This window comes from Ascidiella aspersa, chromosome 5 (genome assembly GCF_963924565.1).
Source record: "Ascidiella aspersa chromosome 5, kaAscAspe10.2, whole genome shotgun sequence".
NCBI lineage: Eukaryota > Metazoa > Chordata > Ascidiacea > Phlebobranchia > Ascidiidae > Ascidiella > Ascidiella aspersa.
Genome location: NC_139451.1, coordinates 28557057 through 28689823, shown reverse-complemented (window position 1 = coordinate 28689823; position 132767 = coordinate 28557057). Strand labels below are relative to the sequence as shown.

At 36.3% G+C, this 132767-nt stretch overlaps 3 protein-coding genes, 1 long non-coding RNA gene and 2 other non-coding genes across 6 annotated transcripts; 1 reads left to right on the top strand and 5 right to left on the bottom strand.

Moving 5' to 3' along the window:
* Positions 1 to 829: 829 nt before the first annotated feature.
* Positions 830 to 7179, bottom strand: LOC146145780 (GTP cyclohydrolase 1-like). The gene is made up of 6 exons (XM_083389438.1): positions 7042 to 7179; positions 4949 to 5092; positions 4188 to 4297; positions 2910 to 2965; positions 1918 to 2034; positions 830 to 1050 (listed from the first exon to the last, which is right to left on the bottom strand). The coding sequence occupies exons 1-6, from the start codon at positions 7154 to 7156 to the stop codon at positions 924 to 926; spliced, it is 669 nt and encodes a 222-aa protein (XP_083245564.1). The 5' UTR covers positions 7157 to 7179; the 3' UTR covers positions 830 to 923.
* A 7606-nt stretch (positions 7180 to 14785) lies between these two features.
* LOC146145777 (programmed cell death 6-interacting protein-like) lies at positions 14786 to 33943 on the bottom strand. Its single transcript, XM_083389457.1, has 20 exons — positions 32679 to 33943; positions 32247 to 32350; positions 31981 to 32108; positions 31695 to 31822; positions 31173 to 31338; positions 29467 to 29615; positions 29044 to 29118; positions 27813 to 27914; positions 27396 to 27531; positions 26837 to 26960; positions 26125 to 26302; positions 25601 to 25712; positions 24022 to 24191; positions 23297 to 23413; positions 22664 to 22795; positions 20159 to 20281; positions 19672 to 19778; positions 17760 to 17951; positions 16436 to 16576; positions 14786 to 15850 (listed from the first exon to the last, which is right to left on the bottom strand). Exons 1-20 carry the CDS (start codon positions 32787 to 32789, stop codon positions 15571 to 15573), a joined length of 2775 nt encoding a protein of 924 aa, XP_083245583.1. The 5' UTR covers positions 32790 to 33943; the 3' UTR covers positions 14786 to 15570.
* Trnah-aug (transfer RNA histidin (anticodon AUG)) lies at positions 19261 to 19335 on the bottom strand. The gene has a single exon. It is a non-coding gene; the product is annotated as a tRNA-His (tRNA).
* On the bottom strand, positions 19402 to 19476 carry Trnah-aug (transfer RNA histidin (anticodon AUG)). The gene has a single exon. It is a non-coding gene; the product is annotated as a tRNA-His (tRNA).
* Positions 33944 to 36337: 2394 nt separating the features above from the next.
* On the bottom strand, positions 36338 to 45086 carry LOC146145776 (uncharacterized). The gene is made up of 10 exons (XM_083390353.1): positions 44999 to 45086; positions 44447 to 44554; positions 43163 to 43330; positions 42428 to 42556; positions 41694 to 41825; positions 41389 to 41514; positions 40535 to 40663; positions 39420 to 39539; positions 37767 to 37889; positions 36338 to 36509 (listed from the first exon to the last, which is right to left on the bottom strand). Exons 1-10 carry the CDS (start codon positions 45066 to 45068, stop codon positions 36412 to 36414), a joined length of 1203 nt encoding a protein of 400 aa, XP_083246479.1. The 5' UTR covers positions 45069 to 45086; the 3' UTR covers positions 36338 to 36411.
* Positions 45087 to 56061: 10975 nt separating this feature from the next.
* On the top strand, positions 56062 to 58630 carry LOC146145775 (uncharacterized). Its single transcript, XR_014498764.1, has 3 exons — positions 56062 to 56201; positions 58380 to 58481; positions 58558 to 58630. It is a non-coding gene; the product is annotated as an uncharacterized LOC146145775 (long non-coding RNA).
* Positions 58631 to 132767: the final 74137 nt, after the last annotated feature.

Genomic DNA, 132767 nt, shown 5'->3' with positions numbered 1-132767 from the left:
GCACTGAGGGAAAGTTGTACATCAAGCTGATTTTGAGTTTGTTTATCCCTGTTGCAACACGGCATAAAAAAGCTTTTCGAATACGAACAAAAAAATGACAAAATGTCGCAGAGCCGAGAAATGACCAGCATTAGTGCTGAATATATATGTAAAGGAAAGTACTCCAACACGATGATTCAATATTGCACTAATTGTACTGAGCATAGAACAACACATAATGGAACCATGTAAACAAAGTATCGTTAAATAAACCATCTATCGATCTTGAGGTGTTTCTCGGTGTAAATGTGAGTCACAGGAGCAACAGTACAAGGCACAGTAGAAAATAATAGGGATGTCCGATAAAATCGGATCGATGTCGATATCCGATGTCAGGCGGTATTTTCGTTACTCGTCCGATACTGGGGTGGTATCAAGACGAATCGATACGATTTTTTACAGAAAAAGGCAAGATTTGCGATCCAACTTAGACATTCTATATACTTTAAAAGGTACATTTATCTAAAAATAGTATAGTTTAATATCTGGAGGTAAGTAACTTCTTTACGCTATAATAAATTTGGGCCCTATATTCTGAAAAAAATACCTTGGATCGTTTTTGATATTTTGATTTGCTCGGTTTACCATAGTAATGACGTCATTTGGTGTCAGATCGCTATACTCTTTGTCCAAAATATCGGGTATCGGAATGACATGCCAAGTATCGGACATCCCTATAGAAAAGAAGATGCCAAAACAAAAACACAAGTAATTTGACACCACGTGCAATCTATCAATTGGCCCATCTGCGATATTATCGTACGCCGCAAAATTTAACGCAAACAAAACAATGTTGCTACAGTATTCATCCACGCCAGGATTGTCAAGCATTACGAAAACACATGCGAAAGCAAAAAAAGCACATCAGCGACTAGCAGTTTAAATTATTTCGAAGAAAGAACTAAAAATTCGTCCCTGGTTTTCGGGTCATCACGGAACACGCCCAGCATACAGCTCGTGACAGTCTTGGCGCTGGGTTTTTGAACTCCCCTCATCACCATACACATGTGCCTACGCAAAAAACACACACACATACCGTTAGAAATTACAAAAATAAAAAAATAAAATGTTTTTTTTAATTTTTTCATTTTTTTGTTGAGACTAAACCATGAAATGAATTCAATTTACAAACTGTAGTTCAAATCGTTGTCACATCTGGTTGTGAATATGTATGCGCGATGTTTACAATTCAAAATAGGTTGCCGATGTTTAGAATTCAAAATAGGTTACAATTCAAAATAGGTTACAATTCAAAATAGGTTACAATTCAAAATAGGTTGAATATGTTTAGCTAACACACATTTAGGTTTAAGAGTATCTTTGGGGAGTATACGGAGATAAAAAACACGAACAATTTATTGGAATAAACCAGGATTCACGGAAATTTTGTTGGAAAGGTTCGAATAAATGTAAACCTAATATAATATTTTGTGTCAAACTGTATTAATTTGATTATTTTTAAATGAAGGGAATGTAAATAACTACACTTGAGCCTTAATAAATTGTAGTACAGTTTAAGATTTCATTAAATTTTAGTTTTGAGTTGCTTTTAACGACATTTCAGCTGCACTTAAACTTTAATAAGCAAATATAACGAAAGAAGTGCGCCGTATAAAAAAACGGGCATCGCTGTATTTTTTTATAAGACGCGCGGTAAACGCAAAATCGTGTATTTCCCCATTCTTTGGCGTCTATGGGAGATTTTCTTACATAGCCTACCAAAAGTGTTAGGGCTTTGTAGACGTTTGAGAGTGAGTTAGTTACAGCGTTTCCAAAAGGTCTTTTTTACTTTATAGGCAGAATAGCATAGTATATACCTTCGGATTGAGTTATGATAGATATAAAAAAAACATTGGGAAATTGGTAACATGAACTCACGACGCCTCGATGACGACCGCAACACCGTTGGGCTCAAGCACCTCTGTGAGAGCCATCGCGATTTGCTTGGTGAGCCGTTCCTGTACTTGCAATCTTCTGCTGAACATTTCCACTATCCTGGTAAATCAACAAAAACAATTTGCTGCACAGTAATAGGTAGTGCCAGATTAACCATTAGGCTACTAAGGCTTTAGCATTAGGCCCTGGAAAAATTCGGCAATCAATTTTTTTAAGGTTGAATTTTTGTAAGGCTGCTGATAGTGATACAGATCCAGTACCAATACAGTACAGTTTTTGCTTAATAACGAATGCCTATATTTTTATTACTTTTTTTAGCTTGGTTTGCAAAATTAGGCCCTTCTCTAGTAAACAGCGTTAGGCCTACAGTACCTTTAATCCAGCCCTGCCTTTAGATATACTAAAAATGAATGGGACCAGATTTTAAATCAGTGATTCTTAACTTATTATATGTCGTTAGTCCCGAACTTAATGAATTTTAATTTGCTCTTTTTAATTTTATTTTTTTTACCTTTAAAACAAGGTGCTTAACCTTTTTTGTATGTTTTAACCTTTTAACAAAGATAAATATCAGATTTACCCCCAATCTATAAAATGGTGCTCATTTATTAAAGACGAAAGTAACATTTACAGTTACACGGTTACAGTCAATGCGACGGCTGCCCTAGCTTTTTGGCAACGACAAATGAAGTAACTAAGAGATAAGGATGTTGCCAATAAACTAGGGGTAAATTTAACCCTGGTTAAGAAAGGCTGGTCTAAAGTTATGATCTGCAGTTAATTAGTGCAACCAACCAGACGAATAAGTGTTAAAAAATTTAAACAAACGTGATGAAGCTTGATGGTGCTAGCATTCAAATATATGAATATTTTATTATTGTTATAACGCCCCTCTATAATTGTTAAACAAGTTATTTGGGGGGTAATTTCCTACATATTGAGAAGAACTGAGTTAGATTGTACACAAATTTTACCTTGCCAATTTACTGAGACCGATCACGCGTTTGTTGGGGATGTAGCCAACGCAGACCTGGAATCATAAAAGACGTAACTTAAAGTTTGCAAAAAAATTACATGTTTGCTTTGATATCAGCGGGCAAACTACCAAAATACGCATAAAATCTTTAGAAAATTCGATATTCTATAGAAGCCGCAAAATAATTCAAGAACCCAAGTGAAAAGTAGCGAATCAAGAGAAGAAAATATAATTGTAATAGGTTTAAAGTGAGTCAGTGTGAGGTAACGTAAAATTTTAAAATGACTGTTTGTCCAATAAAGAAAAAAATGCAGAATAATTTTGCTTTAATTTCAAGTTTCTTTTAACTATTGAGAGACTTGAATCTTAGTAGGTGTGGGAATAATACGTTGTGGGCTCCATATAATATCCCGTTCTACAATGTATTTCATAGACCATATCCATATCTACGAATTGCATTTTAGGCCTCCAACCTACTTTTTAGCTGCTTTAAGAAAATGTGATTTTTTTGGTTTTATTTACAACTAACATGAACATTGAAAATGTGTGGCCTTTTTCACGCTTGGTTCATGGACCACAAGCATAGCTATTAAAAAGACTGCAAGAACCAAAAAATAGCAGCGCTCAGTGCAATCCACATATTGAACTTTCACACAATTCTTATTTTTGCGCAACCTAATACATAGCACCCAAAGCCGACTTTGGCAGTTTTGTTTTGTCGATAATTTACAGTCGTGTAAATTGACTTCCGCTTTCTGCTTCCGTCAGCCATCGAATTATAATAAGAATTGTTGGCTCAAAATTATAAACTAGCTAGCTACAATAGTTGCCATTTTTTTTATAACGGTAAGCATCTAGTTTAGGGTTTCTTAAACTGGGTTCCATGGAACCTTGGGGGTACGTGAACTAGTTTTAGGGGGTCCATGAAGGCCCAATTGAACTGTTAGCGTATATTCAAGCCATCCGTTTTTCAAAGAAAAGAGTAGGCTTTAGTTAAAAATAAAACGTTTTGCACTGAATATAATACTTCATTTCATTTCACATTTTTTTGACCGCAAACAGCAAATTTCTGAAGTCTGTTTGTATTGTGACGTAAATTTATGACGTCATTACTAAAATTCCTTGCCTACACTAGGCCATGCGAAGCAAAAAAAAAATAGGGGTCCGCGATAAAAAAACTTCAAGAAACCCTGATCTAGATCTAAAATTACAATACAGTACATAACATTTAAAAAGATCTAGGTTTTTCATAGAGAAATAAACGTGCAACACAAACCTTCCCGTTGAAGGGCACTAGATGGTGCTCGCACAACGAAAACATGTCGATGTCTTTAACGATCACTATTTCGTCATGATCCTCGTCAAAAATGGCTTCATTGACCAAATCTGCAGCAAAACGTTGAGATTTTGTTTTAGTTATTCGGAAAACTCTTTTGCGTTATAATTTTGCATTGGGTTGCCGCTAATATGGTAATTTGCAGAAACAGGCAAAATTCTAAGTTTTAAAAAACTGTGAAAGACGCCGTCAAACAAAATACTAAAATATGATTTTTCTGGTGGCTCTTTTATTGCAAAAGAAGGTGAATATCGCAAATGTCTGTTTCGTAAATCCTGACATATCCGTCAACGGTTTTTCGTTACAATCCCATATGAAGGCATCTTGAATAGGTAGCCGAAACGTCGGTAAACAAATAAATACCACACGAACTTATTTTTCAGTGCAGTGCAGAAACCACGGTTAAAAGTGGAATAACTATCGGGGTAATTACTGGACAAAGACCAATTTGACTGATGACTTTTCGGGGCATAATTAAGTAAGGCCTGTGCGGGGTAAGAAAAGTAAGACCTGTGTAATTAAGTGAGACACTACCATTATTACCAAGCCATCTGACTAGATTGAGTAGATTGTTGCTAAATAATAATGACTAAATTGGATTGACCAATGTTACTCTACAAGGTTTATGAAAGATTTAGACGAATATCATACTTGCAAGCTTCCTGTATATCTCTAAATAAAGTTTCTATGATATGTATTACCGTATAGATTCTCTTGATAACCCTTGGTGAAAAAACTCAGGGCCTCGGCTGCTCTTTGAGGTGTTCTTTGCAGACCTTGGCGGTCTGGATTTTCGCCAATCGACTTCAGAATTGTCCTGTAGGCTTCGCAAATCGCGATTTCTTCTGCAAAACAAGTTGTAACTTATTATGTGCGTCAGAGGGGAATAAATGACTCGATTATTCTTGGTAAATCATATAAGCGTTGTGTCGCGGCACCTTGGGGTGCTATTTCTAATGCCCAAAATTGTAATCTACATCATACCAACATTAGTATCAAAGTTATTTTCACTATATCTTGATTTTCTTTTAAGCAAATGCTTGATACAAACTTTCATTAAAAGCTATTTCATTGTTAATGGTTTTAAATAACGGCCACATTGCGCCGTTATTAACAGCCTTTTCTAAACGAGGAATTTGTGAACGTGACAAAACAGCCAATGTAACGAAAAAGTTAAAGCTGAAGTGTACTTTGCGATGGAGTTTTATTGCTAACTTCGCAGCGTGCAGTTTGCCTAAGCCCCCATTCAAACAGAGTGGTGTTAAAACTGTCGTAAACTGATCAACAACCATATGGCACGATAAAATGCGCCGCAGCCTCAATCGCAACACAGAACCCTTTGTGAATGTTGTTTATTACTTATGGCAGCAATTCGTAAACCAATATCTAAGAGGATTTCTTTAACCGGATTGGCTGCAACATGGCGATAGATAAGGGGAGTGACTATTAAAGGTCAAATAGCCTCACGAGTTCAAAACATTGAAAGCGAACTTAAATATTAACTTTGAAGTTTAGTTAGCAAGAATATCGGCGTAAATTTAAATACAATAATAACAATTTGTGTCAATGGTAATCATACCCCATATTTCGAAAACACCAAAGATATTGAATATAAACAAAATGTTTCTCCTAAATATTTTCACAACAAGCGCTTAAAAATTTTGATCAGTATTGTCATTTTGAAATTTTGAAATGCCTTAACTATCAAGTCATTTGTAAAATACGTTACGTCCAAATCACGTCTTTCAAAAATTACCCAGTCAAGTCCAGGTAAGTTCATCATTAGAGAAGGTCAAAGTCGAATCACTAATATAAACATAAAACGTTAAACCACATGTTCCACGAATAGAGTAATTTTTTCGGAAATAAATACAACGTCTTGCCTAAAAAGAAATAACTCGAAATGCGAAAAAAAGGGGACATTCGGGCATTTGTGAGCGTCCTCGGAGAACCATTCACTTTTCTCAAAAAAAAAGAGGACAAATGGTAGGCCTACTATAATACGTGGTTGGTTCAACCACAATGCTTTAAATCGCGAGTGTTTGTTTAAGGCATTAGCTGTTTGCGCATGAAACTGTCAATATTACTACTAGGGCTTGTATCGCGGTATTGTCCCTGAATTGCATCATACCAGTGGACAATAAAAGAAAGCGGTTTGGCCTTGTTTTGTGTTTAATTTAAGCTATTCCGGCCGTGATACATTTGTATCGAGGTAGTTTTTGTGACTGTGGAAGTGATTTATGAGCTTATTTATAGGTTGATTTTTTAACGAAATATATTTATTAACTGATATAAAAAATGGGTAAAACTTGATTCATATTTAATTAAAAAAATATTTCAACATTGCAGCATTATTGCTTGTTTAACGCCTACAGCTCATAAGATATACAGGCTAAAGGTGGTGGACTAATTAGATAATATCATGATAATGATGAATAATGGCATTCACATTTCACGTTGTATCGAGCTTTTTGTTCTTTTTAATAAAGTCATAAAGAATAAAACATTCTTTCCTATATATGAACCAGGGGAAAGTGAAAATCTTACGAGATACAATATAGTGTCACAGTGTAGATTTATAGAACAGAAAAAATAGCGTAAAAATTGATGCAGACCGCCAGTAAAAAAACAAGGTTCAAAGTGAAATCTCACGCCTGAAAAGAGACAGACGCTAAAGATTCGTACAAGGGTGGTCCTGTAAGAAAGATACCCAGTGACTGTTCTGCTTGATCAGCCTTAACGTCCATCAGCGTAACCTGAACCACAGCAACAATAATGCAAAGGTCTTAAATACCTGTTTGTTTATCCTTGTTTGACTTCTCTTCCTTTGCAATCTGGACTTTTGACAGTTTTTCGACGATGCTTAAATCACTGCTGATCTCATTGGTCTGGTCAATTTGCTCAGTCATTGTAAAATAAACCTATATTTGTCTGCGGATGTAAGAACGGCTTAAGTTTAAATCTACACTCACAACGAAATTAAAAGGTTCGCTAATCACATTAAAATTGCCGAAAGCTTGAAACCAATCCAATATTGCGCCACTAAAAGAAAATCCTACCAGCCAGCCTACAAATGAATAACAAACATTTTTTGCGACGCATTTGACAACGCAAAGTGCTGGCGTTAGAACATTGGAAATGCAGTATTATTCCCACGCGTAAAAACAGCCAAGAGCATTGTGCGTTCATAACATTATCGCAGGACCACAGTTAGTTATTTTTCTGTTGTTAAAACTGGTGTCAGAATTAAAAATCTAGCTAAACAATTAGAAAGGTGTGTTAAAACTGTTTAAAGGACAGCTATAAGAAAGCCTGTAACAATTTCAATACCACAAAACTCAAAGATTGCCTTGTTGTTTCCAAAAAGACACAAACACGGCCACGATTGCATCAGCTAAGAGTGTCCTGCGAACGAAAGTATGACTGTACAGCAGCATCAGAAGGACCCGGGGTTAAATAGTATGACGTAGGAACTCAGTATTTAATTAGTCATGGGCGCGACAAAAGCTGTCAGCGCTGTACAGTTTTTTCCGCGCATTGAAACGTGCTGCGTCAATCAGGAAATAAACATTTCAAGCTAACGTTACAAAAAAAGAAACGCATAGGTTAAACCAGTGGTTCTCAAATCTTAACCGGGGTGCCGCGGCACTCTATAAGGTACCATTTTTAATGCACAAGGGTAACGAGAGATATTTCAAATTTTTTGGGACAAAAAATTGTGATCTATTGGTAAGCTTCTTGATACAATTTGTTGTGTACGATAAAAGTGCCAAAAAATAACAAGGCTTTTTCAACCATGTTGCACAGTTAATGTTCTGTTTCAATCTCGTTTATTGTAACGTCACACTTAACCACTCAGCTGAAATATGAGCAAAGGTGCCGCAAGTTGAAAAAGGTTGCGAAACACTGGGTTAAACGTTGTTGTCTAAACGTCTGACGTGATATGTAAACTATGCCCGACCCGCACACTGTAATTTGGTCAACAAATACGTTTGTCGACAAACCGAATAACGTACTGGCCTAAGTTAACCTTCTGAAAAACACCCAGCACAGTTCTAACGCCGCTATGCTCTACAAAAAGGCCATATGGTCAGTTACGCACGTCGTTCTGCAAAAAAAAAGCGCAATTGCTCAGCGTTGAACAAATGGCTTTGCAGCGATACTGTCGCGCTTAAACCGACATATTTCATTTAAACATTTGTTTTTAAATATCTTGTTCAAAGCGCTGTACTTAGTAAACAGTATAGGCATACAGCCAGTTATTGGGTACGAGGCACCCTTAGTCCCTTAGTATTATGCGAAAATTTGGCCGGTCGAATGAAGGTCTATCGAACAGAACCACTGGACACTTCTATTGAAATTGGCGGGCTGTCTTTCCGCTTTTTTTTTCTAACTATATCGCCAGCTTTACAACTGTCAAGCGTCTCTGTTGAGCGAATTAAAATGCAGGATAGCGTCGCTCAATTTTTCCGAATTCGGGATAAATTGCTGTTTGACTTATAAAAACCTTCCGAGCGTTGGTGCAATGTAAAAATACGCGTGAACGGCGTTTCGCTGTTCGTACTAGCGCAGGTTAGAAATTACTGAGTCGCTGCTATGGTGATCTTTTAACTGCTTCCTCAGTCAGGATAATAAGATCATCGTGCAATGCTGTCGGCTGACACTAGTTATGGTGTAAACGTCAAAGCATGCCTTTGTTGTCTTAATTGTGGCTTTTATTCGGACGGATCAATTGGTAAAATACCGGTTATTTAGCATGCAAAACAAAAAACGTTTTATCTGCTGGATAGCAATCTGGTCAAAAAAACGAAACGGTTCTGTTGTTAAATGTAAAATATTTCGCTATTCTATTTGCCCAAAAATAGCAGCCTCTGTCTACACTGCTTCAACTCGATTCCGGATATGTCCATCTCTCGAATTTTGGACAAACTAGCTTGGCACAACACGCAGAATTAACACGTTTCTAGGATGATCGTGTTTCCTTTGCTTACTGATGTATTATGGCGCTCTGCTTTATGCAGTCTGTTGTTATTACAGCGCGTGCACCACCGACAAGCATCGCGCAGTGCTGTAGCATTGTGACGTCGGTGGCGTTATTTCAGATGACGTTAACGTAGCGTAACCGTACACGCGAGTAAAGCAAACCCATAGGGTGCTGCAAACTAGCATTAAAATTGTCTTTAAATAGCGTGAAACAAGCAGAACTCTCACAGGGCACTTTGTTTCCTCGTAAAAGACAAATCTGCTGACGTTTACAGCCGTTTGGGCGTTGGTTGGACCCATATTTATTACTTCCAACTTCATTCAACGCTGCTAAAGTGCTAACATTGATTTTACTTAGTAGCTATATGCGCAAACTAAAAATAAAAACTTGTTCAAAACGTGCCGTGTCTACCCAGAGATGGTTATACGGCATATACGCACTTAAAACTCAAGAGCCGTGCGTTAGTTCCTCATCTTATAGCCAAGAATAACAGCTGCGGGGAATTTTATGAGCTTGTGATGTGCATATAGGCGTCTCATCATAAAACAGCGCTTGTGAAAAATAAATAAACTGGGGGTATAGCGGATGTTGTACTGTGATGTATTTTCCATTTGCAGTCAAGCTCACTCTGCTTTGAATGCTGATTTAGGAATTTTGTTTGGTAGAGGGGCAAGACAATTTTTAGAGATGACATCACAAAATTAAATAATAACGTGACGTCACAAAGTTACACCTAAACGTGACGTCATAAAAGTTTAACCTTACGACCACAACGCATTTCGTTTATTTGGTTAGAGTTTCAGATTGGACAGGTACTTTCACTACAAAAGATAAACAATGTAATCAGTTTGTGCAGAGCGCAAAATGCATTTATATCGTTTAAGTTGCCCAAAGTTTTTCATGTTGCGATGGAACGAATTTACTTATTTAAAATAGGCTAAAAAACAGCACCGTAAGGTCCTTTCGCTATCCTTGTGTTATTCTTTATGCTCTTTTTGTGTAACGAAACCGGCTTTCATGTTTCCGAATTGAAGAAATCTGAGAACGTTTGCAATTAGATTAATTATGTGTGTGTTTTTATTGTTGGTTTAGTCCTTCAAAAGTTTTTCTAATTAATGATAACGACATACATCACTAGCAATAGCACACAAACAAAAAAAAGGCTTTTATAAAGGCAGTGGGATTTTACTGTACATGTTTGACGTAATTGCCTACCTCAAACAAAGTCAAACAATCCTGTGCTAAAACAGCGGCGCCAAAAATTAAAAACCAGATCGGTTGATACTAGGCCGGTGGCCCCAATCGTCCCATACCCCCTATGCTCAGTCTTAGGGGTTGATAAGGCCATTAAGTTCTTATTTCAATCAGTGCTTTAGGTCTTATTCCGACGAATTTAGGTCTTATTCTGTATCAAATCATAGTTTCTGCTTGGCTGGAATTATGTTGACACTACAGTAGCCTAATATAGTTAACTCTGTCTTCAATATTGTTGATTTGCAAGCCTTTACGTGCCCCTTCTCCAAATTGGGATCATTGTTTTACCGAGTTAACAGTAAGCTGGTCGAAAAAACTAAAAAAATGCAAAACATGCACTTTAAAACGAGAACTTATAAATTAAATAGCCTTCAAGAAAGTTTTTATTTCTCTTTAGAATTATCAAACTCTTTTCTCAAAACGCATAGCAACAGGCCAATCAAGCATATTGTCCTATACCAGGGGTGTTCAAATGATTTCTGCCATGATCCACCACAGCCAAACCTGACAACATGATGATCCACCAAACACGAATAGTAAACATACTGGACACGCTTTAATTTTTATGGTTCGTTATTTATGTAAACGCGACAAGTTTAGTAGTTAATCTTGTTTAGTGTTTGTAAACGTTTGTAAGTGAGGGCGCACGTGGCGAGCGAAGCGAGCGCGATTTTTTTAGTATACCGGCATTTCTTTAAAATTTCTTGCAAGTTATTATTACATTACCGAAAATACAAAATGCTGAAAAATATATGTCAAATGTGTTTTCCATTTTTAATGCGTTTTCCATTAACGGTAACGAAGCGCTGATCTAGTTCAAAAGACCGCATCAAATCGTAAACAAGTCGGACACAGAACGATGATTCGCGTGAAGCGGGAAAATTTTTCGCACGCGGGGCGCATCCGGCCCGCGGGCCGTAGGTTGCCGACCCCTGTTTTAGACTTTAGGTCTTACAATAGCATCGAATTGGGGCTTTCTGTCGCTGACTGATATCCTCAAACGCTCACAAAATTTAGCATTTGGGAGTCTCGTTCTATGCTTGATTTTTTACAAAATTCATTAACACTGACAATTGGTATTCACATGAAAACACTGTAAAAACTTTATTTTTTTAAGACTATTAGAAGATCCGCACAAAACGCTGAAAAGATCCGGATCCGGATCGCGATCCGCCATTTGAACATGACCGTCCTATACCTTTTGGGAAGTCTAAAGAAATAAACAGAGCGACGCTGAACATAGGTGTAGGCTACAGTTAAACTCTCAATGCACTTAATATATAGACCCGAAGATATATAGCCAAAAAAACGCAACCTCTGCTAGTTTTTTACTGAGGTAATTCTCAGTTCTTAAAACTGCACCATCTTCTAAAGTCCTTACCGATAATAATTTGAACAAGCAAAACGGAGATATAGGCTACAGTAAAAACTCCTAATGAACTTAATATATATACCCGAAGATATATAGCAGAAAAACGCAACGTTATCTGTGCCTGTTTTTACTAAGGTATTTTTATTAAATCTGCCTTATCTTTTACTTCATACCGGTAAATTTAAACTGGGTGAATCACACTTTGCCGACGAACCGCAATTCAGCACAAAATGGTCTCTTTGACGTTTTCGGTCTACGTCATAGTAGCGTCGAAACAAAACAGAGTTGTGTCGAAACGGGAGTAATTTTGCCCGGTCGATATTCATTGGGGGCGAACCAACGTCAGAACAAACACATCAATATCGAATTTGCTGGTAATTTGCTCGCTTGACAGATGCCAGTGTCAGACGAGCCTAATCATCAACGCCAGCGCTCGTCAATGCGAGACCAATTTTACGTGACTATATAGGGTACTACAAAAAGCGCAAAGTCTTTTAAATAATTTGTGGGAAAATATCCTTGCCCGGCCGCATGAAGATGGTTGTGTTCGACGAGACAATGCGTTAAACAGCTAAAATTGAGTATTAACCTCGTTAGGCAAATTTACATGTATTTATAAAACAATGACTTTTTGAAAGAAATGAAAGGCAAGTTTTGTGATCTATGTGTTCGATGTGTTGCATATATGTGATCGTCATTTGTTTGGCCATTTAATTCATCTAAAAAACATTGTTTAATAATATGTGGACTGCCAGGCCTCTGCTGAAGCGTAAATTATGAGTTTTAACGAAACAGTATTAAAAAAGTAGGCCTATATACCGTATGAAATTTACATTGTACAGACCCTTACGCAACACAAAAAAATAACATTGTAAAATATTCAGAGTGTTAAAAAATCGATTTGTTGAAAAAACGAAAAATAGAAATAATTTCCTCTAAAAAACTTTAAACAGGCTCCGCTATGTATAACATTGCCAATATTCAGGTCTGTAGGTAGATACTAGCCTCACTAAAAGAGTCGAACCTTTTAGTTTGAAGGTAATCACCGCGAAGGGGATAAGGCAGTAGTTCAAGTATTGGCAACAAGTGGAGGCAATAACATTGTCTGTATATCTTAAATACCAAACAAAATGTCTATAAAAAGGCATGCTGAGATGCTTAAGGATAAGACACCATAAATCATACCCACGTAACCTAAGTTAAGCGAACAAAAAAGATTTGAGTTTCTTTTCATAGCTTTCTTAATTGACTATAAAGCAATCAATACTTCTGACACATAATTTTTTCTGATACAGATGACTTTAAACCTAGGGCCGCAGCAGGACTGCCTAGCGTAAAGCTTTATATTTCACCCACCCACGTAATCAGCTTAAATAGGAAGGATATATAGCAATCCACTTAAAGTGTGGTCGTATAGCAATCAACAATACCCACCATATGCTAATCTACGTTTATGATAAAGTTTTATGTTATTCGAAGGGTTGCCATTTCGTGCTTATTTTCTAATGGAGTGTCTTGTAGGAAACACGAATGAGCTTGTTTCATAAAAACGTTCTTATTTTTGGGTTGTGTGCGTTGTTTGTCTTAGTTTTGTTCAAAACAATGTTTTTCAACCACTTATCTTCATACTGAGTATAAATAATCCCATTATAAGCTGGGTTTTCAAATTTTGCCAGTTGTAAATTTTCAAACCTAAGGTTTTCGCCAGAAAATTTACGTAAAGGCTGCATGTGATTAGTATTACGGGCGTTAAACTATATCACACTTATTTGCTCGTAGTCGATGGTAACCCTATAGGCAGGGCTGCGGAGTCGGACTCGGGACTCGAGTAAGACCTTGTAAAACTACCCCAGTCCCGAGTCCGACATGCGCATGCGCAGTACCAAATTTAAAACTGATACGGCGCCAAATGAAAAATGGAAAGGTGGAATATTTTCCAACCATGTATTGTGAGTGAATGAATTATTTGACACACCTATAAGTGGATTGCTGAATATCCACGTTATTTTAGTTACGTAAACTGGTGAAATACAGGCTGTAGAGTCCGGGCCGGACTCAGGACTCGACAAAATCGCACATTTGACCGGAGTCGGACTCGGGTTTATTTTTTTGGCCGGAGTCGGATCGGTTTTGAACTTGCTATTGCACAAGTGCTTGACGGATTCCGGTCAAATTAACGACTCTGTCGAGTCCCAAGTCCGGCTTAGCAGCCCCGCATTAAACATTTCAGCAAATGCGTTAGCCAAGCACAAATTAGTCGAGATTTTTCGAATGTTTTAACTTTTTTTTACCTGTTTTATCATGTGCCTGGCCTGGCAGTGTAATATAAAACTGATTCTTTCTATACTTAAGTACAAGCGACCCAATGATAATTCTAGCAATCAAAGTACACTAATTTGTGTGTGAACGTTTATTGTCACGGTTTTAAACAGTAAATCTGTATAGGCGCTTAATCGCGGCAAATTCAGTGTCGGAAACATATCCACAATTTTGCGACGTTGAAAAACTTTAAATTGACGAAGGTACGGATTTTTTAAATTAGAAACGCGTATGGGTATCGTATCTTTACACAAAAGTATCTCATAATAAAAAAAAAACCTCGGGAAATTGACTATGTACAGGTGCTTTACATGTGTTCTACCAGGGCTACTGAGATAGGTGGGTTATGCTGTTGATAGCCAAAACGAGGGTTGAGTAACTACGCACCGTTATTTACAGTACGAACAAGGCTGAGATTTATAACGAAATTTACCAAACCAATTGTAAAAAACTAAACCCGTTGTGCTATTACACAATATTAGATCCAAAAAATACAGCAAACTATTAAATGACTGTAGACTCTGTGACAACAAAGCATTATTTAGTTTAACATACTTACCTGAAAATATTACAAGCAAAACTGTAATAAGCTAATCAAAGAAAACTTAGAACTGTGCAGTTTTTATTATACAAATTATGCAGTTGGAAAATTCTGGGCCGAGATATGTTTCCTTATACAAACAAAGTTTTCGAATATGGAAAGAGCGCGTTTTTAAACAGGCTTTATAACACACAATTAAGCAATGATTGCTTTACTATACACGCGATTATTTTTTGGACAAAAAATTGAACACGCATTGCTAAAACGCCAAAATTAACCTCTGCAATAACCGCAGTCCAGAAATATCTTAAGGCGGCCGACGAACATAAAGCTAAAACGTACGCAAAGAATAGAACGAAAAACGAATCGGTTACAGAGAAGAAATGGTTTCTACGTTACTACAGGGTAACGACTATACTCGTACAGTACACTTTATATTCGCTTGCTAAATATATGAACACGCAAAAAAGGGCGAATTAAGCTAGAGGGGGAAATCAAAGGGGGAAAGGTATTTACAAAGAAAAGTGCACACACTGAAACTGTTGTCGACAGGTTACGGTTTTCTGAGGGACAGTTATTACGCAAAAATCTGGTGAACCGCTTTATAAAACGACGTTTTTGAAGAAAAAACAGTCCCTTGCGAAGCTTGGAAACGCTGTATTAGGACGAAACAAAAAATACAGGAAACGTTGTTTACCGAAACGAAATTGTTTGCTGACAAATTGAGCTTGAATTGATTTAAACGTGGATTGTGCGAAAAAGACGAAATACGGTCGCTGTTGTCAATATTTTTATGCCGAAAAAGTCTGCTTTCTTAGCTCCACACATCCTGGGGCAATTATTCAAAACCCCATCACTGAGGGGGGTAATAATAGGGGGGTTGTGAGCCGTACTGGGCGTTGGGGTAGCCCTGGGGTGGCTGGGGCTGATATCCGGGGTAAGGTTGCTGTTGGGGGTATGCCGCGAACCCTTGGGGGGCATAGCCGGGCTGGGGTGGGTAAGCGGGGTAACCCCCCTGCTGCGGATAGGGGGCTTGGGGCGGGGCGCCGTAGGGCTGCTGCTGTTGCGGGGGGTAAGGGGAATAACCAGGGGGTGCTGTGCCAGGTGCTGAAGGTGCGCCACCTTGCGGGTATCTGTGAATAAATTCAATTGTTTAAGTCAAGAAGTTGGAAGAAAAAGTAAAATGTTAATTGATTAAAACTTGGGAATATAATGGTTGGAGGTTTGTTAGACATAAAATGTATATCAAAGCCCATAGCATTTTGTGAACGTTTCTAAAAAAATCTTAAGCTAATGGTTGGAGGTTCTAGTTGTACAGAAGTAGATGGCATTTTGTGAATAATATTAAAAAAATAATCTATTGGTTTTCGAAACGTATGAAATATGCAAATTACTGTTGTAGTTAGACAACAGATATACAATGAATATTAAAGTGGGTGGCATTTTGTGAACGTTTCCAAAAATCTTAAGATAATGGATCTAAAATGAATATCAAAGCCCACACATTACTAGAGCGATTATTTTTTGACTTGGTATATCAACGACATTTTAACTGTATTATATCTTCATTGGAGCACTATACGGTTTACATGAGCCGGCATATTTAACTACACAGGCCTGGCTAATCGCATATACAATAAACAATAAACAGATTCTCAGCCAGTAAGATGACCCTTCGCCCATTTCAAAAACACCCCCAAAATCAAGCGGTAACTTACGAGTAGGGTGGTTGTTGGTGAGCGTACCCCGGTTGCTGCTGCTGGGTTTGAGGGGGATGTCCCGGTGGGGCCTGAGTAGTAGTTGGGGCGGTTGGGGGCGGGGCGCTGGCAGCTGAGGCCGCAGCCGGGCCAGTGCCTCTTCTGACAAAAGAAAAGCATTGTTTGAAACAAAGGCATTGTTTGAAATTTAAAAAATGCAAATGCATTGTTTGGGAAATAAAATCATTGTTTGAGAGTGAAAGGGCATTGTTGAAGTTATTTTCATAAAATTGAAACGCGTTGTTCATAAAATGCAAAAGAATTTATCGAAAAGTTTAAACGGTTTGTTTAAAAAATGGTAAAGGCATTTGTTTGTTTGGTAGTAAATATAACACTTAAGTAATTCAAGTACATCGCCTGAGACATCAAAATGCATTGTTTGAGTGTTTTACCAAAATACCTATACCCGAAAAACAGGGTTTTTGTCGCTTTAAATAAAATCATTTGTTTTTTTACTGAGACGTACTCAAATAAACCAGATAAATCTAAAACTGGGGAAAAAATCTAACAAAGGTACGACAAAGAACATGATAATCACTTCGCAGCTTTTTTTCGAAAATCAACACGATTGACGTATGAGCAAGGATGGGCTAGAAAAAACAAAAACAAAAAACAAGTAGCCTGCAGTGAGGTTCGAACTCACGACATCCAGGTCACAGCGGGACCGTAGCTCTACCAACTGAGCCCCACTAGCCCAAAGGGGAACGAAACTAGCATGCCACTCCATATACACATAAAACAATGCTAGCACACTGATTGAAAAAAAAGCAACAAACTCTGAGCTTTAGTTTTTACTTCGAAGTATAACGGTTAGAGGTTGTAGAAAGACGTAATAAGAATATCAAAGCCCATACAGAAGTAGGTATCATTTTGAACGTTTTGGATAACTCTTTATTTATTTCCAACCCGTACTTCTGTATGGGCTTTTTTATTACGTCTTTCTACAACCTCTAACCGTTATGCTTCGAAGTAAAAACTAAAGCTGGAGTCTGTTGCTTTTTTCGATCAGTCATTACATTACAATCTTATTTATTACAAAACGAGTATTTTCGTAGAGTGTAATATCTTAGGAATATAATGGTTGGATATTGTAGTAAGACGTAATAAGAATACCAGAGCCCATACAGAAGTAGGTATAGCATTTAGAACGTTTCGAATAACTTTGAAATGTTCAAAATAAATAAAGAGTTATTCGAAACGTTCAAAACGATACCTACTTCTGTATTGGCTTTGTTACAATATTTTTAATTTTTTTTTGTACTTTTTTTTTTAAATTCAATCGAACCTTGGGGCCGGTTTCGGCTGCTGGGGCACTTCGGTTGGTGGGGCTTGAGCCGGGGCCGCTGCCGGGGGTGGGGGTCTAGCAGGGGCTGGCTTCTTCACTTGGGCATATATATCCTCTTGGGGGTTGTGGTAGGATGGGACGGGGGTGGGGGTAGTGGACGAGCTGGATGAGACAATGTTCTGCTGCAAATCCCTGCAAAAATATGAGGAGAATATGGGGTTTTATCAAATATGATCAAAAGTTGAGCATATATCATAGGGTTAATTGCCTATGAAAGAAGCAACAACTAATAAAAAGATGATAATATGGGCCGATATTTTGCTTCCAGCGATATAAAACCGATATATCGGTATCGCTAACTTATTGGCCGACATTTACCGCGACAATATGATATTGTTGTGCTTAAAAATAAACAAATCTCTCATTAATTGGCCAAATTATTTTTTTTATTGCAATATGCAAAATATGAGTTTAATAAATATAGCTAAATGAACTGGAAAGCAATTCGGATTTTCTTTTCAATTAAGTCACATTTGGACTATGTAAAATATTCAATATTAACGCATATGGAAAAGTAGGTGACTTGGATTTATTTGTTTAAATAATTCCTAACTCAATGTCGGCAAAATGTTGTCCACCAATGTTTAAAATCAATAAGAATAATTCAAAACGTACAAAAAAATGTACCACTTACTGGTGTTTGGGGTTATTATATAATCTACATCCTACTAAATTAAACTTTAACCTACAGCCTTCAGCCATAATGCTCCATAATTAATAACACTTGGAGTTATTATATAATCTACATCCTACTAAATTAAACTTTAACCTACAGCCTTTAGCCATAATGCTCCATAATTAATAACACTCTTCCGTATGTGCTTTGATATTCATTTTACGTGCAATCAATTATGTTTCATTTGGCTTAAAAAATTCAACCAAATTCCCGTTCGTTGTAGCACTACTAAAAAAAACTGTGGAAAATAAAGCGATAAATTAACTTGATTCCTTGTCAATGGTCATTAAATCACGTTTAATTTGCAAATCGAACAAAATGAAAAAGATGGATTAAAATGACCACTTGTGAGTTATAGCGAGTCAACCAATCCTGATGTATTTGCACAAAAAAAGGAAGGATACTTATCACGAACTATGAGTTAGACAAATATGTTGCCTTTTCCTATGAACAATGGCATCAGATTAAGTAAGCTAAATGCATATATACTGTGCAGCGCCCTGATGAAGTGGTATTGGCGATCGCGGTATAACAACAATAATATACCGGTTGCCTTTAGAAAGGCTATTACTGAAATTATATTATAGTAAGGACAGGTCAGGCTAGAAAACAACTAGCCTGTGGTGAGGCTCGAACACACGACCCTCCGGTCTCCGGCCTACCGGGACCGTTACTCTACTAACTGATGAGCTACACAAGCTCAGAAGGTAGCAAGTCGAGAAACAACTATAGGACTGTTGACTGCTACATCATGATCTTAAACATAGCCTGTGGTGAGGTTCGAACTCACAACTTCAGTTCATAGCGGCACTGTCGCTCTACCAACTGAGCTACACAGGCTCAGAGGGAAGTGAGTCGAGAAACAACTATAGGACTGGTTGACTGCTACATCATGATCTTAAACATAGCCTGTGGTGAGGTTCGAACTCACAACTTCAGTTCATAGCGGCACTGTCGCTCTACCAACTGAGCTACACAGGCTCAAAGGGGAGCGAGTCGAGAAACAACCTGTTCGTACAATGACATACAACTTCAATTGAAGTGGATCAACAGCCCGTATTCAATATCTGAATCGTTCATTTACACAATGTGTATGTTGTGTGACCAACCCTTTATAAAGCCGTACTGGGCAACGACACACATTATATAGTATAGTAACTGAAACGCTTTACTCACTTTAGCAATTCTTCTTTTTCAGTTTTTCTGGCAAAAACGAGGTCAGAACACTTTCCTTGCAGCTTTAGCAGAAGTTGTGTGAGGTCGCCGTAAAATCGGTTGCCCTCCTAGATAGGAAAAACAACAGTCACCGACGTTATTACAAGGGTTGGCACATAATTTTATAAAACAAATTTGACGACACTTGAAGACTTATTTTTTTTTAAATAGTTTTTTTTCGGCCAATTAGCCTAAAAATTTGTTTTACTTGGGAAATTTTTAAATAAATGCAAAGAATTTTTTGAAAAAACAGCGTTTTTTAGTTTTTTTTTGAAATGTAAATCAGTTAAAAGACAATTATAGATGCACATAATTGGCAACCCTGCGCTATGTGGTTAAAAATATTATGTTATTTGGATTTTCTGAATTAGTTTTCAACTTTACCAAACACTTTTAACATAACAAGATAATGTGCTTTCATAAAACCAGGCAGAAAAAACAGACTTACATTTAAGTTAGCACTCAGTTCGTTGTAGGTGTCAAAGGCAGCGGCCATTTTCTTCAAAACTTCCTCTCTGTTGTTAACCCCGCCTCCTTGCTGTTTCAGCGACGTAAATTGTTCACTTGCTCTCTGTGGATTGGCAAAACATTGTCACAAAAAAAAGGATATATTGCCTTATTTCAATGCTTTCTTAATTGTCCCAAATAGATACTTTTGATTTTGGAGCATATCGTTTTGAGGCTGTAAGAATATCAAATCCCATACAGCAGTAGGTAGCATTTTGAACATTTATTTTGAACTTATTCAACCTATAACCATTATGCTCCAAAATCCCATATTTCTTCGTTAACTAACGAAAAGCTTATATACGCAGCAACAGCGCAAAAATATCGGAAAAAGACAAATGTATTACTATATTACTATTTAATAAGAAATCTCTCGCAGGCAGTAAAATGTACAAGAATAACTCTTGCCTCTAAATCAGTTGATAATTTAGACTGTTTAGTAAAAACCCAAGAAAATATTTTATGCTCAATTTCTAGTTTTTACTAAACAATTTAAATATCAATATTTTATAGAAGTGGCTCACGACCTTTTATGGCTCGCGGCACCCCCCAGAAATAGTAAATAAATTGTGGCATCCCTACTACAATTCCTCCAACTAGAATTTTCATTTAAGTAGTTCACTATTTGTTTACAAAACTGGGAAAACACACATCAAACCTAAGCAATGTAGGAAATATATTTAATTTATATTACTCTAATCCAGGGGTGGGCAACCTTTTTAACACAAGGGCCAGTTAGGAAATTAAATGCTTACAGGAGGGCCGCACATCAAATAAACACTAATTCATATTTTCAGCTTTCACTAGAAAATCTAATGAGCTACTAGCTACTAGGCTGCCACAACGGCAGTTTTGTCAGTGCTGTCTACTTGTGGATTCGGAAATAACTTTTCCTACAATTCCAATGAAGCCTTTTTAATTAACAGCCTTAATTCAAAACCAGCTGTTAAACATTACATCTCAGTCAATATGCGTGGCAAAAATCTCTTACAGGTTGACCGTACCAGACAAGTGTAATTGTTGCAAAACATATCTTTATCGTAACAACGTGACCCAAGTAAAACGTTATGAATGCAGATTGTTTCGTAATAGATGCTTCCCATTCGAGTTCAACTGCATTAGGGTAGCGCACTTCAAACAGGAAACTGATAGAGCAAAAGTCCCAACATGGTGCACACTCATAGCCTTATTTAGGGAAAAATAGCTGGAAGAAGGTAAAGGGCGGCATGCGGCCCGCACGTTGCCCACCCCTGCTCTAATCACACACAAATATTTATCCCAAAATATCTCTCTGCACCTTGAGCAATAAAAATAGCACCCCAGGGTAATTTGGAAATATGATTGTATGCCATTTACAGCAACTATCTAGATTCTAGTACTATCCAGTTTTCAATACTTTTCAATTTTTTTTAAATGCAAATTACTAAATTGGTTTTATTGCGTTCAATTCTAAAATGAATTGATTGCAAAAAGGTATAGCTGAGAGTAGTGCTACTTTGTTTGAATTTAATCATACTTATTTACTTGATAAATGGATTTACTTACTTACCTAAAATCAATTTAAATTTGGTGTACTTTAGGTATTTTGAGGAACTTATCTTTTTTGACTGAGTTAATAATCCAGAATTTTTAAAACCATGGAAACAAAATATACACTAGAATCTAAAGTCGACAAATGCACATAAAACATTTTTAAAACTGGGGTAAATTTACAGTTGTTTGACAGAATAATACAAGATTTAACCTTGTAAAACAATTTATGTGACCTATCATTACATTGATCTGCATTATTTGTAACATCTATGCACATTGCACAATGTTCATTAAAATATATATTTTGAAACACAGTATTAGAAAGTCTGTAGAAATTTAAGCAAGTGATACTATCTTTTACCAATTAACTACTGTCACTTTTGTATGGGGCACATTGAAACGCACTTTTCACAGTACTGTGGCACTGTGTTTTCCACAGTAAGAATTGCTTTAACAGCATGTTAAAGACATGGTTCTGTTGGCACAATGACAATAAAGCAAACACACACACCTTTTTGGAGGTCTGTCAATGTGTAATGAAAAGGGAAGGTTAAGAATATTCAAAAGAGCAAATCAAAAATACATCATAAACATTTTTAGTGAAAGAAAGTGTTTTATGTACTTTTATTCTTAGTTTATTTAGCATGTGACAGTTTAACTTTGAAGACTATTAGTCTTTTGCCCCAAAAAAGTTATAAAACAGTCAAAACACTTGTTTTGTGAAAAAAACTGTAAATATTAAAATTCGTTTTTTAGGTGAAGAAAAATGTTTGAAACACACATAACTGCAAACATTTACACTAGTCTAAAAAAAACAAAAAAAAAATTCAAAAATGCTGGCAAAAAAAAAACTTAAACAAAACTTAAAAGTCCTGGACAACATTGGGTAGCATAACTTCACCCATTTACCAACCTGTAAGTTTGCCTGAATTGATTCTTGCTTGCCGATTGATTCCGTAACTTGAGTGATGAGAGGCTGATATATACGATCAAGTTCACCAGGTGAAATATTTTCTTCCAACAACGCCCCTTCTTCAGCCAACACCTAAAAAAATCAACTGTGTTTACTATAGTTGCTCGATGTGGCCTTGGTACAACAAACAATTAATGCCTTTTGGCAGGTTTTTACAAGAAAATACAATGGCTTGTAGGAACAATACATGCCCTGAAAATATTTTCAGCCCATATAATACATAGACTATTTTGGTAAAAATATAGTGAGAAATAATGTAAACAAGATATAAAGCATTATTTTATAAGAATCCTCTATTTTTGCACTTTTAGTATTTAAATCATCTTTACACCATTTAAGCTATTATAAAACAAGTTAGTTTGTAATTTGGACATAACAGAAAACCAAGTTTCTATAATAAGTCTTGGGGTTGCAAAGTCTAAACAAATTGCTCAAACAAAAAAAAAGACGAACTGTTTATATGTTGACAAGCCTTTGCACAACTATGCTTCATTAGGTAAAAGTGCAAACCCTTAGAATTAGACAAAATAGGCTTACTTAAAACCAAAGGTTATAAAAGAGTAGTTTTCTTACCGAGACAAATTTTGCCGTCATATCGTTGGAAACGGTTTTCAGTTCGTTTTCGATCACCTCACGTTCCGCTTTCATGGTGTCGACTTTCTCGCACAGCATCTTAAGTTCTTTCACAACCTAAAAAACACACATTATTTAACTCTTACTATCAGTGCCTTCTCTCTATGCTGAAAATGAATAAAGACTTATTCGAAACGTTCAAAATGTTACCTACTTCTGTATGGACTTTGATATTCTTATTACATTTAACATGGTGTTTTTTAAAAGATTGAAAATTTACGATGTCTACCAAAACATGGGTTTTCCACTTATTTATATGAGGAATTCTGATTTATAGCTTTTAAATATAAACAATAAAAATCAACCACATGTTATTTAACAACTTTACTACAAAGAAAAAAAGGTTGCAAACATCAGGGAAATAAAATTACCATGGCAAAAAATGGTCTAGTGCAGTGGCTGTCAACCTTTCATGAATGTAGGACCCCTCAAATAATTTGTGGACACATTTTGGCCCGCTTGCTCAAATATTTGAAAAATTCGCTTTGAAAAATCACATGAGTGCCCCAGAAGCCATAGAAATCACAAATTCGACTTTACCCAGGTGGCAATTAATTGAAATAGTATATATGCTTGTGGGCAGTCTAAGACTGCTCTGTGGCCTCAATTTTGGTATAGTACTTCTATCCTAACATTAGGTGTGAAACACATTAGATTTATGTTACCTCATGATTTTTAAGTGCTGCGACTGGGCTTCCCGACGGAACAGCTGTTTTAAGTTGATTTTCCGGAAGGCAGAGAAGATCCATTCCTTCCTTGTTCTCAGCGTATTTTGTTCTTATGATGCCGTCAGCTTTTTGGGCATTTTCAATGATGGTTTGATATTTGATTGATTCTGGATAATTCAAATATTTTGGTTGTGTTATAACTTAAAAATAGTATTTTTTCTGTTTGGTATGAGCTTGCTTTTTATATGGTATCTATAGTGGTAAACTTAAAGCAGTTTTAAAATGCTTCAGGTACGAAAACGCCTAACCTTTGCCAGTGCATCCCCTTTCACTACATAAAAATTCCCATTTTATTAAAACAAAATTTAAAAAGAAGCACAGTGACCCTAAAATCAGCTTAATCCATGCAAAATAGTATTTTCCACTCTTAGTTTTTTAAGCTAGATTTTGATTTTAGTAAGAGTGCCCGCTTCTTTAGCGGCCTATGTCAAAACCGCAACATTCACAATTAAACCATTTGGTAAGTCGTTGTATACCAACTGAGTTAACATCTAACGTCAAACCGAGACCTTGACGTTTTACAGTGGGTCACTGTAGGTGCCGTTGAATGGGGAAAACCACACACAAAACTTGTCAACAGTTTGTAATATATACAGGGGGAAAATGGAAAACCGCATAGCAAGGAACAAGAGTGTTTAAAAACCAATTTAAATACTTTTTCAATAAACCACGATGACTTGCTTTTCGGAACAAGTTCTCAAGTGGTTTGAAAAATGTCATCCAAGACAAATTAGGAGCATCAAATTTCTACCTTGTAAGCATATGTAAAACGGTTTGTCAGTTAGAGTTCTCCAGCTTGTCACGTTTATTAAGGGGACTTTCCAAAAACCTTTTCCAGAAGCCTACAATTCACTTTAATCAAATAATCTATTTGAATTTACCCAACCGTAAAGGTACCAAAGTCATATAAAAACATGAATTCAACAATCTTTTGTTGCTGCAAACAGGCATGTGAAACATATTCAAGTGCAAGTACACTAAAATAGGTGGCCCACTTTTTATAAATAATTAAACATTTTATGCAACTTTTAACAACATATATTACATAAAACATGTTTAAAACCTGGATGTTTAGTGTTTTAGTGGCAGCTCTAATATAGAGGTTTAATTTTTATCAGGCGACATAAATTATTGATTAGACTGACCGACCAAGCCACTGTTACCTGTATTACAGCTTTGAACAACAGTTAAATGAACTAGTGGTCCTAAAATTTTACTGACAACCTTTTGTTAGAATAAGGACAGGCAACCCAACCTTAATGGTTAGTTCAGTAGAACTGTTCTGTTACTAAAACCACAATTACATTGAACATTCGGACGATTAACACAGCAAGGATAAAAAACATTGACATTTCTCTAAGACTAAGTTAAAAATGTGTATTTTACTCACCAGGTACGAAAAAAAAAAACACAGCACATTCCCAGTGTTTTGAAACTAATTTACCTTTAAGTGGCATAAGAACGATAAAGGGAAACAAAACACTTTTTTACCAATTTTAAAACTGGTTCAACTAACCTTGTCTTAATGGAGCTGTAAGCTCAGCCGATGGCTTTCTTGTCCATTTTGCGCCAAATTTTTCCCTCAATTCGGCATCCGATGCTTGCTCTTCATTCAAGATCCTTACACACTGAAAATTTACAAAAAAAATTCTTCACAAAAAAATAACTTTTGAAAATAAGCTTGTTCTAGTTGCATCAAGCAACCAATTTTTCAGGATGGAAATTTTGTTAATATCATAATATAGAAATGTTGTCACAGAAAAAAAAGTTATAAAAAAGTCAAAACACTTGGTTTGTGAAAAAATGTAAATATTAAATTGTGTTTTAGGTATTTTGATAATTATCAGGCTGCCTTATATTCAACAACAATTATTTTTCGGCATACTTTATTGTTTATCTTCTTCCCAAATCAAATCTTCAATGTAGTTTGCTTCTAAGTCGCACAAAAAATAAAAGGACACTGGTTTGTTCAGCGGTTCATCTTTATTTTGGCTGTTGCACAAATATCCTACCAAATAATTGAAGAAAATTATGAATTACCTCGGATAGAATGTCTTGGTTTCTCGACAAAGAATCTGGAAGATCTTGTAAAAGTTGGTCAATAGGGCGAGTTCCACCCTTCGAGATGACTACTTTCGATTTTTCGAGGATCGAATTGGGAATTTGTTTGCCTGAAACGTCTTCCAATGCGGCGGGGAGATTAAGCGATGACATCACACTGGATTAAATTTGAAAACAAAAACTCAAACGCGAAAAAAACACATGAAAAAGGTTTTGCGAAATTTTTTTCAGTCGGTAACCCTTTAAAGTTTGTAAAAAGTTTCAGTGACCCTTTTAAAATTTAATAGGAACAAACAGAATAATTTCCCATGTCCGGTTTAATTTTGTTTAATTTCCATGGTAAATCAAAAATTCATATATAATAAAAACACAATTTATATATAATTCCTGTGTTTAATTAAGGTAAACCTACTCCTGCCAAACTCGAAAATTTTGGAAAACTTTTACGCTTTTCATTCCCATCTTACAGAAAATTTATCTCTATTAGGTGAGTTAAAAAAATAGATAATATTTTTTTCCTAATTTTTCCTAAAAAGTTTGCAAAACAATGATTGTTTTAAAGCCCTTTTTATTTCCAACATGTAATTGTTGTTCATTTTAATTGCACAAAAACAAGTTCTCAATTTGTTTTGGTTACTCCAAAAGCCAGAACAAAGCACTAAATGCTTCTCAAACAATCAAAGTCTTTCACCTATTGATGAGAGTGGTTTGTTCGCGTAGACGTTCTGTCTCTTTATCAACGAGCTCCTTTCTTCTTGCTTCGTAAGCTTCCAGAGCATTATGCACACTCAGTGGCACCAAAACACGGAACAAATCTAAAAAATTAAGTCCGGTAAGATATATCTTTCGGGCCATATGTTTTTGCCAGAAATTACAAAACTGTGAGAAAGTTAGTTGCAATTTAGAAAATGAAAACTATTAAGAAGCTTTGGAACACAATACAAAGGTTTTTTAGTAAGTTCAATAAAAATACAAAAGCCATTATATTTGTTAAATCAAACTCTCTCGCCACCCATTTATTTTATCCGATGTTTCTACTTATGCAGGTTGCCTTTATATTTTATGTCAATTTGTGTTGGTTTTGGGCATTCATGTTTGAAACTAAGTTTTTATATTTGTTTTACATAAGATAGGCTAATTACTTTTCTGATGAGAAAACAATATTTCAGATTAAAAAATATCTTTAAACATTTTTAATCTGTAAGTTTGAGTTTATTGTGCGGCAGTAAACAATGAACAAGTCGGCAAACCTTGGAATTTTGGTGAAAGGTTATCGGTAGCATTGAATCCCTTTGCTTTGGCAATCGCAGCTTTTCCAATTGCGACGAGATCAGAATTTTTCGGTATCACATCATTGTAAATAAAGTTGTTGTCCTTTTCCACAGACTGGAAACATTCAGAAATAAAAAAGTAAAAGACTTGTGTCCTATTGATTTGTTTGCTATTATTTAAAATGCTGGTGCCATTAATGCAAACCCACAACAAGTCCATTTTTAGACCTTTTCTTATTTGAACAATTGTTGAAGGTAACAATAGTTTTGGTAAGGCTTGCTAAACGTTTATGATGTACATAAAAAAAAAGTTAACATGGGTGTTTTCATCATTGGAAAGGTTAAGTTCAGATAATAATGTCTATACATGTATGGTTAGGGTAAAGCATAACAAACCTCTTTTTCTGAAGACACAATTGCATATAGTTGCTTGAGATTAATGTTTCCAAACAATTCGGAAGATGATTTTACCAGAGATTTCAATGTGGGGTCAAGCAGCTAAAAATATATACTTGTTATAAAACTGTGAATCCAAACCACTGAATTACTAATACAAATTGTGCCTACTACAATTCTAAGTCACCACAATAGCAGTGAATCATGTGCGTAATGTATGCATTATTAACTGTCAGAACTTAAACAATGTTGAAGAATGATTGTAAGTCTTCTCTACTGGAAACTTATACAGTATGTAGGTAAACCCCTGAATTACTTATACACATATATGCCTACTACAATTCTAAGTCACCACAATAGCAGTGAATGCTATGCATATGCATTATTAACTGTCAGAACTTAACAATGTTGAAAAAATGATTGTAAGTCTTCTCTACTGGAAAGTTAACAACATTTAGGGTAGGTGTTTTATGTTGAGGAAAACAAAGCTATATATTCATTCTAATTTGTTTGAACCCCCAAAACAACGGAAGTTTACTGGAGCACAATGGGCAGTAGGCATCATTGTGTAATTAACTCCATTGTTAGGGAAGTGAAATTACCTTCAAGACAATTGGTAATATAAACAGTGGCCAATGGCATAAAATAACCTTACACCATATTATGAAGCAAGTAAACCAAACGACAGTGCATTTCCTTTTATGCTATGGTGTTGGAGGCATTGACGTCAACCTGTACAATTAGCATGCGTTACACATTTCCCATTGAACAGCAGAAGCTACAGGAATGGCTAATGTGTTTTGACTGCAAAGCATTAAAGCAGTTCCAATGAAGATGCATCATTGGTAATCGAATATCTATTCATACATATTGTGCCAATGCTTGTACTGGGTTATATGAAGTTCATTATTAGGGCATCTAGATTTTTTGAGGTTGTTCCTTTATTGTAGGTTGTACATTAAAATAATTAATTTAATTAGTTTGGGCTTCAAATCACCATTACAAAAACTAGAAAACTAATCTTAACATCACAGGGTGTTAAATTTTATGGGGAAATCAAAAAGATAGAACACTAGAACATAACTAAACATACTAACAAGTCCAAATCAATTTTTGGAATTCAATTCAAACTATTTTATTATCCAAAGTAAACAACTTGTTCATAATGTGGTGCAATATAAGATGCAATGTGTCCTTTTCGCACAAAATGCAACAAAAATGAAGTGCTTACCCTGTATCTTGCGATTGATTCTCCGAATCTTTTGTCTTCAGTTGCAGCCCTAGCTTGATACATCTGTGCCCGGCACTAAAATAAGAAAAAAAACATTAACATTACTTTATTTTGTTATTTAATTTGAAAATAGATAGATGGAGTTATTGAGTATAGTTTGTTATAAAATATTGATTCATAAAACAGCCTTTTTTTCTATGTTGGCACTTTAACTGCAGTGAGCTTGCTTCTACTTTAAATATTAAGATATTTACTTTTTTAAGGTTTCATCAGGTTATTAAGTAAAGTGCAGCTATATATATAATATATATTCTACGTATGAGATTATATATACACGGACGCCTACTTTTGTTTTCCAAGGGTGCTAAACGATCATTTTTCAGAATCTTATTTATTTTATGTATATATTATATATAAATATACCCCAAATAGATCTTGCTTGGCTCTGCACAACTGGATGACTTGACTGAGGGAATAGTTGTTTTCCACTGTGTTGAAGTCATTTACTGTTTCTCCATACAAGTAGGCACATTGGTTGGCAATCTTGGCAATCATACCGGGTTTCTGGTTTACTAAACCACAAAAGCACAGTCACAATTACATATGGCTTTCAGTGTAGAGAGAACACTGGGGCAAACAGGGGTTTTATACACAGAAGGGTAGCACAGGAAATTGCTGGGGATTATTTGCTAAACAGGAAATTTTAAAAACAATGGGAAAGACATGATCTGCGATGAAAGGGGAAAAAACTTGCACCAGTCTAACAGTTATGTTTATGGCAGTTGTGATAGAAAAGGCAAAAGTTTCAAAAAACCCTAAGTTGGTTGCAAGTTGCTAAAGAAAGGACCCTGTATGATTCTTTTAATTGAGTAAAATAATGTTGGTACTTTATTTGCTGAAAACAAGACAAAAACAATAGAAACTAGAAAGCTCTGGAGAAAAATCGGTCTGAAACATAACATAGCAATAACAAGATATAAATGTCCCGAATAAAATTTAGGGCCCATGCAAATATATTATCTGCGGTGAACGGGGAAACAACTTGCACCAGTCAAACAGTTGGGATTATGACAGTTTATGTAAGTGAAAGTTTGGAAAAACTTGAATGGTTGCAGCAAAAAAGTCGGGAATTATTGGACAAGAGTTTTTTCAGTAAAATAGTGTTGGTACTTTCACCTGACACTGATATTCTTGGGAAAGGTCTGAACTAAAGGGAAAGGGGTAACTAATCCTATTCAATCCCTCAAACGAATAAAGCATTTTAGCTGGTCAGTGAACCATAAGAACCAACCATTCTGTATTCTAATGGGGCCTTCTCAAAATTTATATTTGAACTGACTATATAGAATTTACACCTAATTTTGAAAAGCAGCTACTATGTTAAACAAACAAACAAAAAAACAAAATAATAAGTTTCTATAATTTGGTACTAAGGTAATCAGAAATTATTTCGGATAAAAGAATCTGCCCTAATTTGAATGGTAAAAAACATTGCATTACATCTAAATAAACTGATTTTGGGTATTACTTGTACTTAGTTTAATCTTTGGCACTGATGTATGGAAAAGTATTGCCATTAGAAATAAGCAATTGTTTTTGTAATTGAAATATGCAATTTCCAACTATGTTTTTAGCAATCCCATGTGCACAACAACATAAACCAAAATGTGTTATAGAATGACCTTAAAGATGCCAGGCCAATAATGGCATCCTATGCTCAAAGCACATAAATAAAAATATGGAGAATATTTTATTCATTTGTATAATTGTGAACAGGCTTTTTCTTGGCATAAGATGTGCTAACAATAACACATGATTCAGTATCTCTTAATTGCATGACATTAATAGTATTATGTCCAGGTTTTTTTTAAGGTTTGGTTTGGGTGACCACTAAGTAGTTTTAAGAGACCGCAAGTGTTTCATTTAAATACCAAAAATTGCAAGTCCAAAATTTGGAAAACCGCTGGAGAAATTTAGGGGGCCGTTTCGATCCCTCAAAACACCTTAAAAAAACACTGATTATGTCTATAATAAATCTCAGAAACATATGTAACAACAATGATCAAAAAATCAAGGCCAAATTAGGCCATACATAAGTGGTTATATGAAAAACCCAGTAGTATCCTTACAAGATGGGTCACTGCTCGCTTTGTCGTAGAAGCACTCTTGTGCTTGTGCCACCATGATCGACTTGAATGCACTAAGCACTTCTGGAGTAATGTCAGTTGTAAGATTGCTGTCTCCAGCCACTGACAGAATGTTTTCTTTTATGTAGCCAAAAATTCCGGCGGATTCCTAAACACATAAAGACAGTATTCAAATTAATTCATGGGTGAGATTGAGATCGATAGCTATTCAACTAAACAATACGCCTACTTCACTGTTTTGCATTGAATGCTTAAAACTGGCTAAATCTACCATTGTCATTACAAATTATAAAAACAACGGTTGCTTTTATCCACACAAGTTGCTTTTATCCACACAAACACTATGTACATTGCTGTAACTGACATACCCTATAAATGATTCATTCTATTCAAGCCAATTCAATTTTAATGTTAGATGTATCACCCAAAAGAAAAACAGTAGAAATATAACCAGTTTAAAACAAATCTGCATATTTGGAAATATAGAAATAGAAAATGTGCTACCTGGAAGTATTTAGCAGCATTTTTTAGACCATCATCAGTTTGTAAATTTGCTTCATTGCCGATTTGAGACATTAGAGCAGCGATGTTATATAGAATGCACAGACGCTCAAAACTGCCATCAGCTATACCTAAAATGGGAAAATTTGTTTAGTGAATAATATTTATAATATTTAGTATCACAAGTAAATAATATGTAAAGAAAATTATTCATTCTAAACATTAAAACTCTGCAAAATACTGTCATATCGATGAACTTTTTATGCAGATAAAAATAATTATTACTTACTTAGCTTAGGGGTTCCACTGAGAAACTTCCCTTTTTGCAGAGAGTCTTTCCAAACAAAGGGAACATGGACACCTGCTCCTTCTTTAAAAGGTACTTTTTGGAATACAGCCACAAGTTGGTCATGGTAGCTGAAAAAAACATGTTAAATGTTTAAGTTTACCGTGTTTGGAAATTAGACAGAATTCAAAATGACAATCTTGTTTCATTAGTACTTGAACTTTAAGTTTACTGGAAATAATATTGCATTCAAAACCAATTTCCAATACCTGAAAAGGACATTAAGCGAATTAACTGATTTATCAAGTTGCTTGGTGGCATTTTTCCGCATAGTATTGAACTCTCTCACATTACTCCCGAGGTTCTCATCAGTCTATAAATGGACAAAAACATTCATTAATGGATAAAAATGGAAAAATTTATAACATGTCTAGGACATAAAGTAAGAATATCAAAGCCCATACAGAAGTAGGTATCATTTTGAACGTTTCGACCAGCTCTTTATTTATTTAACTTCTTGTAACCGACTTTTGTATAGGCTTTGATATTTTTACTACATTTTAATACCACAATGTCTAGGACAGTAACAGATTAAATGTTTAAACATTGCTGATATTGATATTGCAACTAAATCAAGCAAACTATTTATATGCATATTTGCTACTTTGTGAAAGTCTTATATACATCTAAAAGCCTTTTACCTTGTCGTAAGTGTTTTTGATGAATGTTTCCAATGGCTTAACAAGATCTACATCTTGTGTCTTTTTCAAAGGAACAGTAAAAAACCTGCCAACTTCGACTTCGAAAGACATATCGCTACAGCTTTGTCGATATTCTACTATATTAAACAAAACCTAAACCTAATCCTAAACATAGAACCAACATAGAGATCAAAACTATTAGACAAAGCATTTGTAAGTATGTCTGTTTTTTGCAAAGAAATATTCTACAAAATGCTTAGATTTAACAAGAAAATTCTGAATGTTAGATAATAATTTGCATTTCACTTCAGCCAAGACCTTGGTTGTGCAGTGTCACACTTTTAGGAGTGCAGTTGTGCAATTACTGTTTAATGCACACTAGAGGTTTACAAATCTCAACCCTTTTCCAAAATGTTGGTGTACAATTTACTAATTAGGTGGCATGTACAGAAGTTCCTTTAAAAAACTCAGTGTGGATCTGCAACAGAATGCAGACTGGGATGTCAGGATTTTTTATAATATTACAACTGAAATTTAAATTTTGTGTGGCGAATAAAATGTGTTATGCAGAGTTGATTTATAACAACTCATAAATGTCTCTGACTTAAAATAAAATAATCCAACTTAAGAGACCATGATTTGTCTCCGGCCAAAATATTGACATATAATCATGTAAAAGAGCGATCTGGTCAAATAGTTTATAGGCACTTCCTGAGGCTATTTACCCGACTAACAAAGTAAGATAAACAGATTGCAAAACAAATCATTAAAATTATGCAAGGCTTGTAAAATTAAATTTAATACTACCACTACCCTAAGCCCAACCCTAACCCAAATCAATAAATAATCACATATTGGTGCAAGAAAAAAAAGCAATTCTAAGGTCAAAAGCCACTTCCTTTAGTATATGAGCATTTGTATATCATACTCAAGTAGTCTAACACTGTCTTATTCAAGTCCCGAGTCGGACTTCAGAAAAAATAAACTGACTGTAATGAGTCCTGAGTCTGACTGAGAATTCACAGCACTGGTCACATTCGGAAGACAAAATTTGAAGCAAGACATTTAACTGCATGCCATGAATTAAATTATACATAGAAATATGTTTAACAATACAATTCGACTTACAATAGTGACACAGGCTAAACAACGAAATTAGTTACATAAAACAAAACGTAATTTTTCTCATATAATACTATGATGGCACAACAACATAAATTCGCTGTCCCTTCTGTAGCTCTTCATTCACTAACTAAGACATCAAAAAAAAATAAAAATGGCAGCTTAAAAATTAAGAATAATTGCAAGCTTAAATCTGTGGATAACATACACTAACTGTCATTACCATTATATTAGTGTAATTTAAATAACAAACACATTTGATTTCTTTCAATTCGTAAGATTGAATTAAAGTTTACATTGGAAACGACGACAACAGTCATCAGTCAAGAAAAAACCTATTTGTGTCATGGATGACATCACTTGGTCATGTGGTGTCATGCACGAGCTCACTTTATGACGTCACACTCTGTGATGATGACTCATGTAAACTTTAAACCGAATGACAAGAAAACTAGGTACGTAAGAATACCTTACAAACCAGACAGGTAACTACCATTTTTGAAGTATGTATTATGTTTTTTGAATGGATAACTTGTCAAACGATGGTCTTTCTCAATAAAGTATTTTTTCAAAAACTCGTTTTTGTTTCACTTTTACCACTAGTAATCCTCACAGAATAAAAACTAGCAAAGGTAGTCAAAGCGAAAAGGGAACATACAATGAGAGCTAAAAAGCAACAATACTTAAAGCAGAAAGATCTTTAAAACAATAGTGACCAACGACATAATAAAGCCAAATACGCAGAAATATCCAGTACAACTACAGCATAAGATCAAATTCGTCTAAAAAAGGCTTAAATCTGTCGGAATAAGGCCCAAATTCTTCGGAATTGTCCTAAATTCATCGGAATACGACCTAAATTCATCGGAATAAGTCTTACATCATCGGAATAAGGACCAAATTTATCGGAAGAAGGCCTAAATTGCCAAAATAACGACCGAACCTGTGGGTAGAGGGTATGGGACGATCGGGGGCCATCGGTCTGGCATCGGCCGTTTTGGTGACTACGTTTGGACGCCCTAGTCTGACCGGCGCCGTCAGGGCGCCGCAGTTGTTGCATCGGATTATTTGTCCTGTTTGATGGGTCTATTGTTGGGTAATGGGTGAGGTTGACATGGGTTAGTGTTGAAATGATGAAGGAGTTAGCGCCTACTTAGGGGTGGGGTTTGGGTGTTAGTTAAAGTATTGTTTAGGCCTGATTCTGACCTTTTAGGTCTTATTCAGATTAAGACGGCACTAATACCATAGGTATGGTAGGTACACTAATGCCATATGTGGTAGGTACACTAATACCATAGGTATTATTCCTATTTTGGCCTAATTCCGAATTGTGTTTTATTCTGACGTCGGTGCTGTTTATTTTTCGGTCTTATGGCTGGAGTCCTACGAAACAAAGCTTTTCTACTGATTTGTTTTGCTAACTATCCACTACAAAACTTGTGGTTCATTACCTTATATTTTAGTTAAAAATTTTCCTTGCAATACCCGTATTAGTTAAGCGCCAAACAGCGATGAACAACCTATTTTAGGGACATTCTAAGACAGGTGGGCAATTATTTTTAGCCACGGGCCGCATGAGAAACCTGAAATATTGTGGCGGGCCGGGTCAAATATAGGATCTAAAATGCATACAATATGACGTCATACTCTGACGGTGTAAGACAAATAATCAACCAATTTGTTATTACGTTTAGAGTTGTGCGAAAATGTGCAATTTAAGTCGGATTTAAAGAAGGTCACAAAACGAAAAATTTGCCACTATGTTTGTTTGAAAATGCAAACTTTAAATTAGATTTAGATGGCACGTGAACCATTGAGCACCGACTAAAAATGTATATAGCTTGATATATTAGCGTTTATTAAGTTGTGGGGCGCGTTGACCCAAAACTTAAGATAAAAATACGTAAAAATTTCGTACGAAAAACTTACCTATATGTTTTTTCTTCCTTTTTAAAACTTTAAGTTACCGATGTGTTACAAAGTTTAACAAACTTAGCCTAATATGTATATATATTTTAAATATTAGGCTAAGTTTGTTAAACTTTCGTTGGAGAGAGTGCCACTGAGCAGAGGACGCTATTTGTCTGTGAAGTTGCCAAAAATCGCGTGGAACATACGAGCAACACAGAAAAGAATTTCCGTTTTAGCACTTAGAACTTAGAACAGGCTAAAAATCGAATTTGGCGGGGTCTTGACAAGATCTGTCAACTTGCCCTGGTTTTCGCTTAGCCACTGTATTTTATTGAAAATAAGCCGCGGGCCGGATTAAACTGCTTGGCTGGCCGCGGGCCGTATGTTGCCCAGGTCTGTTCTAAGAGGTAGGCCTACTAAACTTTTACCTAATCTGCAAACTATATATTCCCTATGTCTCATCCTGGTTTCAATCGAGTTTTCAAACTTTGAGTTTTATTGTTTAGGAATACGCGTCACCGGAACAGTGATCGACAATCAGAATCCTACCATTGTTTTTAAGATACGCCCTCATAGGCCTACTAATAGTTGAAGGCAGCATTTCTTATTTATTATACAAACACGCTTTTACAATTGCATACAATTCCACCAAGTACTACTGTACACTGACTTTTTTACAACATGATTTTACACAGTTAGTTTACATAAAAGCAAAGCAAAACAGCGGCAAAACCGCCAAAAGCATGAAAGATTCTGCAAAGAATGACGCTTTCGATGTGAGAGGCTTGCAGGGGATTTCTGAAAAACAAATATAAAATATTAAATTACACTAATCTTTAAATTCGGTAACGTACAATGTAAAAAGTTACTTTTTTTTAAAGATTACAAACTTTTCGAGCTATGTTATTTGGTCGTTATTTTAATCATTCGTGTAGAGTAGGGGGGTCTCCAACCTGTGGTACGGGTACAACAGGTGATACGCGAAGGTTTTTTAGGTGGTACGCGAGTAGCTTCTGTTTATTTTTTACAAACAATTTCACAACTTTATTTTGTTTATCTTGATTTGTTTATAAGAAAAAAAATCCCAGAAGCCTAATTCATATTGTTACGTTTTTATTCCTGCTGTTTCAAGTAGTATTATCGGTATTGTCCGATACTAGGGTGGTAGGCCTATCGGTGCCGATCCGATTTCAAATTATTAGACAAAATCCAGCTTTAATTTGCAATCAAACACAGTGATTCTACCTTGAACCGTAAATGTCTTAAAATAGAAGGTTAACAACTAAGTTCTTAACGCCAATACTTAAAAATTAAAATTGGGGTCTAAAAACCGAGTTTTATTTTCTTTAAACGTTTCATTCTTATCTTTATTCATTTTTGAACATAATAATGACGTCATTTGGGATCGGATCAGATCGCGACGCTTTTTGCAAATATGGCTGATATCGGTATCTGAATAAAAGCCAAGTAGGCTTTTATCGGACAACTCTAATCTCTATCATGCGACGCTTTATTATTATAAGTCCATCCCACCAAGTTGTAAAACCTTTGCAAGTCCTAATCAAACTAAGCTGTTGTTTTTCCCACATTTTTGTCAGTAAATCCACATTGTACTTGCGAGTCGGTGTACCCCGTTTTTTTGACAAATTTTCGCCATAGATTTAATGCCGTCCTAGTATAGGCGTATAGGCTACATAATATGTGTAATTTACTCACCAGAGTTTGATCTGTTATATTAGTTCAATTCAATAACAATTGCAATTACAATTACAATTACAATTACATTAAAAACTGTAATTAATTACATCAACTATATAGTTTTCGGCATTGAAACTTAAATTTTCTCAATGTCAACGTATTGGGCCCAAAATTTTAGCAAATTACAATTACAATTTAGAACCACACATAATGAAAATACCCCCATTACATTATAATTACAACTACATTAAAACCTGTAATTAATTACATCAATTCCCAGTACAAAATACAATTCATCCAATTCTGTTCTCTACCGTGCAACGATTATTACAAGTCCAGCCCAAGTTGATTACAAACCTTCGCAAGACTGTCCGTCCCCTGCAAATGGGAAATCGCATCTGCAGTAGAAACTTCCGGGGAAGTTAACACAAGTTGCGTTGGTGTGGCAGTTGTCGGTGTGTGCTATGCACTCGTCAATATCTGCAAAGAACGGTACAAGTCTGTTAGTCTGTCAGGGCTGCGGAGTCGGAGTTGGAGTCGGACTCGGGGCTCGAGTAAGACTACATAAAACTACCCGAGTGCCGAGTCCGGCGTGTACATACTCTTCACCAAATTTGGAAACTGATAGTGCCTGCAACTTGTAATAGGTGGAATAGCATATGGTGGAATATTTTCCAACCATGTATTGTAAGTGAATGAATTATACGACACCCCTATAAGTGGATTGCTGAATATCCACGATATTTCAGTTACGTAAATGTGTGAAATACTGGATGTAGTGTTAGATGCGGACCCGGGACTCGACGAAATCGCACATTTAGTTGGACTCCGGACTCGGGACACGAATTCGGGTTAATTATTTCGGCCGGAGTCAGACTCGGGTTATTTTAAACCGAGTGCACAGCCCTTTGGTTTTGCGACTGGCGCAGATGTAGAATTTTGTCAGGATATATAAAAAAAAAAGTTTTTGTCTTATAAATAAAAAAAAGCTTATTAAAGTTTTTGTCAGAGATGAAGTCATATATAGTTACTTTATAATGTGACGGCACAGTTCGTCAAACATTTTAAAATAAAGTTATGGAGAAGTAACCTGTTCGAACACTGCGCAGTACGTTTGTTTTGTTAAAGTTTTATAAGGTGGCTTTTACTAAGATACATTAAAAAAGATATCGATTTTCGCAAGCGGAAGATTTGACAAAACTTTTGGTTTCGAGGATTCTATGAGACGTACGACGCTTTGTCCTAAAACTATTTTTACATGAAGTACTTTTAAAGTAATACTATGGAGTATAGAACATAATTAAGTAACATAATTTGCATTAACGTGGGTATGCGCCATGACTGTGTTCCGGGAGCTAATTGTTTTTTTTAGGGTTAGCATTGCTTGGGATATATCAGGCGGAATACGCTGTATACTATGATGTTTATGCATCAGAGCTGCTATAAGTGATTTTTGGTAAAAATATTTATATATATTGTTGTGGATCATTTTTTCCAAAAAGAGTCGATAAAATTAAAAGAAATAGCTAAACCGGCAATAGACACGCCCCATTTGAGAACCACTGCGTTAGACGTTCTTAACTACCCCAAACAAAGTTTTCAATGAAGGTGACTTTCGCAGAAGTTTTTTTTAATTGGTCAGCATGTGCGTGTGTGCAGAATGCAACACAAAGAACGGTGGAATTAGATTTTCCATAGATCTTTTCTATAGATTTTTAATCCAATAGAAAGATACTGGTGTTGAAGTTAAATGATTGTAATATGTAATATTCTACGAAGGAATACGTTAGACTTCGTAATTAACTTAAAAAAGTTTTTCAAAACGATTTTGACGGTGGTTTCTTGTTTATTCTGCAATTTTTTTCAGATTGTAACGCAATTAACGGTGACATTTGATTGTCCTTAGATTTTTTTATATATTTTTAATTTAATAGAAAGATACTGGGTTTAAGATAAAATTTTGGCCGTTTTAACATATATTGTGTTTTCAAGGGACTGACAGTTGTTGACCTGTACAGTTGGTTCCGCTCCCATGGTACCCGCTGTTGCAGTTGCACATGTAGCTTCCGTATGTATTGCTGCACTTCGAGTCGTCAGAACAAGCCTCAGCCTCTTTGCATTCATCTTTGTCTGCGTAAGAGAGTTATGTCCTTGTATATTACAAAAACTCAGTGTTGTAAACAAGTCATTTTGAAATGGATAAGCACCAGTTATATTATTTGCAAAAACACATTAAGTCCTACTCATCAGTTGCCTAAGTCAAGTCATTAGCATGTCATTTTAAAGTTAAGTCGTTGACTACGTCCGATAAATATGAGCAATACTAAAAATATCAAAAAAGTAACATACAACGAGCAATTGTTTTACGTGCGAAAATTAAGATAAATAAATAAATATGTTAAAAAATATTTCAAAAAATTAACTTTAACCCAAGTCATTTCATATAATGACTAAGTTAAAGTCAAGTCATTTGTCAGCTCGATCTAGGTCATTTTGGTCGAAGACTATAGAGTCAAGTTAAGTCATTGATCCAAGCCATTACAACAAAACATAAATGAGAACGAAAAACTCAGGTGTTTATTTCCAGTTTAGTTTAAAAAACAAGTTTATCCAAACCTGGCCTCTGCATCAAAGCTTTCTTCACTGCTAAATTCACACATGTTGGTTTTGGCAATAGAAAACATTTAGCTTCAAAATACAGCCCCCAAAATTGAGTTTTGTACAGTCTCTGAACGTTATGTTTTTCACAGTCTTAGTCTGCGCCACATTAATATGTCGTTTGTTAGCCTACATTCCTACACAGTGCGACAAAAATCTGTTACAAAACTGACTGTTTAAAAAAGTAAACATTTTGTGTGAAAAAAGAGGCACGAATCATCGTGTAACTCAGACACTGTGTGAAGGTACAAGTTCAAATAAGGTTTACCATGAGTTATATGATACAATCGAATTCACAGACAGATGCATAAGCCCAATACACTGCTCGTGGAATGAGAATTGCGGAAACTCATTTAATGCTTTCTGGAACAGTTGTGTTCTGCGAAATCCTATTCGAAAAGCCCTTTTAGAGATTAAATCCAAAACCACATCCAACACTGTGAAATGCAGGGCTTGGTCTTGCTTACCGACACAGCTTTTGTGCGAGTTTAGAACAAATCCTTGGTCGCAAGTGCATGTAAATGTTCCAGGCTGATTAATACACGTTGCTGTCGCGTTTCCACACTGATCCACTCCGTTTGAACATTCGTTGATATCTAAAATATTAACAATAATTAACGGATAGGGTGGATTCGTACAATTCCTTCCACTTTTTGGTGGATTAACATAGGGTGTAGACAGCATTATCCGCCCTGAAGGCTAGAACGTTATCCTTTGGGTGGTTTACGAAACTAGAACCCAGGGGCATAAAAATTGATCCACTAGCGAAGGTAGACATTTTCACCTTTTCAGTTTACAGTGTAGGGGCATCTGGAAAAATCCCTAAACATGGCATGTGCGTTCTTATCGATTAATATTTCAATAGAGTTTCTGAAATTCCTAGTTTTTTTGTATTCAAGACTGTGATTTTTGCAAATCAAGATTGGTATGTATTATACTTAAGACGCGCACCGCTTGGAACAAATATCAACAAGCAAAAAAAGTTTCCGCACACCTTGTTTGCTTATTTTGGTTCGTAGCGGTGCGCTTTTCAAACCTTGTTGCAATTTATCTTAAAATTTTAGTTTGATTACATGCTTTTCAAGTGACTGTTTGTATTTATTCGAAAGTCAAGCTTTTATTTTAAGTGTTGTAAGATAAAACTAAAGTTATTTTAGTACAGACTATAGACTAGCCTCTAAAGCACAAACACGCTACAGTATGGCTATAATAAAATTGTTAAAAATGTCTCAATTTTGCATTATTAGCTGCAGTTTAAAGCTATTACGATTCCCTGCGTTTAGCTATAGGGTACTATACAGTCTGTATATTTCAATCCCACCTTGACAGTGCGTTCCATTTCCTTGATATCCCTCGTTACACTTGCAGTTGTAGCTTCCAAGGGTGTTTGAGCAAGATGCATTTGCCGCGCAGTGATTCAATGTTGCGTTGCTACATTCATCAATGTCTAAAAATAGCGTTAAAGTGATTAGACGTCAGCCACCATTCTTCCTTGCTTTTTCAAAACAACTTGTTTTTGGTATATGTCACTCTATTTCAAAAGTATTACTTTATTATATGGGCGGGTTTTTTTCGACGAGCACATACATTTTGAAAAAAATTAAGAATATTGCAAAACTAGATGACCTTTGCAAGTAGTGTTGTCCTCAAAGTCGTATCCGGTGGCGCAAGTACAGACGTAATGGCCGAGTGTGTTTTTGCATGAAACACTGTGCGCACCACAGACGTTGTTTGCCGTATCAGCACATTCATTGATATCTGAGAAACAATACAAATCATAAGCTTCACGGATTTACAAGCGCCTAAAAACGGCCGAAAATGGTTAACGCGACTCTTTTCTCTAATCTTTATGTTAGGCTTTGTAAATCTAAAATAAAAAAAATGATTTTTAGGGAGGCTATATCTGATCTTCTCTATTAACGCTACAAGTGAATTAACAAAATCCCTTTCTTAAAAAACATTGATGATTGTGAAAGGACAATGTAGGATAAAAATACAAATAGAGATTTTATTCCTGTAAGAAGAATTAATATTACTTTTCTATATTCGAAACTATGAGTCCGAAGACCATTTATGATGAATAATTATTTTTGCAGTCTACATATACTGAATCATTTTGCAAATTTATCTACAAAGTAGATTATTCAAAGCGTCTATTTGAAGTAAATATAGGGACTATATGCAACTGTAAATCACTAGAAAAAAAACTTAAAGGTTTTAATGGATTTAAACTTTAAAGTCAACACAAAGAAAACGTTGAACAGGTGACATTTTGTCTATGTATGCCATTTTTTAAATTTTACCAAATTTTACCGAACAAATATAATGTATTAGACAGAATACGATTTTACGATTCAAACCTTGACACTTGTTTTCCGCCGACCGGTTGTAGCCAGTCTTGCAGGTGCACTGGTACGACCCTGGTGTATTCACACACCCAGTGCTATCAGCACCACAAATAGTTGGGTTTTCAGTACATTCATTGATATCTGAAAGGTAAATGAATCAGTCACACGTGAACTTTAAGATACTATACGTTTTTACTACATGAAGACCAATTGTTACAAGTAACCTTTTAACTCAGTGGTTTCCAACGTTTTTTTGGCTTGCGGCACCCTACAGAAATTATAAATAGTTCGCCGCACTATTTGCCTCCATTTTTTGCTGAATGGTTATAACTGTAACGTTACAATAAACGAGATTGAAACAGCACATTAACTGTACAACAAGGTTAAAAACCTTAATTTTTTGCACTTTTATCGTATACAAAAAAATGTATTAAGAAGCTAGAGCAAAAAAATGAATCCTAAAGAATTTGAAATATCTTTGGGTACCCTAGAGTGCCGCGCCACCCCGGTTATTGAGAACCACTGTTTTAGCATATTGTATCAAACGCCGATATCAAGGACTAAATAAGCTTCGTCATGCTAACAATACAAACCAATAAGATACAGTACTTTATCTAATAGCATTGTTGGTCCAAATGTGTGGATGTTATATATGTTCCTAATTAGGTGTAGTGTTTTAAGCATAATGCCTGGAGGTTATGTTTAGACTTCAAATGTATATTAAAAAGCAAAATTAGTCTAGCCAACCTTTGCAGATGGTGCGTTTGATCAAAATGTCTACCGTATCGATCATTGTTGCGTCATAGGCCTGGTTGTGTCCGGTCGGACACGAACAGTTGACAAGATATTGATCAAGTTTGTTGCAACTTCCTATTTCCGAGCAGGGGTTGTATTCGCTGTCGCAAAGCGCCAGGTCTGTTAGCAAAAACATTGTCTAGCTAGGAAGACTGATTTTTAACTGATATTATAGTCATACCGAAAACCTTAAGACTATAATTCGTACAGTGCAGGGGTTCCCAACCTTTTGACGATCTCGTACCACATGGGTGGCCAACCAATCAGATACCAAGAACCGCATTTGTTACTTGGTTAACCATTAAGAGCCACACCTTACACACGTGGAACGATATAAATAACCTATAACTTCAATTCTTACTCCATAAAGCGATCACGCGAAGCCCGAAAAAAGTGCCTTTATTTCGTTAAATAGATAAAATTTTAATTTAGAAGGAGACGCGACGCATTGATTGAAAAAATACACATTTCTCGATATAATGTCGTATATCAATAGTATTTGGGCATATTTTTTGCGTTTATCTTGTTTCAAAAGTGTTACTAACAAAACAATAGCAAACATTCTGAGTTGAAACCATAACTTAACCAAATGAAATCGAAGCCAAATCATAAGTGCAACCAGGATAATATATTTAACATACCCGGCTCTCTAAAACAACTGCAAAGCCATTCATTTGTCAAACTCAAAGCAGAGGCATTGGTAAGGTGGACATGATAGTATTATCTAGAGATCGACCGATATTCTTTTTTGGACCGATACCGCTACCCAATTTTGTCAACCGATGCCCGATACCGATTTTTTTATATACGCCTAATGCAAATGTAAAGGAGCTTACATTTTTTACCTAAAATTTTAAACGTTTTTGTTGATAAATAAAAAATTAAAATCGCGGGCCAGACATAAAATCTTTTATTGATGCTAATAGGAAAAAAGTAAACCAAACAATATCTAGCATTATTCAATGCGCATGCTGGCCTGCTAGCCTATTCGTAAGAACAAATATTTTTCACTAATTTTTCCGAGGCACCCCCCTTGGAGTCTTCGTGATGACGTTATCGATGTTTGCAAGAAGACACGTAGATGAAAAAGATAAACAAACCCGAAAACACAACATTACCGTTTACATCGCACTGGCAAAATGCAATTACGGGTACATACAAAGCGATGCCATAAACTAAAATCCAGCAGTATATAAGTATAAGCTCTTCTTAATAATATTGTTGAAAAGTTCTCACTTGGTACCAATCCATTGCCGACCTTGGTCGAAAGAGCAGTTGTGTAGTTGCTGAAAACCCATCGCTGACTCCCGCCCGTGACTCCAACCAACTCCCTGACGATAACGTCTGAACGCAGAAACGTACAAAGCAGATGTGGGTTTGTCAATTAAAAAACGATCATTGTTTTTTTTTATTTAAACGGCAAAAATCAGTATGGATTAAAGGCCTTGTCCCCCAGAAAAAAACAATCATAACCCACAAAATACAGCTCGCGGCCTACGGGTTTACTATTTTGTTTTGTCCTAACATTAAACCAAATTTATCTGCTCTACAATTGGCATTAGTTAAGCTAACAAATTATACCGATTAGTTTAGAATAATTACATTTAATCAAATAAATAGAAATTGAACATTAATATCAAGTTTATTTAGTCCAAATAACCATTGTCCGCTTTGGGTTGTGTTTAAGGAAATGCAGCGGTTACCAACTACTGTGGTGATTTGTGTTATTTAAGTAAAAGCGTTAATATCATTCTAAAAAGGACTTTTCATAATATTCGTTTTACTTACAAACGTCGTTTCCAGATGCACTCATACAGAATCCAGTCACTAAAATAAGGCTTAGCAGAACTTTATCCATTGTATATCGTTTTAAATTGCTACCACTGGCAATATAAGATAATAATGTTTACACATTTCAATTTATTCAGCAAAATTAGCCTACATTAATAGGCTGGGCCGATCCCTAACACAAATTGCTACTGAGTTGCAACATATATTATAGAGTTGTATCAGAGCCATTCGAAACCAATTTAAGGTGTAGGTAGTTCAGCAATAATTAACTTAACTGTTTTTAAACTAGATTTGCAGCAAGGGCACACTTCACATTTTATCCTTATGCAAATATAATGCGTGTCAGCTTGCATGTCCCTAATTTTTGCCCGAATATCGGGTATCAGTAATAAAAAAAAAAAAAACTGTATTGGACAACTTTAAACCGAGATGGTTTAACCTCACACCCTTACACTGATGACCAATTCCGTCTACTTATAATAATTTTTACCGCCCGCTGCTGGTTTCCTACGTCCTCATCGCCATAAGGCTATCCACTATAGAAAGTTTAATAGCAGCGGCTAAGGCAAACTGGCTGATATGAACCAAAAGAGACACTAAAGTATGGCGGAATTGTTTGAATGGTCCATGTTAAAGCTGTACAAACTAGGGCATCGGAAGGGCATGCAAGGAATATCAAGATTCCCTTCGAATTTCGTCGAAAGCTGGCGAGGTTTTAACAGCGAGCTTTCATGCTTCTATGAAGGGAAGTTGACGTTTGCGACAAATGCATCATCGAAAACCTTAAAGCCGCACCCTTTCCTGTAAACACAACTCAGAGCCTTGCTATAATGTCACAGGTCTGGGTATGAACGACCAGCGTGTTCGCTTTTATCTATACGTGCCTATATTTTATAAATAGAAAAAAAATCAACGGTAACACCTATCAAAGTTGAAAGCTGTCACTCAACACATTTTTTATGATCTCTAAAATACATTAAACAAATCTGTATAGTAGGGTGGTATATTTGCCAGTTGTGGCCTCGGTGTAGCCTCCACTCTGATGGGCACCCAAAACTTCTGAGCCTATAGGCTACTAAGCAGAAGTGTTAAGGGCTATTTAAAAGTTTCAAGCACTATTTAATATTGAGATTTAGAATTTGTTTATTATAACGCTATGTGATGGCAGCGCTGTTGGGCCTTTTGTTGTAAAATTTTCGGGTTTTATGGTAGCTTGAACACCGTTTTTTTCAAACTTTTGCCGTACTTGTGCCGCTGTAGCCTTTGAAATAGAGAAATGAAACTTACTAAAGCAGGTGGCCATGCCCCCAAACTGTATTTTTTGCCTATTGTAACTAAGTAAAACAAAAATGTTTGTGCTTAGCGCTAATCTGATTATGTTGCTAGATTGTCGTTATGACGTAACTTTGTAGCGTCATCTCTGAAAAAATTGTCATGCACCCTCAACCAAAATCCCAAGATCCATGCGCTTGTACTTGAGTCACCTCTCATAACTCGAATCACAGTGTTATTATTATATTATCGATAAGAATATTAAAGCCCGTACAGAAGTAGGCCTATAGGTATCATTTTGAACTTTTCGAATAACTCTTTATTCATTTTCAACATAGCATAAAGAGTTATTAAGAGTTACATAAAGAGCATATAGAGTTATAGCATAAAGGGTCATAAAAAGTTACATAGCATAAGACAATAAAGAGTTATTCGAAACGTTCAAAATGATACCTATTTCAGTATGGGCTTTGATATTCTTATTACGTCTTACTACAACCTCCAACCATTATGCTTCAAAATACTATCAATGTTTCAAAAAAATAAAGATAACATTGTTCAGCCAAATAAGAAAGGGATGAATTTACTGAAAATCATTATAATTTCAATGTTGTGATGTTCCAGCGATCACAGTGACAAACTTTATTATATTATTGACTAGGGATGTCCGATAATATCGGATCGAAGCCGATACCCAGTACCAAGTGGTAGTTTCGTTACTCGACCGATACTATAGGGTGGTATCGGTCCCGATCCGATACCTGAAAGAGATAGGAATCTCGGCAAGTATTTGCATACCAACGCAATTATTTCTATTTGAACATGATATAAAATTAGTACTAGGTTAATAACTAAACTTTTTAACGCTAAAAACAAGGAACTTGTGCCTAATTTAAGCGTTTCATCCATTTTACTTGTTTGAGCAATGTATTGATTTCATTTGGCATAAAATATCAATAAACGTCAAGTAGCGGACTTCCCTGATGTTGACCCTTGGGTACCGTGTGTCAATCTAGAAATGTTGGGTATTTTGTTCTGTAACTCGAATGTGTAGCTGGGCTGCACGAATGGTGATCGTAACGACCCTGGTTTTCTCAATCGATGTATTTTTTGCGGTTGAAAACATTTATGCCCATTCTATTCTCTTTTTTCGTATTTATGAGTGGTGATGATACGTGTATTGCAGATACAATAAATACAATATTTCATTCATGAACAGTTTTTGGGGCTCTTTCTATGTGGTACGTAGAAAGTAACGCAAAAATGGTCTACAAATACCGAAACGCACATTATTTGCATTAGGGGGCGCGTTAGCGTTTGGGTGTGGGTAGATCAAGTATTAATATTTTTATTTTTATTAATAATTCTTGACCCACCCAGACCTAAACGCTAACCAGCGCCCTAACCCAAATAATGTTCGTTGCGGTATGCGGTATTTGTAGACAATTTTTGCGTTACTTTCTCCGTACCAAATCGATGGAGGGCCTCGTTTTTAGCTATGTTGATGCTGCCCGCTAACGTACTCAAATTATCTTATGCGGCTCATTTCAAGACTTGAGTTTTATACCCTTAAGGTGGTAGGTGCGAAGTTCTTTAATCACGCCACTCACCAAAGACGCTTGCTCCTTCGGGTTACTTTATCATGGAAATTGGCTGTGAGGTAATATAAAAAGCCCGGTGACCACAGGCAACAAACACAGGCAAGCAATCACCTTAAACTCCAAAAAGGAAAAAGGAGGCGCGCCAGAACAGCAATCTTGGTCGAAATGTTCATTCTGGTTGAACTGTGCTGCAATGAGGTAAGCTTCAATGTTTTACGTTTGAAACTTAAAGGTTATAGTCAGTCCATAGTTATCTTTTTAGGGTTGTGTTTATACCAGTGTTGTAAACAATTTACTTTAAAATGACTTTTAAATCTCAGTCAAGTCATTTGTAAAATAACTTTCCAAGTCAATATTTTTGAATAAATAATAAGTCAAATCTCAATCCAAGTTATAAGTTGAGCAAGTTAATTAAAGCAAGTTAAGTTTAAGTCACGTCCTTGTCATAAAAATAAAACGTTAAACTAGTGAAATCCTGTAACATTGTTGTTGTTCGACGTTAACAGTAGTAGCAAACGGAGACATATACAACATTTGCTGAACAGGTAAGGTTTTCGACAGGTGGATGCTATATTTTTTATGATTGTTATGACCTTCTATGCAAAAAATTTAGTGATCAATTTCTTAGTGGCAATTTTTATTATGATTTTTGAATCTTTTTTTTTTTTTTTTTTTTAAAAGTTTATTTATTTGTAAACCCTTTTTTCAGCTGAGAAAGTTGGCAAACCACCCGGAAGCGAAAATCTTGTACAACGCGAACCCAAGCAGGACAAATAAAACCGCAAGAGTGACGGTAAGCTCCGTCATCACTTTTCTTTAGGAACGTTCTGGAAAGCAAGAAAGCTTAGTGCTATAAGTGTAAATCTCCTCGTATGTGAAAAACACGTTTTTATATAATGTTTCTTTAAAGTAACCGTATTGTCGCTTTTAAAGTAACCTTCACTTTGTAAACGAGCAAATTGTCTTTGGGAACGTTCTTTATAGCAAGCAACCTAGTGTAAATCTCCTTGTATAGAAAACAAGGAAAAATGTTTTTAAAACAGTGGTCGGCAACCCACGTTTCGCGGGCCGGATCTGGGCCCCAATGCAAATTATCCGGCCCGCGACATTTTACTAACTGAGGTCGTGGTCATGTTTATGACTATTTGACCTGTACAGAGATGCAAAAGATTCGCGTTTCCAGCGCATCATTTTTCTTTTCAAATATATTTTTGTTGTAACTTGTCTTTAGGAACAACTTGTTTTTAGGAACGTTCTGTAGGGAAAAAGTGGATAAACTAGTGCAAGGGTTTTTAAACTGGGGTCCATGGACCCCTGGGGGTACGTGAACTTGTTTTAGGGGGTGCATAAAAGCCTAAATAAACTAATAGTGTATACCTAAGCAATCAATTTTTCACGCAAAAAGTAGTTAAAAATAAAACGTTTTTGCACTGAATATATTGCGAATTTATTTTATTTTACTTTTTTGCTACCGAAAACAGCAAATTTCTCAAGTCTTTTTGTATTATGAAGTAAATTTATGACGTCATCTCTAAAAATTTCTTGCCTATACACTGGTCAATGCAAAGCAAAACATTTTTCTAGGGGTCCGCGGTAAAAAAGTTTAAGAACACCTGAACTATAGTGTAAATCTGCTAGTATATGAAAAAACATGTATACACATTGTTTAAGATGGCCCCTCGATAACCCCGACGGTTTTAACTTTTTTTAGTTTGCACTTTCTTATAAAACAAAATTAGAAACAAGATATGTCCCGAAAATAAATTTTCAGCCCATATAACTACCTGTTATTTATTTTCCAGGAGAAAAAATAATGCGCCATCTAAAACAGTTTCCTATTTCACTTAAAACAATGTTGTGAGTGTTGTTGGTCTTCTAAATTAAATTCCCTTATTTAAAATGCTACCACTTCTTAAAACAAATCCTTTATAATTTAGTTAAACTGCTAGGATTGACAGTTGACTGCGATGTTCGAGACGAGTTACTGTATTCTTATGTATAAATTTCAGAGGTGTTTAAAGTAAGTAATTAACACTAAAGTAATTCAAAAGGAATCCAGCGAGATTTAGTAGGGTTGGCAGCCGACATTTTGTTTTACCTGTAATATTTTTCGATCGTGGTTTCGGTATAATCTCCTTAATGGCTCTTCGTCATATAGGCGTATCCTCGACCATGGCCATTTGCCGTGATACCCGAATTTTGCAACTGTTTGAAAAGCAAAACATGGTAAATCTACTTCGTTTTGTCACAATGCACAATACACCATAGATACAATTGTCGAACGATTTAAGTCGATGACTTGGCATAAGTGAACTTAAGTAACTGTTTTCAAATGATTTGACTTAAGTCTTTTGACCGAAATGACTCGGCTTGACTTAAATAATTTGGACAAAGGACTTAACTTGGCCGCAATTTGTTATTGTTTTGTCAATAACTTTACTTCCAGTTGAATAGCTTCAATAATGACGTGACCTGGGCAACTAATGACTTGGACTTTTGCAAAAGACTTGAATTTGACTTAAAATGACTTGACTGGGACTTTAGCGTTTTAAAATGACTTGTTTACAACACTAAAGATACCAATGAGAGTTTTTAATAGCACCTTTTTATTTAAAAACACCTTTAGTGCCCGCAACTAATCGTTTTGAGTTCTAGGAATATAAAATAAAAAAAATAGCGTTACACTCATAACTTTGTGAAAAAGCAAACATTTTTGAAGCACATGTATATTTATATAGGTTAGCCATGAACCTGTACAGTTTCCAGCCCGAAAAACAAGCAGTCATCAGCGTAACGAATGGAATGTCGTTGCTGACAGAATCGGCTTGCTTGGTGAGGCTGGCGTGCCAGCAATCTTCGTCACGCATCGTTAGAATAATCTGCAATATTGCGTTTTTCTCTTTATTTATCGAACTGTTTTTGCCCAATACTCTTAAGTGTTTCTTTTTTACTTTTAAGGGGATCGTTAAACTTTTTAGCTCGAGCATTTTGGTTCACATTTGGTTCGTGTGGAACGTGGTAGGAAAAATTTTGTAGAGATGACGTCATAAATTGACGTTAAAAAACAAGCAGAACTGGGAAACCCGCTGCTTTTTCCAGATGTTAATCTGGAAATCTAAATACTAAGTATGAAAGGCGACAAAGCGTGTTTGGCAGTTAAACTCTCTTTTCTTCAAAAGAGATTTTAATTCTTAAAATTATGCGCTAAGATTTCATTTAGGCCTTCATGGACGGCCTCAAACCGTTCTAATTCAAGTGCTACCACAGCGTTGGGTGGCAGGTGACACATTAAGGCTTACATGATTCGCAATTACGACAAGGGATCCACAAACCGAACCCCGGCTCTAATCTAATAGTGTTTTTTGTTTGCTTAAACATTAAGTAACAATTTTGAAGAAAAGAGGGTTTTACTGCCAAACACGCTTCTTTTTTGACATTATTAAAGGCGAATTGTTAGTTATAGTGATAAGTTTTTTTAACTATATATATATATAATTCTTCAAAATGGTCGCATAAAAGGTATAAAATAACATTCACGGCATTTGTTTAGTCGCCATATTGCCTTTTTGTTTTATCCATTTAAGCTATTTATCTCAATTTTAGAGTTAAACGATTATAATGCTATGTGTTATTTGGTTATTTTGAGTTTAATATTAATCATATCAACTTTCATGGTTTATTGTTTTATTTTTAGATCAATGACTTGACTTAGAGTTGACTTGCTTCAAAAATGACTTGACTAGGACTGAAGTTATTTTAAAAATGACTTTTTACAACACTGCTTTGGTCTATAATGACAAATTTCCATGTTCTGTTAAACTGTAAGTACAAAAATCGGAAGTTTAGTAACATCGAGTTATTTATAGGGTTTTGTAAAATGTGTGCCGTGTATTTTTTTATTATTGTATTAGTTATAGGCTACGAAAATTTGAAAAACACTATTGTAACTGAATAATGGTTGGATGTTAAGTAAGACGTATAGTAGAAATATTAAGGCCCATACTTTTAAGTTTTCGAATATCTCTTTATTCTATGTTAAAAATGAATAACGAAACGTTCAAAATGATTCCTACTTCTGTATGGACTTTCATATTCTTACATATTCTTACTACACAATTGTAATTAGAAGACAAAAATTCCCAAACTATAAAGTCTAATGTGTATACCTTGGCATCAGGAAAAGCTTCCGGGTAAAGGAGCTTGGATTATCGGTCACTGCATCCACGTTCTCGAACATTGGACGAAAGTCTTCGATTTTTGCTCTGTGTCTCAGAAGTTTCATCCAGTCGTCACAGAGAAAGTAAAAGTTCTCCAGAAAGTCGTAAACTTCGTATCCAAGACGCCCCAGCGCCGCGTACATGGTTTTCGTGCCGGTTTTAGACATTCCGGCAACTATAACCTTCATGATGCTTTGGAATAGTGAACAAAGGGCCCACAACTTGGTTGAATTCGACATTTACCTTTGTCTTAATACGCCAAACTATACTTTAAAAAATAATGTCCACATTCACCAATTTGGGGATGTCCGATAATATCGGATTGGAGCCGATACCCGATGCCAAGTGGTAGTATCGGTACTCGTCCGATACTAGGGTGGTATCGATGCCGATCCTATCCAAATAACATAGGAAAATCAGCCCTGGATTTGCGATCCAACCAGTGATTTTTTTTTAAAACACAAATTTATCAAATAATATTTGGTTAACAACCATGAGATAACTAACTTATAATAGCACTAAATAAATGTTTCACATATTAACCTGGAAAACATGATAAGTTAAACAATTTACTTTTATCTGCTTTGCTTGTTCAGGCATCTTAAGTATGCCATTTGGTATTATACTTTGTGTGCAAAATATCGGATATCGGTTAAAATGTCAAGTATCGGACATCCCTAATCACAATTTGACAAAGCAAACCCATCAACTTGAGTCAAGGGTGACAATTTTGTTTCAAATAGAGGTTTTCAAAAGCTTGCTTTGCAACAACTATAATGCGTATTTAAACAAATTCCAATACAACCTTCTGATACTACTAATGAACCTGTGGGTGTCTGTGTAAACCTACATTGCACGATCATCAGGGCTTCCCTGTAACCATTCGTGTATTTTTCACTTTTGTCCTATTTTTATTGAACAATTACCTATACCTATTTTGCATTAAGACTATATGAACTATAGCGTTAAAACCTCTATAAAAACGTTTTAGCCTTTGTTCAAAATGACTTGTTGCTAGCACTATGCGCCTTCTGTGCGGCTAAATACCTGCGGAAAGTTGCTGGTTTTACAATATCATGCTCGTGGGTGTTGTCCTGTGCAAAAACTCGTACATAGTTTGGCATTCGTCTGGGGGTCTTTGTAGGTTACAGCTTATTTTGGTGATCACGGTTATGCAGTCTAAAGCCTATTTCGTGTCCTTGGTAGCTCTCTCTTAGAGTGATTCAACGACAGTCCTGACCAAAAATCACCAGAAAACCTATGGGATTGTGTCCAACATTTTTTCACAAATGCCACGGACTTCGCTAACTCTTTTTGATCTAAGTGATTGCTGTCTGGCCTACAGGAAAGCTATTTATCACAAAAACAAAAAAGCTAGGCTGTTCAAACCTCGAACTATTTTTTTAAATTATGGTCGAATTAAGCTTGTTTTTAGGTACGCTTTACACAAACGAGCATCTAAACAAACCAAAACCATAATTTCCTAAGTAATTTTTTGTGATATAATGAAAACCGTGACTATAACGGTTTTACCTGAAAAACGTGCATTCTTAGTGCGACTGTTATATTGGCGTATTTCGATGCAAAAAGCTTAATTCATAAGTATGCCTTTTGGTGAAGCCAAGTTTGCTATTTCGTATTAAAAGCCCTTGGCGAAATGCTGACTGATTAGCTGTTGAAAACGCAGTTAAGCTTTGCAAAATCGGACCTTCGAAAAATTCGTTAACCAGTGCTTTTAATTTTAATGAGAGTTGTAAATACAAACCTAAATTCTTTCTAAAATCGGTTTACTTAAGGCAATCGTGCAATTACCCTTTTTATTAAAAATTAACCGGACTGAATAATTCGTGTATAATTTAACTGTCGGCCTCCACCTGATGGTTGCAAATTCAATGCTGTATCTTGGGACTGTCCGGTAACTATATATTTTGGTGGTTTGAAGTAGTTTTGACTTCTCATTGTCCTACCCTCTGCCAAGCACCAAACAAAACGGGGTGTTAAGCTAAGCGCCTGACAGCAAATCCGGCTACCACAAAAGCTATGCACACAAGCAATTAATCCAGTACAAACGGATGTCTGGTTACATCGAATCGACAGCATACAAAACGTGCAACCTTGACGTACATGTGACTTTTCGGCACTGTTCCGCAGTGTTAAAATGACTTAAATAAAATAACGTTCATTAATTTTTATAACAAGGACTTGACTTAAAATTAACTTGCTCTAATTGTGACTTGACTTGGACTTCAGTTTATTTACAAATGACATGACTGTGACCTATAATAATTTTAAAATGACTTGTTTACAACATCGCTGTTTTGTTTAGGTTTGTTACACTCTGTCCATTAGCGGTGCATTTTGTAACTTGCAAAACTGCCTATGGTTTGAGTATTTGTCGGTTTCTCTTGCAATTTATATTGACTTTTGACACGCTTGATGCGGCCTAATGGTACTTTACTCGGTGTAAAATTATCATGGTCGGCTTTTAATTTCTCTTAATTGCCGATTTTTTTAACCTTAACGTAGGCTAATGCAAATTTTGGATTCTAGAATTAAGTGTACACGTATATTTGTCAATACAATCCTAAACATTATGTATGTGGTTATCTTTTTGTATTGCAATTCTTTACTCGGTGTAATATTATCATGGTCGGCTTTTAATTTCTCTTAATTGCCGATTTTTTTAAAGTTTTTTTTGATATGCCGGCATTCACTTTAAATTTATTGCAAGTTTTTATTACATTGCCAAAAATAAAACATAAAAAATGTTACAAAATATATGTCCAATATTTTTGAATATGTTTTCCGTTTGTCCGCGACGCACTTGGCAGCCTTCCACGGCGCAACGGTTAAGAAGCGCTGACTAGTTAAAAATACAGCATCATAACGTAAACAAACGGGATGTAGAAAAGTCATTCGCGCAAAGCGCGAAAATTTTTCGCACTTATGCAGTTAAAATCAAGGAGTCGAACCGGAACTGAACCGAATAATTTGAAAGTACCTGAACCTTAACCGAACCCGAACCTGTAAATAAAAGCGGTTCGCACCTGCATGACGTCACAACTTCTATTTTACAGAGTCAAGTTATGCCATATTCGAAATTTTATGAAAAAAACATTAATATTGAATGAAAAAATCGTTGATTTTTTATTTTTTTGGATATTTCAATAATGAGTTGTGTTTTTTTAATACGTCACGTAACTTAGACTAAATGACTTACAATTCAAACATTATTCTCTTCATTTATCCACTCACATTTTGAGATTTAACGCAAATTATATTGTATCTGAACCGGAACTTTATAACCCGGTTTTGAAATAGCGATGGTCGAACCGGAGCTGAACTGGAACTTTTAAATTCCACCGAACCGAAACCGGAACTGAACCGGAAAAGTCAAACGGTTCGACTCCCTGGTTAAAATAGTCAAAAAGTGTTTGAAATAAACTCGTGTCTAGTTTGTTAAAGAGGCTGCGGGCCGGTTGAATTACATTGGCGGGCCTAGGTTGCTGACCCTGCTTTAAGTGGTCCAAATTTTCATTTTGAGTGCGCGATCGACACGCTAATCTGATTTTAACAAAACTGGCTAAGACATATAAGAAATATAATTTAAAAAAGAAATACTAGAAACATAATTCAAATCCGGTGAAGAACGAAATACTTTTTGCATGATAAAATAGGAAAAAGGTACGTTTTAGTTCGAAGTTGTGGTAAAAAATTAAATATAAAGTTAAATATAATTTTGTGATATAAAATGGCGCCAAAATGAGTTAAATTTTGTAACTTAAACGCCTACATTGGTTTGTAAAAGAGCATTGCTTTTGATCACTTTGTTAGACTTTTAAAAGTGGACGTTCATCTTTAAAATGTTTATACGTTTGTATGTATATCTAATTTGTTTGTATTTGTGCGTTTATTTGTTAGGATTATTAAACTGCATCAATATATTTCCATTGTTTGGTTTGTTCCAGTTCATGAAACGTAGGGAAGTTTTATGAGGTTAAGATGAAACGATTTGATGGATTAAAATGGATACAAGTGCTTACTCTGTACAGTTACAACGAAGAGCTGAAGAGGATATGAAGTTAATGGACGTGGGACTCACCAAAGCAAGTAAGTAGAACATTAATGTTACTGTAAACCGCGCTGGTCTAGAATCCTACCACAACAAACATTATTTGGCTTAGTGTGCTGGTTGTCGTTCGTATTTTGGTAGGTTAAGCAACAATGTTATTAAATAATAATACTTGACCACCCTTACCCAAACACTAACCGACACCCTAACCCCAAACATTGCCTTAATACTTTTCACTGCCGAAGGATTTTGGACCAGCGCCCTGTAAACTGATGTGGAAGTAAAGTGTATACCAGGTTGGAAAGTAAGGCTTGCGCGGGGGATAAATCCCGCAAATTTGAGCAGAAATGGGCGCTGGTCTAGAATCCTACCACAACGTTGAAATGATTATTAAGCAATGCATAATATGTGGGTTAGGGTGTCGGTTAGTGTTTGGGTGTGGGTAGGTCAAGTAATATTGTTTAACACTATTACTGGACTCACCCAAACCCAAACAATGTTCGTTGTGGTAGGATTCTAGACGAGCGCCCAGAAATGTTATTACAGCCGCGCAATTGCAAAATCGTCTTCCCCGAGCAAAATCCAAAGTTTCCAATCTTGGGTGTATCTAAACAGGGGCACATTGACCGCCGTTCTATCTAACTCCAATAAATCAAAAAGAAACAAAAACTTGTCGCAGGATTTCAAAGTACTTATTGTCATATTGCTAGATGTTTCCCAGGTTGGTAAGTAAGGCCAATCCCCCGCTCAGCCTCGGACATAGCCGCACATTTCATGTAAAATTTGATCAGCCCTGAAAATGTGCAAAACTTTCGTCGCGCTAATGGTTTTCAGTATAGTACTCCATTTTCGGCTGTGCAAATTTTACAAATAACGTTATTACAGCCGCGCATTTTCAAGCTGCAAAATCGTCAACCCCGCCAAAAAAGTTTCCAATTTGATATGTTTCTTCTACCTTTGAAAAATTTAGCATAAAATTTGATAGCGATTTGTTTTCTAACATGTGAACATTATAATAAAAAAACTCTCTCATATGTTTAACATTCTTAACAAAGTTCTGTCATCTTAAGCCGTTCTGTAAACTGTAATATGTCAACTGCCCAGGTTGTGTCCAAAACTTATATTTTTGCCAAAAGTGAGCAAATGCAACACTGCACATAAAAGTCTTAAGCAATTCGGTCCTGATTTTAAAAGCATTATTAAGTATTATTGCTTCTTTTTTGACTAACATGATCTGCTATGCAGTCATATGATGTACTGCAAAGAATACAAAGTTATTATTGACATAACGAATTCTTGACAATTACGTGGTGCATAACTGCATAACTTCCCTGAATATTGGCCTAAAGTTGACCTTAAGTAACCCCATAGCGCATTTTGTGGACGGCCAGCACGTTTTGCAACGCTATGTTACTTTTGCAACTTAACGCATTTAGGGAAATTGCAAACTCCACACCAGAAACTATACGTTGATCGCTCGCCCAATAACGCTTGATTGACACTTAATTATTAGACGAACGTTATCGCGAGACGCGGTAATTGGTCGCCCGAAAAAACGCTGACACTGCACTACGAGGTTACATTTAAAGCAAGCACTGTAAATTGGTCGCCGCAGTGACAGGCCAACTTACCACACGCGTTTGTACAATTAGGCGCAACAATCGGCGGTAAAACATTAAATTGTATCGGTTCCAATTACCCGAAATAAACGGCAGAATTGGATTCGAATCCCATCTGGATTTGAATCCAAGGATTCGATATTCTACTTTGAGCATCCCTAGTTACCAAACCTATTAAAGTCGTTGCTTGAGTTGCTTTTCTTGCGCTTACAAGCGGAAAAACGAAATTAAATTTATTTTACCAATAAAAATGCGCCTAGTATGCGCGTGTGTTCTAAAAAAAACAAATAAGGGTGCTGACTTTAATACGACATCGTCTTGTAAGATTTCAGAAGCATTATTACAGAACATAAATGAGCTTAATTAAACGTTTGGAGCTAATATAAAGTAATTTTAAACATCATAATGACGTAATTAGGGCACGAAAATTTCGTCCGGATGCCCTGCAATTTTTATTTTTCAATCCCTATTCTTGGGTGGGTGTATCCAGATTGAACACAATATAACCTACATAGAGGGACAGCAATTATCACAAAACTCTTTGTTAACATGTGTTTATTTTCCAAGCATCAATGAAGAAATAACGTATTTTCTTAGACTTGGAATGTTCTCTTCAAGTTTATATGAATAGAGCAGACATGTTGCTATAGTACACTGTTCCTGCCAACTTTCCTAATCTTCTACCAACCCATGCTTTTAGTAAGTGGTGTTACAAATACTTCATATTTTTGTCAACCCTTATTTAGTTTAAATATCCAACATATCTTCCTTGCAGGAGAAGGAAATTGCTTTACCTAGAAATTCCCCAACCTCTTGTAGAATTAAGAAGGTGGAACCCAAGACTGCGGTAAGTGACATATCAAATATCTTTCAAGGTTCTTAAGTTGTGCGAAAATTTACACTCGCCCGGACGAAATAACACTTGCCAAATTTTTTGGCACGATGTCTACAAATTTACGTCCCAGTGCAGTCATTTGTTGGGTTATCGTTAACGTTAGTTTTTATCAAGTCTGGTCGTTTATTTCCATGCATGGATGAACAAATTAATGACCCATAAAGCAGTTTACACCCAAAACAAAAAATAACACTGACAATTTAGTAGCCACGGCCTGTCTGTTTTCAATTTTTTTTTCTGTCCGGACCCCCCTTTTTGTTAGTGATATTATTGTTTTTGTCAGGGTTTTACTTACCGTCCTAAGCAGCAATGTTTTTTAATGTAATAGCTAATAGGTCACGCGTCTTAAGCTGACGCGAAACCAATATAAAATGCAAAACGCCGTTTTTTGTTTCTTGTCTGGTCTTTTTTTTTATCTATCGTTATTCGTTTGGGTTGGCTGATTAGCAAGGGTGTTTGACAATTAAAAACAATAAATCAAGCGGTTTTTGTTTTCTCTCGTTAAAAACGTCAAGTTAGGCGCAGATCCTCGCTGTTCGCTGTATGCGCTAATATTCAATGTTGGCGTGAGTCAGCAAGACGTATTGTATTTTAGCTGACTCAGATGCCGTGCGGCGCAGATGCCGTGCTAATCGAATAACACCCGGGAAAACATTCTTCGTTTAGTATTGCAGGTGGTGACAGACATGCTTGTAATTTAGCATACTCCTGTTACGACTTTACTACTAATTCTAGAAAATTACCTAGGCTTCCTGTGAAGTCGCTGTGAGTTCTTATTTCCGGGCATTAAATAACCTACCAAAGAGAGCTTTTATTAAAGACCACAACAAGAAAACCCAATGTACATATGTATTGGTTGCAAGAGTAGAATATTACTACACCACTAACAATAATGACACTCACAATTACTTACAAACAACCGACAGACAGAGCATAATGACACTTAAAGTTTTACTCACTAATTACACAAGGCTACACCCAGACGTCTACTGAGCTGTAGGCGGTCAGCCGCTCGTGATATACGCTAAAACAAAACTCCTTTTCACGGGAACCGACGCGCTCCCGGAACCCCAGGCCCGCCTTACAGGGCGGCCGTTTCGTGAGAAGTTAAACCGCGCCGGAAAACAAGTGATAAATGATCGTGAGATTTGCAAAGTTGTTCAGAGACAGGAAAAAACATGTCTAGAGTCCAATTAATGGCGAACACCAGAGCGCACAAAAATATTGCGTTAATATACAATTATACATGTCCCGAAATGCGAAAACCTAATTCCTAGCCCTACATTTAAGAACAAAGGCGCAAAATTAATAATGAATGTTAGAATTTACAGTCGGCGTAATTAGCAACCGGTGATAATTTTGTAGTGCTAATTAAGCACGTAACACTCCTGTACATGAATCTACCAAATTCAATCACACATATTTCACGGTCTTGGTTTAGTTTTTCACCTAAAGTTAACGATTGCATACAAAGCGGTTTTGCTGGACAGTAATAGGGGTTTCTTTTAGTTTTTTATTTATTTATGACTTTATTACAATCACTATTTTATGACATCATTAACGCCAGGTGGAAAAACGGGGAATTCCCTAAGTTGTGACCCCCAAATTTTCTGGATACGCTCACCAACTAATTAAATTTCTCGCCCGAGCGAGTTGGTGTCAACCAGTACTCGCCCGGAACGATTTGTACTCGCATTGGCAAGCGGGGAGTGCTTAATCCCAACCCTGTCTGCTACTTTACCAACCTTGTTGGTTTCATACCATGTGCCCCCCCCCACTTGTTGTAAGGGTTTAACTCACTGTCCGAAGCTGCGTGTTTTTTCAGTGTAATTGAGTCACGCGTCTGGCTAATGCGAAACCAAAATCAAACACAAAACGCCTTTTTTGTTTCTTGTTTGGTCGACCGTAAACGCAGGATATTTTTTCTTTTTCGCCTTTCGTTATTTGTTCGGTTTGGCTGATCAGCAAGTGTGGGTTCAACAATTAATAACGATCAATCAAGTGGTCTCTGTAATTCATCGGGCCCACTGGCTCTTCGACTATTTTAACTACGTAAGTGCGAAAAATTGAATGTTCTTTCTACGTCCATTTTTTTTACGTTTTGATGCTGTCTTTTGACTAGATCAGCGATTCTCTACCATTGCGCCGTGGAAGGCTGCCAAGTGCGTCGCGGACAAACGGAAAGCGTATTCAAAAATATTGGGCATATATGTTTTAACATTTTTTTTTATTTTTAGTTTCAGCAATGTAATAAAAACTTGCAAGAAATTTAAAAGAAATGCCATTATCGCTCGCCAGTACACTCAGTTAAAAACAATAAACTAGATTAACTATTAAAGTGGCATTTTTGCAGATGTTGCGCAAATCAAATAACACCAGGGAAAACGATCCTCGTTTTGTATGGCAGGTGGTGAAAGACATGCTTGTAATTTAGCAGAGTCCTGTACATGGATCTACCAAAATCATCACACATATTTCACGGTGTTTTTCTCCTGAAGTTAATGATTGCACACTAAGCGGTTTCGCAGCTGGTGCTTGGCAGGAGTGTCGACGATGCACGTGTTTGCTTAATTTGCTTTTGCTGGACGTGGCTTTTTCTGATGATTTTTTTTATTATTTATGACGTCATTAACATCAAACGGAAAAAACGGGGAATTTCCTGTTAAAAAATTCGGTTAAAAAATTCGGGACCTCCCCCTTAAGATGCAAAGCAAACATGTGCGTTGAAACCGCTTGGTGTACAATCAATTGTTAACTTCAGGTGAAAAACTAAACCAAGTCTGTGAAGTATATTATATAATGTGGTAGAATCCTGTTTAGACTACCAACAGCAGCGAATTTTTCTAACTTCCATGTATGGGACTACGCCAAGTTTCTGCGGTTAAGGGAAAATTAGCACACTAAACACGTGGTCTTAGGATATGCTTATAGAGGAAAATTTTGCGGTAACTATTATTACATAAAAAGGCGACTTTTAAAGTCACAGTTAACAACCTTTTAAGAGAATCTGCTCCAGTTAAAAAATGCCGTTGTTACACCAACTTTAGATATTAGCACAAACATCCAGGAACACCTAGCTCAACGTTTAGCCTTGGCATTGTCCATTATCGAATACAATACACCCTTGTTTATAAGCCAACCTGAAGGAATAACGAAAAAGGCGAAAGAGAAAAAAGTATCCTGCGATTACGGTCAACCAAATAAAAGACGAAAACGTTGTTTTGCGTTTGCTTAGAAGCACTGCCGCTTCACGCGGTGAGTTAAACCCTGACAAAACGAACAAAAAACGATAATGTCACTGACGAAAAGGGGCGCAGGGGGTCCGGACCCCCCTGGATACGCCACTGGTTCTGGGGTATTACTTTGATGAAAGAATAGTTATAATTTTGTTGGCATATAATTATGAAAAAATGCTTACTGTAGTTTTGGCCACAAACAAACCGAACAAAGGTATATTAACTAAATGTTGGTTGCTTTCACATTGTGTCTTCGATTTTTTATGGATATTTTTTTGTTCTTTTTAATGTGAGTGAATTTTTTGGAAAGTTACCTGAATTGTTGGAGATTAAACTTGGCTTGCTTAAACATAACTCTAGCCCGAAGTTTAAATTTAAATTTTTTATAATTCAAATCTGGTTTAAGAAAAGTAAAAGCTCTAATTTCATGCTTTCTTTCTTATTCATTTGTTTTGCTGTTCCTGGCTATGTGAAAAAAATAATGTAAGGAGACATACTACTTTAAATAAACCTGTAAAAGTTTTTAAATGTCTTAAAATTATAAGCTGTTTTTCAAAGGCCAGACCATGCCCCACTAAATTGTAGTTTTTAACTTTACTAAATTCATTTTTTATGCTACAGACTTTTTAGGTAATTTTAGTGCACCATAAAACTGTAGAGTTAATAGCCCCAATCTTTTTAGTTGATTAATGTATTAATTCTCCAGAAGTTCTCATTTCCATAACTGCACATCAGTTCGAAAACAGCATTTAAATTTTGTTGTAACTTGTTCTGTCATATCTGAAAATTTGTTTCCCCAAACCTCATCTTGTTGTTTAACAAAAACACACTATATTTTTGAATTATGATGTTGGTTCAGCATGTTCAGAAAAAATCTCTGCTTTGCATCCTAACTGAAAAGGATTTTCAGAAATAAAACAAAATTCGCTTTAATTCAAAAGTTATTTTTCTGCAAACTTATACAGAAATGAAATCAAAATTAACAAACAACAACAACTAAAATTTAATGAAAGAGGTATTTCGTTTTTAGGCAAATGATGAATATAAAAGCTTGTTTCAAGAAAGCTGCCTTCAAAATCCTGTGCGAACCAAGTTACACCTGCTTCAAAGGTAGGTTAGCTTTTTTGGGAATGGACTAATGTATAATATTTTTAATTAGATAGTAAACATAGTATACAATAAAAGCACATCTAAACCATTGTTAATTTGGACCATTAGGTAAATTTGCAAAAAAAAAAAAATTTCATACCGAAAAACTATATGGCAAACAATAAAAAACGGTTAAAAATGGAATGTTATGTGTAGAAGTGGTTTAAAATATTAGGCTTCAGCTTGCTAGTTTTAAGAGTTCTGGAAGACTGTTATATTCATATTTTAAGGCACCAGCTAGTCACTACGGATTAGGATGTAGCAGACAACAAAACTATTTGGCAACTAAGTTTTTGTTTTTTCACTTATTGCATTTCAGGGAGCTTTTTAAGATGAACTATAATATTTTTCGAAAAGGTAATTGTAGCTGTGCAAAATAAAAAAATTCGTCAGGTAAGGGCTAGATTTTAGTTGTGATTTTTGTCAGCCAGACGTCCCTCCTGTCTACAACTTTTTGTTTATTTAATACTTTAATTTATCAAATTGTAAAATTTTAAAAGATGTTTCCATAATATTTGCTAAGTTGAATATACACTGGATACCAATACCATGCTTCATCTAAAACAGTGGTCGGCAACCTTTTTCTAGTCGAAACCAAACTCAGAAAGTCCTCTGCGGGTCGAACAAAATGTTAACTAATAATTGTGTTATTAAAATGTTAGAACAACTGTGTGAATCAGGCGGGTGTTAAAATTTGATAAATACTTTATATGGTATTCCGGCATTTCTTGCAGTTTTCTATTGCATTGCCGAAGATAAAATAAATAACACAGTTAAAATATCATCAAAACGTAAACAACCTCCACGTAGAAAGAACATTGGCGCGAAGCGCAAAAACTTTTCGCCTGTACGTAGTTGAAAAAAATCAAAAATTAGGTCTATTTAAAATGTATTCTTATAGTTTGTCAAAGAGGCTTGCCGACCCCTGATCTAAAAATATACCTGGAGAAAAGGGACGGCAACCTACGGCCTGGATCTGTGGCTAGCAAATGTAAATCACCCAGCCTGCCAAACTTGGACGGACGACTAGTTAAAAATGCTAATTGTCCGTTGTCCAACGGATGTGTATCGTCACAAAATATCACACATATTTAGTTTTAATTCTGTTATCGACAATTCGGTAATTATAATCTAAATATAAAAAGTAAAAATAAATCTAGTTGTCCCAAGTCTGCAGGCCGTCACTATTTTACAAACTGGGCTTAAATAAAATTTCCAGCGTTGCACTTTGGTTTCTTCCAGTATAAACATCGAAGGTTTTATCGTGTTTTCCTAAATACTTTTTTAATCATCATAATACAACAACCGTTTGAAACACAATTGCGGCACTTTTGGCGACTAGGAAAAGGTTGACGACCCTGTTTTTTAAGTTATTACTTAATCTAACGCTTATGGTGAGAAAGATTGTTGTTATTGACCGACTCAAGCGAAGAGAGAGTTTTTATAATTCCCCAATCCGTGAGGTCAAACCGTGAGGATTTATTTCAGAAGGTAAGCACGATTTACTTTAAATTCCTAAAACCAATTTAACTAGCTATTGTTTCTGTAGGAAAGAAACTGCCGCTGACTGCGCCTCCTGCGATGAAAGAGTTACCGATTGACGACGACAAGACAGAAGACGTGTGTGTGTAACTGGATTTTTGTGAACTTTCGTTATTATTTCCGTTTTAATGTTGTTGCATAAAGCAACTAACTGTGTTGTCTCCTGCTGTGTTTTTTCTAGGGTGCGACTACCGTTTTTTCAACCAGGAACATTATCGAAAATCATTGACAGGTCGCTGATAGATTCGAAAAATTTAAACAATAGCGCAGTGGTGGTTCAACAACCTTTTTTTTTCGTGGCCCATTTACCATAAACAGATTATTTACTTGCGGCTGAACAACAGTGGCATTTCCAATAAATAGGCTGACGGCGTTTTTACAACATAAGAAAAAGGGGTGTTTTCTTGCTGGTTTTATTATTTTTATATCGGAGGTATTTCATATTTCTTGTATTTCATATTTCTTGAAATTGTTGAAATTGTCTCTTTCACAAATTTAGGTTTTCTCACCCCCACTAATAAATATAATGTAAACCTTGTTGGCATTTTCACAACTGTTTCGTACTAAAAATAATGACCCCCCGGGGTGGTGGGTGGGTCACACCTTCTGTGTGATAAAAATGGATTTTCTGCGAGGAAGGTTTTGCCGCTATTTTTTGCTTTGTTTTTCTTCTCTCATTCTTCCCAGTTTTGTTTTTGTATATAATTTAAAATTGCGCAGGGTCAACAGCAGAGTTTTTTTCTTGTCGTGCGTGTGTTATTATTAAAAAGGGTCCAATGAAAAATATATATATTAGAAAGAAGCGCAATATGACAGAACAACTAATTAAATTAAACTACTACTACTAATACAGAAAAAAAGTTGAAAAAATTATTATTTCAAAAAGGCTATTATTTTTTATATAGTTAATTAAAGAAGCAAAATACGACAGAAAAAATTCTTCGTCAACAATATGGGCGCGGTATCAACAAAAAAGCGGTTTAAAAGATTGAACACGAAAATTGTGTGTTTTTAAGACGCGGAAAAATATTAGTGTCGACATAAAATAATAAAGATGCAATATGAGAGAAAAAACAATTTACTATATTAAACAAACGACAAATAAAATCAGTGCAGACGTAAAAAAATAATAAAGACAAATAGGGGGCGCGGTACAACAAAAGAAGAAATCGAACGAAAATTTGTGAAGGTCGTTGAATCCAAATAAGTTCTTCTCGTCGAATGTGTCGCGTCGTCCTGGGTTTGTCTTGGCCGAGACTGCAAAATATATTAAAAAACACGAAATGAATGAAAATCGGGGAAAAGTTAAAAAAAACATATTGGGTAGATTGGACGTTACTTGCCTTGTGGTGATGGACTGACTTTTTGTAATGGTCAAACGTCATCATCAATCTCGATTGGGTGCGTCATACCATTGTTGCGAAGTTATGAAACAAAACAAAAACTATATTGAGATAGTGACGTCACAACGTGCGTTTCTATTGTGTTTTTTTTAATTTTTTTAAGACGCAGACGTCGAATATTATTAAGATTTGTTTTATTCGCGTTTTTGTGACGACACATGCGCTAGGTGCTATCGCTTGACTGTTATTGCACGCGTTACGTCGCAAGGTTAAAAAGGGCATAGATTGCGTTTTTTTACGGTTACGCATGAGTTACGTCATAAAGGTTGCGCCATAACTGCGATTGGTTACTTTGGAAAAGTTACGTCATAAAGGTCATTGCGCAAGGTTACGCCATAACCGCGATTGGTTACTTTGGAAAAAATGGCATAAATTGCGTTTTTCTACATTTACGCATGCGTTACGTCATAAAAGTCACCGCGATTGGTTGCTTTAGAAATAATTGCGCTTTTTTACGAATGCGTGGCGCAAAACAAATAATGCACAGCACACCAAACTCATGCAAAAGTGTATACTCTGGTATAATATAATTGTTAAAAGCTTTTCGTCATGTTGCAATCCATCCTTCACACAGTTGATCAAGTGGTTAGCGAGGACCTAATATATAGTGAAAAATAGGTTAAAAATGGAACATGCGAGATATTTTGGTATATAGCTCTTTGGGCTGGGATAAAAATAATGGAACAACCCAATTGTAGTAGTTGTGCAATTCAGCAATGAGTTTCCAATATAATATACTGTTGTGTAAAGGGAAGATTTTTCTCGAAACATATTTATTCATGAAAAGTATTGTCATTTTATACGCAAATAGATTAACTGACAATAAATGTTTGTGTTGTTGACGTTTGGACACTTTAAGAACTAGTTTTGATGCCTTATTACTTCCATCAAAAATGTAGGGTGTGCTTCTCAACCTTAATAAGCGTAAGAATGCCAATTAACCAATTGTTTTTTTCTTGTAAGCGAACAAAAAATAGGCATTAAGAATTTTAAACTTTAAAAATTAATCTCAATATCGACCCATAGGTTGAGAAGCACTGCTTTAAAGGGGACTCCAGCCATACGACCAAGATAAGAACAACACCAACGTCAGAATAAAACACAATTCGGAATAAGACCAAAATAGGACTAATACCTATGGTATTAGTACCGTCTAAATCGTAATAAGTCCTAAATCCGTCGGAATAAGACCTAAAAGGTTAAAATCAGGCCTAAACAACACTTTAACTAACCCCAAACCCCACCCCTAAGTACACCACTAACTCCCCTAAAAGTTTCAACACTAACCCATTTTCTAACCCCACCCATTACCCACCAATAACCCCAAACAGGACAAAAAATCCGGTGCCGAAACAGCGGCGCCCTGACGGCGCCGGTCAGACTAGGGCGTCCAAACGTAGTCACCAAAACGGCCGATGCCAGACCGATGGCCCCCGATCGTCCCATACCCTCTATCTACAGGTTCGGGCGTTATTCTGGCCTTTTAAGCCTTCTTCCGATGAATTTAGGCCTTATTCCGATGAACTTAGGTCTTATTCCGATGAAATTAGAACTTATTCCGATGAATTTAGGCCTTATTCCGATGAATTTAGAACTTATTCCAAAGAATTTAGGCCTTATTCCGTTGAATTTAGGCCTTATTCCGATGAATTTAGAACTAATTCTGATGAATTTAGGCCTTATTCCGACAGATTTAGGTCTTAGTCAGACGATTTTGATCGTATGCTGTACTGGATATTACTGCGTATTTGGCTTTATTATGTCGTTGTCTTAATACTATGGTTTTATAGTTTTTTGGGCTTTATGCATTGTTGCTTTTTAGGTCTTATTGTGTGTTCCCCTTTAAAGGATATATAGTTAAATCACAGTAAGGATAGACTTACCCAAAATAGATACGTCACATCTTTTCCCAGTTGGCTAGTTCAACATCAAAGCGTCTTTGAAATCCTGAAACATATCACAATGATTATAACACATTTCCTTCAATTTTTTTTGTATAACCAGCGATTAAAAACGTACCTAATTAGAATGCAAGTATCAGATTTGACTTTAAAGTGTATGTTTTCTCATTTTCCTCTTTTAAATCCTACAAACAAAATTTGTCGAAAAAATATACCAGTACATTAAAAGTAACTAAATATTACAAGAAAATAATTGTTTTCATACCATTTTAAAAGTGTAGTTCACAAAATGCATGAGAACGAACGTGCGTATGTTTCGGTTCTCGTTCCGTTTTGCTCTCTTAAATCTACAAACACATTGTTTTGTGTTATATTCTTTAAACATAATTACAAATTTTTTTGTAATATTTTTAAACTGTAGTTTACGAAATGCGTACGGCGAATAGCTCTGACTAACCAATATATAGATGAAAAGTCTGGAATGACGTCTTTTCATTTTCCGTGGTTGTTAAATTTGAAAAATAAAAAACATGTTAAAATAGTTCTTATTACAAAAATGCCTTGCATTAAAAATGTAAATGTGGCAATCGTAATATTACAGTGCAAGTAAACATCGAGAACAATGCACCGGACGTGCAAGACGACCAGATTGTAACCCAACCAGTGGTCAAGCGAAACACGTCACAAAGCGACGTTACCCATCTGTTCCTGCTAGTGAGTTCAGCGGGAATCGAACCATGAACCTTATTCGCAGGATAATCTCACTGGTAGGGTTTAGGGCACTTTTGGGTCCCGTAAAGCTCCCCCAATCGCCAACAATTGATAAGCTAACATCAGATGTCAAATTACCACAAAGCTGGTCAAATGAAATTCGATCCAATCACACAAGTTGTTTAAGTTAGTTAGGCGCGTATAGGATAGGGTTCTAAAATGGGTGTTTTATTAGACTAATCGTGAGCTAACTTTATTGCAAGTTTAAATAAGTTAAACTTGCTTTAAACCATAGAACAGAACTAACAATTAGGGGAGTTAAGACCACTATTTTAAAAAGCTATATAATATTAATAGTTCCCAGTCGACTTATACGATCACACATCACACAAACAAAACCAAGGGAGGTTCTGCTTAGAGAAGAGATAAAGAAAGATGAAAAAAAAGTAAGCAGCGTAAAACATAAGTCGACCAGGAACTATCGAGGGAGTTTCCTACAGTTATCTCGAAGTATGATTGGAATCGAAGAACATTTTCTCAATTTTGAGGCAAAATGACATCCGATGTTAACTTACCAACCTGTACGCTTGGGGGAGCCTTATGGGTTTACCAAAAATGCCCTAAACCCACCTGGTGAGGTCATCTTGCGAACAGACTTCGTGATTTGATTCTCACCTGAAACACTTGCACGAGCAGATGAACAACATTGCCCTGCGATGCATTAGGCTTCAACACGGGTTGAAACACAAAAAGATAATCTTACTTGTCCAGCAAAAAGCTCCCAAACATTTACATGAACTGTCATATTACGAACCTAACCTTGTAACTAGTATCCCCATATAACTATTATTAAACTACTTAACTAGTGTGTGCCTAAAATGCAAACCTACACTTACCACCTGCCACCGATAAAGGTGGCGTTGATCTGAAAATCTGTGAGCTCAACTGCCACGTTCCTGTGAGTGCCACGTGTTGCCTTTTTCGCACCATATTTGGCTCGAACTTTTTTCCCCGATTTCGTTGATTACTTGCGTAAGAAAAATGAAACCACGTGACAAACTGCTCAAATCCACCGGCGCGACTGAAATGTTAAAGCAATTTAAACAGAGGGTATAATCCTGTTTGCTTTGTCACATAAGTATCTACCAACGCACGAATTACTTTAGTAAACATATCAGCATTAACATATAAATATTTTTATACCGCTAGTACACATTTAGTCTTAAAAATAGATTTTAATATTCCTAATGCCGGGGGAATAATTTGATTTATAGTGCGGTGTTTAAGTTGTATCGAGCATGCACGAGTGGTCATCCTGTAATAAAACTTACTCTAATTAAAGAAACAAAAGCTTTTAATATGTACACAGTACACCATATGATAAAAATCTGTAAATAGTAATGGCGGCCATTTTTTTGTAAATACCGTTGGGCCATGTCCTTTCCTTACTTTATTCTGAAGTCGGTTCTGTTCAGCAAAGATTTGTTTCATAAAATTTCGCCGGTTTGAACTTAATGGATGCGGTTGTTTGACTCGCGCAAATTTTGCAAGACGCTGAGAGGCCTGTGGCCACTCTGGTCGATTAAAACCGCAGCACAGTTTCAAAAGAAATTTCCCCCTGCAAAAAATAATGATATGTCAAGTCATCAAACAAACCATTTTGAAACAGTTAAACCTGCGTAAACTGCACTGATTAGAAGTTGTCAAAAACGTCTACGTATTACTGTTTTACTTGTTTTTAATTGGGTTGTAAAACGACGCGACAACAATAGATGTGCTCCTCGCATGCTTTAAACGAAATACTTTTTAACTGAGTAGAATTGCAGCACCGTCAATGCATCTCCTTACGTATGGCCGTTACGTACTAGTTTGATTTTGTAATAATTAGCTTCGTTTAAGAAAGAACAGACAAACAATCGATACAATGTTATCTCTGTGTTAATGCCATCGCGACACTGAAACGCAGTTGATGTAACCTATGCAATATGAGAGTTACTTTCTCTCTACATAAACAACATACTATCCCTGTCGTGAAAAACATGCTTCTTATATCATTATTGTTGGTATTTTCGCGTCGCCATACACGCATGGTGAATTTAATTACGGGTAGCAAACGTTTGGGTACCATAGGTTTCAACATCTTACTTTACCGTTTCGGGTTGTTAAAAATATATAATCAAATACATTGGCAAACTGATTTGATTCGATTCGTAATGTGCTGGTGTCCAACACTATTCGCCTCTTAAGAAATACGTGTGCGATTAGATAAATCGTTTACGTCTGATATTTACTTTATTCCTTTTTTATCTTTCCGATAGTCCAAATACTATTTACCGTGATTGAGAACTCTACTCACAAAATATACAATCTCGTTTACCAGAGCAAAACCGATAAATTTGCGTATTACACTTTAAATTGCGCTAGGCCTTTTAAGACTTGCAACGAGCAAAGACGTTTGAACCGATTCCTGCTAGTTCAGTGACGTCACTTTCAGACGTACTTGAAAATGTAAACAAACTTAATGAGCGTTTAATTGTGAACCGTTAGATGGTTAATTATGTGTCTACGAATTTGGGTACGCTATAGTTGCAACTGAAAATACACATAGCAGTAAAATTATTATAAAGGTGCAAACTGTGCTATAGATATTAATGTACAGTAGCTTGTGCAGCAGTAAAAGGTGTACAAATAGATAAACAATATAAAGGGGAAAATATGGAAATATTATGATGTAGTTTTGTGTTTTGCAATTTAAAGTGGAAAAAATTTTTGTGGTATTGCAGTTTTATTCTAACCAGGTACAGTATTAAGTTATACACCATAGCAGATTTTGTCAATTCATTTTGGTCTGTGAATCACCATACTATATAACAGTGCTTTTCAACCTTTACGATTTTCATCCGCACAAAACAAGAATCGTAAGTGTGCAACCTTTAGTTTTATTTGTGAAATAACAATGAAAGGGTTTGTGTATTAAACCTGTGTGCCTAAGGTTTGACCGATATAAAATAGATAGCCTAAGCTGCAATGAACCACTAAGAGACTATATTACTGTATCTGTAGCGCATAAGTGGGCGCACCAGTTTATTTGATTACTGTATTACACATAATAAAAAATAATAACATGCACCATTTTCATCCACACTTTCATCTGCACAACGTTTGTCATCGGCATTACAATTTTTTTATCCGCACAAGTGCGTACCATCCCACGGGTTGAAAAGCATTGCTATTTAAGATATATTTGTGAACACATTTCAGATACTCTTGCATTTAATACCTCCATTAGGTTTGTTATTGGAAAGTAAGCCTTTTTTATGTTGGGATTGGTAATCACTTAGGCCAAACATACATATTTTTTACTAAATGTTAAAAAAACGGGAAAAAAAACATTCATCAACAATAAAGTTAATAGCAACTGTTTTTGTGAGTTTGTCAAAGAACATAAACTTTATAAATGTTTAGTTAAAAATGTTGTACTTTTAATAAAAGCCTATGTACCCTTTAAATAGGCCATTAGTAACATATGTCCCCAAGGGAAGCCCAGTTAAAAAGCAGTGCAATATGGCATTCGGTCATATGCATAATTACAATTAGTTGCTTAAACTGAAGTAAATAAGAGGTTTTACTGACAAAGCTAAGTACGCTAAACTACAAATACACCTAGTTATCGCTACACATGTTAAACGTGTTTACAACAACAGTTCAATTGGTCAGTGTGCCATATGCATTATGTTATTTTGTGTGAACATCAGCCAGTCTTTCAAGCTACCAAACTTAGTCATTAACATAAATTATGCAAATATTACCTAGTCATAATTCACTATTTTTCATTAACTGTGAAAGCTAACAAACTTGTTATCAAAAAATAATTTATGAAAGAAGACCAGAAAGTTTTCAGCTCACATGAAATTTAAACATAATACATAACAAAGTGTAACAGTTATTAGCAATATGCTTACACAACAAGCAGGTCTATATTTTAACCCTTGTACATCTCAATCTCAGCATGACTATAGTCTGTTGCGAAGCCTTATGGTTATTTTCATTACTTTGACTATAAAAGTGCAACATTTTAGTCGATACTGCTATAAAATGGATTTGTGAATCAGTTATTTAAAATGTAAACATTGTTTTAAACTATATACAGTTAAAAAATCCTGGAAAATTGATTTTTAGATATTACTTGAGTTCTGTGGTATTTTTACTTGGGGTTAAAATTGGTTTAAAAGTTATACTCCATGTATATTTTTTCATGCTAGCTTTTGGTCTTACAAACATCAAAATACAGTTTAATAATAATGTTAACTTACCAGTGAGTTCATATGAAGTTTGTGTTATTTTTTTACTTAACTAAATCCCATAAATATTGGCAAAAGAAATCACCAACACAGTTCTAAAAAGCAGTAAAAACTCACTTGAACAAAACCTGAAATAGAATATATTGTAGTAAACTGTGCTACGTATGATAATTCACATTTTGGTATTTGTAACAGGCCAAAAAATTGGGCGCTGGTCTAGAATCCTACCACAACGAAACACCATTTGGGTTAGGGTTAGCGTTTGGGTTACGGTGGGTCAAGTATTATTATTAAACAAAGAATATAATAATACTTGACCCACCCACACCCGAACGCTAACCCGCACCCAAACTCAAATTTTGTGCGTTGATTTTAGAACTGTGGTAGGATTCTAGACCAGCGCCAAAAATTGTAACAGGCTAACTTTTAAAGGCTTATACTTTGGTCATTTTTCATTTCTTTAAAAGGTGTTTACACCGATTGACTTATATTCACATGTTAATCAACATAAAGCAGAATTAAATTAAAAAATCATTAAAAAAATTGTATTTTTCCTTCCAAAAATTGCAGTCCTGACAACTCCGATCGACCTGGAAACTCCCGCTGACTTTCTGAATTCGACCAACTTGACAAGTCAACCGAAACGGTTTTTGTAAGTTTCATAAAATGTTGATGGTCAAATATTATTAAAATGTCGTTTATTGAGCTTAATGAAGATAAATTACATTTTGTTTTTATTGTATAATTCGTAGTGGAGTATTTGCTTTATTAATAGTGTTAAAATACCTCATTTTAACGTAAAAATATGAATTTTTGTTGTCCAATAAACGTATATGATTTTGCTCAAAAAACTATAAATAGAGCTAAAAATTTAATTTTATTTCATTCTTATAAATAGTCGTGGGGTGTAGACTTCTCCAGTATTTTCAATTTACACAATTTTACATTTTGGTACGTTCACACTAAATTTAAAATCTCGCTCGCCTGTATCTTCGGAAAAGTCTAATTTTTTTTCTTTTTTATACAAAGCCTATTTTTAAATTTTATACAAAGCTTCATTTTTTAAGATTTTTTTATAAACTTTCTCGATCTCCTGTCATACTCTCATTTCAGTCATTGACAACCAATTTTTGAACATTTTTATTTGTTTAATTGATTGAACAACAAAGGTATTAAATTTACAACACTTTAATGCGACGATAAATTTAAATCGAACGCTTTAAATTTTAGAGAAAGATTCCATAAAGCAACAACAGCAGTGTATTAAAAGTCATATATATATTAAACAAACATCACATAATTTAAATTGGCACACAACTTCAATGAAGATGTCAAGTTTTGAGTTTAGGATTGTGGAAAGTTAATAAAATTATATTGTTATTGTACAAACACTTTGTTTTACAGGGACGAATACCCATGACTATACCAAAGAAATACGGCATAATGACTTCCAAAGAAAGAAGATGAATTCAAAAAAGCGCAACGGCGTCCATTCACAAATATCGAAAAGCTTTTTTGCGATGTATTTTTCGTTGCATATCGTATAAGTTACCGGCGCAATTTACACCATTAAAAAAATACAATTATAATGTAAACATTCAACTCTGCTTTATAAGATAGCGTCAACCAAAATTAGGTTAAATCTTTGGAAGAAATTGAGGTTTGCGCCACGTATTTGTGATTCTTCAGGTGTTTTCGCTTCATAGATGTGGGCAGAGCAGGTCACGAATGACGTTTGAAGAGAGGTATTATTTAGGCCTGTGTACCAGCCCAGCAGGCATCCAGAACCCGTCCATCGTTTGGCCCTTTTTTTTAACTGCAATAAAAAAACAGATTTAGAACAATATTGTTGAGCATAATGGTTGGAGGTTGTAGTAAGACGTAATAAGAATATCAAAGCTCATACAGAAATATAGGTAGCATTTTGAACGTTTCGAAAACCCCTTATTCATTTTCAAAGCGGTTTTTTAAACAAAGTTGAAAATGAATAAAGAGTTATTCGAAACCTTTAAAATGATATCTACTTCTCTATGGAGTTTGATATTCTTATTGCATCTGTCATAATGTTGTAAATATTCAGTTAACGGTATGCTCTGACAATCAGAATTTTGTAGGAAAATTACGAATTACGTATATTGAATGTGTTGGAAGACGAGATTTCCCGCCAGCTGCCGTATTTTTAATGGCCCAAACCCTGGGTGCGTAGAGTCGGGGCGAGTGCGCTTATAAAGTGACTATAAGCCTAAAACTGGTTTGAGTTAATTAATTTTTGAATAATTTTAAATTAATAGTCCCACTGTATAGCCTACCATCTATTTAAAATACAAACCTTGATTTGAAAATCTCCACAGTTCATTTATCCAATAGAATCTCCACTGAAAAACTATGAAAATAAAAGAGTGAGAAAAAGGAAAAATACGTTATCCCACAGTTACATGATTTTATATTGAAATTCCAACTTGCCGCCCTTATGTTTATTGGGACTATTGTTAGGTCCCTAAGACTCCATATATCTGATTCCTATCAGAAGGTTACAACACCGACCTAACACTACAGTACTTATTTTGCAGTCCAATTTAATAGCAATCAAAAAGCGGCACCTTGTAATTGCAACACGGCCGCCGGCCAGACTCGCTTGCCTGACGAGTCAACGCAAAAGCACAGGAGAGAGAGACAGAGAGAGAGAGAGAGAGCACGATCTATCACTGCGTAACGAGGAATGGAAAAAGGCACCTTTATTTAGACTTGGGACAACTAGAAGTGTAATAGTTACGTCAGTATTATTACTTAATTACCCAGTTAGCAATTTCAATTTTCATTACTCGTTACGCAAAGTTTTGCCCTTTTTGGCAGAATAGGATTAGAATCCTATAATAAGCGGAGAAAAGTTTTGTTTTATATATGCACTATGAAAATTTTCTTTGATCTAAGTATTTTATATAAATAAAAAAACAGCTCGTCTGGTAACTGCAATTCTTAACCAACGTTTCGGCAACCCATCCAAGTCAGCTTCGTCAGGGTAAATGACACCGATAATTTCTAGTTTCTGATTCAATCAATTAGCAAAATCCGGTTAATTCTAATTCGGATTTTAGTAAAAATGCTACTTTGTCCAACGGCAGTTTTAGTTCTTGTTCACTAAATTTAAATTAATACGCTTCGGTCGCCCATAACGTCATGAATCGTTGTACACATATGGTGTATATATTTACGTCATACTTAAACTCACATTAAAAGCCAACTACAAACCCGTATCAAAAACTAAATGTAACTTACCTACTAAGAAGATCAGCGTCAAGTAGGAATCCAACAAGGGAAAAATCTTATGGTATAGTTATAGATTATAGATCAATCTTAATTTTACTTTTTATCACGCCAAGTTTTTGAGTTGTTCTGTACCTTGCCACCTAAATAATATAAAAATATCATCAAAAAATCTAGGCTGGTCGATCAAAACTCTTTAAAAATAAAAAATGCCTTTTACTAAAAATATTTTTAGGCGTTCTTAAATGCACAGGCGGTGGCCGGTCTAGCGTTTTGGTTTGGGGCTTGTGACTTTTAAGGGTGAAATAGTACATGTCTTTGTCTTTACTTTTTACAGTTTGCAAAAAGTAGAGTTTGGGGCCTTCCGCTCCACACCTGTTCACAACGAAGGTCTCTTTTAAATGTTTAACATTTATGAGACATCACATAGCCCGAAATTGCTGCAAACTAGCCAACGAAATTCAAACTTAGCACCAATCGAGCATCTTTTTCTTCAGCAGCTTGATTTCACACGGCAGCATGGAACCATTGAAACCACGGCACAGAAAATAAAACTTTGTTTCTTATCTCCCAACTAGGATCCGTATATTGTTTAACAAAATTACAAGAGTAAACCAACTAGATGCTTTTGATGTTAAAATAGCCTACTGACAAGTGATACCTTATTGCCATTTTCTTTAATTCTGTTTTGGATTTCGAACTTGGTGAAAATTACTCTTTTTTTACTTTTTTTTTAACTGTGTGTGCTCACTGATTATTTTGAGCCTTCTAGAGCAGTGCTGTCTAACCTTTTTATTAACCGCCCCAAATTACATATAAAATGAAATCAGCATTTATATGCGATCCCAGTTTGTTTTCTGATTAAGTAGAACTGTGGCTATACGTGCGTCCCATACTTAGAAGTTTAAATTAACACATGGATTTACTATTAATACATTAAACACAACTTTTTTTTAAAACATTTCCGTATTTTTAAACATTTTCAATAGGCCTACACTCATTACGCTGGTTGAAACCAAGCGCAATGAACCCACTAAAACTGCAGAAAATGGTGAGTAATGACGCCCCATTTGGGGTCGCGACCCATAGATTGGAGACTATACTGTTCTAGAGCAACCATATAATGATGAAATGAATTAAATCTCGTATTATGCCCCAGCTAAAGGGTTTCATTAATAAAACGACATTTAGTTCTAACCACAGAGATATTTGTATAAAAAAATTTATAAAGAATAGATTTTACACAAAACGTATTTTTCATTGAACAAGTGGCTATCAGACAAAAACCCTGTAATATAACGGTATTCTCGGACCGAAACTTATTAAATATTCGTTTAGATAATTTATTGTACAATAATTTAGTGTTCTACGAGATAAATACACTGTTTTGATTTCATTATTGTATACCTACTTCGCGTTTATTATACTTGTTGTTTAATATACCCTTTCTTGCTGAGATGTATAAGGACATCAGTAAGGTAGCTTGTTATGTATAAGGTTTCTTGTAATCGCCTGATAATTCGTAAACTGCCACTAATCAACCAGTAAGCAATTCTCTGTATATAACACATTTATTATTTCTTGGCTTATGTTTGAAATATGCACGAACGCAAAACCTGAATACGGTCGTCAACTGTCGGGAATCAAGGTTCACTTGTAGTGTCGGGGCCTGGTCCACAGGACGTAAGCTGCCATGGACATAGAAACGGCGCAAATGAACACCGCAGCTGCCAGCATCCAATCATTGTTGCTTGAAATGACCAATGTTTGGTGATCTCTGTTGCCGAACGCCTTTATGGCGTAGTTGTCTTAAAGTAAACATACAATTTTTATAGACGGCAATAGTGGTTTTCACGATCAGATCGGATACCATATGATGATATGATTAATCGTCCGATACCAGGGCAGTATCGGTGCCGATCCGATAGGAAATAAATTTGTGTATTACAGTCATGTTTTGCGATCTAGTGTAGAGTTTCCTTTTTTAAAAGAAAATTTTCTGGGCATAAATGACTTTACCAACTGATGTACTTAAAAGACATTGCTTCTTTGCCTGTTTTAATAGGTAAAATAACATTGTTTTGAAAGGGGCTAGGCCGCGTTTGGACGTATTCGTTACAATCATGCTAAGAATGAGATTTATAAGCATCGTCATTCAAAGAGCCATAGGTTGCCGACCCCTTTGTTAGTCCAAACCCGCACCGGTTTGTAGGTTTAAACTTTGATGTTGGAAATACCCAGTTAAGCCGAGGTTTACATTACAGTAAGCGGGTTCTAAAGACTTCTGTCAAGCAAAACTCACCGTGGCAAGTTCTGCCGTCCACCGAAAGTTTTCTGCCCTCATAGCAACTGCACTCAATGCCCACTTCCTTGTCATTGCATCTATCAGAGCAGTATCCGTGCATCTGATTAGAATAGGATTGTGATTAACAATTATAAGAGGTCGTTTAGAGTTTTTTTTAATATTATTGGATTCAAATGCTATTTGTGCGCTTGAAGAAATACATTGCAATGCAGGATATTTCTTGTTCAGTCGAAATTGTTTTTGGGTCTGGTCTGGTATGTTTCAGGCCGCTTTGTTGTCCATAGGTTTATAGAAAACGTATGAAGCGTTTCCCCCCCTCATCCACTGGGTCCTTTAACTAGGTTGAACACCTCGAATATATTAAACATAGATTTACCCAATCGTTTATGAAATCCCACTTTTATATGGGTTTTAATGTTGATTTTGCGGCTTTCTGCCCATTGGTTTCTGCCTCAGTGGAAAACCAGTTTGGCTTGGCCTCACAGGCAGACTTGGACAGATTTAATTTAGGTTTTAGAAATTTAGATAAGAACTAAAATGAGAGGATTTCAGTTTTTTAAAGTTACATTAGAATATAGGAATTACAGAATTAAAAAAAAAGATTTTGAATCAATTTAATTTGATTTTTGATCAATTTAGTAAATCGCAATTTATCCTAATAAGAATGTGAAAGATAAATTGTTAAACATTTTAGCATAGCCTATTTTTTGACGTAATTGCAACCAAAAATATTTAAATCAAAATCTTTGTTTCGACTGACAGACTAATAATTACTATTGGACAGAAAGCATTTTCGGTAAAATACGTATTAGATTAGAATTCGAATTAGTCGCATTTTGCTCCAATTCGATGAACTAGAAAACTAATATTATCTGGCTTAATAATAAATTTCAAAGCCAAAAAGGTCGAGTAGATCGACAGCATCTTGATTAAGACGTTTCGATACGAACTTGTATCATCTTCAGTTAGTGTGACTGAAAAGCAAATCAAAGCTTCACTTATAAAAGGTAGGACGCAATTGTTATCATCAGAGTTTTTACAGTTGGAGCCTTTAGGTGTTGAACTTATATAATCTAGTTGTCCGAGTCTGCTCCCAGGGGTTTGCGAAACACTGTTTTAAACCCACCGTTTCACACTTTTCGTTCTCGGCCTTGCGCGTTCGCAGCTGCAGCTGGTGACTGGAGATCAACTTGCCTGTAGTTTGCAGAGATCGACGTCGTCTGCGCAACATCGTCTGAAAAAAGCACAAATGTTTTTTCGTCAACTTTCGTCAACACAAAGTTCACTGTAAAAACTTGCAACGCATTTGACAAACGTGTTTAACACGGTCACTCGGTCAGTCACTTACGCAGTCGGCCAGGTCTTTGTCGCAGATTGTGACGTCACAGTGCACTGAGATGGTTTGTTCCATCTCGGTGTAGTTGGTCCAGACGAAACTCTCAAACTTGAAGATAGCGTATGTCGATTGTGAATTGCGGAGTATCATGATGTCGCCCCCGGTGGCCATTCTTGGAAGTAGTAAGGAAACGTTTAAGTTTTATTTGAGGAAAAATATACCGGGTGACATATGCAACTTAACGCCGTGTCCTCAAATTATGCGAATTGTAAAAAAATTCGTTACACCGCTCTCCATTTGAAGAATTTTTTTAGGATTTTGCTTTAGAATGTTGCACAGTCAAAACCACATAAGTTTTTTGTGTTGCACAATCAAAACCATTAAGTTTAATTTTTATTAGGGTAATAATCTGCGAGGTTTCCCTGCAACAGATCCACACCCTTTATACGGCGGGAATTTTAAGGAAATTTACACTGTTCTAATTTAAATAGATAAACTTTAGCACGCTTTAATCATTATTGAAGCACATATCTTTTTTAAACATTTTTCGGATTTGTCTTTAGACTCTTACAGTGTTGCACATTCTATACCTCGCAATTCAGGTCAGACACTTTTAAAAGATCTTAAAAATATTATTTAAATAGAATCAGTCAAAACGGCAAGTTATTTTTACAGTTGAACTTGTGTTAGCAATAATTAATCTGCCAATGAAGATCCACACCCTCTTTATACGGAGGGATTTTTTAGGAAAATGTGTTACACTGTTTCATATTTTAAATAGATCAACTTTATTATGCTTGCTTTTATTGTTGAAACACTTATCAACAACGTTTTTGTCGTGTCAATAATTTCCAGTTTAGCTTAATGTCGACTATAGCTATATATATATATATATATATATGCAGTATCTTGTTAGATCTTTGGTGTCAGACCTAAGTTGCTAGCTTTGCTAGAGTATTCAATATGGTAAACACTTATCTCGCAAGGGTCAGGTGATTTTCAATATTACTTATCCAGTGCTATAATGACAAAGGTATGTGTGCCTTTTTGTCGCAATACTTAACTATATGGTAACTATATTTACTTGTTAGTAATCAGTTGGTAACGTGGAACACTGTTCGGGTCTGCGTCTTTCGTTGCCCAGCAGCTTGTCATCTGTCAAAAACAAAAGTTGTTATAACTGTCATACCGTGAGTATAGCACTCTTAGAGGCTGATTATGGGAAACAGACAACAGTGTATTTTAATTAAAATTAAATATGTGAAATTTAGAGTTTTCACAATAAACCAACAAAAAGCAACGAATTCCCGCAAAAACTAAAATTTGTCTGGCCGAAGGCATCGCGCGTCTCATCTCACCATCGAAAATTAAAGTTTCGGTAATTTAAAGTTAAACATTATAATGCGGTTTTACCTTAACGCGAATCGGTAACATCTTTGTAAATTAGCATTAGTTTTGAAAGCAACCTCTCTAACCTAAAACGTTACCATAATAATCTAACTGAATAGTGTTCTTAAGATTACTTCCTTATGACGTCACGTTTCGATCTAGATTTGTGACGTCAAGTTTTGATATAACATTGCGACGTTGCGTTATGACGTCACTTTATGAAGCCATTCCCTACGAATTAAAATAAGCAACCTTTATTATCACAGTTTATACTCCTCGGAAAAAGCAGATACGAGATTCCACACTTTTAATGATAATTTCAAATGCCTCTAGATACCCCAAGCAAAACGTTTCATTTTATCGTGTCGACAGTAGCATCAGTAAATGTTATAAAAGACAGGATCTGATTTTACAATGACAATTCCAACCGCCTTTGAAAGCGCACAACGGAACTTTCCATTCAGGTCTGCAGTAACTTCAGTAAATGTATCGAACGACGGCAAATCCTTCACTTACAATGACATAGAAGTTGTTGATGCCGGCAGCCAGATCGACGAGGGAGATTTTAACGTATACGTCATCAGGCACATAAACCGGAGAGCCGGCTGCGAGTGGACTGGCACAGTCGGACGTGGAACACAGATCGGTGCCAAGGTTGAAAGCTCCGTCCATCATAACCTGGGCTTGCTCAACTTTCCTGAAACGTTAATCAAGATGTAATAAGAATATCAAAGCCCATACAGAAATAGGTATCATTTTGGACGTTTCGATAAATCTTTATTCATTTTCAACATCTTTAACAGCTTTGATATTTTTATTAAGTCTTACTACAACCCCCAAATATTATCGTCCAAACATATTAAAGATGGTAAATTTCAACCACCGTAAGTTGTTAATACATTCCATAAAACGTGTAAGAACCGCAAACCCTAAAAAGGACCAAAACCTTTGTGTTTTTTTGTATAAAGCGTATGCGCCGCTCACATATCTCGTGTTTTTATCCAGGCTGATTTGCAAAGACGAAAGCAGGGGCCTGATAACAATAATTATCAACTGTTGAAATAAATATTCATTTTAGAAAACATTGGGCCTCTCATATAACCCTTGAGCATTATCTAAGTCTTTGGATTAAACTGGGAGAAATTGTCATCAAAAAAAGTAATTTTATGTAGCGGAATGAACAAAAAGCATGTACTAACACAATCATCTTTTTTTTTGAGTTCTATGGCGGATGGTTTGTTGTTTTGTTAAAATTTAAGGGGGAATCCTATTTTAATTAAAATGACACCTCAATATTCGTTTACTAACATATCTTACTTGATCTTTGGAACGATGGAAAGCGAATTAAGGAGCAACTGGTCTTCGAAAACACATGTGAAGGTCTTGCAGTATTCGTTGTATCGTTGTATTGGGAGGGAAAGATTCAATTCCGGTTGTCTCCAGACGGTAAAGGTTGCCTGATACTTGCTACCAGTAAAGTTCTTAAAAAAAATAGTTAGTCAATCTTTGTAAAGGCCGTATTTTTCTAAGACAAATTGTATTGATTTCTTGACTGTTGGACTATCGTGCTTCTTTAGGTAAAAGTAGAAAATCCGATTTAATCCAATACGGAATCGAAACAATTTGTCTTTGTATAGAAAATCAATACAAATTGTTTTTACATAGTGCCAACCCTATTTAGTTCAGATATTCGCATAAGGTTTGATGTTAACCATCACTGTCTTCAGGAGAAGATAATTAAGACAATATTGTCAACTGACCGAATGACATCAATACAGCGTTTTAGGAACTGTGCTTGGATAAATTCAATTCCAGGATGATTTGTTACACTTTTGAGGTTGAGTGAACAGATCTCGAATTTTATATACCATTTCTTTAAAATATGTAATTTGCAAAAAAAAATGGTTCGAATCACCGACAGTTGTTGAATACTAGAGTCTTTATGGAGAGGTTTCTTGACAGTGGTCCGCGGCCTCCAAAGAGGACGCAGATCAGCTCTTAGGGGCCACGAGCATCGAAAATTAAAATATTTTTTAGGCGAACTTAAACTTGTGTTTGTATGAGGACATCATTGACTTTTTTATCTGCGTTTTTATCTGAAGTTGAAAGGCCCAAAAGAGAGTTCACTAAAAGGAGGCCACGAATTATAAAAGGTTTGAATCACAGTTTTAGGGTATACAGCACCATATGCCGTAGCCCAGCGCATCTCAGATTGTAATTTTTCGCCTATCTCAAATGTTCGATTCAAAAGTGCCTAAAATTAGTGCCAAGACCTTACCTGAGTTACAATAATTACAATACTGCCAAATCTTTCTTGTTCATAGTGGCTATACGCATTCCCGATAGAAATTGAACCTTGTCTTTTATATTATTTTTGACTTCTCCGTAATGTTGACTCAATGGTTCTGCAATTAAGTCATTCTGAAACTGTATTTGAACCCAGCCGACTCCCACGTTAATGAGGTCACTCTCGTATAGTCAAACATTTTTAAAGTAGGATATTTCTGCCAGCTTACTTTGTAATTCTAAGAAGTTTTGTCCACTTGTGCAGATCACATCCACCTGAGTGCATTTCTGCAAATCCAAGAACTTTTTTTGACAAGGCAATCAGCCTCTTACTGCAATGACTCGTTTTGTTTGAGCATTCTTTCAGATTTAAAACTTCAACGTTCGGCCATTTCAACGAAATCCTTGTGCTTTTTTCCGCCGCTTGCGCATAGCTTTTACTCACTTTTGTTTCAGTTAGATTTGCACTCCTCGAGTGTGTGTAGTGAAAACATGCTCATGACTTTGACTGGGACTTAAATTGAGTAACTGATGACTTGACTTGGACTTAGCTTAGCCAACTGATAACTTTGACTGATAACTCGGGTAACTGATGACTTGACTTGGACTTAACTTGGTTGCTTGATGACTTTGACTGGGACTTGACTTAGGTAACTGATGACTTGACTTTGACTTAACTTAGCCAACTGATAACTTTGACTGAGACATAACTCGGGTAACTGATGACTTTGCCTGGACTTAACTTGGTTGCTTGATGACTTTGACTGGGACTTGACTTAGGTAACTGATGACTTGACTTTGACTTAACTTAGCCAACTGATAACTTTGACTGAGACATAACTCGGGTAACTGATGACTTTGACCGGGACTTAAATTGAGTAACTGATGACTTGACTTGGACTTAGCTTAGCCAACTGCTTAAATTGAGTAACTGATGACGTTGCCTGGACCTAACTTGGTTGCTTGATGACTTTGACTTTGACTTGAATTGGGTAACTGATGACTTGACTTTGACTTAACTTAGCCAACTGATAACTTTGACTGAGACATAACTCGGGTAACTGATGACTTTGACCGGGACTTAAATTGAGTAACTGATGACTTGAGTTGGACTTAGCTTAGCCAACTGCTTAAATTGAGTAACCGATGATGTTGCCTGGACCTAACTTGGTTGCTTGATGACTTTGACTGGGACTTGACTTGGGTAACTGATGACTTGACTTTGACTTAACTTAGCCAACTGATAACTTTGACTGAGACATAACTCGGGTAACTGATGACTTTGCCTGGACTTAACTTGGTTGCTTGATGACTTTGACTGGGACTTAAATTGAGTAACTGATGACTTGACTTGGACTTAACTTGGGTAACTGATGACTTGACTTGGACTTAACTTGGTTGCTTGATGACTTTGACCTGGACTTAAATTGAGTAACTGATGACTTGACTTGGACTTAACTTAACCAACTGCTTAAATTGAGTAACTGATGACGTTGCCTGGACATAACTTGGTTGCTTGATGACTTTGACTGGGACTTGACTTGGGTAACTGATGACTTGACTTTGACTTAACTTAGCCAACTGATAACTTTGACTGAGACATAACTCGGGGAACTGATGACTTTGACCGGGACTTAAATTGAGTAACTGATGACTTGACTTGGACTTAACTTAGCCAACTGCTTAAATTGAGTAACTGATGACGTTGCCTGGACCTAACTTGGTTGCTTGATGGCTTTGACTGGGACTTAATTTGAGTAACTGATGACTTGACTGGGACTTAATTGAAGGACTGATGACTTTGACTGGGTCTAACTTGGTTGCTTGATGACTTTAACTTGGACTTGTTTTACAATGAACTTACAGGGGACTTTTAAATCATTTTAGAGTGACTTGTTCACAACACTTGGATCACCTGCGAGAGTTCTGGGTTGCAGTCGGAGATGTTGAATCTCAAAATCGTGGATGCACCGACAACCACCTGGCAATTGGCGGCCACGTCTTCAGGTTTGTCGGCCTGGTTCTGCGACACGTAAAGTATATCGCCTGGCGACGCGTTCAGCTCATCCAATGCGGCTTGGTCAAATCTGAAGCAAAAAGCACTGTTTTATCGACAGTGCGTCAGATCCAGTATTGTAATGACTTCGGACGGCTATAGGTTAAGTTCATCCAATGTGGTTTGGTTATGGCTGAAGCACATGTAGCGTTATAGTGATTGGGTTTTTAAACTAAACAATTGTGAAAATTGTTGTTCGACCAGCTTTAGCTTTATAACGGTTTGCTTCGGGTGGTTTTGAATATCGTTTATGTGCATTATGTATCCTATTAATAAACCATTAATAACAAGGAATTTAACTTTATTTGCTATTTGACTCATATCAGGAAGAACATGTTTTTAAATCGAACTGGATTAAGGTCAAATTGACTAAAAGAAATGTCTTATGAATGAAAGAAATACTTTAGATCTGTTAACACTAGTATTTTGATTCCACAGTAATTTTATATCAAGACACCACGAGTTGCTGTTATATTTGCTTATTCGGTTACGGTAGCGTTACACAAAAGTAAACCATTACAAAACCAAGAAACAATTGCTGCTGCACTATGAAAGAGTTTAATTCAACAAAAATTATACTCACACGATGGTGATGATTTCCGAACACTCCAACGCTGTAAAACGTCATTTTGTTAGTCATTTGTTTAACACATTGTTGTAAGTTTAAAGGCTAAATTTAATCACGATTTATTAAAGTTAGACGAGTTGTAACCGCCATTTTTATAAGGTTTTTTTTAAACATTTTTTTTGTAGTATATTACGTTTGTGTTATTTTTTAGTTAAAATTGTTGCCCATAATCGGAGTTTGCCAAAAACACTTTAATTTAATGACATGACCTAAAATTGACCTGCTCTCACAATCACTTAACTGGGACTTGACTTGTTATTTTGTTCAAATGATTTGACTGGAAATTACGTCAATTCAAAGTGATTTGTTTACAACACTGGCAAATACTAACACGTGGAAGATTCAGGGGTTGCTCCAAATGCTCCTATTCGTCCTTGGAACGATCCCGATTGGAATGGTTCCATTGCGATGTGTAAACAGACTTCGGAATCGACGCCGCGTTTTTGCCTTAACCTTTCCCTGAATTGAAGGCCAGCCAAAGTGTCGTCCAATGTTACGTTTGTCACTCCCTGAAAAGAAGCCAGAGAAAGACCCGTTACCGAGGTTTTACACTCTCCAGCAGTTCGTTGCTAAATAACTGAACTTTGCGGCCAGTCATACCTGGCTGTTTCTGAGCTGCGGTCACCAAGCAAGTTTAAATATATTCGTTTGAAATGACGACTAATTGACAAAGTTTGCGATCGACAATCCCCGACGGCCGATAATAAACTGCTGCCTATAGCGTCACCTAGCAGAAATTTTACGATTTAAAATTGACCACACGGTAGCGCACAATAATGCGAAATGGCGTTTAAACAAAAGGCTAAGTGTTCATTGTATTGACCTTGTAAATTATTCGCATACCTTATCCAATGGGATAAACAAAAGTAGTGTATCCTATTTGGTGACATAAAGACAAAATTTAAAAGTTTTCTAGACAATCTTAGATCCTTTGTTAAAAACACATTATAGACTGAAGAGAGTCTGCCTTATTTTTTGATTTATAAAACAATCCCTTGGGCTTCTACTTTTGCTATTGACGGGAGTTATTGTGTCAGCGAGCTTTCCAGAAACTTCTTTCATGGCAGGCGAAAACATGACTTTTGTAATAACTTTATTCAACCGATGACGGAACCGTTCAAAGTACTGTGGGTATTTTGGGAATGTTATACACAAAATTACCCCCGAGGTTCCTAATAACGTTTTTTTATAAGGGGTCGGTGAAAGGTTCGTAATTTAAAACAAGGAGACTAGCAAATCCTGTAGATCAATAGACGAAGCACAAAGATTTAAAAGTATGCAAACAACGTTAGCAGTTAAGCCTGAAATGGCATCATCAGTTCTGACCAAAAAGATTTATTCGAAAGACTATCTTTGTAAACCTTTGTTGTTTGTTTTGGGTCTTATATGATAAATTGAAAGGATTAAAACTGTTGGAATAGGACTAGCATAATGTAGCAGGCATTGGCGTCATGGTTGTTTAGCGACTCGCTCCGATCTGAGCCTGTGTAGCTCGGTTGGTAGTGAGACGCCCCTGTATAACCGGAGATCGTGAGTTCCAATCTAACTGCAGGCTATAGTTGTTTTTTATGGCCTACGTTGTTTGGATATTATTTGACGGATTTCTATTTACTGTTGGAATTGGCATTAAATTAAAAACAAAAAGTAATAAAATGATAGCAACAAATACGCCGTACAAGTTACTGCTTACCATTATTTAACAAATCAAAACCTACAGCGACAACGCATGGTATTTAATTCAAAGCCATCGTAATTCTGATACTTGGCCTTTCCAGGGTCTCTTGTTGCATTGCAACGCTGTAACTTAAAAATACCACACCGTTTGCAAGTAAATAGAGGCTTCGTTCCAAGCGGTGCTGGGCGTGAGAGTTTCAGTTGAAAATGCGAGGATTCCTAGAGAGTCAACGAATACTTCAAACGTGAGGCCCACCGATCCTTCTAATGGCAAAATCACCGAGGCGTAAAGGACGTCTCCTACGGAAACCTCAAAGTCGACTGGCGTCATTTCCTGGCAAAGCAAAAAAATCCTTTACAGGCGTCCTGGAATAAGTAGCAACGCATAACGAGATTCTTATAACTGACAAACACACATATACGCAACGTGTATTCTGTGATCAAGCCCCCCTGCAGTCTAAGATGCCTTGGAGAGACTTACCAAATCAGTCAGCCTGATCAGGATATTAATACCGGAGGTCGTAAGTTCGAACCTCACCGCAGGATAGTTGTTTTTCTAGCCTGGCCTTGCACTACAATCCTGATCAGGCTGAGTGATTTCGGTAAATCTCTACAAAGGCACTTATTTAGCATTGTATATGTTGGTATCATTCTGAACGTTTCGAATATCTCTAGCAAGCTTAAAAAAACAAACAAAATAAAAATATATTCGAAACTTAATTATGCCTATGGGGTTTTGATATTCTTATCTCGCATTACTACAAACTCCAACCATTATGCTCCAGAGAATATATTTATTAGTGTCAGGAGTAATTGAAAAAGGCTTTCCTAATTTGTGAAAACCTGTAGTCAGCCAAACATACAACCATCGTAATCTAATTTTGTAGCTGCGCAAGTTAAAAGTAGAATTTGCATGATTTAGTATTTTTACATTGCTTTACTCGCGGACTTAAAATGTTATATTAAAGCCCACTATTTAACAACGTTAGGGGTCACTCATGAGAAAATAATCTATAATAGATATAGGTATTTTGCATACAGTTTGGAGAGATTTCCGTTTTAAATCAATGTTATAGGCAAATTAAACTTTTACAGGCGTGTTAAAAATCTGTTTGTCCCATTATTTTTAGGGTTAAAACTGATTTTGTTCGTGGAGTCAGATTTGTGACTCGGCCTAAGGACTCTAGTCCTACTAGGTTGTGCGCAGAACCAAATTTCGAAACTAAAACGGCCCCATTCAATAAATTGCAAAGGTGAAATAGCATACGGTGGGATACTATCCAATCAGTAACTATGGTTGGATGGATATCCACCTTCTTTGGTTACTAAATGGTCAATATACTGGATTAAGTGTCGGAGCCGGACTGGGTTTCAATTTGTTTAAGTTATGAAAATCTAGGATTTACTGCAAATGTGGTAAGGAGAACGGGCTGGCATTTTACAACGACCAAAAACAATGATTGTAAAGTACTATATTTATAAACCTCGTCTGACTACGCCACTTTGGATAATGTGTTGTTCCGTTAGGTCAACTGAGCAAAAACTGAACCGCTTTCCGGCAAAGCCCGACAAGGAAAATTCTCTCAAGCACCGCTAGGCTTAAATAAAATAAATCTTAACTTACCGGAACAAAAAATGCTACATTGCAAACAGATTGGCTGAGAACATAAGAAAGGCTCTGATCGGTATAATTGTCAAACTGGAAAAAGTGTACAAAATCTGGGTCGCTGGCGACGTCGAGTAACACGTTTTCTTCATAATTTGTGAGGCCCACAGCAAATACCGTAACTCCAACGGCACGTAACTACAATAAAAAGCACAGTAATCGTTGTATGTCAGTATAGCCAAAAGTCAGTTTGGTTTGAGGTCAGTTTAAATTTCAGTCAGCATAGCTTGAAGTCATTTAAGTTTAAAGCCGGTTTTGCTTCGAGTCAGTATAGTTTGAAATATTTTTAGGTAGGTTCCGCTTACATATTTCATACTTTATAGGTTTACGCGAGTATGGCCTAAAGTCAGTTTAGTTCAGTATTTCCCAATCGTTTTTTAGTCACGGATCCTGTTGAACAAAATAACAATCTGACCGACCCCTAACTTAAACTAACCATATCAAATCAGAGAACTGTGGTTTGGTTTTCTATAAAGCCGTATACGCAAATCATGTTGATCGTCCTGGAGATTTCTGTCTTTGAACTTTTACATTAGGTTCAATGTGCAAATGCGCAAACAACAAAGTCTTCTTTAAAGGGATGTTTTGTCACGGTTAAGTCATTTAGAAAGTTATTTTTAATCTATACTTCACGCTTAAAATATATCATATAAAGAAATTCCTTATTCATGAAAACAAAAATGAAACAAGCGTTTTGATTCTCATCAAGGGGAGATGTTTTCCGGGCAATTAGGGGTTATATTTTCCTTTAATTCCATGCTACGATTAGCCAATACTTTTGAGCAGAGGAAACAGCGAGTTTTTTAATATTATCGCGACTAAATGCAACAAGAAATCCGCTTAGTATGTATATATTCTTTTTAGTCGTACACATCAAAAGCCTAAATAACAGTACAATTCAGATTCTTACAAATTTCAATAAATATCTCGCCAACCCTTGAATATTAAAAATAGTAACTCATTTGGGAACCCCTGGCCTAAACCTTTATCCGGTTGCAATGATGGTCATTTTAACACCGCTGGCAACACACGACAATATTTTTGTTTATCTTACCGCGTTGGCAGCCGCTAATACAGGCTGAGAACTGTCGTCAGCAAATACAAAGGCAACCCGTGGAACTCCTTCGCTGAATGGCCTTGCGTCTATTTGGAATTCGTTAGCGATGTACATCAGCGCCGTTGCCAGATCGTTGTCAGCTAAGTGTGAATAAAAAACATCAGTAATCAAAAAAAAATATGCTAAAGTGTTCTGAAGCTTTTGAAAAACAAGTTAAAAAAAACTGGGGTCCATGGACCCCTTGGGGGTCCGTGAACTAATTTCAGGGGGTCCATAAAGGCCAAATTGAAATATCAGTATATATTTAAGTAATCAATTTTTTTTAGAAAATAGTTTAGTTAAAAAAAAACGCACTAAATGTATTTAGACTCCATTTCACTTAAATATTCAGCATATTTCTGTCTATTTGTATTTTGACGTAAATTTGTAACGTAATTTAAAAATTTTTTCTGCCTATGGTGGTCCGCGCGGAGCAAAAAAAATGTTTAGGGGTCCCCGGTAATAAAAGTTTAAGAACCCCTGATGTATCGAAACGTCTTTACAACGATGATGTCAATTTGGCTTTGACATCCATTATTAAGCTAAATTACAGACCCGTGCAGGCGTGCATGGTCTACCAACAATGGAATTATTTGGAAGAAAATGAACCGCAAGTTAAAACGGTTGACTACCACTACCCTTACATTGCTTTATTTGCGGACTTTCAGTATACGTTATATCAGCGTTTTCCCAGTGCGCCACCAGTGCGCCACCAGTGCGCCACCAGTGCGCCACCAGTGCGCCACCAGTGCGCCACCAGTGCGCCACCAGTGCGCCACCAGTGCGCCACCAGTGCGCCACCAGTGCGCCACCAGTGCGCCACCAGTGCGCCACCAGTGCGCCACCAGTGCGCCACCAGTGCGCCACCAGTGCGCCACCAGTGCGCCACCAGTGCGCCACCAGTGCGCCACCAGTGCGCCACCAGTGCGCCACCAGTGCGCCACCAGTGCGCCACCAGTGCGCCACCAGTGCGCCACCAGTGCGCCACCAGTGCGCCACCAGTGCGCCACCAGTGCGCCACCAGTGCGCCACCAGTGCGCCACCAGTGCGCCACCAGTGCGCCACCAGTGCGCCATCGAAGGCTGCTAGGTGCGCCGCAAGCGTTAGTAAAAAACTTATCGAAATAAGTAAATTAATCGGAATAAGACTTTAATAGACAAAATAACGTTTTTAGTCTCAAATCCTGGAAGTCCCTTTAAAGATATGCAACTATAAAACCCATATAATAAAAAAATGCAAGCAATTTAAGAGAAATATTGGTACACCTCAAAAATTTCGCGCTCGCTTCGCTCGCAAGGTGCGCCGCCACGTTTTTATACGTTTACAGGTGCGCCCCAAAGTATAAAATGTTAAGAAACACTGCCTTATATTAAAGCCAACGATTTAAACAAGCACGTTAGGTTTCACTTAGGAGTCCTAATATATAGTTCAAGATATTTGTTTTGGGGCAAACAAACCTGTATTTGAGTAAGAAATGGAGTTCAGAGTGCTGTACAAGCCGTCATAGTGGGTCGTGTTACTCATGATAGTGTCCACACCGTTGAAGGTCGAAAGGCCAACTCTCACCATGTCGCTGCCAATTTCGAAGATGCTCGTCAGTGCGGAGATGAAATCGATTTGTTGGTTGAAAAAGTCTTGTCCGACGCTTTCGGTGTCATCAATTAGAAACCACATGTCCATTTTTTCAACCACGCAATCTGTTTGCACCGGCACGCTTTAGTTTAGAACAGCGATTCGTAAACCTTTTGCTTACAAGGCGAACCTATTTTGCTTCATTCAAAAAAATTGTAACTTTATTTGCTTTCTTTTAACATTGTTGCACAATTTGGGAACTATCAGCGCAACAGCTGCACTATAGCATTACTGAATAAGATTACTGCCCACAAGTTGAATAAGATTACTGCCCACATGTTGCCAATGATTTATGCAAGGGCGGGCAACTTAACCCCGCGTGCCAGTCATAGTCATAACCACACAAAATGCTGTGCCAAACCGTTGAACTTATCGTAGGTCGCGCATTAAAACTGCCTTGGTATATCTAGTGCAGTGTAGTACATTACAACTAATAGCCTTACAATAAGATTGCTGTACACGAGTTGCCAATTGTTATGGAGTGACGAAGCGGTTTTACTGCGAGAGGTTGCCCGCAGCCCCTGAGCCGCGTGCTATAGTCAAGTGTTTGTAATCATTTACTGTGTTGTACGTTGATTGTATCGTTGATTGTATGCTAGTTTTTTCCTTTTTTGTATCTAATACTTTCTTCTAAAACTTACTTTAAACCGTTAAAATCTACATATTTTTTGTCTACGCACTTTTTTGTGTCCAATTATTGTTACTTTCAATATTGCCCTAAATTTATTCATTTTTGATGGGCAGCTCGAATCGATGAGCGAAAGGTCCTTTCGCTGTCCTTGTGTTTTTATGTTATTTTGTTATTCGATGTTTGCAAACATGCACAGAAATAAACTGAAACTGAATCGCAATATAAATTACGTGGCTACTCGCCCGCCAATGCTCGCCTCCTTCTTGTCTTGTGCCACTGAATTAAACCATTTGATTACTCTGGAATGTGTTGTTATACTGGCAAGGCAAACCAAGGTTAGAAACACAACAAGAAACACAACATAGATTTATGGCAGGGATGGGAAACATACCTCCCGCGGGACAGGTCCGTGCGTCCAACACAATTCATCCGGCCCTTAACATATTTTACCAACTGGGCACGAGGCAATTACTCAGGTATTTTAAAATTTCTAAAAGCAAATTTGTATTGGCGCTTTGTGCAAATCTTGTTCTTGCATCGAATGTAATGTGTAGGAAGACCCCTTTCCAACTGCAAAATACCCTAGTTTTATATGCGATTCACAATCGTTAAAGTTGTAAAATAAGATGCGTAAAGTCTACTTTAATGCTTAGAGTTAAAACTTAACGACCCGCAGACACCTTTCTGATTTTGGTTTTGGCCCGCGACTAGAAAAAGGTTGCCCGCCCCTGTTGTATCCCTGGATTTATGACCATTTAACCTTAATGAAAGGTAAGTGCATCGACAAATATAAGTGCACCAAAAACCATTGCAGATTCACCAAATCTTTCGATTGATGAAAAAACAGCAGTGAGGTTTAAACTCACGACCTCCGGTCCGGGACCGTCGCTCTACAAACTGAGCAACACAGGCTCAGAGAGGAGCGGGTCGACAACCAATTATGTACGCTAATGCTTGCCACATTCATTTAGTACAAGCAATATGATATAAAAGGGGATCTACAGCACCATATCATTATTCAATGAAGTAACCCCTTGTGTCAGATCCGGCCACATTCATAATCTCAAAGTAGCTGTGCCCAATCGTTAAACTTTTCGTGAAAACAAAAATGCATTGGTATTCTATTGAAAAAAATAAACACGCAGTTTGCTAAGCACGGTAAAAGTGTAAGTTGATTTTTACCAGGGCACCTGACTCTATTCGTTTGATTATTAAAATGGTTTTCATGTGAATTTCGATATTTCTTTAGTTTTTGAGTCAAAGGTGTGGTTTAAATTAGATTATCCGTCAAAAAAATATAAAACCGTGTCAAATGAAGAATACCTGTAAAGTTTTTAGCACCCTTTAAACACCTACTTACCCCAAAGGCCAGTTAATACTAAACGGAGTTTACTTCCGATTAAAAATGAACTTGGTTATGAAAAATGGGGTCAGCTATATCCCAGAGGAAATCTGGTTGCAGAGCCAAGGTTACTTACAATGTTCACTTGCGAATTTGGTGACCTTTTCATCGAACTCCTTTGCGTCGCCTCCTAAGTAGTCGCTAAACCACCGTGCTTGATCCTCGAGTTGGGGCGTAATCCCAGTAGGGTTCAGAAATATGAAAGCGCCCATTAAAAGCGCAGAAACGATTGGAATACTAAAATGTCAAAAAAACATTAGGAAAGTTATAAAAGTTAAGTTAATCCCCTCAAGATGTTTTTAAAGCAATAACAGCATTGCAAGTTTTACCTTTTACTCAAAATGCTATAAAAAGGCTCACAGAGACCTTTTATCGTGTTATTAAAGGTGTTACACGCAACGCATTCGGTCGTAAAAGTAGCAAATATAAGTAAATGGGGCCCAATATCGAAAAACAAAAAAACTAGCAAATCGTAAAATATTGAAAAATATTTTGCAGTTGCTGAGCTATATATATGTTTAATTTTTATATAAATCATAGAACAGCATAAAACAGAATTCACACCAAGCGAAGCACAAAGGCTTTAAAATAATTATGGAAAAGTATACGCTCTCCAACCTAAAGAGAACCACTGCTATAGGCTGAACAAAATAACTGTTTTAGGTAAATGCAATTTTTCTTGTTTGGTTAACTTTGCAATTACCTGGTGTCGAGTTGCTCCATAGGTGCAGGGTTGATTCCTACGAATATAGCTAATTGGTCCACCACATCCTGCCGATCGATTATTTGTGAGATCAAGGTGTCTGATATCTTAAAAAGTCGAAACCTCTCTTTAAGAAATAATACTGTTGCTGCCAATTATAAATTGGAATGTTTTGCCAGAAGAGGAAATTTTATATGTAAAATATTTCGTTGGAAGAACAATTTTATAACTGTCACTGTTTAACAGTGTTGTAAAAAGTAGTTTTGAAATGACTGAAGCCCTGGTCAAGTCATTTCGTAAAATAACAAGTTAAGTCCTTGTCATAAAAATAAAACGTGAACTAATAAACTTTTATGAGAAATTAAGAAAAATAATCTATTAAAAGGTATCATAAACGCAGTATACCAATCAAATTGCTTTATGTGCGAATATTAAGACAAATAGGCTAACCCAGCGGTTCTTAACCGGGGGGGGGGGGGGGTGGCTGTACAAGCTCTGTTTTGCCAACTTTACGATTTAAACTGCAAAAAAGTTTCGCGATCCGCGCGAAGCGTCTGTTATTCTTTCTACTTCCTACGTTCTATCCGAAAGTGCTTGCGTGTTTACATATCACCGAAGGTACAACGGCCCCCCTATTTAACAACAATTTTTTTAACTTATCGATAAACGTTAGAAGTCATCCCCTATTCGAACTATTTTTTATCAATATTTTATATAGGGTAAGAGGTTAGCAACAGGCGGACTTGAACTTTTTTTGCGCAAAACTATTACGTTTTTGCAATATTGCCGTTGTATTGTGTGCCGTCACATCTATTGAAACACGATAACTTAATGTTTAATTTTTGCGTTTAACATTTCAATTTGCGCTCGACATCACCGCCCTACAACTGGGGTCCAGTAAATACCCTCACAATACGTTTGTCAATATCAGCTCGATAAAAATCAATGTGTCGAGCACGAGCAATTTGTTGTGTGCCCAATGCGAAAAGCCTTCTGAATTTACAGTTTAGCGCCAATTCAACCAATTAAACCCGATTTTTTTCGCGCTTCGCGCGACCGACAGCTAACTTCACTATTTTCATATTTTCTCAGTGATATTTCATTGAAAATGTCGAACGGCTATCCGTAGGGGGGCGTGAGGCATAGGAAAATTACCAAAGGGGGGCGCGGCTCAAAAAAGGTTAAGAACCACTGGGCTAACCCAAGTTAATCAAAAAATACTTAATGAAAAAAACTTCATTTCAACCCAAGTGATTAGTCTGAAAGACTCAAGTCAAGTCAAATCGTTTGAAAATGGTGACTTAAGTTCACTTAAATCAAGTCATTGACTTGAATAATTATAACACTGCTGTTTAATGATACGTCAAACTGTTTGAATTGTTAAAATGTCTCGCAATATGGTTAAGATGTCTGATAATATGGTTAAGATGTCTATAGTATTTTTAATATTGTCATAAATTTCCCAACAAAAACTTTGTTGTTCGAGTTAATTTACGAGTTGTTAAAAAAGTATTTTTTATCAGAATGAGATCTTACATGTTTTAAGTTTAAAATTGAAAACAAAATCTAAACTGACAATGTTAAGATTAAATTTCAGTTGTGTTAGCATTTCGTTGTGCCTAGAAATGATCATACGTTAAGACAGTGATACTATTGTGACTACAAGGGCCGGTTGTCACATATATTTGGCCTTTGCTTTATGTTTGTTCCGTTTCTGGCTGGTGGGGCAGGCTGGGTGATAGTTATCAGTAAATCGAGAAAATCATAATTTTTCCTTAAAAAAAATCATTTTTGTTTAAAATTGATAAAGTAAAAAAAGAGTTTTTTATTTAAAATAGTAATGTATCTTAAAATTTTTGAAAATACTTTGGATTTCAGAATACATCTATGCCAACGTAAGATGTTCTAAAAGAAAACTTTGGCATATTTCTCGTGACCTGTTATACTCACATTCCAAATGCCGCCAGATCCCTGGACGACGCCGAACTTGGTCAGAACCAACGCAAGTCGTTTCAACAAACCAAATTCGGTGAAAAAGAGTGGGTTTCCGTTAAGTTGATATACACAGGCATCAACTACTCTTTGACTCACAGCGCCTGGCGTTAGCGGTAGATTGACAGGACCCATCGTGCGAACGTTTCTGCGATTTTTACAGTGATATGATCAGGAATAGGGAAAAAATAAAAAATAAATATTTCTTTGGCAAAATTTTTTTGTTATTAATATTTTTTTTTAAATATTTCTCTTTGCAAAAACTCAAAATAAAATGACTTTTCACTATGCTGTATCGTAATTTATGTAACAACGCGTTATTATATAACGATTTCAGCTTAAAAGGGGAAAATAGTTTTTAGGGGTATTGCAGAATTACTTTTTATCTACAAAGCACTACATTGGCTAGGGTTAAACTGTCTCCTGGTGCTTTTTTATTATGGGGAGTGCGGAGGTCACTAAAGGGCGCGCGTTAACAGCCAATTACCAACAAACTGGTTTGAGGATTTGTAAAATACAGTTCATCAGTCTAGATCAGTGATTCCCAAACTGTTTGCCGCGGCACACTAGTGTGCCTCGAGAGATTGTTAAGTGTGCCGCGAAACTTTCTGTAATTTCGGAAAATAGAGTATTTGTATTACCAAGGCATACACGCAAACATTTTAGACTTAAATACGCACGATACCCTTTGCAAATTATTTTTTTGACATTTACATTTAGTTTGTCGTGTGTTAAGGGCGATTGTAAAATGACTCTATGTTGTTCTGTTAAAAGTGTGCCGCGAAATATTTAAGATATTTTTAGTGTGCCGCGAACCAAATAAGTTTGGGAATCACTGGTCTAGAATCTACAACATATAGATTTAGTAAATCGTTTTGCTTGTTTTCCTTTTCTCCGTTTGTATGCCATAGTTTTCTAAAGAAATGCATCCAAGTGTTGGTCTTCTTACAAAACGTAAAGCATTCTTTTTTGTTCACGTTATTAATATCGATATGTTTGGCCAATTTGGTACAGGATATCGCGCAGAGTAGGTTTTAAATGCGAATAAATAAAGAGAAAATCTGCTCGCCAAACGCTTGCTTTCTACTGCGTATCGATAAATAGGCTATTTAGTTTAAGTTCTTACCGTTTTACATTTGTCGTGGAAGATGTGATTTGTGCAACAAGCAAAATCAACAAAGCGGCTTTAACAATCCGGTCGCCCGTGCTTCTTAGATCAGTCATTTTCGCTTTTCTACCGGTCAAACAATTTATTTAAGTCTCCGTTTTCGGTTGCCCTAAAATGTAACTTCGTATGGTGAGAATTCGTAGGGTTTCGCGAAGTTTACCGGTCTTACTTTGCTTGGTTTTATGTTGTTATATTAAACGAATTTCGTTAGCGTTCTCAAACTGTAAGCCACGGGAACCTCTGGTATCTCCTAATTTTTTAAACCCGTCCCACAATAATTCATAGTTTCGTATCTGAACACAATTGCGAAAAAACATGCTTGCGTGTATCATTATCCATGACATCATTGTAACAAGAAAAACTTATTGATTGGTAATGATATAGTGGTCAACAGATAAACAAGTAAATAAAAATAAGTGCCGAAAACCTTATTAATGCTAATTCAGACTGGCGACGCAACAAGCGATAGGAATTGCACATATTTGGTTTAAATACGGCTAGAAAATCCCATTCCTCGTCATTTGTGAATGGTTTGCTTGTATAAATAAACAAATGTTTGTAAATAAACGTATTCGTTCTTAAAAGTTCTTAAGGTTTCCACTAGAGCAGTGGTTGGCAAACTTTTTTTGTCGCGGCCCAAAGTACTCTTTCCCGAGCTATTCAATGCCCACTACATAAAGCCACTACGAAAACAGTGGCGGATTCAAGACTTTTTAATTAAAAGGTTAAATCTTACACGGCGCCTTAATGCGTAAAATACTGCCATAATGTTAAACATAGTATAAAACTAAGAAAATACGTGCAAAGCGCGAAAAATCTTTCGTTAACATATAGTCAAAGTTGCCAAAAAATATAGTTCGATAGGCTCTTAGGAGCACTTTAGCGCGTGGATCTTTCCAAGCTGAGCCAATTTAAAAATTCTATACCACACCAACTTTTATAATACAGTGCAATGAAAGTACGGCTATGTCGCGGCCAATAACTACATGATAACACTAAGCTATTCAAAATGAACTTGCGGCCCACTAAAATTGGCTCTGCGGCCCCCAGTTTCCGACCACTGCACTAGAGGTATACTCGTCGCAGAAACATATACCACAACGGAATATACACCTGCCTTGTTTAAGCATACGATAGGGCGTCGTTTTGCGCTTGCTATTTCCTTGTTTGCAGCGGGCCTTCTAAGAAACCTTTATCACCGTTTCCGAACCGACGTGAATTTATCCGTTTCGCAATGCGCGTTAGCTACATCTGCTAAATCACAATCCTATTGTATTCCGTTAGCAAACCACTGTTCACGGCATGCCTCAAACAACGAGAGACGCACTCGTTTCAGACTATAGCACAGCTGTTGTCAAAGTTTTTGAACCTAACCCCACTTTTTTTAAACAAATGTCGGGCCTCCACCTGAACCATAATTATAAGAATTTATCATTTGGTATAGCATCCTTGATAAAAGTAGCGTTATGTGAATTGTGGAATGAGCGTTCTATGTAAAGCATTGTATAACACTTTAACTCAATAAGAACGTATTCATTGATAACAAGTTCATTTTATTCAAATGTACATTTTCGTTGCCGACCCAATTGAACCAGGCCCAGGGGTTGGGGTCCTGCCCCAGATAAACTAAAATCCCGAACTGCCTTTCGATGTTTTATTAAGGGTACATAAAAATAAACTTGCCTCAACCATTTTTTTAGCCAATCAGAAAATTTGGATGGCTTCAAGCTGGATGCAGATTGTTTTTTATTATTATGCGTTCATATATTGGTTACGCCACAAACCTATAAATAATAAAAACACAGCATAATGTCAATTGGTATAATTTAATGCACCGAAAGCCATCGCAGACCAATGAATCTGTCTATCAATGATACAAGCAAGGCAGGCTAGAAGACAAAACCTGCAGTGAGGTTTGAACTCACGACCTACGGTCATACTTCACAGTTTTTTGCCGCTCTACGAATTAAGCTCAGGCTTCGGCATACTAATGATATGTAAGCCGTAATCGTTGGTCAGAAAGCAGCTTCAGAAGAGCTTGATCACAGTTGTTGAACCGCACAAAACTTAGGCAATGAATAGGTCATTTTCTTTAAGCTATTTTTATAGAAGCCCGTTCTAAAGAAATTTATAAACGAATCATTGTGTGCGTTACTTACTCAAATTCACTTCTAATGGGTATCGAACTTCGAAATTCGCGGTTTTGTCTACGGTCGAGTAAATCACCTTCTTGTCAAAGTAATAAACATGAGTAATAAGTTGACCGTATAAAGCCAAACTTTACAACATATAACAGTAGATCAGCAGTTAAATAATGATCTGTTTAAAGGCCCCAAAATACAATCTATGGCGATTAAACAATCATCCTATTCAAGCAAGACGCTTTCTGTATAGCCTCGATTTCGTGTTCCGTAAAAGAAGATAGACAATTATAGAAATGCAATGCACAGGCGGCTTGTGGTCTATGCAATCTGTAAATACTCGACCATCTAAAAAGTCGCGAAAGTGGTGTTTTGAGAGATGTAATGCCAGTGATTCCCTGTCAAAATCACTGCGCCTTTGCTCGGGAGTTCGCACTCGCTTGCTGAAAAATGCCAATGGTTGCCACGCTCCATCAATGAACTGCTGGAGAACTGCGCCGATTGAATGCTGTGAAGCGTCGGTTCTTACTCCATGGATGCCTCGCGTAAATGGTGATGCAATAATGTCGCACTAACTATGGAGCTTTTAGCTTCCGAGAAAGCTAAACACGAACTATCATTCCAGGTGAGCTTTATGGGTTTTCCTGCGAGTGCGTGGTATATTGGCGACAATATACACGCGGCTTCAGGAATAAAACGACACCAAAAATTAGTCATACCGGCGAATTCTTAAAGTCATTTGATTTATGTGGCCGCGGGAAATGTTGAATTGCTTCCACCTTGCTATTGAGTCGCCTTGCGTTTTTCGTTTCTATCCGATGACCAAGAAATCAAGTTGTTCTACACCGAATTGATACTTGCCTAAACTTATGACCGGGCCATAATTGGCAAGTTGTTTTTTTTTAAGTTTTTTTTTAAATGATGTATATGTTCAGCGGGCGACTTGCTTGAAACTAGAATATCGTCTAAGTCTAAGTGAACAAATACAAAGTTCAATGACTGACAGACGGTGTTAGACGTTGGAACTCTTGCGCTGCATTCTTTAATACAAAAGGTATTCGAAGAAGTTCGAAAAGCCCAATCGGCATGATGACTGCAGTTTTAGCTCAAATGTTCTTATGGCCGAGCCATAGCCCACTGGTTGAGAACCGCTTGTCTATGGGCAATCCCACTGGAGGTATACTCGTCGCACAAGCATACCACAACGGATTTTTCACCTGCCTTGTTTAAGCATACGATAGGGCGTCGTTTTGCGCTTGCTATTTCCTTGTTTGCAGCGTGCCTTCTAAGAAACCTTTATCACCGTTTCCGAACCGACGTGAATTTATCCGTTTCGCAAAGCGCGTTAACTACATCTGCTAAATCACAATCCTATTGTAGCAAACCACTGTTCACGGCATGCCTCAAACAATAAGAGACGCACTCGTTTCAGGCTATAGCACAGCTGTTGTCAAAGTTTTTAAACCTAACCCCACTTTTTTTAAACAAATGTCGGGCCTCCACCTGAACAATAATTATGAGAATTTATCATTTGGTATAGCATCCTTGATAAACGTAGCGTTATGTGAACTGTGTAATGAGCGTTCTATGTAAAGCATTGTATAAGACTGTAACTCAATGAGAACGTATTCATTGATAACAAGTTCATTTTATTCAAATGTACATTTTCGTTGCCGACCCAATTTAACCAGGCCCAGGGGTTGGGGTCCTGCCCCAGATAAACTAAAATCCCGAACTGCCTTTCGAAGTTTTTTTAAGGGCACATAAAAATAAACTTGCCTCAACCAGTTTTTCAGCCCATCAGAAAATTTGGATGGCTTCAAGCTGGATGCAGATTATTCTTCGTCTTATGCCTAGCAACATATAACTGCTGTTCCATTAGTATGCGTTCATAGATTGGTAACGCCTCAAACCTATAAATAATAAAAAAAACATAATGTCAATTGGTATAGTTTAATGCGAGGTTTCCCATACTTTTGGGACCACAGACCACTTTTTGTTAATCTTTTTTCTCGCGGACTGCAATACAAAGCAAAAAATAAATAAAACCATATTTTATATATTTACGAAACTGACAACATCAATGGGACGGATGAGATTGCTTCCCTCTGCTTCAATCATTAATTCATCGTAAATTCAATGCGCAACTAGTAAGATTTACGATGCTGGATAGCACAAGATTTTCGAAATCCATATGTGAATAACTGCGGCAATTTAATTATCTTTGAAAGCGTACACATACTGTACAACAGGGGTCGGCAAACTTTTTCTAGTCGCGGGCTAAAACCAAACTCAGAAAGGTCTCTGCGGGCCGCACAAAATGTTAACTACGAATAATGTTATTAAAATGTTAGAACAACTGTTAATCAGGCGGGCTTCGGATGTGTTTTTGCACTTAAAATCGTGTTTAGTTACTTTTAAGGAGGCAGTAAAGTGTTGGCGGAAAGCTGGAAAAAGGCGTTTGTTTGGTTTAAAATTCTAGTACGTCGTTATTCATATTGAAAAATGTAATTAAACCACTTTGAAAAAACGCGATAACCTTAATGGTTAATCTAGTTCAGTGTTTGTTAACGTATTGTATTTAAGTCCGGGCGCACCTGGCGAGCGAAGCGAAGCGAGCGCGAATTTTTTTGGGGTATACCGACAATTCTTTCAAATTTCGTGCAAGTTTTTGTTACATTTCAAAAATTAACATTAAAAATGTATGTTCATATTTTTCACACGTTTTCCGTTTGTACGCGACGCACTTTGGCACTTGTCAGTCTTCCACAGCGCAAGAAGCGCTAATCTAATTCAAATGACAGCATCATAAGGTAAACAAACCTGATATATAAAGATCGTTAACGCAAAGCGGGAAAATTTATCGCACTTACATAGTTAAAATAGTCAAAAAGTGTGAGAAATGGACTCGTGTCTAGTTTATCAAAAGATAAGTTACATTCCTGGGTCGAATCCATTCCCGGGTCGGATCCATTCCTGGGTCGGATTTATGTAGTTAAATGCTGATCTGTTCTAGCTTTACAACATGTACCAGTAGATCAGCAATGAAATGCTGATCTGTTTAAAGGCCCAAAAATACAATTTAGCGATTAAACAATCATCCTATTCAAGCAAGACGCTTTCTGTATAGCTTCGAGTTCGTGTTCCGTGAAAAAGACAGACAACTATAAAAATGCAATGCTCAGGCGGCTTGTGGTCTACGTATTCTGTAAACACTCGACCATCTAAAAAGTCACGGAAGTGGCGTATTGAAAGATGTAATGCCAGTAATTCTCTGCTAATAGCACTTTACCTTTGCTCGGGAGTTCGAAGCCGCTTGCTGAAAAATGCCAATGGTTGCTACGCTCCATCAATGAACTGCTGGAGAACTGCGCCGATTGAATGCTGCGAAGCGTCGTTGTTACTGCTCTGGATGCCTTGGGTAAATGGTGATGCAATAATGTTGCACTGACTAGGGCGCTTTTAGCTTCCGAGAAAGCAAAACACAAACGTTCATTCCAGAATAACGAGTAGTCCCGCCAGAACATCCAATTCACTTTATTCATAAAGGTGCAGGTTTTTTGGTATTTTAATGAATGTATAGTATTTTTTCATCAACTATACATATTGAATAGGTGGATTTTAAGATTTTGTCTATCACGCCAAGTTTTTTAGTTGTTCTGTATCTTGCCACCAAAATAATATACAACCATCATAAAATAATTCTGTTCTAGTCTATAAAAATTATTTTAAGATAAAAAATGCTTTTTTAAAAAAACATTATTTATACGTTTTTAAAAGTACAATCATATTCTGGTCTAGCGTTTTTATTTGGGGAACAGTTCGAATTTAAGGGAAATCCTATTATTTTTGTTGCTTTACATTTTTAAAGTTTGCAAAAAATGAGGTTTGGGGACTTCTGCTCCACACCTGTTCACAACGAAGGTCTCTTTAAATGTTTCACGTTTTTGAGACTACACATATATTTTTTTTCACATAGCAGCATAGGACCATAAAACCACCAGACGGAAAACAAAACTTTGTTTCTCAGCTCTCAATTGGGATTCGTATAGTGTTTAACAAATCTTATTTGAGTAAATCGACTTCATACTTTTAGTGTTACAATATTGACACTTCTCAATATAGTCATTTCCTTTGTTTTGTTTTGATTTTTCGAACAGGATTGAAATTACTCGGCTTGTGTTCATTCATTATTTTGAGTCTTGGACCTAGAGCAACCACATAATGATTAGACACCTGTAAATGAATGATACATCGTGTACACCCCAACTAAGGGTTTCGTAAACTAAATGGCATTCGCTTTGACACCAAACTGTTGTTATTTCGCGTTAAAAATTTTCTCCCTCAGACAAATTCTGTAATATTAGGGTAATTAATTATTAATGCTCATTTAGCACAATTATATTTATTGTATAAATACCAGACAGATATACGGATTTGATTTCATTAGCGTAGTGCATGTATATGTCTCTATTGCAACTGAAACGTACATATACACAATGTGTATTCTTTCATCAAGCCCTCCTGGAGTCAGACTGGCCAACGATAACGGCGTCCGTATATGCATATAATATGGTAAAAAACAATGGCAATATAGAAACGTACACAAAATGCCTTCGGAGAGGCTTACCCAGTATTACCGGAGGTCGTGAGTTCGAATCTCACACAAGCTAGTTATTTTTTCTAGCCTGGCCTTGCTTGCACTACAATCCTGATCAGGTTGACTGATTTCGGTAAGCTTTTCCGAAGGCACCTTGTGTACTTCTCTATATTGTTATCACTTTTTACCTTATTGTATACTTCGCTTTTATTATATTAATTGTTTAATGTACAAAATTCTGAAATTTATAAGGACATCATCACTTTTTTTAGCCGCCTTTTGTTTAAACTTATGTTCTGCAAGAAAGGCAGTTTTTTAATGATGCTGACGATAGGGGTGTTTGTAAGTACTGTAATCGCTTGTGTTGCGGTCTTGCAACATCTTTAGCCGTTAGTAATTATACTTAAGGAATTCTAAATTAACACTCAGTACCCCGATGGGTTTTTAAACATTCGTGCATTTAATAGGCGCCGGTTACCACGCTATTCATCACACGATTATTGTGTATATGAGGCGAAATTGTTTGATTATGTTTTGTTATTGTAATGGAATGGCAAAGTTAATGTTAGAAAATGTTATAGTTTGTTAGCGTATTGTCGCTATGTATTGATGCAGTTTTGAAGATTTATTTTATGATTAAGGAAAGTGTTATGTAAAAGTCTTTGATTAGTTGTTGATTGTTTAGTCGATAATATATGTAATTTATTGTAATACGCAAAATCGTTGTTGTCAATAATTAATAATGGTAATTACGTTTTCTTATTTTTGAGAATCAGTCAGATAGTCTTACTGAGGCAGAACATTAGCGCTAAGATCAAATATACCAGAACTCGCTAATTTGTTATTTACGATAAAAAAACTAGGTCGTAAAAGCCTGATAATTAGGGCGATTATTTTCTGACCTAAAAAATGCGAAATTTCGACCTGAAAATGTAAAATTATGACAAATTTTGACCTAAAATTATCGTTTTTTGACAAAATTTTGACCTAGAATTACATTGAATTAACAACATATTTTTGTTTGTCGTACTCTATTAGTGTCTTGGCGACTTTTTTGACAAGTCAAAAAATAATCGCCTGATAATTATAATTCGTGCATGAAGTCAAAACTGCGACTGATCAACCAGTAAGCGATTCTCTGTATATAACACATTTATTATTTCTTTGGCTGATGTTTCAAATATACATGAACACAAAACCCGGTCGTCAACTGTCGGAAATCAAGGTTCACTTGTAGTGTCGGGGCCTGGTCCACAGGACGTAAGCTGCCATGGACATAGAAACGGCGCAAATGAACACCGCAGCTGCCAGCATCCAATCATTGTTGCTTGAAATGACCAATGTTTGGTGATCTCTGTTGCCGAATGCCTTTATGGCGTAGTTGTCTAAAAGTAAACATACATATTTTATAGACAGACGGCAATAAGGGCTTGTAGGCTACTATCCGACCATATGATTATATCATTACTCGTCCGAACCAGGGAAGTATCGGTGCCGATCCAATAGGAAATAAATTTGTGTATTACAATCTTTTTGCGAAATTGTATAGAGTTTTATTTTTTAAAAGGTAAATTTCTGGGAATATATTACTTTTTAAAAATTGAACTTAAAAGCAAATTTCAGGCTAAAATAAAAAAAAATTATTAACATTGCACTTTTCACTTTGACGAATTTTGCTGATATGAACTAAGCATGACGTCATTTGGTGTCGGATTGAATCGTGATATTTTGCTCAAATAAATTTTCGGAATAATATTCTTAGGACTGCTTTAACTGCTGTGACACCTACCGTAGCAAGTTCTGCCGTCCACCGAAAGTTTTCTGCCCTCATAGCAACTGCACTCAATGCCCACTTCCTTGTCATTGCAGAAATCAGAGCAGTATCCGGTCATCTGATTAGAATAGTATTGTGATTAAAATATGATTAAAATATTGTGATTAAAATTAAGAGGTCCTTGAGCGTTTTTTGAATGTTGTTGAATTTAAAAAGTTATTTGTGCGTTTGAAGCAATACATCGTAATGCGAAATAGGCTTATTGTATGGGCCGAAAGTTTACTTTTGGGATATAGGCTCTTATTTTTGTCGACATTCGTTTTTGGCCTTGTATGTTTCAGGCCGTTTTTTTGGCTAGAGTTATAGAAAACGTTTAAACCGTTTACCCTCCCCCATAGAGTCTTTTAATTAGGTTGCCACACCCCTTAAAATTACTAAATATAGATTTATTCAAATCGTTTATGAAATCCACTTTTATATGGGTTTTAATGTTCATTTTACGTCTAACTACAACCTCCTGTCATTGAAGGCTGGATTCAGTTTCTGTCTTTAGTTATTTATATGTTGGCACAGTGATAACCCAGTTTGGCTTGGCGACCTAGGGTTGAGAAACACTAGATAGAAATCGCTCTTCTGTTGTTAAAGAAGTATAAACGGACGTTTCGGCAGCAGATACCAGCTGACCTCATCAGGGTTGATAATTAAAACGAGAGTGTGTGGTTTATACTTCGTTAACACTAGAAAGCGATTTCTATCTATTGATATGTTGCCTATTTTTGAGAAACACTGTTTGAAACCCACCGTTTCACACTTATCGTTCTCGGCCTTGTGCGTTCGCAGCTGCAGCTGGTGACTGGAGATCAATTTGCCTGTAGTTTGCAGAGATCGACGTCGTCTGCGCAACATCGTCTGAAAAAAGCACAAATGTTTGTCAACCTCGTGCGAAAATTGGTCAATCGGAAAGGTTCAGGGGTATATACTACCCAGTGTTGTTGTAATGACTTAAGTCAGTGACTTGATTCAAGAACAATTAAGTGCTTTCAAATAACTTGTCTAAGCTTGAGCAGGGCTGCGGATTCGGACTCGGGACTCGAGAGTCGGACTAGGGTTTATTTTTTTGGCCGGAATCGGATTCGGGTTATTTTTAATCGACTCCGCTTAAATCTGTTCAACAAAATAACTTAATTGACTCACGTCTTTCGGAAAAATGACGCAGACTTTGTCTGACATAATTTAGGTTAAAATATTATCATTAAAATTGTTATTTAAAATTGTTATTTATTGCCATTTTTGAACATAAAACAATTCGCTGGCTGTAATTTGCCTTTTTGTTATTTTTAGTCGAGTTATTGCTCATATAATCGGACGAGTTTCCCAATTTAAATGGTTAAACGTTTTATTTTTGATGTTAATGACTTGACTGGGAATTAACTCGTTAATTTAGCAGAAGACTTGACCTGGAAGGTATTTTTCAGCAGACTAGACTATATTTGCGTTGTTCCGAACGGCATTCTATCCAAATAATTGTAACGCGATCCAACGTTCTTGAAAACGCTCAACTATTCCGCAATTTATTAGGTTAATTTGGAGTGTCTTTATTTAGTGTTCTGATTGGGAATCCATTTGCTCTTTGACTTGATTTTACTGGTTTATTCAATATTAGAACTGCGATTTAATGTCCAAATAAATGTTTCGAAAAATAGTTTCATTTAGAAATCCGATTAAAACCCAAACGATCCAAAATAGTTTCCTAAATTTCCGATGCTGTTTTGAAATATGTACTTCTAATAACTAGAATTTGGTTTAAACATCAAAGTTTTTTTACAAATTTCCCTCAAACTATTTTTTTGTATAAAATTTTGTTTCACTGAAGTCATAAAAAGTTTTCTAGTGCGTTGTTGTTGAATGTAACTTGACTCTTCTCAAATTTCGCCGGGTCCTACTGGGAAAAGAAACTGTTACCCCTTAACCAGCTGTTACATAAAAATCCTGGACGGACTCCATGCCGACCCACATTTCGCATAGCTAAGACCATAAAACAAAAACAAATTGCACGTAAACACTTATTCAATTTAATAATTGGCCTAAATAATGAAATTTTAATGGAATAACTAAGCAGGGTGGATCTTAATCTTTTCAATATTTCGTTTGCTTCGTAAACACAAACTTCACTGTAAAAACGCCTTCAACAAACGTGTTTCATACAGTCAGTATAGGGGTGTCAACCGGTTTGGCCAAGTATCCGCACAGCGACGCGTAAATAAATATAAAAAAATTGCCGCGCAGTGCCGCATGTCGAAGTTTTAGTTTTAGTTAATTGAAAAGAAAAGCAAGGAATTTACACATGAATGTTTCATCCCTAAAAAGTAAGCGGTTGTCCGTACTTTTATGTTGAAACTAGCTTTCTAGGCGCTTGCAGTCTTTTTTATAATGTTAGAATGTATTGATGCATAAATTTTGCGGGCAGCGCAACTTAGGAATTCGAAAATAATTTGCGGTGCAACGGAGCTTGCGAACAACTTATTAAAGTGCGGTGCGGGCAGCGAACACAAACTTTATCTTCTCACCATCTTTAACAGTCAGTTACTTACGCAGTCGGCCAGCTTGTCGTCGCAGATTGTGACGTCACAGTGCACCGAAATGGTCTGATCCATCTCGGTGTAGTTGGTCCAGACGAAACTCTCAAACTTGAAGAGAGCGTATGTCTCATTCGAATTGCGGAGTATCATGGTGTCGCCTCCGGTGGCCATTCTTGGAAGTAGCAAGAACAAGTTGTTGGAAAGAAATATACGTGGTTACTATACGTGGTACATGAAGGCTTGAAATGCGCCTATTTCAACAAAATTCGTTATATCGCTCGTCAATTTAAGAAGATTATGTTTTTTAGGATTTGTTAGAGTGTTGCACAGTCAATCCAATCTAAGTGTTTTATGTTACACAGTCAATCCAATCTAAGTGTTTTGTGTTGCACAGTCAATCCAATCTAAGTGTTTTATGTTGCACAGTCAATCCAATCTAAGTGTTTTGTGTTGCACAGTCAAAACAATTAAAGTTTTTTGTGTTTTACAGTCAAAACCATGTTATACGCTCAATTTAACTTGGGATAATAATCTGTAAGGTTTGCCTGCCAATACAGATCAATACACTCTTAATTCGGCGGGAACTTTAAAGAAATGCGTTACACTGTGGAATATTCATTTAAATAGATCAACTTTACCATGCTTATCAACCGCTTTTTTGTCGCACCAATAATTTCCAGTTTAGGTTAATCGACTAAAGTTTCGGTTCGGTCTGTTTTGCAATGTACAAATGCGTGTTTAATGAGGCATACACTAATACTCTAGCAAAGAAACAACTTATCTATCTGAATACGATTTACTTACGATGCCTTTGATGGCGATATATATCTATCTATGTTTTAAGATCTTTTAATAGTGCCTGACCGTAAATGCTAGCTGTGCTAAAGTACTCTTCTGTTACTGATGGAAATTAAGGTCGACATTTATCTTGCAAGGGTAAAGGTGAATTTCAATATCACATATTCAGTGCTACAATGGATAAGGTATGTGTGACTTTAATAGTCGCAATAATTGACTATATATGGTAACTATATTTACTTGTTAGTAATCAGTTGGTAACTTGGAACGCTGTTCGGGTCTGCACCTTTCGTTGCCCAGCACTTTGTCATCTGTCAAAAACAAGAGTTAATTTTTATCCCGTAAGTCTAGAAGCTGTTTAATGAAAACAGCTAACATTGTGTTTTAATTTAAATTAAAGATCAAGATATCTTGTTGTGTTTAAAACGGGCATTTAGACTTATCAACAAAAATGCAGCGACTTCCAGCCAAATGTATTTTAGTTGTTTACGACAATAGGTTTGCCATTCTTTTCAACAAGCGGGTCAGCCTGGCGAAAACTGTATTTTTGACTGCTCTAACTCTTTGCAAAAACACGAATTAGGATTATGTTTTCAACAAATCTTGCCCCATTTTTATGAATTTGTTTTGGCCGTGAGGCTTCGCGTGTCTTAGTGCACAGTCGAAAATAAAGGTACGGCGACTTAAAATTTAACATTGTAAATGGCGTTTTTGCGCTTTGTGCTAAACGGTAATATATTTGTGAAGTAGCGTTTCTGTTGAAAGTAACACCTCTCCAATCTAAATCTTTATAAAAAAGGAACGAACAGTGCAACAGTGTTTTTAAGATTACTTCTTTATGACTTCGCGTTTAGATCTGGCTTTGTGACGTAACGTGTTGATGTAACTTTGTGACGTCACGTTAAGACGTCACTTTGTGAAGTCATCAATGAAAACTTTCACATGGCCCCGACAAACCGCAATCCTAGACCTGCACTTTTGCCTATATGTTAAACAAGCAAACTTTATTCGCGTTTTTCAGATCTGCAATAACTTCAGTAAATGGATCGAACGACGGCAAATTTTTTACTTACAATGACATAGAAGTTGTTGATGCCGGCAGCCAGATCGACGAGGGAGATTTTAACGTATACGTCATCAGGCACATAAACCTGAGAGCCGGCTGCGAGTGGACTGGCACAGTCGGACGTGGAACACAGATCGGTACCAAGGTTGAAAGCTCCGTCATTCGATTCCGGCGCTTGTTCGAGTTTCCTGAAACGATAGTAAAGATTAGAGCATAATGGTTGCAGGTTGTAGTAAGACTTGATAAGAATATCAAAGCTCTGGCAGTTGTTGGTATTATTTTGAACGTTTTCGAATAACTTGATTTATTGTCAACATATAAAACCTACTTCTGCGTGGGCTATGATAGTAAAGATGTCAAAATATCACCATATTTTCAGGGGATTTTAAGCGTGTTCCAAAAGCCGTAAGTTGTTGATACGTTATACAAAACGTGTAGGAACCACAAACCCTCAAAATGACTAAAACAACTCCATTGAAACACACATGTGTCCGCCATTACACCGACAATAACACTTTCAGTAAACAAAAATCTTAGTTTTGGCTCTTTAACCTTTGTGATTTTGGGAATAAAGCGTATGCGCTGCTAAAATGTCTCGTGGTTTTATCCGAGCTAATTTTCCAAGACGAAAGCATGGGCGTGATTGCATTAATCGTCATCTGGTTGAACATTTAAGAAAAAATGACCCTCCATGACCCTTGAGCATTATCATTTTTTACTATTATTCGAAACTGAGTTTCATAACCAACTTTATGACGTGACCCAATGCAGTCCTCGTCACCACAATATATTGACCGCGTAAAGTAATATGGAGATGTTGTTTACCTAACGTTAACATAAATTCTCTTGCCAAGTGATGTGAACAAAAGGGTTTGTAAAAAGCCGAAAAAGAAATTTCTAACGGAAAGTAACTGGACAATTGGCTCAACTCACTCAACTAACACGATGTGACAGACAGAAGCTATTATGCTGACCGTTAGTACTGCAGATATCAAGGCCATTAAGTTATTCCTGTATGTTGATTGCCGTTCTATTATTATTCAATAAACACAGATACGTTTAATATATTGCTGTGGCTAAGCTATTGGATCACGCAACCTTGAGTCGGATTCAATCTCAGCGTAAACCAATCAAGTTTGCGTTCAACAAAATACACAGCAGCTGAAAGCAATTCGTACCAGGCACTACAAACCCAATATAGCCCTGCAGAACCACTGCTATTGGACTGAACTTTAAACATCCGTGTACCAACATATCTTACATGATCTTTGGAACGACGGAAAGCGAATTGAGGAGAAACTCGTCGTTAAAAACGCATTCGAAGGTCTTGCAGTATTCCTTGTATCGTTGTATTGGGAGGGAAACATTGAATGCTGGTTGCCTCCAGACGGTAAAGGTTGCCTGATACTTGCTACCAGTAAAGTTCTTGAAAAATAAATTTCGTTAGTCAGTCTTTGTAAATGGCCGTATTTGTTTAATTCTAAATAGAGTAATCAAGTGGCACTAATTAAAGACAGATTGTATTGATTCTCGACAAGTTTTCGCATAACCGTGCTTTTTTAGGTAAAAGTGGAAAATCCGATTTTTTATAAATCTGTTTTTGCATAGTGTCACCGGATTACTCTATTTAGTTCGTCAGATATTCGCTTTGACGTAAACCAACTGTGCCTACTGATTAGATAGAATTAGGGCAATATTGCCAATTAACCGAATGAAATTGTAGAAGTGGGTTAAATACAATGATTTAGAAACTGTGCCAGGTTGATTTGTTACATTTTTAGGGATGACTGAATAAATCTAAAATCTGATAAACCATTTCTTTAAAACGCGTGATTTGTCTAAAAAATGACTGAAAATCACCGTCAGTCTTAACATGTTAGAGTTATTATGGCTTGTTTTAATTTGTGTTTGAAATTCGACTTTAGTGACTTTCTGTAAAACGTTTTGAGGCATTTTTTTATCGGAACTAGAAAGGCCCGAAGTTGTTTAGAATCCACTAAAAGGGGGCTACGAATTATTAAAGGTTGGGGACACTGCTTTTGGGCATTCAGCAATAAAAAGCAGGTAGTGCAAACATATGTCGCAACCCAGCGCATCTCATATTTTAACTTCTCTTATCTCAAGGTTTCGATTCACACGTGCCTAACATTAGTGCCAAGGGTTTACCTGAATAAGAGCTGGGTTGCATTCGGTCAGCCCAAAGGTCAAGGTGGTCTGTCCACCTACGACCACCTGGCAATTGGCGGCCACGTCTTCAGGTTTGTCGGCCTGGTTCTGCGACACGTAAAGTATATCGCCTGGCGACGCGTTCAGCTCATCCAATTCGGTTTGGTTAAAGCTGAAGCACAAATCAATGTTTTATCGACAATGTATCAGATCCAGTGTTAGGTCACTGTTTTCAAATAACTTGACTTAAGTATTTTGGACAAATGTTTAACTTAGAATTGAGTCATTGTGTCGAATAACTTAAAATTTACTGTTTCGTTAAATATCTTATAACAAACTTGTTTCATTTATCTCAATTTTTGCACGCGAACTGTTTACTTGTTATATGTTGGGCTTTGGGTATTGTTTAGTTGGGATATTGCTCAATCATACCTGGGCCTGTTTACTAATTTTAATAATCTAAGGTTTTAATTTTCGGTCAGTCAATCACTTAAGTTGTAGGCTAGTTGAATTGATTTAATAATGGATTTGACTTGGGCGATTGATGACTCATACTGGGACTTGACTTTTCATATTTTTTGCAAAGGACTTTATTTGGACCAAATTAATTTTTTAAATGACTTGAACTGGACTTAAGTCATTTTGAAATGACTTGTTTACAACGCAACTGAGATCTATGAAAGTTACTAGCTTAGAAAGAAAACAACTACTCGGTTTACAAATATTGCTTACAATGTAACATAAAGTATTTATTCTATCTTAAAACGAACATACATTTGTCGTCAAAGGTGTAACTTGGACCAATTAATTGTCTATCGCATGCAATGTTTTAAAATAGCAAGTTTCTTGCAAACGTATAAAACTGATATCTATCCAAATATAAGTATTTATTTTTATACATAAGTATTAACCGGAAGTATTGTTATAAGGAATAAAGCCCTCGAAAAACATCAAGAAATACTTTCTTTTCACTATGGACCATGCTGTCTTTAAAAAATGTTTTTTATGTGAAACGATAACATTAATATGTAAAATACAACAAACCAGACAACTTACGAAATGGTAATGTTCTCCGAGCACACAAAATCCGATGCTGCAATAAAAATAAAAGTATTTAGGATTAGGCAGCCTATCACCATTTAATTTCATGTATTTTTTAGATTGTAATGTAAATCTTTAGCGTAGTTCGTTTATTTCTCTTTTTACCACTTGGAGAAAAGTTTGTCAAACTATACTTGACCAAACGTTAACAAAAATATTTTTCTGTTACGGATATCAATTAACTTAAACGGTATATCTTTATGACAGGGATGTGAACTCGCTTTTAAACTACTCTATAGTCAAACTCGCGGTCCGAGTCAATCCTATAACATAAATCTGAGTCCCGAAAGTAACTCTAGCAAAGTTAAACGACTTCTTCGAGTACCGAGTCCAAAAATACTTCCCAGCCTTGTATTCTACACATGCAAGTAACTGAAATATTAGGGTAAATCTACAGCAATTTTTTTGCTTGTAGAACACTGTTCCGCTGACGATTATTTTAACCCGAGTGAAACCAGGTTCAGACATTTTTTAAAGAAATATAATTTTTAGAAAGTTTGCACACTTACTCGTGAAAGGAGTGGGATCTGTGTCTGCAGTCAGAGCTCCAGTCAAAGGCATCTCTCCTGTTGATTCTACTGCCATGTTAAGGCAAACGTCGGTACCGGCATCTCTCTTTGACCGCGCAAGATCCGCAAGTTGCAGTTCTCCCAACACGTCGTTCAGTATAATGGTCGTGGTTCCCTAATGTTAAACAACAAGAACCTTAACGCTGCGAGTTCTGGTCGAGCGGTGGCAAAACTACAGCATTTCCGGTGGGCGTCAGTTAAGTAATTTTGATGAATGTAATATGAGTGATCGGTTTATTTGTTTTGTCGGAAAGCATTCTGAGGGAAGGTGTGGGATATAGTTTTTACCTAACATTTTTTAAGGGAGGGACAACGCTGTAAAGTGCCTGCTGATTTAACATTTAGGAAGGGCGTCATTTGGCAAAATACCCCTATGGGTTAAGTAGACTACTTTAAACCGTATTTAGGGGTTCTTAATTTGGGTCCGTATACCCCTTGGGTTACGTGGACAATATTTAGGGGGTACATGAAAGGCTAAATAAAATATTGGTGTATAATTAAAAAATCGAATAAATGTTTTAGAAGAAAGGAGTTTAATGGAAAAACCGGTTTGGTATTTTTTTCTTAGATGTATTTAGACTTTATTACGTTTTCAAATATATTGGTCTGAAAACAGCAGGTTTCTTAAGTATGCAAGTTTTATGACAGCAATTTAGGACGTCAGCTCTAAAAGGTCCACAAGAAACAAAACTTGTTTTAGGGGGTCCGTGTTAAAACCGTTTAAGCAGAACCCTTTTCCTAATTAAAAGTGTAGAGTTAGAAAAATGGGATTAATAGTTTTGGGCAAACGTATGACCGAAAACAGCAGGTTTCTCGAGTCCTTGCTTCTTTTTTGACGTCACACCTAAACAATTTCACTCTAACCAATAAACATTTCGCGGGTCGGCCGCTGAAGAAAATTTACCACACGCGAGGGAAACTGTAAGAAAATCACGTACCGTTTGGAATGTAACTTGAAGGATGTTTACGGCCGAGCTGGGTGCCGTATCGCCCAGGGAAAAGTATACAGCACCTTCGGCATTGTTGGTCACTACGAATACAATGGTGATGGAACCGCCGGCGGGGAACGTTAAAGTAGCGAAGAGTGGATTGGTCGGGGTGACCGATAAATCAACGCTTGTGCCTTCCTACATGAGATAACAAAAAAACACACAATAAAAAATAAAAAGCAACAATACCTAAAGCAGAAAAATCTATAAAACCATAGCATTTATACTAACGACATAGTAAGGCCAAATACGCAGTAATATCCAGTACAGAATAAGATCTACATAGGGCGTGGGGTTTGTGGTTGGGTAAGGTGTTGTTTAGGCCTGATTGTGGCCATTTAGACGGGTTTAGGACTTATTTTGATTTAGAAGGTTTTACAACTATTAGTTATAAGTCCTATTTTGGTCTTATTCCTAACTGTGTTTTATTTCGTCGTAAATGTTCTTCTTATTTCGGTCCTATGGCTGAAGTCCATAATTAAGGCTTTGCAAATATCGCTGTTAATATGGATAAGGCGGCACTTTTAATTTAAAAGGGGTTGTTACACATTAGGAAAACAAAACGATTCGCATATAGCTCGTAATACCCGCATAGTTTACTGTAACAATAGTTGCACTTTAAGGAGTTAAATGCAAGGCAACAGATAAAAGCTCGCCATGGTCTGATGCCCCCGTTCCCTCGAATCGTACGCTGCTCAGTGCTATACAAACAACTTTAAGTGTAACTGTTGCAATAAAATATTATATACAGCCGTAATATTACGGTTTTTGAAGTTTTATATATAATCTTACAAATAGCAGTAATATATCAGTTTTTATCTTACCGGTATAACGATGTTCACTCTACACATGGTTTGCCTAATTCTATTTGCCAGTGCTTGCAAAACATTAAAGTCATCCATATTGAAAGTGTGTTCGATGTCCGGGTCATTGGCGACCTGGTCTGTCACCAGACGGTTAACCATGGGACCCGGTCCGTAAGCCACCACGTACAGAGTAACTCCTATCGCACGAAGCTGCAAGGCAAAGGAATGACGGATTAAAGGATGGCACAACAGAGTGAAATCGCAAAAGGAATGGCGACTATAGCGATTGGTGAAATTTCTGTTGTTTTAAACTTAAATTTTCGAGCCGCCTTATGTTCCAGTTTCTTTATAATACAGTTTTCAAATTAGGTACTAATAGCTTGATTTTTCAAAAATTATTTGACATATACTCAAAACCAAATATAACGCTAGTTTGTTAGCAAATATATTGGTACTAGACGAAATACCCGGCGTTTCCCAGGTTAAATATAATATTTACCAGTTTAATTCTAAACCAGCGGTGCCCAGGTTAAATAGAATATTTCCAAGTTTAATTTTAACTGGCATAGGATTACTGCCGTTGTCTGTGAGAAGTATCCTGATGCCTAATGAAAGTATATTAAGGCAAACCGCTATAGTAAGCGCAATATTTCGCGAGTTCTGAGTTGGTTGTTCACAGACTGAATTGGTTGCGAAGCCCTGGGTTAAAACGGTATACACACATATCATCGGCTAACGAAACTTATGAATTTCAGTTTAGCGAAAGAAAACTTGCGAGAAGTGTCTGACGTCTGAAGTTTGCTGGAAGTTTCTTTTTCGCTAAACTTACCGCGTCCGCTGGCGTGAGGACGTCCGCTTCATCACTGTTGCTGGCAAACACGTAAACGATCCTCGGAACACCATCACCTAAATACCTCGCTCCATTTGAGGTGTTGAACTGATCCGCCAAGGCAGTCAACGCTGTGGCGAGTTTCTTCGTAGCTGAAAATTGTTTCAAAGCTGGTCAGCAGGTCGCTATTGTGAATTGTGTTAGGCAAAATGCTCTCAGAGCTTTTGAAGGCCTACTACCCCTATACGGCAACAGACTACTGTCGATTTCAGTATTTGGCATCGGGTATCAGCTTTCATCTAGATCTAATATCATTAGATATACCTCGGTAATACTTAAGGAATTTTAACTTAGTGATTAATGTCTTGGGAGATTTGTCCAAACAGCTGTAACTAGTGATGTCCGATATTTAGGATGGTGGCCGATATCCAATGCCAAGTGGTAGTTTTCACTCGTTCCAATAAATTATATTGGAATTTAAGCAAAGGTTTGCGGTCGAATGCAGCGAATTCTACCATGAAAATAAAATTCGTCTAAAACCATTGGTTTAACAAGTGAAAGTGGCTAAACTTAATAACAACAAAGCAAAGTTTGGTCAATAAACCAAATATTAATAGCGTTTGGAATTTTCAATTCACAATTTTGCTTCTCAGAACATAGTAATAACGTCAATGGGTAACATATCGAATTACGATACTTTTTACACAAAAGAGCGGTATCGGAATAAAATGTTAAGCATCAGTCATCCCTAACTGATATCTGCTAGTCAGGAAGTACACTGCGCCGCTAATCGGCTTATCAAAGTTTATTACCTCCTCCGTTGTATGGAATTCCCATCAACGTGCTGTTAAAGCTTGCGAAGTTAGTGGTCGCTGAAAAGTTAACTATAACGCCGCCGGTGTAGGTTGAAATGCCAACTTGTACACTGTTCTGCGCCACCATAAGGCCTTCCATAGTTTTCGCGATAACGTTAAGCTGATCCTGAAATTGTGCCATGCTGCCGCTGTTGGTGTCGTCGACCAGAAACCAGACGTCCAATTTATCCGGCGTGCAAACTGTTGAAAAATACCAATCTTTGTAAATGGCCGTATTTGTCTAATTCTAATTAGATGAATCAGGTGGCCCTATATAAAGACTAATTGTACTGAATTCTCGACAAGCTTTCGCACAACTGTGATGCTTTACGAGGCCAAAGAGATAATTCAATGCAATTTGTCTTTATATCATGCCCCCTGATTTCTCTATTGGAAAATACCAAAGCATGACTTTTTGAGAGTGTCAAATAAAATGCTATCGCATCCCTGACACACGTATAACTATCAATAGTTTCATTCAATAATTACTTATCCCGAGCGAACCGGACAAACAGACGATAGGCTCGAAGCTATTTACCCGACTAAAAAGGTAATTTAAATAGATACTGGGCTAATTTAAGTTGCATAGCTCGGGTAATTAAATCTTATATTACTGCCAACCGAACCGAAACGCTAACCTGAACCCTAATTTAAATCAATGTATAATCTCTATTGGTTGTATTAGTTCCGAGCTAGTCGGGCAAATAGCAAATGTGCATTTCCAGGGGCTAACAAAGAAGGCTTAGTTGCTTTAAGTCAAGAAGGAAATTAATCGTGGAAATAAGGCAAAACTGGGAATGTAACAACTAATGATATCACCACCCGAATCCAAACGCAATACCCAAACTTAAAATCTAAGTATTATCACTAGGGCGATTATTTTTTACCTTAAAAACAGAGAAAAATTTTGACCTACAAAATAAAATTTCGACAATTTTGACCTAAAATATATAATGTTTTGACTAAATTGTAACCTTTTAGAAATACATTGATTTAAACACTGTATTGTTGAATAAGCAGTACATTAGTGTCTTGGCTTCGTTAGTCACTTGATTTTGATGTTTTACTGACTACCGGTGGAACACAAATCAGTTATGTTTTAGCTGGTAGTGAGTAAAATATGTAAAACGTGTGGTTGACGACGCCAAGAGACTAATGCAGTACTTGAAACAACAAGAAGTTATTGAAATCAATGTACTTCTGATAGGTCAAAATTTCTCATTTTTAAGATGAAAAAATAATCACCCTACTTAAAAGCTACAGTTCAGCCGAACTAAACGACATTACCGTTATCAGCGTCGAACGCTTGAACTTTCTCGATGAACTCTGTTGCGTTTCCACCCAAGTTGTCGGCGAACCATTGCGCTTGTTCTTCAACGGAGTTGGGAATGGCACCGAAGCTTGTCAATAACGTGATATAGACTCGCATTATGAACGCAGAAATGAGTGGGACACTAAAAAAGACAAAATAAGGGTAAGACTTTGTTGGAATAAATTTCAGCGTTGTAATGACTCAAGTTAATGACAAAGACTTGACTTGACTTAAGTCACTGTTTTTAAATGACTTGACTTCACTCAAGTTTTTGAAACAACATATTTTTTCGGCTGAAATAAATAGAGTTCTTTAAAACCGACAAAATCCCAGTAAAAACGAAAATATTTTCATTCGAAGCGCAAACAAAGTGAGGGACAATACTAGAGCTGAATAGTTCAGCGTAGTTTATAGCAAATAGATCAGTTGAGTAAAACTCCATCAAACCAATTTAAAGTGTTTGTAAAGGAGTGACTAAATTTACTGAAAATAACATAATTGACACTATAGCTTTCTGTTTTTTGGGTCACGAGGTGTTTACACAACTTTTATTAGGTTTGCATATTTAAAAAAAGTTTGCGAACAGCTGCCTTGGCGTAAAAACATTTACAAAAAAGAAAAAAAAGGTTTAGTAATCACAGGTAGCAATTTGCAATTTTTTTGAATATTTCTATGTATTTTCAACACACGGTCAATTTGATTTTACTTTACGAGTTTAGCACAACCTTGACCTCCGCACAACTTCAGAACAATAATAAACCTGCCTTTGTCGCCGGCCGGTACAATTTTATAAAAATAAATTCGAATTTAAAAAGGAAAGGTGCCGTTAATAACAGTTGTTACGGAATCTGATAAATTCGGCAAGAAAGGATGTCTAAGTCGTTGACCATCAATCCCGTATTTCAGAAAAACTAAATTTTTACCTTAGACAAGAAATTGCTAGATTTAAATCTGCATTGACACAAACTTAATTATTTACCTGGTATCAAGAATACCGGGTGCCTCTCCGCCGAAACCCAACAAGCCTGCTACGGTGTTGAAGAAAGCATTACTCGTAGCAGTCGTGAGAACTCCTTCATCGATCTGACCAAGATGGTAACACGTTAGTTTAAGCATGTATCAAAAAGAGGCCGGTATAGCGTACACCTTTCTGGATGCAGGCTGTTTAATTGTTACATGGGTTATGTACATTAAAAATATAAATGAACAATGCTAGACATTGCTTTATGTTACTCCGTTTTTGACAGGCTATATTTTCAGGTATAACTTACCAACGATATAAAAGAACATATAATAACTAGGGCGAATATTTTTTGACTTGTAAAAAAAAGTCTAAATTTTGTCAAAATTTAAACGTTACTAAGTCAAAAACGAATAAAAAAGCACATAAATCGCTTACAAAATTACAAAAAAATAAAGTCAGCTCTTTATAATTGGTCGTTCGGTTATTTTGAAATTTATTTTTCATTTGATTAAAAAAAAATTAGTTTTGATATAAGTTAAGTCATTTTAACCGTATTACATCTTTATTAGAGCAATATACAGTATAAAAAAACGCGTAATTAACGACGCTTAGGTTATTTAAATCAATGTATTTCTAACAGGTCAAAATTTTGTCAAAATAAATTTTTTTCAGGTCAAAATTTGTCAAAATTTTAATTTTCAGGTCAACATTTCCTATTTTTTTGTCAGAAAATATTCGCCCTAATAAAAACCAATACAACCGCCCAGGGAGAAAACGACTGTTAACAACAGCCATTCTGAATTGGTCCATTGAATAAACATTAACAGTTGACATATCGGTGATACACGTATGGCCGAGGTCGTCCAAACCTAATCAGAGTCGATAGTTGTTTTTTCAGCCTTAATTGCTTGCATAAAGAAAATCTGGTCGACTGACTGGGTAAGTATTCAAGGCTCCCGATAGTGGCTGGTTTTAAATGACTTGACTTGACTTAAGTCTTTTAGACAGATGAATTGGGTTTAAATGAGGTGTTTTCAATAAGAATTTTTTTGTAAAATAGGAAAATTTATCCTAACATTTGCACATGAAACAATTTACTTAATGTATATTGGGTTTTTAGTATTTTTTAGTTCACGTATGCTCATAATCGAAAGAGTTTATCCAATTTTAATAGCTTAAGGTGTACTTTTATTACAAAGACTTGAATTTGACTTGTTCTCCAGTCTAAACTATGATTGACTGGGACTTGAGTTGTTATTTTTTCAAACATACTTGACTGGGGACTTCAGTCATTGTAGAATTGGCTTTACAGGGACTTGAGTTATTTAAAAATGACTTTGACACTGACACACCAAATGCCGCCCAAAGGTCCCTTACAAAATCACTTGTTTACAACACTCACACTCCAAATTCCGCCTGAACCTCCCATTCCGCTTCCGGCGCGAGATACGTCACTTGACCCGTCGCCCGACCCGTCAATGTCGTTGCCGAAGTTGGTCAGCACCAAAGCAAGTCGTTTCATGAAGTCGTTGTCGGCTGCAAACAGTCCGGTGTCGTCTACAACATTAAGGGTGGCGCCGACTACATCCTCGCCCACAGCGCCCGGCGTAAGCGTCAGATCGATCGACCGCGCCGTTCTGATGTTGCTGTTAATAGATCAGTGTTGTAATGACTTAAGTGACTTGACTTTAGGGCAATTAAGACACCGTTTTCAAATAACTTAACTTGACTTGATTTAAGTTTTTGGTCGAAATTACTTTTATTCAAAAAATCAATGACTTGACTTAAGTGCACTTCAGTCACTGTTTTGGAATGACTTAACTTGACTTAAGTCTTTTGGGCAAACTTACTTGACTTGACTTAAGTAATTTGGACAAATAACGTGATTTAAAATAAATTCTTTTCATTAATCAATTATTTATAAAATTGGTTTATTTATCTTAATCTTTACACACAAAACAATTTGCTTGCTCTATTGCTCTATGTTACGTTTATGTTATTCTTTACTTCAGTTATTGCCAATAATCGGTGTAGTTCGTCAGTTTTAATAGTTTGAAGAGTTATTTGTCCGACAAGGGCATGACTTGAAGTTGAATTGCCTTAAAAATGACTTGACTGGGACTTGACTTGCGCAACTGATGCCTGGGACTGGGACTTGACTTGTTATTTATTCAAAAAGACTTGACTTTGAATTTATTCTACGAATGACTTGACTGGTACTTTCAAAAATGACTTAAAACACTGGAATAGATCGCTGTGGGTTTTAGGGCCGGGCTGCGGAGTCGAACTCGAGACTCGAGTAAGTCTACGCGCACCCGAGTCCGATGTGCACTATGCACTAATAGTTTTTAAAATTGATAAGGCCGTAAACTGTTTCTTGTGGGGTCGGTCGAGGGACTTGGGACTCGAGTAAGGCTACGCAAAACTATCTGAGAACCGAGTCTGACGAGCGAATGGGCAGTCTTAAATATCAAAACTGGTAAGGCCGTAAGCTGTAAACTGTAAAGGTGAAATAACATGTATTGTAGCCCCTGCAGCTTGTTAACCAAAGCCTGTCTTGTGCCTTTTTCACGTACGTGTACGCATTTGCCTTTTTCGTGTGCTTTTGTGTTTGCGTGTCGCGCACGTGGCAACTGGTGTCATTCATCAGAACACGCTGAGCGAATACAAGCTTGCCACTACACTCAAATATTTTTCAACCATGCATTGTAGGTGGATGAAATACATAATACCTTAATGAGTTGATTGCTGAATATCAACCTTATTTTAGTTTCGTAAATGGGTAAAATACAGGCTGCGGAGTCGGAGCCGAACTCGAGACTCGTAAGGTTGTAAAAAGCTAACTTAATTTTCTGCTTTTCTACAGCTATACGAAGTAGTGCATTCGCCATTTAACCCACGAATACAATAAAAGTATTATTACTTCCGATATCGTGCACGTCACTGTACCCTGGTAATTTATTAAAGCATTTTGTTGTTCTAATGCACTTGTAATTGGTACTTCATAAAGCTGTTCAATTTAGCTAGAAAAGTGCAAAAATGTTTGGTATGCTGTACCTGTGCTTCAGAGTCGGACTCGGGACCTGAATAAGGCTACGAATACTGGAGTTCGTTTTGCGCTTTGCAGCACCAAATTCCGAAACTGATAAGGTGGTAAATTGTAAATTGCGAAATTGGTTTGTTTTACTGGAGGCTCGGGAATTAGGATTCCAGTAAGCCTACGTTAGACTATCCGAGTACCGAGTCCGACGTGCGCATGCGCAACACCACATTTCGAAATTGCTGTAAATTGCAAAGGTGGAATGGCATAGCAATCTTTTCTAATCACGTATTGTAGGTGCATAAGGTATATCAAACCTCTACAAGTGCATTGCTGAATACCCACCTTATATAAGCTACGTAAATTGGCGTAATACAGGCTGTAGAGTCGAAACCGAAGCTCGGATTCAATTTATTGGGGGCAGTCGCAATCGGGACTCAGGCTATTTTTAAACCGACTCCGCAGCCCAGGTTTATACTTTAGTTGGCTGTGTAAGTTACATTCGGCAGTGACACCTTGTTGCAGCAAAATAAAACAGCCGGGTTTAGTCGATGCTTAACTTTTTTTTCTGTTTTTTTTTTCGACGTTGGCTTTTAATTACGGTTCGCCTATATTACTGCATTTTAATGAAACTTCGTGTAGCGCAGGGCATCCGACAGGCTGTTAAGTAGGTTTCCTGTAATTTATGTTGCATAAATATATAAGAAAACACTGGTTGCCTAAAAATGTAATGAAGCCGTTCCATTCGGCTTATAATTGCCGCGGTTAGATGAACTTTTATTCGTGGACAGTTGACCATATCCTACGCAGTGGCTGTGAGACCCTGTGTTAAGAAGGTTTGTCACATAAAATGCGTTTAGCTGTAGGTAATTGGTGGCCGTCTAAAAACGAAATTTGCCCGTTATGTTCGGCTTATGATAAATATTTGCGGCGGTTTCTATACGTTTTAATCTGAAAAAAACCCTCAAAAGTGGCGGTTGCAAGTCCTAACGTTCGACTAGAATGTGTGCAACGCTCGCCGTCTGCCTCAGAAAACAAAAAAAAAATAAATGAAGCCCTATGTTCGGTTGATAAACGTGGCAGTTTGAGAAAGTTTTAATTGATGAAAACCGGCCTTGGTAAAGTAATGGTTGCGAGTCAATTTTTAGCAAGTCAGGTAAACAAAACAACAGATCTAATAACAAACAAGTATATTTAGTTATATTCTAGTCGAAACCAATGGTGTGGTTGTCAAACCTTTTATTTCAAAAAAGCCTCCCTTAAATAACCTTATCAAGCATAGACTACACCCCCCAAAATTGTTTCTTACCAAGATTTTCACAATACCGGCTAAATTAGTGCTCCAAGATGGTTTAACCCAGGGATGTCTAACTGTGGCCCGCGGGCCACATTGCGGCCCGTCTGAAATTTTTGTGCGGCCCGCTAGTCATTTTCACTTCCAAGTAGTATTTTAAACGTTCAATATTAGCCTAATTAAAATGTACCGCTTTTAGGGGCACACGAATAGTATAGTATGGGTGAAAAAAATATATATATCTCTAAAGGCCTGTTATAACTCTAAAGAGCACTACTTAATCTTGAAACGTAATAGGTTCTGCGGCCCATTAAATTATTTCAAGTGTTAATGCGGCCCACTATAATAAAATGTTGGACATCCCTGGTTCAACCTGTAAGGATAACTTTAATCTGATTTGATAGCCTTGGAAATAGTACAGCTCCAAACACAATGAAGCAATCGAAAATATATTATGGAAAACGACTTTTAATGCTTACTTCAGAGATTTAATTCCACTTACTGTTTCACAACTTTTGACGAGTGTGTAATCTGCGTTGCAACCAAGACGAGCAGCACCGTCCTTAAGGCGAATCCGCCGAGAGTCCTGCGACCGTTCATTTTAATTCACTATCAACTATACAAACTTCCACCAATTTAAACCTAAAACTGAATTGTATAGGATGGGTAAATAACAGAGCGCATACCGAAGTTGATACCGATTTAAAAATAAGGATTACAACAAATAGCCCAACTCATTTCTTACATGTTTAGAACATATTTATGCAGGTTTTATTTCGACCTACGTTTTAATACTAATATAAACCGACCGTCCTTTATTTTATCGCAGAGTGACTTAGATAATTTAAATTTGTTCTATGTAGACCCAACAGATTCATCTAACCTATGCAGTCTTGTCGACGCCTTAGATACTAAACCTAGCGGAGTTCACTGCAGATATACCAGTGGTTGCTTTTTTCTCGTAAACACACCTGTATTTTTTACTTCTTCAGTCGTCGTGAGTCTTCGTGGACAAATTTGTCATCGTTTCCGACCTTACATAATCAGGTGTTTTCCGCCGTTTGTTCTGTGGGTCCGAGCCGAACAGTTTACAACAAAAGATTGAGTTAAAAGAGTGGACAGGCCATTTGTGTATAAAAATACATTAAAAGAAGATTTTTACCAACATGAAAAAAGTCTAAGTCATGAAACTTAGTCGGTTGAAGAAAATAACACAAATCATCAGCAAAGTTACTAAAACCGAAACATTTTTAATAGTACAGTAAATATGATTGATGCAGTTTCTATAAAGACATATAACTGCGTCTTTTCTTAACGACTATCCGCAATACAGTCTTTTAAGTTGGATTGCCTGCAGAAATATGTTAGTTTATAGTGCAAAGTTCTGTTAACCATTCGAATCTGTTTTTTTGTCCTAACGAATATTGTAGGGGTGGGCAAATGTATTCAATGAAAAAGCCATTTGCAGAAAAAAAAAAAAAAGGATAGATGCAGTTTCTATAAAGGCATATAACTGCGTCATTTCCTAAAGACTATCCGCAATATAGTATTTTATGTTGGATTGCCTGCAGAAATATGTTAGCTTATAGTGCAAAGTTCTGTTAACCATTCGAATCTGCTTTTTTGTGCTAACGAATATTGCAAGGGTGGGCAAATGTATTCAATGAAAGAGCCATTTGCGGAAAATACAAGTACCAGAGAACCTCAAATTATTTCAATACAAAAACGGTAAATAATGTAAGTTCAGCAATAATAACAGAATAGTATAACAAAACGGTAATAGTTAACACAATAATAATAACGGTATTAACAAAATAACACGCACAATATTTATCAATATCAGTCTTTTGTTTGATTTTTTAATCTCTAACACCTTAGCAATGAAATTGCGTTGCCTTGCTATTAACTAACTCTTCGGATTCTATGTCTATAGTGCTACGTTATGAACGAAATGAAAAAGAAAAAAACACATAAGATTAGTAAACACGCCTGAATATGAGCATTACCATAACTAAAAAGACAAAAAACGCGATATACTTCAGGCTAAATTTTAAGTGCAAAAACTAACAACACTGTTTGGGCGTAATGCCTCTTAATTCAACAGTACAAAAACTCTAAAGTCTAAGTACCTGAATTCCTACGGTACTTACGCGTTGTTGTGAGTCTTACTTTAACTTCAGCCGGTGTAACTTTTTATCACTTAGATTTACAGTTTGTTTGCACTAATTTCCCACTTTAAGAATTGTCCAGTCACCAGTCAGTTGTAGTTATGAACAGCTGCCCGTACTACGACAGCTTCGATTAACATCAAGAGGCGAAGTAATAATTACACTAGTAAGGTGAAGACACTTTTAATCAAGAATTTTTGGGGCGCAAAATAATCAACTAATCATTGAAGCGCAAATTATCCAATTTCGTCCGAGAAGTGACTGGCGCTGTAAATGGGAAATTGGGTGCGTTATACACTTTGTACAAAGCAAAATTCAACCACGTATGGTAACAAAAGAATTAAGGAATATTTATACATGAATGATGGTCAAATCAACCTAAGTATTTCGCTTTGCATCGCTTAAATCTTTGTGACTACTACCTTAAATGTATTAATCTGCTTTTACAGAATATTTTATCTTTTTTTCTTATATAGTAATTAATAATACAATATTTTTATTTTTATTGAGCTAAACCTTCGCGCTATAGTAACGACAGCCTTCATTTAAGCACAACAAGTTTTATTGTAAAATAACGCGGGATTGAGTGTTGCGAAAAAGGCAGCCGTTTCCTTCGTTTGAATTATTTGTTCAAACTGCACTAAAACGTGCCGACTTCTTAATCAAAACACTGCGTGGGCCTTCAGAAAATCAGCTCCAAGTAATGTTGGAGCAACATCGGCCACAATAAACTTTCCTTTAAATATGCTTGAAGGAAAAACCATCGATATCAAACGAGAACCTTACCTTCGAATTTCGGTGCCATTAGCAGCGACAAGAGTTATTGGTTTGCTCAACGCATCAGCTTGCTGATATTACTATTCTCTGAAAGGCCTATCGCTTGATAATGAATTTCAGAGCCAAAAAGGTCGAGTTGATCGACATCTTCTTGATTAAGAAGTTTCGATACGAACTTGTAACATTTTAAGTTGGTATGACTGAGAAGTAAATCAAAACATCACTTATAAAAGCTGGGACGCAATTGTTCGTTCTGAATTTCTAGTCAGGGCATTAATTTTCTATTAGCCCTTTTGGGCTTTGAAATTCATTACCAAGCTAGGAGCTATTAAGACGCTTTAATCGGCCCTGAAAGCAATTGTGTCTTAAGTGACATACAACCAAAAAAGATTTGTTCCTCATTTAATGTAAGTTGGCCAGATATGGTTACAGCCCGGGATGTTCGACACTTGACATTTTACCTACCATCCTGGTATCCGACATTCTAGAGAGAAAGTATAGCGATTCCAAACCAAATGACGTCATTATTATGCGTAAATAATCAAACCAAATGAATATAAAAGCTTAAAGGTTTGATTTTCCAGGTTATAAAGCCGACAATTGATTTGGCGTTAATAAGTTAAGTTACCCCCATTTGTTATTTTTATTAAATTTACCTCATTATTTAGAATATCTGTGTTAGATCGCAAATCATGCATGAGATAACAACTACACTTGAAGTTGAATCCTTTGATTCCATTGAAAATGCATAAGATTATTTTGCAAATTTGTTTCGGATCTGTACCTTTATCGGTTTCCGTTTAGTTACAAAGCAATTGAAAGATGTGCATTACGCATTTAATTTGGGAAAAGGAGCCTTTTTACACTACCATGATTGGTCAGAATAACGAGAAGTCTCGCCAGAACATCCAATTCACTTTATTTATAAAGGTGCAGATTTTTTGGTATTTTAATGAATGTATAGTATTTTTTTATCAACTACATATACCTATTTAGTTGCAATAGGTGGATTTTAAGATTTTGTCTATCACGCCAAGTTTTTTAGTTGTTCTGTATCTTGCCACCAAAATAATATACAACCATCATCAAATAATTCTGTTCTAGTCGATAAAAATTATTTTAAGATAAAAAATTATTTTAAAAAAAAACATTATTCATACGTTTTTAAATGTACAGTCATATTCTGGTCTAGCGTTTTTATTTGGGGAACAGTTGGAATTTAAGGAACATCCTATAATTTTGTTGCTTATACATTTTTAAAGTTGATAAAAAATAAAGTTTGGGGCCTTCTGCTCCACACCTGTTCATAACGAAGGTCTCTTTAAATGTTAACAAGTAAATCTCATAGTTAAAAACATGAGTAAAAACAGGATCAGACGTTTCGTGTAAAAGGAAATATATTTCGCCAAGTGGCATCATCAGTTGCTTATTTAAATAGAAAGGAACTGATGATGCAACTTGATGATGCCACGCGAAATATATTTTCCTTTTAAACAAAACGTCTGATCCTGTTTTTACTCATGTTTTTAACTATGAGTTTTACTTGTTAATATACGCGTCAGCGGAGCAGTGATCGATTGACTAAAACCTGCCGCCGATGGTTTTGGATTCTATAAAGATACACCCTATTGTGTGTGTCCCTTTAAATGTTTCACGTTTTTGAGACTACACATATATTTTTCTTTGACATAGCATCATAGGACCATAAACACACCAGACGCAAAACAAAACTTTGTTTCTCAGCTCTCAATTGGGATTCGTATAGTGTTTAACAAAACTTACATGAGTAAAATCGACTTCATACTTCTAGTGTTACAATATTGACACCTCCTAATATTTTATCATTTCCTTTTTATATTTTGAATTTTCGAACAAAAAAAATTTCTCCCTCAGACAAATTCTGTATTATTAGGGTAAATAATTATTAATGCTCATTTAGCACAATTATATTCATTCTATAAATACCAGACAAATACATTGATTTGATTTCATTAGCGTAGTGTATGTATATGTCTCTGTTGCAACTGAAACGTACATATACACAATGTATATTCTTTCATCAAGCCCTTCTGGAGTCAGACTGGCCAACGATAACAGCGTCCGTATATGCATATAATATGGTAAAAAACAATGGCAATATAGAAACGAACACAAAATGCCTTCGGAGAGGCTCACCCAGTATTAACGGAGGTCGTGAGTTCGAACCTCACACAAAGTAGTTTTTTCTAGCCTGGCCTTGCTTGCACTACAATCCTGATCAGGTCGATTGATTTCGGTAAGCTTTTCCGAAGGCATCTTATGTACTTCTCTATATTGTTATCACTTTTTACCTTATTGAATACTTCGCTTTTATTATATTAATTGTTTAATGTACAAAATTCTGAAATTTATAAGGACATCATCACTTTTTTTAGCCGCCTTTTGTTTAAACTTATGTTCTGCAAGAAAGGCAGTTTTTTAATGATGCTGACGATAGGAGTGTTTGTAAGTACTGTAATCGCTTGTGTTGCGGTCTTGCAACATCTTTAGCCGTTAGTAATTATACTTAAGGAATTCTAAATTAACACTCTCAGTACCCCGATGGGTTTTTAAACATTCGTGCATTTAATAGGCGCCGGTTACCACGCTATTCATCACACGATTATTGTGTATATGAGGCGAAATTGTTTGATTATGTTTTGTTATTGTAATGGAATGGCAAAGTTAATGTTAGAAAATGTTATAGTTTGTTAGCGTATTGTCGCTATGTATTGATGCAGTTTTGAAGATTTATTTTATGATTAAGGAAAGTGTTATGTAAAAGTCTTTGATTAGTTGTTGATTGTTTAGTCGATAATATATGTAATTTATTGTAATACGCAAACTTGTTGTTGTTGTCAATAATTAATAATGGTAATTACGTTTCTTGGTATTTTTGAGAATCAGGCAGATAGTCTTAGTGAGACAGAACACTAGCGCTAAGATTAAATATACCAGAACTTGCTAATTTGTTATTTACGATAAAAAAATTAGGTCGTAAAAGCCTGATAATTAGGGCGATTATTTTCTGACCTAAAAAATGAGAAACTTCGACTTGAAAACTTAAAATTGTGACAAATTTTTACCTAAAACTATCGTTTTTTACAAAATTTTGACCTAGAATTACATTGAATTAAACAACATATTTTTGTTTGTCGTACTCTATTAGTGTCTTCGCGACTTTTTTTGACAAGTCAAAAAATAATCGCCTGATAATTATAATTCGTGCATGAAGTCAAAACTGCGACTGATCAACCACTTTGCGATTCTCTGTATATAACACATTTATTATTTCTTTGGCTTATGTTTCAAATATACATGAACACAAAACCCGGTCGTCAACTGTCGGAAATCAAGGTTCACTTGTAGTGTCGGGGCCTGGTCCACAGGACGTAAGCTGCCATTGACATAGAAACGGCGCAAATGAACACCGCAGCTGCCAGCATCCAATCATTGTTGCTTGAAATGACCAATGTTTGGTGATCGCTGTTGCCGAATGCCTTTATGGCGTAGTTGTCTAAAAGTAAACAAACATATTTTATAGACGGCAATAAGGGCTTGTAGGCTACTATCGGATACCATATGATGATATCATTAATCGTCCGAACCAGGGCAGTATCGGTGCCGATCCAATAGGAAATAAATTTGTGTATTACAATCTTTTTGCGATCTGGTGTAGAGTTTTCTTCGTTAATAGGTAAATTTCGGGGAATATATTATAATTTTAATCAAAAATCTATGGGCTTATTGAACTTAAAAGCAAATTTCAGGCTAAAGTAAAAAAAATCATTACCATTGCACTTTTCACTTTGACGAGAATTTTGCTGATATGAACTAAGCATGACGTCATTTGGTATCGGATCGAAACGCGATACTTTTGCTCAAATAAAGTATCGGAATAATATTCTTAGGACTGCTTTAACTGCTGTGACACCTACCGTAGCAAGTTCTGCCGTCCACCGAAAGTTTTCTGCCCTCATAGCAACTGCACTCAATGCCCACTTCCTTGTCATTGCAGAAATCAGAGCAATATCCGGTCATCTGATTAGAATAGGATTGTGATTAAAATATGATTAAAATACTAGGATTCAAATTAAGAGGTCCTTGAGTGTTTTTTGAATGTTGTTGAATTTAAAAAGTTATTTGTGCGTTTGAAGCAATACATCGTAATGCGAAATAGGCTTATTGTATGGGCCGAAAGTTTACTTTCTGGATATAGGCTCTTATTTTTGTCGACATTCGTTTTTGGCCTTGTATGTTTCAGGCCGTTTTTTGGCTAGAGTTATAGAAAACGTTTACACCGTTTTCCTTCCCATCTAGAGTATTTTAATTAGGTTGCCACACCCCTTAAAATTACTAAATATAGATTTATTCAAATCGTTTATGAAATTCCACTTTTATATGGGTTTTAATGTTCATTCTACGTCTAACTACAACCTCCTGTCATTAAAGGCTGGATTCAGTTTCTGTCTTTAGTTATTTATATGTTGGCACAGTGATAACCCAGTTTGGCTTGGCGACCTAGGGTTGAGAAACACTAGATAGAAATCGCTCTTCTGGTGTTAAAGAAGTATAAACGGACGTTTCGGCAGCAGATACCAGCTGACCTCATCAGGGTTAATAATCAAAACGAGAGTGCGTGGTTTATACTTCGTTAACACCAGAAAGCAATTTCTATCTATTGATATGTTGCCTGGTGGAGCTAACTCTATTTTTGAGAAACACTGTTTAAAACCCACCGTTTCACACTTATCGTTCTCGGCCTTGTGCGTTC

Excerpts from the sequence above, each read along its gene's own strand:
- LOC146145780 (XM_083389438.1), bottom strand. The coding sequence starts at position 7,156 with ATGACTGAGCAAATTGACCAGACCAATGAGATCAGCAGTGATTTAAGC. Across the intron at positions 4,298-4,948 it reads TTATCAAGAGAATCTATACG|ATTTGGTCAATGAAGCCATT; the intron begins GTAATACATATC and ends GTTTTGCTGCAG. Across the intron at positions 1,051-1,917 it reads GCGGTCGTCATCGAGGCGTC|GCACATGTGTATGGTGATGA; the intron begins GTGAGTTCATGT and ends TTTTTTGCGTAG.
- LOC146145777 (XM_083389457.1), bottom strand. The coding sequence starts at position 32,789 with ATGTCTTTCGAAGTCGAAGTTGGCAGGTTTTTTACTGTTCCTTTGAAA. Across the intron at positions 32,351-32,678 it reads TCAAAAACACTTACGACAAG|ACTGATGAGAACCTCGGGAG; the intron begins GTAAAAGGCTTT and ends GTCCATTTATAG. Across the intron at positions 19,779-20,158 it reads AACTGAGTGCTAACTTAAAT|GAGGGCAACCGATTTTACGG; the intron begins GTAAGTCTGTTT and ends TTTCCTATCTAG.
- LOC146145776 (XM_083390353.1), bottom strand. The coding sequence starts at position 45,068 with ATGGATAAAGTTCTGCTAAGCCTTATTTTAGTGACTGGATTCTGTATG. Across the intron at positions 39,540-40,534 it reads CTCGCACAAAAGCTGTGTCG|ACAAAGATGAATGCAAAGAG; the intron begins GTAAGCAAGACC and ends TCTCTTACGCAG. Across the intron at positions 37,890-39,419 it reads GAGCGGAACCAACTGTACAG|ATATTGACGAGTGCATAGCA; the intron begins GTCAACAACTGT and ends CGTTCTTTGCAG.